Source organism: Oncorhynchus clarkii, chromosome 18 (assembly GCF_045791955.1).
Source record: "Oncorhynchus clarkii lewisi isolate Uvic-CL-2024 chromosome 18, UVic_Ocla_1.0, whole genome shotgun sequence".
Taxonomy (NCBI): Eukaryota; Metazoa; Chordata; class Actinopteri; order Salmoniformes; family Salmonidae; genus Oncorhynchus; species Oncorhynchus clarkii.
In genome coordinates, this window is record NC_092164.1 from 37,942,642 (window position 1) to 38,049,192 (window position 106,551).

Genomic DNA, 106,551 nt, shown 5'->3' on the forward strand with positions numbered 1-106,551 from the left:
GTGCACCCACTTAAAGGGGTAGTTTTCCAGGTTTTTACTGCAATCCTAATTGATTTTGTGTTTGAACAGGTAGACCATTTTTGGGGGGAAAAGTTATCTTCCAAAAACGTAGTGATATTGTGGCAATATAATTTGGATTTAAGTATTTCTCAGCAATTTTGAAAAAGATTTCTATAGAAGCATGGCAGGCAGGCATGCATTGCTTGCTTCACATGGCTTTCTGTAGAAAACTATCCCTTTATGTTGATTGTTTCTGCCCCTTCACTTGTTCAGGACAGGACCAATGTAACAAAACAACCACTGACAAGATACCAACATCCATAACTTCAAGTATGTTAAATCTTGACAAGTTTACTAGAACAAAGGCCACCACCACCTTTGAGAGAACACCATTTTCCTCAATTACAAGTCAGTATACACAATTCTACCAACACAGTGACAACCACCATTGAGAATAGTGCAACATCCTCCATTTCCAACTGTGAATATCTCTTCCTGTTACACTAGGATGCATAAGTCTGATTTTAATGCCTAGGTCAATTCCTGTGGGGGACATACTGTACACACACAGTACACGTTCAAAATGCTATTGGAAGATGATCTTAGTGAATATTTAATTCCTTCTGACATTTCAGTGGATGGCACGCCAGAGATTGACATTAGAAAAGATGCTGGGGTGAGATCTACACAAGATGCGGCAGGAGTTCATGACCAACAGCGATCTGTCCACAATAAGAGGGCGTGCCCTGTCAGCAAGTCATGCTCTTCTCTCCACTCATCCAAGTGACTGCAAGTACAACATTCAACACTTAACCTTGGATATATCCACAACTTTTATGTATGTGTCAAAATGGTCAAATAAAATAAATGTTATTTTCCCATATTTCAGCCGTCCTCGACCAAACGAGAGGAAATCGCGGAATGGAGCATCAGCGCTTGATGATCAGCAACAACGTCCCTGACATTGGAGGTCTTTCTACTCCAAGAACTCTTAGATTATCCCCAGGGAATTCTCATTTTTCTGGGGTCTTTTGGGAATTCCCCTAACCTCTCAACTCTTTCCAATACCAATACATGTAATTCACTTACGTTACACTTGTTGGAGAACTGTGCATTGAAATTACAACCATTATTAGAGATAATGGCTCATCTGAAAAGTGACGTGTTGGTTATTTCCATTCCAGTTTTATTTCAGTCTAATTCATTCTACATCTTCCTATCAGCCTTTGAAAAGGATGACCTAATAGACCTCTGTGCTGTATGTACCTACCTGCCTGTTGTTTTAAGGTGGTGTATAGCCAGTCAAAAGAAAACATCTATTCAAAGCCATGCTTGCTTCATTGTAATACATACTGTACATACATACACACAGTACCAGTCAAATGTTTGGACACAGCTGCTCCTTCAAGGGTTTTTCTTTATTTTTACTGTTTTATACACTAGAATAATAGTGAAGACATCAAAAACATGAAATCACACACATCATATCATATCATGTAGTAACCCAAAAAGTGTTAAACAAATCTAAATATATTTTATATTTGAGATCCTTCAAAGTAGCCATCCTTAGCCTTGATGACAGCTTTGCACACTCTTGGCATTCTCTCAACCAGCTTCATGAGGAATGCTTTTCCAACGGTCTTGAAGGAGATATGCTGAGCACTTCTTGGCTGCTTTTCCTTCACTCTGCAGTCCAACTCATCCCAAACCATCTGAAGTGGGTTGAGGTTGGGTGATTGTAGAGGCCAGATCATCTGATGCAGCACTCTACCACTCTCCTCCTTGGTCAAATAGCCCTTCCACAGCCTGGAGGTGTGTTTGGGGTAATTGTCCTGTTGAAAAACAAATTATAGTCCCACTAAGCGCAAACCAAATGGGATGGCGTATTGCTGCAGAATCCTGTGATAGCCATGCTGGTTAAGTGTGCCTTGAATTCTAAATAAATCACTGACAGTGTCACCAACAAAGCACCCCCACACCACCTCCTTCATGGTTCACAGTAGGAACCACACATGCGGAGATTATCTGTTCACCTACTCTGCGTCTCACAAAGACACAATGGTTGGAACCAAAAATCTCAAATTTGGAGTCATCAGACCAAAAGGACAGATTTCCACTGGTGTAATGTCCATTGCTTGTGTTTCTTGGCCCAATCAAGTCTTTTCTTCTTATTGGTGTCCTTTAGTAGTGGTTTCTTTGCAGGAATTCGACCATAAAGGCCTGATTCACGCAGTCTCCTCTGAACAGTTGATGTTGAGATGTGTCTGTTACTTGAAGTCTGAAGCATTTACTTGGGCTGCAATCTAATGAATTTATCTTCTGCAGCAGTGGTAACTCTGGGTCTTCCGTTCCCATGGCGGTCCTCATGAGAGCCAGTTTCATCATAGCGCTTGATGGTTTTTGCAACTGCACTTGAAGAAACTTTCAAGGTTCTTGATTGACTGACCTTCATGTCTTAAAGTAATGATGGACTGTAATTTCTCTTATTATTTGAGCTGTTTTTGCCATAATATGGACTTGGTCTTTTACCAAATCTTCTGTGTAGCACCCCTACCTTGTCAAAACACAACTGATTGGCTCAAATGCATTAAGAAGGAAAGAAATTCCACAAATGAACTTTTAACAAGGCACACCTGTTCATTGAAATGCATTCCAGGTGTCACCTCATGAAGCTGGTTGAGAGAATGCCAAGAGTGTGCAAAGCTGCCATCATGGTAAAAGGTGTCTACTTTGAAGAAACTCAAATATAGCAGATATTTTGATTTGTTTAATACTTTTTTTGTTTACTACACGATTCCATGTGTTTTTTCATCGTTTTGATGGCTTCACTATTATTCTACAATGTAAAAAATAAGGGAAAACCCTTGAATGAGTGGGTGTGCCAAACTTTTGACTACTACTGCATATGTTCATGTTCATTATAATTCCATGTATTCTGTGTCATTTTAAAATGAAAGGGATTTGACAAAAAAAAATGCATTTTGTGAATGTGTTTTTAAAGGATCAAAACTGTGAGGGGATTATTTTATTTTTCAAACTAATGGTATCTAAGCATGTTTCAAGGGTATATCTAGATTTTCAGTGAGTGAGCAATTGTTATTTTACTTCAACAGTGAATAACTGGGGGGTATATGTACATGTGTAGCATATGTGGAGGCTTACTTTTGCACAAAACACGGCCCAAAAATTCCAATAAACCAGTAGTAGCCCATAGCTTTTAGACAATATGAGCAGAGAACTTTTACACACGATCTTTGCTGATGTAAACGTGCAGTCAAGACGAGGGCCAGGCAGAAATAAACAGGGTACTGCGGTTTTTAACTACCGCCATGCCTGGAGTAAACGCGCAATAGACATCCTCACTTTGGATAGGCTACTGCTTGGCTTGAGTGAATTTCCCGACACTTTTAATTGATATCATAATGTGTGTTTAACACCAATGGCATTATTATTTGTTTCAATTATTTTGTTTCAATTCTTTATTCCAATCGAAAATGGCTCACAATTTAGGAGTTTTACGGCACACTCAGCGTCACTTGAGGACGTCGGAGCACATAAGAGACTTATCTCCTACGCCAAAGTTAGTAGTTGCACTGTGGCCAGCCAGGTAGCTTACGTAGCCTTCACCGCTTGATTGCTGCGGCTCTTTCCATCACTGGCGCGTCTAATTTTAAGACCTGGAATAGGCTACTTGTTTAATAGCACCTATTTACCTATAGCCTATAAATTATTTGATTTGTTTTCGGTTTTCTTATTATGTCTTGGTGGAACGCATAAGCTAAGTCGTCATAGGTTAAGGCTATTTAGGGATAGTTTTAGAGCAAGTTGGCCATTTATCATCAGCAGTTAGCTTTCAAGCTAAATTAAGAAGTCTGTTTTGATGCCTGATTTTGAGCATTTCAGATTTTCATACTCAAGCATGAATCCATTATTGGGGGAGAACGCGTTCCTGGTTCAACAACAGCAGCACAACCAGATGGGGAGCCATTCTGATTATTCCATGACAGGCCTAGACTCATACGGTGCAGCTGACTCAGGCTTCATCTTGGGCGAGCACAACGGGTTTGGACAAGATGGCATATCTGGCCTGGACATAAATTCGCTGCCACCTTCAGGACTCGCTTATTTGCACCAGAACAACATGCACCGTGCACCGCCGCCCCCCGCAGCGATGGCCCTGCGTAACGACTTGGGTTCCAACATCAGTGTTCTCAAGACCTTGAATTTGCGCTTCCGTTGCTTTTTGGCTAAAGTTCATGAACTGGAGCGTCGGAATAAAGCTTTGGAGAAGCAGCTTCAACAGGCTTTGGAAAACAATGAGGACAATTCAGAAGGACACGGGAAAAAGCCATTGACTAAGGAAATGGGAGTCCAGACTGGTTTCGTAGGGCCCATCGCAGTTAGGCCCGGACATATCCCACTCCAGAACGTTAATAACTCTGCATACCTGCCTGGGGGTCTTCTCTCTCCATCACTCAACAGGCCTACAACTCCCTCCTTTGAGTCCAACAGCAAATCAGTATTTAGGAACTCGACTCTGACTGACTCGAATTCCAACCTCAATTCCAACCAACTCACTCCACATATTTGCCTCAGTCCTTTATTAACCCCTACTGATACTTCCAACCCTATATCCAACATTAACGAGAAATATGTCAGTTCTGGGACTGGTATGTCTACTAACCCGCCTCCCCGGTTCCTTCCCGGCACCGTTTGGTCCTACAACCACGACCGCAGGTTTGGCACGGGGAGGGAGTCGCGCGTAACAGATATGGGTGTGCCTTGTGCCCAAACGGACGGCGTTGGTGTTCAAATCGACACCATCACCCCTGAGATACGGGCCCTGTACAACGTGTTGGGCAAGGTGAAACGAGAGAGGGATGAGTATAAATGCAGGTATGGATGAGGCGGTCTGGAGTATCATGGTTAAAGATCTGGGTCCTTAAGCCAATGTTATTGTCACTTGTAGAACTGATGTGTGATGTCATTTATTGTTTCTCTAGCCCATCATTATTAGGGCAACACCCCTAGCCCAGGATTGGCCAACCCTCCTCCTGGAGAGCGAAGGGGTGTGGAGGCTTTTGTTCCAGCCCTGCTCTAGTCTACTAATCAGTGATCCTGTTTTATAGCTACATGTCCATAACACCTCAGTGTCGTTCTGCCGACGTCTTGTCAGAATAGGAATAGAAAACCATCAAAATCATTGCGTTAGAGATATTTACAGTGGGTTCTCCTATTTACAAATGTGGAGTGCAATGTATCTCAACTAACCATAGCCTATTTTGAGCCCATTCAACCGTTGAGTGTTTTTGCTTTCTTCATACCAAATAACACCCCCAGAACCCAAGAAAATAACATTACATCACCATGCAAGGTCTAGATGAGCTGCATGCGTATCTTGTAATATAAGGCAGAGCTTTATTACAGGCTCTGGGGTTGTCCAGCTGATGCTCATGCTGCAAAAGTACTGTGTAGCTTAGAGCTGAGTTGAAATTAAGAGACATCGGTTCTGTTGTTTTTGTCGTCGTCATCCATCATCATCCTCGTCATCATCCTCCATAAGATGGCTTCTGGTTACTCTGTAAATCTTGGAAGTGTTTTAGCTGCTCTACTTTTGTCTTCAAATTGCCCCTGTACTCCCCAAATGATATGGCATCACAAGGCTTCACTATAGGCTTGTAGGGGATCATAGTTCAAACATAGTTGAGCACAGCATTTAAAAGAACAGCATTGGCCAATCTCTTATCCAATAGGAGGATTATCTAGAGAGGGCTGGAGTGAAGTCAGCAGTACACTTGTTTTTGTCTCTTAAATGGCCTTCCCCCATCTCTCTCCCCCTCCTCCGCCCCTCTGCGTTTTGTCTCAGCACCTGCAATGCAGCACTGTGCTGAAAGCTGTGACCGCTAGTGGTGTCACCAGAGGCTCTCCACATTATTCTCTCTCTCTCTTTCACGTTCCCTATTTCTCTTCCTCTCTCTCTCTCTCACTCCGTCTCTTTCTCTTTTTCACTCACCTCCCGCTCCCACTATTTCTCTCTCACACACACAAACTCTCTTTTCTGTTGTCTCTCTCTCTCTCTCTCTCTCTCTCTCTCTCTCTCTCTCTCTCTCTCTCTCTCTCTCACACACCCCCTCTACCCATCCCGTACGGCCACTCGCCCTCTGCAGCATCCGTGAGAAGATGCGGACATCACTAAATGACACTGGTAACCTTCCCTATAGTCCACTGTCTGAATGTTAATGGCGACAAGGCAGCGTCATCTCTCTCAGATTACAAGCCTCTATGACTTGCCAGTCGAAACACCCTCCTCTAATTCTCTTTTATGGAGAAGGTCAAATGGCTTAACAGGGAAACATTTCCAATCATTTGCCTCGGATCTCATTGAAAAGCAACTTTCTCATAACAATGCAATATCAGACAGTTGGTGTTTGTTTTTAATGAGTTTCCAGGGGGCTGTGGGAAGATGGAATAGAACCTAATTTTCCATTCAATTTATGAAGTGTATACCGTTAATGGCTTGTACAACTTGCAGTATAGGCTGCCCAAGTATACCATTAAAAACAGGCTACTGTATACACTGCATCCCCCCACTTGAGCAGACCGATAACAGTGCGTATAGGCAATGTGCAATATGGCACATGCGCCCTCCTGGGTTAGACCACTTCTCACCTTCTGTAAGTGTCGCAGCCGCGTGCTCTACATGTATACTGCATCTGTTGCGTAACACAGCTGAGTAAGGGAGATCAGGCACACAACATGGATTCAAACACCGTCAAACTTTATTGAACCGCATGAACACAACACTGTAGCTTGTGGTAAATGGTATTAGGCTCTCTGTCTGATTTCTGTCTCTCTGGTATTTGTAACCAGTGTTATTATTTGACTATTTTGGGCATTTGACAAAGTGATCTACCCTCAGTCACAGATGGTTGCAATAATTGAGGTTCTGGAGTACCCTAGTAGACAATAATGGCAATTGTGGGATTGAGCTGCTAAAATTGGGTGTCTAAGTGGAAGTATCTTTGCGTCTTTGACACTGGCTGTCTGGAAGCAGTGTCGTTATAACAGTGAATACTGACGTCAATACTGTTCCTAAAAGAGAAGAGACAGTGATGATGGAGTGTGATGACTCCCCCATCAATCTCCGTTCTCAACAATAGTGTGTGTGTGTGTGTGTGTGTGTGTGTGTGTGTGTGTGTGTGTTTCAATAGATGGGAGGAAGAGTACACAGTCAGAGTGGACCTCCAGGAGAAAGTGGCTGAGCTGGAGGAGGTAAGCCCTTAGCTGTGTCAATGATAAAGTGCAATCTGCTACATACATTTTTTTTAAATTCATGATATAAAGCCATTAATTCTTGAATAATAAAACCTATAAATACCTCATGAACTTAGTCCAACTGTCTAACCCCCTCAGAACCCAAAATACACTGAATAAAAATAGAAAGCAACATGTGAACTGTTGATCCCATGTTTCATGAGCTGAAATAAAAGATCCCAGAAATGTTCCATATGCACAAAAAGCTTATTTCTCTCAAATGTTGGGCACAAATGTGTTTACATCCCCGTCAGTGAGAATTTGATCCTTTATCAAAATAATCCATCCACCTGACGGGTGTGGCATATCAATAAGTTGATTAAATAGCATGATCATTACACAGGTGCACCTTATGCTGAGGACAATAAAAGCCCACTCTAAAATGTGCAGTTTAGTCACACAACACAATGCCACCGATGTCTCAAGTTTTGAGGGAGCGTGCAATTGGCATGCTGACTGCAGATATGTTGCCAGAGAATTTCATGTTAATTTCTCTACCATAAGCCACCAGACCAGGACCTACACATCTGGCTTCTTCACCTGCGGGATCATCAGAGAGGGGAGAGCGATGGAGGTGTTGAGGAGTATTTCTGTCTGTCATAAAGCCCTTTTGGGGGAAAAACATATTCTGATTGGCTGGGCTGGCTCCCAAGTGGGTGGGCCTATGGGCATCCCAGGCCCACCCAGATTAGATTAGGACCTAATGAATTTATTTCAATTGACAGATTTTCTTACGTGACCTGTAACTCAGCAAAATATTAGAAATTGTTGCATGATGCGTCTTTATATTTTTGTTCAGTGCATAAGCGTGTTTAACGCCATTGTTTGTAAACAATGTCATTGTAAACAGCCCCTGTATAGCTTTAAAACATGGTTAAACTATCATTTTGAGCTCATGGATGGTCAGTCCTTGTGTCCATAGCGCTGTTTATGAATTTGATATTGGTTACATTTCTCCAGCCCCATCCCTAAGCTGTTTACCTAAAAATGTGGCGGCGGGTGGCTGCTTTGTTATTGTTTGAACTGCACATGATCCCTTTAATATCTCACACTAACATTATGATTCCACCTCAGATCAGCTGGGTTGATTGGAAAGCAGCAGTAGAGAGTGTATTTTGTAACTTTAGCTAGAAAGAACTACAAATGAACTATACAATACGCCACCCATTTTGTTGATTTGGTGTACTTATACTCATAATCATATATGTTATGTCATAAGTGCTATGCAAATTAGGCTCTTGGGGTGTGTGTGTGTGTGTGTGTGTGTGTGTGTGTGTGTGTGTGCAGGACCTCCAGGAGAGTGAGGTGTGTCAGGATGAGCTGGCCCTCAGGGTGAAACAGCTGAAAGCTGAGCTGGTCCTCTTCAAAAGCCTTATGAGCAACGTGAGTCCCTCGTAGCACTGTTGGAATAGCTCACCACAAAAGTTGTTGAGATTTGTATACTTCAAAAGTAGTCCCACTCGCTTTTGAGTTACAAAATCTCGAGCAAAATACTTTTATGGTATTGGTACAGTTTGCTTCGGAAATGTCTTTGAAAAATACAAAGAAGATTTGGGAACACATATTTCCTTTTGCGAGTGTCACTTGCTCTTCGCTCTCTTTATCAGAACCTGTCGGATCTGGACAGTAAGATCCAGGAGAAAGCCATGAAGGTGGACATGGACATCTGTAGACGCATCGACATCACAGCTCGCCTGTGTGATGTGGCCCAGCAGAGGAACTGTGAAGACATGATCCAGATCTTCCAGGTCAGGACCGCTCATAGGCCGCTATACTACTGACTACACTATCTGTTAAGTAGCCCCTAGACACGGATTTAAGTACAACTTAGCATTTACCACTGTAATGGTTACGTGTAGGATTTTTCCAGGGTAAGCTAATTCTAGCTAATTAGTATAATGACCGCGTGACCAAATCTTTGGAGGCAAGTCCACTCATATCTTCTAGGTCAACTCACACCTGTGTTATTACACCTTAATAACCATGTTCATTACACCTTTATTGCACTGCTATTACACAGTTGTTACACCTTTATCTAGCAGATGGCCACACCTCCTTCCACTCTGACCCGCCGGCCCCGGAAACAGGCGGCCCAATCGGTTAAAGGCGGTGACGGGGACGAACCAACCAGCATCTCTGAGAGCGAGGCGGGCAAGGATGAGGAGTCGTGTAGCACGTCAGCCAATCAGATCAACGAGGAAATGCAGAGGATGCTGAACCAGTTGTGAGTTCTCTGGCTGCTCTTTAACTATGTAGGTTATGGTCAGCAATCGAGGTCTTGCTGAAGTCTCCAACGTCACACCTGGAGAGCCACTCTGCACTAAACACACTTGATTCAAAAGCTTGTGGTCTAAATTTCAGACCGTGGTTATTTGAATCCGGACTGTTAAGAGTTTGAGCTGGATAAAAATCCTACACACTGCTGATCTCCAGGACTGGAGTCTGTCGCTTGTAAGATGTGAGTGGATCAGAGTCGGCCAGTGAACTATAAATAGATGTACAACTGGTAAGCCATACTATTGTTGGTCTTGCAGGAGGGAGTGTGAGTTTGAGGACGACTGTGACAGCCTGGCCTGGGAGGAGACTGAGGAGACTCTGCTGCTGTGGGAGGATTTCCCAGGATACACTCTGGGGGCAGTGGAGACACAGGGGGAGGTAAGCCACTATAATTGCCGCTAGACACTGGCTGATCTAAGATCAGTTATGTATTTACCAATGTAATGGTTCATGTTAGGAGCTGATCCCAAAACTGTGTTAATGGGCATGCTTTAACAAAAGCCACTGTACTTCCTGCTTGTCAATCATTCTTATGGTTGGGCTGCCGTATCTGTGTGTCTGTGTCCTACTTAACACATTGCATGTACGACTGTGACATTGGCATGTCCTGATCCCTGGATCACAGTGTAATGTAGATAAGCTGGTAGCATACACACACACACACACACACACACACACAATTATCTTGATTTACCCCGGTACTGTTAGTCATTCTCATTCCCAATAACAATCTGGTTAGTCATGAGTGGACAATTTAAATAATAGTGACAATTTAAAAAAAAATCTGTAGACAATATCAGAAAAAAGAGGCAGGGCAATGGATGAGAAGTGTTTTAGATTTCCATATACTGATTGAAGTTCTTTTCATCTCATTCATATTAGGCAAATTAGCACAAAACAATGTTCTCTCTCTCGCTCTCTTTCACACACACACACACACACACACACACACAGCAGCAACAGCAGCAGGAGGAGTCCATAGAGAAGGTAATACAGGACACAGAGTCCCTCTTCCAGACCAGAGAGAAGGAGTATCAGGAGACCATCGACCAGATCGAGGTGAGACACACGTACACACACACTCACACAAACAAAGCCCTTCTCTAAGTACCAGTTTTCCCGCTGCTATTTGTACAATATGAGGACTATGCGGCAATGAGAAGGCTATTTATAAAGCCTGCAGAGAGCGATGAAGCACTGCTGTAAACAGAGCCATAAATACATAGAAGTTTCTCTGGGATTATTATATTATGGAAATAAACAAGACGGCCATTCCATATGCTTACATGAGTCACTGTTGAAATGAGTTCCTGTGCAGATGATAAGTTAAATTGAAGTAACAAATTGAAGGTAGTATAGTCTCTTTATTTTTTTAATAGAGCTCCTTTCCAGAAGTCGTCCTCTTATTCGCTAAATTGCTAAATTCATTGCTAAGTACAAATACAATCAACCAAAAAGCAAACACCGAAAAATAAAAAAAATATTTATGCATATGACTGCAGCCTTTGGTTTTGCACTTGCAAAGATCCTGGCCCTCATTACTCCAAAAAAGTAATGTTCTGGTGACAATTCAAACCGGAGCGAATGTCTTACGTTGGTTCCCCGCAGTTGGAGCTGGCCACGGCTAAGAGTGACATGAACCGACACCTGCACGAGTACATGGAGATGTGTTCCATGAAGCGAGGCCTGGATGTGCAGATGGAGACGTGCAGGAGACTCATCACCCAGAGTGGAGACAGGTATCAGACACCTCCGCATGGTGCTGAACACTCTAAACGCTCAAAAAGATACCCTAGGTATGAGATATCAGTATGAGATACCTGTATGAGATATCAGTATGAGATACTTGTCTGAGATATCCAAACAGTCAAAGAGTTACCCTAGAGATACCTAGAGATACGGCTGGTATTAGACACCAGAAAGAGGTGGAAGATAACAAGAGGAATGAGATCTATGCTGTAACTGAATCCTCTCGCAGGGTGATGCCAAGCACCTGGTTCATTCGTAATCATCTAACAATAACCCATGTAACGAAATACAATTCTTAATTTTGTGAAATATGTGCTGGGGATGCATCTATTACACATATGTTACAGTACAGGTTAACTCTTTAATTCTCCCAACTGTGCTGATAGTGATAGAATCCATATGTCATTACATTGACCTGTCTGTGAGTATGGTAGCCTGGTCCCAGATCTGTTTGTGTCGTCTTGCCATCTCCTATGGTCATTATAACGCCAATGACCATAAGGGCTGGCAAGACGGCACAAACAGCTTTGGGACCAGGCTATGAGCACGGACTGTTCGGGTCGTCTTGTCTCAAGGTCATTGGCAGTTGTATTGACTCCGCCTCGCCGTTTCCCTTTCAGGAAGTCTCCCCCTCTCGTTACTGCGGCCATGGAGGACTCTGATGACGGAGAGAAGGAGAGGAGTAAGGTGTCCCCACCCGCAGACTCTGAAAGTGATGAACCCTACTGTGACACCAAGGTTAATAGTGGTACGGTCCCTCACTTACCATGGAGGAAGTCCTAATCCTTACTGATGATGCCCTGTAGATGTACCATAGTCTGGATAGTGCTGTTGTTTACATTTGTTTTTGCCATAAATGATGTAAAGCCAGCAGACTCTTTCCAGGGCCATAAGTCACCACTGCCCTCTTGTGGTTCAGGTTATTACAACACCTAATCTGATAGGACTAAATGGCATTTAGAAAAGGAAATCAATTGGATTTCTTAACATTGTGATATTTCTATGATATGAACGATCAAAATATATACCTTTTTTGTTTAAGTTTGCCCATTGATCTTGCTATATGTATCAAGATTCAACCGAAAACAATTTGCACACGGTTTTTGTGGAATAGATGCCTTATGTTACATTGCAGTTACAGATTTGAAACATCAGCAGAATTTTTGAAGGCAAACAAAAAAAAAGTGCACCATTGGCAAAACATTGTCACAGGATAAGTCATTATCTAGCAGTCTGTCACATCTGAACAAAATGAACATTTACAGTTTTCTAAAAGGAAAGGGCCTAGCTGTTGATAGCCATCGATGAAAATCGATTTTCTTTATAGTTAATATCCTTCTCATTCCATTTTCCCCATTTTTGAAAGTATGGATACAATTTCTGAGAAGCATATAGAAAGATTCAAGGATGTAAAGCCTTTTTAATCAATCTCACAACATTCACATGTACACATGTTATTATCCGAGAGGTTCACAACATTCGTATGGACACATGTTATTAACAGAGGTTCACAACATTCGTATGGACACAACATGTTATTAACAGAGAGGTTCACAACTTTGTTATTTACTTTGCTTGGTTACATATTCATGCACTTTATTTATTTCAGCCCTTTTTCATTCCTCATTGAAATTCAGATAGCTACAGTATTTTTTTTTAAATGAATAAATAAATTATTTTTATTGCTATTTATTTTCTATTACAATTGCAACAATGAAAGTATGACAGTTGAGATGTTTTTTTTTTTTAGATGAAATGCCCAGCATAATATTGAGTCGTTTTGCAAAGACAATTCACAAAAGCCATCGATATAATTATTCTCAAAAGTTTAGAGTTAAAAGAAAACCATTGGGACCATTAGCTTTGTACAGTCATGCACATTGCTGTAATCCCAAACTAGAACCAAACATAGGAGCATACTGCATGTGGATAGTGTTGATATCACAACCCACATAAACGCGTCCTATAAAAGCGCTCACTCAATGCAAGTGAAAACATACCCAGTCAGCAATGAATTCATCTTCACCTGCAATGGGGGGGGGGGCTCTCTGATTAACCAACGGTGAATCAGACTGCCGTTTGCGGCGCTTTTAAAAAGTGGAGAGCCTAAGAGGTATGAGTTTAAAGGCCTCGGACAAAGGGACAAGCTAGTATACCTGTTGGTGTGATATTAATCCTGTTCAGGTCGATAAAACATAATGCTAGCGGGCGAATAACTGCTTTAGGAGCTCGTTCAAGGTCACTCGGGAACGGTGACAAGTTTTACGTAGCGCGCGACCTTCATTTATCTGAGCACAGGTAGACCACCGAGTGTGTTTAACCATTTGCTTTGTGAGATCTGTGGTTGTAGCAACATTTCATTGCACTTGAACATGCTCAATGTTTACAGTTGGAGGAAAACGTAAACAACAATCCTATCTAAGGGCTCGATTCAATCAGCGCAGAAGATCGGCGTTTATCGCACGATTGACATTCAAAGGTTTCTGTGTTCGCGGAGACCGCACATTCAAGGTAAACGCTACTCATCTCGGCTCAATTGAAAATGACCTTTAAATTTCAACCACACGATTCGATCGGGCCTAGCTCCTTTGTTTATTGATGTCTGAACGCGTCTTGTAAAAACATGTCCCCCTACTTTGTACAGTTTTGTAAATGTCCACATCTAAAGTTGCACAAAATGATCTGTGTTGAACAGTAATTGTGACGCTGTGTTCAAATGCTCAAATATAACATCTTCACTAGCTGTTAGCCTACTGAATGTAAATAACATGTAAGTGTACACTGTGAAGACGAAGCCATGTAAGATATTTCAGAAAGAGATTTCAGACAGTATGGCTGAAAAGGTGTCCCATTGTATTGAGAGTGTCTTTGGGTGTTCTCATGGATACACAAAAAGCTAGTATACCTGTTGGTGTGCATGTATGTAGGTTACCTCTGTGGATATTATTTTGTGCAGGGTTTAAAATGACACATTGTGAGTTTCTGAAATACACTGCTTTGCGCAGAATCTAATTCATGGGTTATAATTGATGGGTCTAATTGATGGGTTATATACTACTTCTGGCAGTATGAATATGTGTATGTGTATCTTAAACATTCACATTGACTCTTGGGAATGCCTTAGCAGTAGGCTAAACCATCTATACACTATATATACAAAAGTATGTGGACACCCCATTCAAATGAGTAGATTCAGCTATTTCAGCCACACCTGTTGCTGACAGGTGTATAAAATCGAGCACACAGCAATTCAATCTCCATAAACAAACATTGGCAGTAGAATGGCCCGTACTGAAGAGCTCAGTGACTTTCAACGTGGCTCCGTCATAGGATGCCACCTTTCCAACAAGTCAGTTCGTCACATTTCTGCCCTGCTAGAGCTGCCCAGGTTAACTGTATTGTGAAGTGGAAACGTCTAGGAGCAACACCGGCTCAGCCGTAAAAATCGTCTGTCCTCGGTTGCAACTCTCACTACCGAGTTCCAAACTGCCCATGGAAGCAACTTCAGCACAATATTTGTTTGTCGGGAGCTTCATGAAATGGGTTTCTATGGCCGACCAGCCACAAACAAGCCTAATATCACCATGCGCAATGCCGGCTGGAGTGTTGTAAAGCTCGCCACCATTGGACTCCGGAGCAGTGGAAAGGCATTCTCTGGAGTAATGAATCACGCTTCACCATCTAGCAGTCCGATGGATGAATCTGGGTCTGGCGGATGCCAGGAGAACGCTACCTGCCCCAATGCATAGTGCCAACTGTAAAGTTTGGTGGAGGAGGAATAATGGTCTGGGGCTGATTTTCATGGTTCGGGTTAGGCCCCTTAGTTCAAGGGAAAATCTTAACGCTACAGCATACAATGACATTCTAGACGATTCTGTGCTTCCAACTTTGTGGCAACAGTTTGGGGAAGGCCCTATCCTGTTTCAGCATGACAATTCCCCCGTGCACAAAGCGAGGTCCATACAGAAATGGTTTGTCGAGATCGGTGTTAAACAACTTGACTGGCCTGCACAGAGCCCTGACCTCAACCCTATCGAACACCTTTGGGATGAAGTTTAACACTGACTGTGAGCCAGGCCTAATCTCCCAACATCAATGCCCGACCAAACTAATGCTCTCGTGGTTGAATGGAGGCTAGTCCTCGCAGCATTGTTCCAACATCTAGTGGGAAGCCTTCCCAGAAGAGTGGAGGCTGTTAAAGCAGCAAAGGGGGGAGGACCAACTCCATGTAACCGGCCATGATTTCAGAATGAGATGTTCGACGAGCAGGTGTCCACATACTTTTGGTCATTTAGTGTAGCATCTGCAAGTAGTGCACAAAAGGCACATATCTGGTAGCCAAAGTTCCAGAAATGCGTGGAAAAAGGAGACATCTATAGGCCTATACGTGATGATAATAAACAGAGATATCCACATACTGCACCTTTGGCCATGTAGTGTATGTCTGTCTATAACAATTGCAGGAATTGTTTCAGAGTTTACTTGTTCAACCTCTCTGGGGATTCAAAACATATCTTTCATATGATAAAAACATGAATGTCTGCCTAGTCATTTCTCTAATCTTTACTGCAAAATAAGTCAACACAGACGAATGTACAGAAAGAAGCAAGCCACACAGCAAAAGCAGTCTGAAGACTTCTATCACTATAGCGACCAATAGACTACCATACCTCTTCATGCAACTGTGTACAGAAGCTCAGCAAGTAAACTTTTGAAAAAATCGAAATGTAAATAAATCCATCTGTTGAAATGTGAATATTAGTAACAGCGGTGAAATAACACGATTGTATGTGGTCAGAGTTAAACATGACATGTCCAGTCTCAACATGATTTGAAACGCAGGTGATTTTTTTTTCCTATCTGAATTTGTCAAACAGCAGCATTGTAGAGGAAGATTAGAATGATTTAAGGGGTTGCAAACTATGACATGTACTCCTGTGAGACCATTATATTTGATCTGGGACTGTGTGTACACTGTATCTGTGTTACTGATCAACCTCTATGTTTCTGGAAACAATCTGTCAATGTATTAATGGAAGTGGTGTACAGAATAAAATATCTTGAAGGAGACTGTGGTCCCTGGAGTTTGTTTGTTTCTATTCATTTCCATGACAGAATTTCCCCCCCCTCAAGCCCATACTCCCTAATTATTTTATAATTCGCTTTCCATTTAGATTTTTCCTAAAAGCCAAACAAGGAACGAATGACTCTACTTTGAAGTCATTGCTGGAGAGGCTTTCTGCTACGTGACCACTACAGATGACCTCAACTTCATAGTGATCTGCTGCCTAAACGGGATTTCTTGCTTATGCATAAGCTCGAAGCAACCAGCACACAGACGCACTCACTCCCATGTACGCACACTCACTCACTTAATGTTGAGCTAGCTACATTTCTGTTTTCCAGTGGATTTACTCTTAGAAGCTGACATGAGTTACTTTCAAGCATCATTGGTCTGAGATAACCGAAACAAAGCAAGTCAGAGCAGCTGTAGTTTTTCTGATGGAATTATAAATTCTGAGAGAGCGCACTTGTCTCAGACTTTTTCTCAGAAACAAGTGATCATTTCCATTGGCTATATTTTTCAATAGTCGACTATATCGCTCCAAAACTTTGGATCTAGAGTTTTGACTTCAAATATAAGTGTTTTTACAACCATCGATTGGGACGGTCACATACAAGGGAACCTGCTGCATCACTCTGTGTGCCTGCCGACTGCGAGTCGTGCGTCAAAGGCTCAACGACATTATCCACAGGCGGCGCATCGCAGTTGTTTCAGCAGAGAGTTTGGAATAAATTAGACCAAAGTGACAGAAGACGTCTGGATTCATACGGAGTACTGAACCAATCGTTCCCTTGTCTGTGGATAGTACTACTTTCACAAACATAGCTATAGTCTCTCTCTCTCGCTCGCTCTCTCTCTCTCTCTCTCTCGCTCTCTCTCACTGTGCGAGCCCTCCCTCTCCTCTCTCCCTTGAAAGCGGATTATTTATTATAAAGCAGCTACCATCGACATGTGAGTAAACTGAATTATATCCTGTTTTTAAATCCAGCTAAATGTATACGATGTATTTCTAAAATAGTGTCTGATACGGTGTGTTAAACAATGATTTTAGGACGTTAGAGAAAGTGTTTGTTTTGGTGTTGTCAACTAAATGGAATTATGGGTTAAGGTCCTGCTAAACTAAAGCGCTATTAAAATAGTTGCGGTTGTATATTTATTTTAGTATTCCAATAGTCTACCCGAAACAATCAAATACATCACAGAAAGCAGGCCTATTACAATGAAACGTTAGGCTTACATGTCTCTCAATATATTGTCAGTCTCACCATATCAATGGTAGAATGCCTCATTCATCAATGACTCAGTCAATATTCATCACTGTGCTCAACTTCATATGGGCTTTTATTGAAGTGTTGTAGTGTTTTTAAAAAAAAAATCATTTTGATAGTTTTTTTTAATCTACTCGGTCACTTGCACTCTGCCTGGCTTGTTTATCTGAAACAAGATGCATCCATCTTTGTTAAGAGCAGCCTTCATGGCTTTTTCCCCCACTAATCCCTCTCCATTTTGCCAGTGGAAATCAAGCCTGTCTAATACAGGCTCTGTACCAAATCAAAACCAGAGTGGTTGTTTGGTCAGAGTTTGCTCAGACATGATGATATGATTTGCTTTTATAGTTTAAACATGATATGGACAATTGTATACCATAGCAGATATATAAAAACAACTGACAAAAACTGCTTATTAATAGTTAGTGTTTGAAGAGGCCCACTTCAGTTATTCTTCACTTAGATGCTAATGCTAGTATAGCCTACTTACTATATGGCTTAGCAAGATCAGATACAAATCAAAGTCTATGTGCTAGCAGCAAAAAGGTTATGATATTAGTTTCTAACTAGCAGTAAAATGTCAAACAGGTACACAGTTGCTGTTGTTAGGAACATAATGCCTCTCTCTCCGCAGGTCGACCCCAGACGCAGGAACCTCGGGAGCCGCTGAGGGAGAGGGGGGGCCTTCGGCCGCAGCACCCAACCTCACCAGTAACCGACGGCTACAGCAGACACAGGCACAGGTGGACGAGGTAAGACTCGGAGAATAGGGCCGTTTTTTAAAAGTGTTGCCCTTTTGATATGTCAGTGCGATTCATTTATTTAGACAATCATGTAAGCAACCTTTATCTGTCCGGGATGTACAGAGTGCGTATATGTGAAGCAAACTATTATAAAGACCAGGTGGAAGGTGGGATGAGACGATAATGAAGGGTATGAATAGAGGGAAGGAGGAAAGGATGAAGCCAGGGGAAAGAAGAGATGAAAGAATGAAAGGATAAAGGGTACTCTCTTTACTGTAGTACGACGTAAGATGACAATTGTTTCCTGAGAAAATCAAAGTCAAGAACGATGGGAGGACGGGGGTCCTAGGTGGAGAAGATGGGCAAGGTGATGGGAGGCAGGAAGGGATTAAAGGATGAGTGGTCCATAAAAGGAAGAATGATCGAAGAAAAGAGGGACGAGTCTGTGAGAGGGGGCTGAAAATATTGGGGCGGAAAACACTGATCACAGAGACGACCTGACGCATTCTCTAGCCATCTGTGTGAGTCACATCAACATTTTAAAGTTTAGGTTTACACATCCTTTGTAATCCCCCATAATGAGGATGAAGAGGGCCCACAGAGGTAAAAACGTTGCTATTGAAATACCGTAGCGTTCAACCAACGATTCACAACATCCGTTCTGATCAGGCGTGATTGATTACCTGGTCATTGGGTAATGTCGACTCTGTCCTGTCCTTACCATCTACCGTACATCACTGACATTAGCAGTTAAAAGTTCACATTACTTCTACTCTGTCAGAATTGATTTCCTGACCATTCGGGGCAATTGCTATCCTCTACTGCAGACGTTCTACAGGTAACTGACAAAATAATGGAAACACTTGAGTAAATGAGGGCTACAAAGTATATTGAAAGAAGGTGCTTCCCCACCGGTGTGGTTGAGGAGTTAATTAAGCAATTAACATCCCATCGTGCTTAGGCTCATGTATAAATAAACGTTGGGCAGGCTATTATTTTGGCTACCATGGCTATGCCCCCATAGGATGACAATGCCCCCCACAGGGAACTCTTGGTAACTAATGGTTTGATGAGCATGAACATGGTGTAAACCATCTGCCACGGGCGTCTTAGTCACCAGATCTCAACCCAACTGAACACTTATGGGAGATTCTGGAGCGGCGCCTGAGACAACGTTTTCCACCACCATCAACAAAACACCAAATGGTGGAGTTTCTTGTGGAAGAATGGTGTCACATCCCTCCAATAGAGTTCCAGACACGTATAGAATCTATGCCAAGGCGCATTGAAGCTGTTCTGCCTCGTGGTGCCCCAACGCCCTATTAAGACACTTTATGTTGGTGTTTCCTTTATTTTGGCAGATACCTGTAGGTTTCTTCATCAATAAGAATACAGTATTGAGGTCTGTTAAAGCCAAACTAGCATGATGCCGACTGTCCACTCCTTTTTACTCCTGTCTCCTATAGGTTGTGGACATCATGCGTGTGAACGTGGACAAGGTGTTGGAGAGGGATCAGAGACTGTCGGAGCTGGACGACAGGGCCGACGCGCTGCAAGCCGGTGCCTCACAGTTCGAGAGCAGTGCTGCCAAGCTGAAGAACAAGTACTGGTGGAAAAACCTCAAGGTTCGTGTTTGTGCGTGTGCGTATGTGACCGACTGGGGTCAAACCCGGTTCTCCTGCGCGCCGCAGGTCAATATTAGCCCTCTGAGTTAACGCCTAGGCATTACTTCAGGGGGCTAACATAAGTCTTCAGGTCTCATGCAACTCTTCACACAAGCAGGAGTCATTTGTGAAATAACCTTCACATAGGTCACTCTTTAATTATAAAGTGAGTTTGCTGTTTTATGCGTAGGCTTGCATAGTGCAGGCTACCATAGCATGGCAGTCACACACTAACTGTATATCATGATAAGGTATTGGGGTATTTCCAGTGCTCAGCCATTTTATACAAATGATGTCCCTATACAGAGAGCACTCGCTCTCCAACATATCAGACCTAGGTTCACATAGTATTTGAAATGCTTCACTTTAGCTGCGCTTGACTGAGTTTACCTGGAACCAACAGAATATGAAACCAACAGAACATTCCCAAAAGTGCAAATCCTGCCAGTCTATGTGACCTTTTGCCCCTACAACTACCATCTTAGGCCTTTGTTTTCTCCTTTGTCCTGTGACCTCACTTAGGGCTCTATTCACTCTGTATTGCTGAAGTGTTACAGATTGCACGATAGAAATGTAACGGGAATTTCCAGTTGAGCCGACATATGCAACGTTTTTTTTATCGTGAATGCAGCCACTAACATGGGAACATTGTCTTGAAATTTCAATCACACTGTAACGTTGAACTTTGGCGATACGGATTGAATTACTAGACACAAAATGTAGATCCTTCTATCAACCATGCTTCAATCCACCTTTCTCACAGCATGAATTTATAAACCCTCTCAACCAACCCCCAACCACCCCCCTCTGCTTTTGAGCACAGATGGCTGTCCCGTCGCCCGTCCAATCACGTGTGTCCATTGAGGAGGGGGAGTGGTTAGAAATCCCAATCTGGATTACAGTGTGGTGCAGGATTATAAACTCAGCTGTGGCTCGACTCGTGATGTAACCCCTACAGCTCATCCCTTTCTCCCTCTCACTCTAATGCTCCCTCTATTCCTCTCTTCCTCTGTTATGTACTAACCCTCGCTTCCTCTCTCTCTCTCTCTCTCTTTTGCCCTCTCGCTCACGATCCCCTTGTATAATCTCAGTCCTCCAGTCTCCGCCCCAATAGTTATTTGTATTTTTCTCCTCTCATGCTCTACAGAGCCGGCTCTAATATAATATTCATCACGGCTAACCTCTCTCTGAAGTTGAATTATTATTATTATTGCTGATGTAAAAAGGTCTTTAGAAAGGAATGTGATTTGATGATTGGCTTGCAGTAGTGTCATAGTCATGCTTACGTCTTCTTGGCATATAATCCACATGGGACGATCTGCAGCAGTATTATACTGCTTTTGTTTCTAAACTCAGCAACACCCCTGGTGAGACAAAAACCGAAACTCGTCAGTGAAGAGCACTTTCTGCCAGTCCTGTCTGGTCCAGCGATGGTGGGTTTGTGCTCATAGGTGATGTTGTTGCCGGTGATGTCTGGTTAGGACCTGCCTTACAACAGACTACAAGCCCTCAGTTCAGCCTCTCTCAGCCTATTGTGGACAGTCTAGGCACTGATGGAGGGATTGTGCGTTCCTGGTGTAACTCGGGCAGTTGTTGTTGCCATCCTGTCCTGCAGGTGTGATGTTCGGCTGTACCGATCCTGTGCAGGTGTTGTTACACGTGGTCTGCCACTGCGAAGATGATCAGCTGCCTTTAAAAAGGTCGACTTTCCAGTCCGCTGCTCTTGGATTGAATCCCGGCCTGTGACGCACTACAGTTTGATCTGTTTATAATCAGTAGCTGATCTACTGTTCATTGTAAATAACCATGAGAGAGATGGAGAGAAGCAACAGCAAGCAATATACACTATATATACAAAGTATGTGGATGCCACTTCAAATTAGTTGATTTGGCTATTTCAACCACATCCGCTGCTGACAGGTGTATAAAATCGAGCACACTGCCATGCAATCTCCATAGACAAACATTGGCAGTAGACTGGCATTACTGAACAACTCAGTGACTTTCAACATGGCATAATCGTAGGAGGCCACCTTTCCAACAAGTCAGTTTGTTAGATTTCTGCCCTGCTAGAGCTGCCCCGCTCAACTGTAAGTGCTGTTATTGTGAAGTGGAAAAGTCTAGGAGCAACAATGGCTCAGCCGCGGAGTGGTAGGCCACACAAGCTCATAGAACGGGACCGGCGAGTTCTGAAGCGTGGAAATGGGTTTCCATGGCCAAGCATAGTTTTCGCTAGGCCCTTAGTTCAAGTGAAGGGAAATCTTAACGCTAAAGCATACAATTACATTCTAGACAATTCTGTGCTTCCAACTTTTTGGCCATGGAAACCCAACAGTTTGCTCCATACAGAAATGGTTTGTCGAGATCGGTGTGGAAGAACTTGACTGGCCTGCACAGAGCCCTGACCTCAACCCCATCAAACACCTTTAGGATGAATTGTAACGGCAACTGCGAGCCAGGCCTAATTGCACAACATCAGTGCCCGACCTCACTAATGCTCTTGAGGCTGAATGGAAGCAAGTCCTCGCAGCAATGTTCCAACATCTAGTGGAAAGCCTTCCCAGAATAGTGGAGGCTGTCATAGCAGCAAAGGGGGGACCAACTCTATATTAATGCCCATGATTTTGGAATGAGTTGTTCGATGAGCAAGTGTTCACATACTTTTGGTCATGTAGTGTATATGCAAAGAGCAAGGTTACAGCTGTCATGATGAGAAAGTAAGTAACATTGAAGGGATTTTAGATTCAGCCCTCTCCAGATTAAACATGATACAGAAATGTGTTAGAGATAATATAGAAGTGTTCATATTTGAAGGTTTTATATAGTTTTTTTTTTGTTTGTTTTTTCAGATGATGATAATAATGGGAATCATAGGAGTCATATGTGTTGGAGTTGTCTTCTGTAAGTACCATATATATATATATATATCTATACTGAATCAAAATATAAACGCAACATGTAAAGTGATGGTCCCATGTTTCATGAGCTGAGATAAAAGATCCCAGAAATTTCCCATACACAACAAAAAGCTTTTCTATGAAATGTTGTGCACTAATTTGTTTACATCCCTGTTAGTGAGCAGTTCTCCTTTGCCAAGATAATCCATCCACCTGACATGTGGCATATCAGCATTAAACAGCATGAAATGCCACTCAAATCTGCAGTTTAGCAACAACACAATGCCACAGATGTCTCAAGTTTTGAGACGTTTTAGCAAATTTGAGTAGTTTTAGCAAATTTGTCAGTTTATCCAACCGACCTCACAACCGCAGACCACATGTAACCACGCCAGCCTAGGACCTCCACATCATGCTTCTTTACCTGTGGGGTTGTCTGAGACCAGCCACCCAGACAGCTGACGAAACTGAGGTGTATTTATGTCTGTTATAAAGCCCTTTTGTAGGGAAAAAACTCATTCTGATTGGCTGGGCCTGGCTCCCAAGTGGGTGGGCCTCTCCCAGACCCACCCACAGCTGTGCCCCTGCCCAGTCGAGTGAAATCCATAGATTTGGGCCTCATTTATTTATTTCAATTGACTGATTTCCTTATATCAACTGTAACTTAGTAAAATCGTTGCCATTGTTTTATGCTGCGTTTATATTTTTTGATCAGTATACATTTTCACTTACAGACGAAGTCTGCTTCACTTGACTTTGTGAAATTGTGAAACACATGCACATTTATTTTTGTATCGCTATAGACTGTAGTCTGATGTCAAAAGTAGAAAACAACTGTTTACTCTGTGATATTTATAGTGCATTCGGGAAGTAGTCAGACCCCTTTACTTTCCCCACATTTTGTTACGTCACAGCCTTATTCTAAAATTGATTAAATATTTTTTTCCCCTCATCAATCTACACACAATACCCCATAATGACAACACAAAATCAGGTTTTTAGACATTTTTGCAAACATATAATAAAACCTGTCACATTTACATAAGTATTTGGAACCTTTACTTTGGCAGCGATTACAGCCTTGAGTCTTCGAGTATGACGCTACAAGCTTGGCACACCTGTATTTGGGGAGTTTCTACCATTCTTCTCTGCAGATCCTCTCAAGCTCTGTCAGGTTGGATGGGGAGCGTCGCTGCACAGCTATTTTCAGGTCTCTCCAGAGATGTTAGATGCTGCCACCATCATGCTTCACCGTAGGGATGGTGCTAGGTTTCCTCCATTTTGTGACCCTTGGCATTCAGGCCAAAGAGTTCAATCTTGGTTTCCTCAGACCAGAGAATCTTGTTTCTCATGGTCTTAGAGTCCTTTAGGTGCCTTTTGGCAAATTCCAAGCGGGCTGTCCCGTGCCTTTTACTGAGGAGTGGATTCCGTCTGGCCACTCTACCATAAAGGCCCGATTGGTAGAGTGCCGCAGAGATGGTTGTCCTTCTGGAAGGTTCTCCCATCTCCACAAAGGAACTCTGGAGCTCTGTCAGAGAGACCATCGGGTTCTTGGTCACCTCCCTGTCCATGGCCCTTCTCCCCCGATTGCTCAGTTTGGCCAGGTAGCCAGCTCTAGGAAGAGTCTTGGTGGTTCCAAACGTCTTCCATTTAAGAATGATGGAGGCCACTGTGTCCTTGGTGACCTTCAATGCTGCCGAAATGTTTTGGTACCCCTTCCCTAGATCTGTGCCTCGACACAATCCTGTCTTGCAGCTCTACAGACAATTCCTTCAATCCCATTGCTTGGTTTTTGCTCTGACATCCAGTCAACTGTGGGACCTTATATAGACCGGTGTGTGCCTTTCCATATCATGTCCATTCAATTGAATTTACCACAGGTGGACTCCAAGTTGTAGAAACAGGAAACAGGATGCACCCGAGCTCAATTTCAAGTCTCGTAAAGTCTTTGAATATTTATAGTCTCATAAAGGCATTTGTTTTTAATTTTTAATACACTTGCAAAACATTTGACATTATGGGGTATTGTGTTGTGTATAGATTGTATTGTGTGTAGATTGATGAGAAAAAAAAATTTAATCCACTTTTAGAATAAGGCTGTAACGTAACAAAATGTGGAAGAGGTGAAGGGGTCTGAATACTTTCCGAAGGCTCTGTACATGGTCTCTTTCATCTTCTCCCTTGCAGTGTATTTCTATTATTGAGCTGGCCTCTTCACGGACAGCAAGCGCAAGGCGAGAGACTGAAATGCCGCCAAATCCACATGTGAATCCTGCCTTCCCTTGACCCCTCCTTCATCCCTCTCTTCTTACCAATGCCTTCCACCTGAAAACCACCATGCACGCGTAGACGTCGGCGCAGTGCCTCTCCCTCTTCTATCCTCACGGTTGTTCTCTGCCGCTGTGTCCTTGAGCAAGGCACTTAATCCCTACAATTGCTCTGGCGGCACTGCTCGGTGGCTGACGCTGTGCTTCCCCGGACCTTGTGGGTGTGCGTGTGTAAGGTTGGGTATTGTGACAGAAAATCAATCAACTTCTGTTTTAAAATGGACAATAAAGTATCTATTCTATTTTTGGCGCTCTCTCCAAGTCTTTTGTCTTTCTTCACCCCCCATTTGTGCGTTCCCCCTTCAAGGGACAATTTGTGATTGCACAATGCTTATAACATTTAAATGACTGCATGGACTTCTCTGATATATTTAGGGGGAAAAGGCAGGGGGACCACATGGACAAAAGTTATAGAGCTGGAACAAAGGGGGAGAATGAATCCTGTTTCAAAAACGAACCCCGATCGCTCCATGTTGAATGAGTTTCCCTCCATTTTTTTCAATCAATGATTGTCTCTTCTGTTTTTCAAATTAATATGCACATCTTGTGAACTAACTTGTTAGGTATTATAGTGGTCTTTTGATATCCACATATCCTTTGTTTCTCTCCTTTAAGACCCATATACCTCCAATCTAACGTCACTGTAAAAAGATACAGTAATAGCAAAGACGGACAACAGGATATGAGAAATTGAGTTTCACTTTGACTACACTGTACTAAACACACCCCCATGTAGGTTTATGACAGTAAACAGAGGGAAATAATATAGTTCACCCAGTTTACTTTAGTGGACAATCTGCGCGGATGTAAAATATCATACTTAATGGAATGGTTCAGATTTACGTACAGAACATTAAGAAATGGTCTGAGACCAGGTAGCCATAGATGACTAACAAATCAACCAATATTTGGATATTGCCACCTAGTTTATCCCCTGAAAGTAAGTTAGCTGATTAAAACTAATGCCATCCTGAACTACCCAGTAACAGATCATTTTAGCCAAAAAACATGGTTGCCTCTGCCAGGATGCTGAAACTTGGCCGCAAGTGATTTTCCAGCAAGATAAGAACTCAAGCACACATCTAAACCAACAATCTTATCTGCTTATTTGTGGGTTCTATCCATAGAGATCCTATTATATTACTAGTATGTCATATATCCTCAAAGTTCCATAATGGGACCAAAATGGCAGCCATCTTGGTCAGGGAGAAATCCAAAACCAGTCTAATTGGAATGAATGGCAGTAAAGGCATAGGTGATGCATTTCCTGCTTTTACATATGTAGGAAAATAAAAAGCATGTGATGTCATAAATTGTGTAATGGGATTTTAGTCACCCTAAAATATTGTCATCTAATAAATACAGTTTATATGAATTTTATACATATTTTCTGTATAAATATCAGATTTGTTCTTGGAAAGCTGTGAGTGCCATTATATGATACAATATCAGTAGGTGTTGCATTTACTACTTGTCAAGCCCAAATCAAACGAAAAGCATTTTTATTTTTTACAAGCAGGAATGAGAGAATACAGATGGGTCGCGAGCGTCAACACCGTCAACGGCATCATGTGTTTCAAGTTAGAAAGCACGTTAATTTTTCTCGCGGCTACACAGGGCAATGCTGGTAACGTGAGCAGATAAATTGCCAGAAAATAAAACGGTGTACATGTCAGGAATTAACAATTATAGTCAAGTGTCTATTTTGTGTTAAGTTTAGCTGCAAGTGTCAATAATACATATTTGAAAACAATAACTTTATGCCTGTGTTAATTTCAACACAGGCATATAGCCTAGGCAGGCTATGGCTGGGAAACTGAATGAACTCTGTCCAAGAGAGAATACTGTTATGTAGAAAGAATGAGACTAGCTAAATTCTTTATATAAACCGCTACAGTAGGGTAGCTACAACTCTCCTTGTGACCCAACATAACAGGAGGCCGATACAGTGGCTCCCGTAGGACATATAAAGTGAGTCAAAAAGGAACACAACAAGAATGGACAAGGGCTACATAGCTAACATAAAAATACAACCGTTTATTATGGAATTCACGCGCTCTACTCTCGCAAGCAAATTGACACCGTTGCTCTGTGTGGTTTCGGCTTAAATCCTATCAACTGATTTGAGACAGTGTATGGCTGTGGATTGACTAAATTGTTTTAATGGAATGTTGGCATATTTACGGTTAATAAAAAATAAAAAAAATGGAGTCATTCCTCTAAAACTGTCTTGCTAGCTAACAAAAATACAGTGCAGGTAAATTCTTCACAATATCTTGCTACAGCACTGGCAAACCATGTTGACAAACTCCCTGACCAATATGACTGACCTTTGCACCATCATAAGAAGGTTCATGAACATTCTAGTATTCAAATTCCTAATTATATAAATGTAATTATTTGCATAATTTCTAATCCCCTTTAGTTTATTCCCCCACCACCACTCCTGATTGTACTAAACTAATGGACAACCATAATTCTACTAACAGCTATTTTTACTCACATGTACAGTACATGCAGTTAAATAGTTATACATACAGTACCAGTCAAAAGTTTGGACACAAGGATTTTTCTTTATTTTTCCTATTTCTACATTGTAAGACAAGACATCAAAACTATGAAATAACATATATGGAATCATGTAGTAACCAAAAAAGTGTTAAATCTAAATATTTTATTTTTGAGATCCTTCAAAGTAGCCACCCTTTGCTTTGCACTCTTGGCTGGTTCCTACATGATTCCATATGTGTTATTTCATAGTTGATGTCAATGTCTAGTTTTACAATGTAGAAAATAGTAAAAAATATAGAAAAACCCTTAAATGAGTAGGTGTGTCCAAACTTGACTTGTACAGTATGTATAATTTGTACCGTACATGTGAGTAAAAATAGATGTCTTCACTATTATTCTACAATGTAGAAAATAGTTCAAATAAAGAAAAATCCTTAAATGAGTAGGTGTGTCCAAACTTTTGACTGGTACTGGCCTGTACACTCCTAATTTTCTCTTTCTGCAAATGCTGGATTATCACCCGCAGTGGCCAATCCATCAATCATTCTTCAAACCTCAAATGTCCACAGATTAAACCATCTTTCCAAGTATGATGCCATTTTGCAATTGAAACCCATTGAAAACCTAACCTTTGAACTGAAGAGGGCGGTCCATAAACGCAGACGAAGGATATCAAGGATCTGGAATGAACGTGAGGCATTCATTTTGATCCCTACCTTTAAATAATAAAATAAAATAATTGTTCAACAAAATCTCTTCATCTGAGCAATTGTATTAGTATAAAATAATATTTCCCTTTTTTTTTTTTAACATACAATATAGCTCAGTATTTCAAATATTTGTGACATTTTTGCTCATCTTTATCAAGCGTGTCAATTTCAGACCCCACTGTAGTTTGAATTTCTCATTACCCTGTTTTAGGAGGACATATATTCCCCCCCCCCCCCCCCCCAGATCAAAACTAATTTCACACATATAATAGATGTCGCCTACAGACCAGATTAAAATCACAATAGTCTGATGGATGACAATATTAGGCTATCAATTGCCAATTGTGAATGAAGGATTCAGCACCGAGCATAGCGCCTCGGTGGGGCTTCGCTCATATGATGACGAGTAATATGTAACGTAACAATTACTTTTCTCAAATGTAATGAGCAATATATAACAGATTACTTTAATGAATCCAAACACTGATCGAGGACCACAAATCCCCAACATTACAATGATGTGTAATGTAGTGGGGTATAATGACTTGTATGGCTATATAAACACAACTTGTTTTTTTGGTGTACCCTCAAAAGTGTTCTACGGTTGAACGCCATGCCACACACTTGACATTTGAACGGCTTCTCTCCAGTATGGATGAGCATATGTCGTTTTCTATCTTTGCTGACATAAAAGCGTTTATCGCATACGGGGCACGGATACGGCCGCTCCCCTGTGTGTCTCCGTAGATGCTCCTGCAGCTCACTCTTCTGCCTACAACCTTTTCCACACTCTTGGCACTTGAATGGCCGTTCTCCAGTGTGTGTCCGGGTGTGTATCCTCAATTCAGCTGTAGATTTGAAACCTTTCCCGCAGAGATCACAGAGGAACGGTCTCTCGCCAGTGTGGATTAACATATGCCTTCTTAACCATACCAACTGAAAAAACTTCTTCCCACAGTCTGGGCAGATGAAAGCCGCATCTTTGTGATGTAACATGTGTTGTTTCAATAGCTCTCTTCTCTGGAACCTTTTCCCACAAGTGGAGCAAGAGTGGGGTTTTCCCTCAACATGACTCTTAGAGTGTGATTGTAGTAGTTTTTCACTCCGGAAACCCTTTCCACACTCGGCGCAGAGGAATGGTTTCTCCCCTGTGTGAATTCGCTCGTGAATAGTCAGGGTATACTGTGTTCGGAATAATCGCTGGCACACAGAGCATTGGTAAGGAGTGGACTCATTTCTCTGATGTAAGCGCAGCTCAGTTAACGAAACAAAAGTCTTCTGACAAGAAGGGCATGGGAACGGTCCCGTAAATTGATGAGTACGACTGTAGTGGCTCTTCAGGTCCATGCCCTGTGAAAAGATCTCTTCACAAAAGGTGCACTTCAAGATGTCAGGGCACTTGTTGAGACTTTCCTTTTGGTGAGAAGCAATGTGCCTTACCATGGTTGCTTCAAATTTAAAAGTCTTCTGGCATACGGGACATGCTTTGGGAATTGTCTTTTTATTAGAGGACTGTGCTGTAGTGGTGGGAACTTGAGAGGTTGTTGGTTCCTGGATTGCTGTACTGGACGGTTGAGGAATCTCATTTTTCTTTTCCCTAAGAGTCGTCGACCATGCTGGCCTACTCCCATTTTTGTGACTTCTATCTAACCGACAACCTCTTTTGCTCTGCTGGTGTCTCTTCCTTTGACTGTGGGATACAAAAGCCTTCAAACATCGGGGACACTTGAAGCGGCTTTTGTCTGGGGCATGATGGTAAAAATAGTGTCTTTTCAAACTAGACGTTTGTGAAAAAGTTGCATGGCATACAGGGCACGTTTTGGAATTATTTGTATTTAAGGGACGTCCTGGAGTTATGCGTGCAGAAGGGTTATTTGACCCTAACTCCTTCCCTTTTTTGACAGCTTCACTTGTAGGACAACCTCTTTTGTTACTCTGGTGTTTCTTCAAAGCACTAAGGAAGGCAAAAGCCTTCAGACAAAGAGGACACTTAAAAAGTCTTCTGCCTTTGTGAAACACAATAAGATGCCTTCTCAACATATACTGAACTTGAAAAGTCTCATGGCTTAGATGGCATGTGTTTGGATCAGTACTTGCATTACTGGACTCTCCCGAGATCCTGTCCTTTCCATGCTGATGTTCATTGACCTCCTGTTTCATCATCTCCTCACAATCATTCTGCCAATGTTTTTGTAAGTCGTCGAGATGGTCAAAGCCTTCCCCACACTGGGTGCACTGGTGAGGGCTCTGGTCAGTGTGAGATCTCATGTGTGTTGTCAAATCCTTTGCTTCAACAAAACTCTTCCCACATAAGGAGCATATTTTGGCGCGTTTGCTTCTTTTAGAAAACTGCCCCGTGGTATGGGAAGCAGGACGAGGATCACCACCTGGTGTTGAGAGGAGAGAAGTACCATTGTTAAAGAACACAGAGATGTCACTCTCAACCCAGTTATTTCACACACACAACTGACATACCCCTAACTTAAACCATGGAATTAATTCTACACACACACACACACAACTGCCATACGTCATAAATATATTGTTTAAAAATATACAAATGTTTTACTCACCTGTCACAAGACCGTTGTCATCAACTTGGGTTTGCGGCACTACGGGCTGAAGTTCCAAATCAGACACATCTTCAACTGCCCGTTTTCTTCCAATATTAATTTGGCTGTCACTTTCATCCCTCTTTCTCTCTTCCGTTGGCTCTCTGGTGGGCGTCTCGTCTTTCCCTTTTCTAGAAACCATTTCCTCATTTAGATGCTCCGACTCGACATCCACAGAAGGCCCTTCATCCTGATCTGAAGACATGACTTCATCTGAAACCTTGACAGTTTCCTTGGGCCCAGGCATGTCAGGCATGGCGGCGAGAAAGGTGTGCAGTTCAGAAAAGAACGGACAGGTCGCTCGGCCACTACTGCTTGGGTTCCTCAGTGCTTGTCTGTAGCTGTGCTTCATGTGCTTCATCTTTGATTGGCACTGCTTCCACGTCCTTTTGATGCCAATGTTCTTTAGCCGCTCTGAAACTTCACTGTACGCGTGTTTCTTTCGGTAACTCTGCTCCATCATCTGAAGAACCTGTTTGTTTGACCATACAGAGATCAGTGCTTTCGTCCCCTCCAGGGTCCAGGTCCGTGTATCATTGTCTACCAATGTTGTTGAGGACATATCTTCAACCATCTGTTTGCAAAGTTTTCTGGGGGGGATTTTCATCTTGCTGTCACTTTGAGGGCTGCAAAAAGCATCATCCCTCTTTCCCTCTTCTGTTTGCGTTTTGGTGAGGGTCTCGTCTTTCCCTTTTCTAGAAACCATTTCCTCATTTAGATGCTCCGACTCGACATCCACGGGCCCTTCATCCTGATTCAAAGACACGACTTCATCGGAAACCTTGACAGTTTCCTTGGGCCCAGGCATGTCAGGCATGGCGGCGAGAAATTTGTGCAGTTGAGAAAAGAACGGACACGGTCGGCTGCTCGGGTTCCTCAGTGTTTCTCTGTATCTCCACTTCAAGGCTTTTATCTTATTGTGGCACTGCTTCGTCGTCTTTTTGACACCAAGCTCCTTTAAACACTCCGAAATTTCTCTGTACACATGTTTTTTTCTATAACTTTGCTCCATTTTATGAAGAATCTGTTCATCTGACCATACAGAGATGAGCACCATTGTCTCATCGGGGGTCCAGCAGGTCCATCCGACGTCGTCTGCTGTCATCGATGACGTTGAGGACATGTCTTCTCCATCTACAATCTTGACCTGTAAAACATTATAAGCCAACTGATGTTGCAGTCTCTCCTCATAGTTCTTCTCTCCCCATTCTTCGTTCCTTCTATCCGTCATTTCCACTGTCTTCTTAACCGTGTCCAAACTCTTCCCCAGCTCCTTCTCTGCATGATCTTGCTCTATCAAAGTGTCCCTCTCTTTTCTGGGTGCACATGTGGCTACAGACTGGCTATGTGAGCGTGCTTCATCAATGTCCATTTCCACCCTCTCCGAGAACGTGTGAGACAGTGAAGAGAGGATGCGATCATCAGCACAACCTGAAACATTGAAAAAAAGAAGAGAGAAAACAATCAAATATTTTGTCTTCCTGTGACTTTAATGATATATACTCATTGATTCTTGAAGAATATACATTGTACTCGGAAGGTATTCAGACCCCTTGACTTTTTGCATATTTTGTTATGTTACAGCCTTCTTCTAAAATGTATCAAATTGTTTTTTCCTAATCAATCTAAAACACTATACCAAAATATGACAAAGCAAAAACAGGTTTTTAGAAATTTCTGCAAGCATATAAAAAAAAACTAAAAACTGAAATATTACATTTACATTAGTATTCAGACCATTTACTCAGTACTTTGTTGAAGCACCTTTGGCAGCGATTACAGCCTCAAGTCTTCTTGGGTATTATGCTACAAGCTTGGCACACCTGTATTTGGAGAGTTTCTCCCATTCTTCTCTGCAGATCCTCTCAAGCTGTCAGGTTGGATGGGGAGCATTGCTGCACAGCTATTTTCAGGTCTCTCAAGAGATGTTCGATCGGGTTCAAATCTGGGCTCTGGCTGGGCCACTCAATAACATTTAGAGACTTGTCCTGAAGCCACTCCTGTGTAGTCTTGGCTGTGTACTTAGGATCACTGTCCTGTTGGAAGGTGAACTTCACCCCAGCCTGAGGTCCTGAGCAGGTTAACATCAAGGATTTCTCTGTACTTTGCTCTGTTCATCTTTCCCTTGATACGGACCAGTCTCCCAGTCCCTGCAGCTGAAAAAAAGGATGCAAGGTTTCCTCCAGATGTGACACCTAGTATTCAGGCCAAAGAGTTCAAACTTGGTTTCATCAGGCCAGATAATCTGGTTTCTCATAGTCAGTCTTTAGGTGACTTTTGGCAAACTCCAAGCGGGCTGTCCTGTGCCTTTTACTGAGAAGTGGCTTCCGTCTGGCCACTCTACCATAAAGGCCTTATTGGTGGAGTGCTGCAGAGGTGGTTGTCCTTCTAGATGGTTCTCCCATCTCCACAGAGGAACTCTGGAGCTCTGTCAGAGAGACCATCGGGTTCTTGGTCACCTTCCTGTCCAAGGCCCTTCTCCCCTGATTGCTCAGTTTGGCCGGGCGGCCAGCTCTAGGAAGAGTCTAAAGGAATGTTATTGCTTTGTCATTATGGGGTATTGTGTGTAGATTCATGAGAAAAAAAACGATTCAATACATTTTAGAATACGGCTGTAACGTAACAAAATGCTTAAAAAGTCAAGGGGTCTGAATACTTTCCGAATGCACTGTATATGCTTGTTTTAATCCATTATTTGTAAACATACTTGTAAACAAACACTTTATAGCCTCAACATGGTTAAAATTCTAATTTTGGAATCATGGATGGTCAGTCCTTGCATCCATAGCGTCGTGTACGAATATAAGTGGTTACATTTCTCCAGCCCTATCCCTCAGATGTTTACCAAATCGATACCTTGAAAATAGAAACAGAGCGTCACCCATAGCATATGCCCAGGTTTCCTGTCAAACAATGGGAGCATCTCTGCAAACGTTCCCGTCCAGTGTAGCAGGTTTAAATGTAATACGTTTATTTTCCACTTATGAAAACAGAGCTGGGAAAAAAAAAGCCTACCATTAGTGAACAAATGGCAATGGCATCTGTGGTGTTGGAGGAGAGTCTTCAAAGGCTGAGGTTGAGTCACAGACTGTGCACACTCCTTCAGCATAGAGGGGGCAGGTCTGAGCCAGGATGCAGTCTGAGAACGGGAGGTGGTTTTAAAATGTGCAACAAATTCAATTGACCAAATAACAACAAGAATGTATGGTACACTCAGCAATATGACATCAATTCAAAAAAAAATCAGCCAAGGCTGACACCGCCAGCTCTTCCCAAATTGCTCATACCTGTTGAAATGTTGGTGTTGGGAGCAGTTTATCCAGCCTGGAGAGGAACTCCCACATCAGAGTCTGCAGTGCCGTGTCATACATGGGGCCAAATTCCTCTGGAAAAACTTCCTAGAAGAGTCGAGTATAACAGATTAAATAAATGCATTCTTAATTGAGTGTGAGGTATCCTATTGACATAATTAGTAACTATACAAGTCAACTCAATATTAGCTAATGCAAGCTGAGGTTCAGCAGTACGGAGTAAGCCAGTAACAAGGATTTCAATGGAATAGGATATGGAATAGATTGTGCATGCACTGCTGTTCAGTTTAACTCCTAGATGTCAATGTCAGTTTAGCAGAAATATTGTTCTCACACCAACCTGGAAGAAGTGTTCCCTCTCAAGTGGGTCATCGAGGAGAGTTTGGACAAGTTCCAAGAAGTTTGACTCTGATGCCTCCACCTCTGTATCTATCTACAGAAAGTATACATAACACAGTAGGTCAATTAACCTGGCCGGCAGAGTTCAAGTCTTGATCACAGACTGGCACTCACCTCCTTTTCTCTATGAGTGATGATGCAGGTCCTCATCCTGCTCAGGTGTGGCTGGATGGTCTCCGGGTCGGCTGAATGATCAGAGCGACACAACTCCAGAACCAGCTGTCAACAAACAGGTAACACTGAAACATTTTGGACGCAAACCAATCTGGCAGTGAGTACGATATAGGAATGTTCTAGTATGTGCTATATACTATAAAGTCAAAGCCTGTATCAAGTGAAGCCATGTCACTCAGTCGCCATACTGGCTACGCCCGCAGGGGCGCTTGTTTTCGTGAAAAGACCATAGCTGTTTGGCTTACACAGAAACTGTGACAGAGAGCATGATCAGAGAGAGCAGCAAAAATGATTGGTTACGTGGAACCTTCATGCTGCAGAACCCATTGTAAAATCAGTTATATGGCATACCTCCACTTAGTACCAAAAATATGGTCTAGTTTTAGGGGCCCTTAAACCAATAAACTGATGTGATTCTCTATTTTTACCTTTATGGGGAGTCCCATTGAAACCAAGGTCTCTTTCACAAGGGAACCCTACATGCGGACAATGTCACCCAACTTCCTACCTCAACCACACCCCCTCTTAATTTCTCACCTGTGCCCGCAGTCCCATGACGAGCTGGACTTTCTCTCTGTAACTCATCAGATCAGGGGTTATTTCCAACACAGTGGTCACAAACTCCTCCACCAACCCGTAGTCCATTGTGTCTCTACGCTGAACAACTTGCCATAGAGCTGCAGACACCAGCCGCAATGGAGGAACCAGAAGACGCAGAGACGACAGAGGAAGAGGAAGACCTGGTAGGAAAGAAACGCTTTGTTGACGTTCCAAGCCACCTTTATTGCGATTGCGGACTATCGGACTTTTACATGTCATGTGGCTCTGTTGCTGAGTAGCCTAATGTGGGTGGCAGTAGTATGGAGCGAAATACCTGCCAAAAGGTTGAGCGTATGTATCGTTAGGATCGTAAGAAAAGCCATGCGTGAAACGTAATTTTGTTATCTGTGAACATACAAACACCATGTTACGATTACAGACTAACATTGCAGGCTTGAACAAATCTTGTGTTGCAATTCTGACATATACAATAATACCTTTCAGAGTTTGGGCAGTTTCGTCTCACCAACAACAACAAAAAACGTACACCAAACGGTCTGTGAGGGGTGCTACGCGAACAAACATAACACACGCGAACAAGCATAACACCGTATTAAAAAATTACGTAGACATACCCATGCATGCACCTTATCAAAATATGAATAATCCAGTATTGCACCACCCCATTCTCTGGGCTCTGTTTGCAATCATAACCAGTAGTATCTACCAGGAATAATGAATCATAACCAGTAGTATCTACCAGGAATAATAAAACATAACCAGTAGTATCTACCAGGAATAATGAATCATAACCAGTAGTATCTACCAGGAATAATAAAACATAACCAGTAGTATCTACCAGGAATAATAAATCATAACCAGTAGTATCTACCAGGAATAATAAATCATAACCAGTAGTATCTACCAGGAATAATAAATCATAACCAGTAGTATCTACCAGGAATAATAAATCATAACCAGTAGTATCTACCAGGAATAATGAATCATAACCAGTAGTATCTACCAGGAATAATAAATCATAACCAGTAGTATCTACCAGGAATAATAAATCATAACCAGTAGTATCTACCAGGAATAATGAATCATAACCAGTAGTATCTACCAGGAATAATGAATCATAACCAGTAGTATCTACCAGGAATAATAAATCATAACCAGTAGTATCTACCAGGAATAATGAATCATAACCAGTAGTATCTACCAGGAATAATGAATCATAACCAGTAGTATCTACCAGGAATAATGAATCATAACCAGTAGTATCTACCAGGAATAATAAATCATAACCAGTAGTATCTACCAGGAATAATGAATCATAACCAGTAGTATCTACCAGGAATAATGAATCATAACCAGTAGTATCTACCAGGAATAATAAATCATAACCAGTAGTATCTACCAGGAATGATGAATCATAACCAGTAGTATCTACCAGGAATAATGAATCATAACCAGTAGTATCTACCAGGAATAATGAATCATAACCAGTAGTATCTACCAGGAATAATAAAACATAACCAGTAGTATCTACCAGGAATAATAAAACATAACCAGTAGTATCTACCAGGAATAATAAATCATAACCAGTAGTATCTACCAGGAATAATAAAACATAACCAGTAGTATCTACCAGGAATAATGAATCATAACCAGTAGTATCTACCAGGAATAATGAATCATAACCAGTAGTATCTACCAGGAATAATGAATCATAACCAGTAGTATCTACCAGGAATAATAAAACATAACCAGTAGTATCTACCAGGAATAATAAAACATAACCAGTAGTATCTACCAGGAATAATAAATCATAACCAGTAGTATCTACCAGGAATAATAAATCATAACCAGTAGTATCTACCAGGAATAATAAAACATAACCAGTAGTATCTACCAGGAATAATAAAACATAACCAGTAGTATCTACCAGGAATAATAAATCATAACCAGTAGTATCTACCAGGAATAATAAAACATAACCAGTAGTATCTACCAGGAATAATAAAACATGGAACAATAATAGATGTTTGGTGAATCTATGAGTTATGTATGGCCACTAGAGTCTTTGCTACTCAAAATATATTAGACTATTTTTATATTGATTTCATCACTAAATTTAAATTTTGCCAAAGCATATTCTGTAGGAGGGGTTAATATGAAGTTAAAATAATTTGACATGATTTATATGAATCGGGTAATGAACACACGGACTTTGAAAATAACACGGGAGAGGTTAAACGTAGTCTGGCATAAGTTTATTCCCACACTTTACAATAACTCTGTCGCAGTGGTCTTAGGTAGTCACCGTATAGGCTACTCCCCCCATCGACACACTGCTGCCCAGTTGAAGAGTTTGTGATCTCCATGCAGCACCACAGCACCATGCGCCTTAGGAAAAGCACCCCTTCTGGAGGCATGCAATCATAGAGCCATTATAGCCTCATGTAGGACTATTTGCCTACTAGCCAAATAAAGTGCAGAGCATGCCATCTTCGGTTTCTTGGCAATTTCTCGCATGGAATAGCCTTCATTTCTCAGAACAAGAATAGACTACCGAGTTTCAGAAGAACGTTCTTTTTGAGCCTGTTATCAAACCCACAAGTGCTGATGCTCCAGATACTCAACTAGTCTAAAGGCCAGTTGTATTGCTTTTTTAATTAGAACTGCTGTGCTAACATAATTGCAAGTGTTTTATAATGATCAATTAGCCTTTTAAAATGCTAAACTTGGATTATCTAACACAACGTGCCATTGGAACACAGGAGTGATGGTTGCTGATAATGGGCCTCTACACCTATATAGATATTCCATTAAAAATCTGCTGTTTCAATCAAATGTATTTATAAAGCCCTTCTTACATCAGCTGATATCTCAAAGTGCTGTACAGAAACCCAGCCTAAAACTCCAAACAGCAAGCAATGCAGGTGTAGAACTACGGTGGCTAGGAAAAACTCCCTAGAAAGGCCAGAACCTAGGAAGAAACCTAGAGAGGAACCAGGCTATGAGGGGTGTCCAGTCCTCTTCTGGCTGTGCCGGGTGGAGATTAACAGAACATGGCCAAGATGTTCAAATGTTCATAGGTGACCAGCAGGGTCAAATAATAATAATCACAGTGGATGTCGAGGGTGCAACAGGTCAGCTACAATAGTAATTTACAACATCAACAATGTCTACACTGTATTACTGATAAATTTGATGTTATTTTAAATGAACAAAAAAAATGCTTTTCTTTCAAGAACAAGGACATTTCTAAGTGACCCCAAACTTTTGAACAGTAGTGCATGTTCAACCTTTTGGCAGCTATCTCACTCCATACAGTAGCCTAGAAGCTTGCCATCTATTGGACAGTTTGTTACTACTTCTACAATGTCAGTGAAACAGAAATTAGTAAACTACATGAATGAAGGTAACTACGATTTAAAATAAATAAATAATAGCTTACATGCATTTATTTGACACTCCTCAATATAACAACTAACCTTTACTACAGTATTTTTAACATAATGAAGCTTTGATTTTCAGACAGTTTTTTTTAAACCTTCCCACCTTGCCAAATCCGATCAGAATTGTATTTTGATAACAGCAGGGCCCAGTTTTTCTTGAGCAAGGCACTTAAACTCCCCCAGCTGTTCTCCATCCAGGGGTGCTGCACACTGTGCCTATCAACGCGTGTGTGTGTGTGTGTTGTCTGGGGGATATTGGGAAAGACAGAGGACGAATTCCCATTTCAACTAAACTTGTCCTCCAGCCAGCGCTCTGCTCTCTCTTTTGAACATTTTTCTGGTCGCAATTAAGCCTGGTTACAATCTTTAGACAGGCAGCCCAATTCTGATCTTATTTTTCACTAATTGTCTTTTAACCAATCAGATTAGTTCTGTAAAAGAGTTTCTGTGAGAAGAGTTGATGCGATTGGTCAAAATATCAATTAGTGGGGGAAAAAAATAGCTGAATTGGGCTGCCCATCTAAATGCATCCTTAAACTCTTGAAAACGATGATCTGTGTGACTGGGTTTACACCAATTGGTCTTTTGACCAATCACATCAGATATTTTCACATCAATAGCGACACTGAAAACTACTCATTTCAATTTGCTTACCATTATCTTCCTCATCGTCGGTTTCCTTAGACTCAGGCATGTCAGGCATGGCGGCGAGAAATTCGTGCAGTTCAGAAAAGAACGGACACGGTCGGCTGCTGCTCGGGTTCCTCAGTGTTTCTCTGTATCTCCACTTCAAGGCCTTCATCTTATTTTGACACTGCTTCCACGTCCGTTTGACACCAAGGTCCTTTAGCCGCTCCGAAATTTCGCTGTAAACATGTTTGTTTCTGTACGTTTGCTCCATCTTCAGAAGAATCTGTTCGTTTGACCATACGGAGATCAGCGCCTTTGTCTCCTCCGGGGACCATGTCCATCCAACATCGTCTGGCAGTGACATTGTTGATAATCGCCTACAGCAGCTAGTAAGTTAGATAGTACAAGGTTAATATTAGTGGTAGTACCTAGCTAAATTCAAACGCTTCGGTCGCCTGAACAGTGGACTACTCCCTCTTTGGCTGGCTACTTCCAGGCGTGACGTGCTGACGTCATCTACAAGGACCCGTGGTTGAGTTCCAGGTGGTCTTCTTTGCAGTCGTGCTGCGTGTCTGAATATTGCCAAAGATGTAAGAAATGGAAAGGAACACGGACTAATTTACCGAATCCTGTTTGATTTAAATGTCTCTGTAAAACAGTCCAGATGATTGTATCAATGTCTGCACACGGGAGTTCAATTTGATCATAATACATGTATTCTATAGAAGTGGCGAGGTCTGACATAATTCCATATTTCAGAGATTACAGAAAAGCATGTCTATTTATTTAATTAGGCAATACATTTTACATTTTATGAAGTACTTTGAAAACTTTAATGAAAGAGAGCCTTCATGTTCCGTCATAGACCTATGAATTAAAATGTTTACGCAAGAAGGCTTACCATTTGTCCTATGGTTTAGGTATCAGTTGCAGATTTACCATCAAGGGGCCTCGTGAAAAGGATAATATTTTTAGGAATCCAGTCTCAATTTACTGTTGGTAGTAGAATACACAAAGTTGCAATAATCAGGGATGAATTACCAACCGTGCACGAAGGGCACTTCCAGGGGCCCCCCTCTAGCCTTTTGGGGGCCCCTCTTGATTTTGTTATTCAACCAGATATTGTATGAACATGGCATAAGTCAAGACAAAATGTGTATAATTGCAGGAAATTAGTTTTAAAACTAGAAATATGTTCTCTACTCAGCAAAATGTGTAGAATTGCTGAAAATGGACTTTAACATTGAATTTGATCATAAACCATTGAATCATACTCCCCCCTCCTCCCAATAACAAGAAACACACCCCTTTATTATCATTTTATTTTGATTACCAAAAAAAATGAATGTTGAGGTGGTGTTGAACAATTGAAGCACCCTATCGATATGACTCTTGTCTGATAATCTGTGCAATATGACTGAAATGCAGGCCAAAAACATCAGGGTCATTCCTACAATGTGGTGCTTTTTCTGTTCCCAGGAACTATCACTTCTTATTTAGTGTAAAATGTTGATTGCAAAAAGCTTTAAATATAAAAAGGTCAAGTGTCTTACCGTAAAAACACAAAAATGTGGATCTTGAAAGGTAATTGTATGCATTTTGCACACTTTTTTTCAGTGGATGTAGGTGTTTTTTGCCATGAACTCGAGTGTTATCCATCAACATCCATGAGAAATAGAACCCATTAAAATATTTAAAAGCTTTCTTCATTATTTTATAGTCCTAGTTCATTTCTCTCTCTTCAAAAGTTTTTTTTCATGATTATTGTATTTATTATTTTATTTAAGATATTCTGTGTGTCCCTGATGTCACTTCCCACCCTGTTATTTTGTTGTACTGCTCCTTTAAAACAGCCCCTTCCTACAATGCCACCACATAGAGCTTGCCAGCTTGTAGTCCTTTAAAGCAGACATTCCTATGGGGGGAAATTAAAATGGGGAAAGAATAGGGTTTTGGGTTAAATGCCGATAATAAGGTCGGAGGTTAACACAGGCTTAGGAGATCTTATATACGTTTAGTTTATTATTACATAAATGTTTCAAACCTCAAAGTCTAGTTAGCTGACAAAGATTATCTCATAGAACAAACATAGGTCAGATCTCCTAAGCCTGTGTTTACCACAGACCTTATTTTCGGCCTTTATCCAAAACTCCTACAAAAAACGCCATTCATTTCCCCCCATAGGCTTTGTCCAACGAACCATGGAGTTAGTGCCTACAAAACGACACCAATATTTACTATTTCTCTCTATTCAGGAAGTGTCATACTTTCTTTGGTGGGAAAACAATGGTGCAAAGCTAAATAAATAAGCACTTATCTATTTTTCCATGTTGTTATTCTGTATGTCCCACTCAAATTCCTCAAAATGTTAAAACGTTTGATAGGGAAGTTAAAATCCGGTTCAAGTGTTCACCATTATGCTACCTCAATCTTGCTCTCTCACAGAGCTATGGCTAATTTAGGCTCCAAATTTCCAGTTATGTTGACACTGTTAGGATTATGTACCTAACCGGTTGGAAAATTGCACCTAAACATTTAAGTGCCCGAGCCTGACCAATATGTTTTTCATAAAGTCAAACATGTCATTTTTCTGATAGAATACAACAAACAAATCTAAAGATACTTTCCCCCCAAAAGGCACCGCAGACTAGGAATGGAATAGGAACTAAATAACTCAAATAACCAAACGCTATGCCCATGCCTTTAAAAAACGATTTAATAACAGTCACATATATAACACGTCCTTTTAAGTTGTTTTTTTTTACAAAATCCATCATTGTAACAAAAAACAAACATAGGCTACGACTCCATGGTTTATATTCCTGTTGTCACTTTGTAAAACACTTTTTCTTAACTTCATATTATTACTTGACGGGACGCACATCTTAAAATGTGGCTTACAGGAACAGGTCTAGTTCTGTCAGTCAGGAAACCACTTATTATAATGATGTGTTACGTAGGGGACTTGTGTGCCTATAGGAACACCTCTTGGTTTGTTGGTGTACCCTCAAATGCCCTTTACGGTTGAACGCCATGCCACACACTTGACATTTGAACGGCTTCTCTCCAGTATGGATGAGCATATGTCGTTTTCTATCTTTGCTGACATAAAAGCGTTTATCGCATACTGTGCACGGATACGGCCGCTCCCCTGTGTGTGTCCGCCGATGTATCTGCAGATGACACTTCTGCTTAAAACTTGTTCCACATTCTTGGCACTTGAATGGCCGTTCTCCAGTGTGTGTCCGGGTGTGCAATCTCAATTCGACTGTAGATTTGAAACCTTTCCCGCAGAGATCACAGAGGAATGGTCTCTCGCCAGTGTGGATTAACATATGCCTTCTTAACCATACCAACCGAAAAAACTTCTTCCCACAGTCTGGGCAGATGAAGGCGGCATCTCTGTGATTTAACATGTGTTGTTTCAATAGTTCTTTTCGCTTGAAACTTTTCCCACAATGGGAGCAGGTGTGGAGTTCTCCCTCAACATGAATCTTAGAGTGTTCTTCCAGGGTTTTTGCATCCCGGAAACTTTTTCCACACTCAGCACAGAGGTACGGTTTTTCCCCTGTGTGAATTCTCTCATGAACAGTCAGCTTGTCGAGTGATAAGAATGAGCGCTGGCACAAAGAGCACTGGTAAGGAGTGGACTCATTTCTCTGATGTAAGCGCAGCTCAGTTAACGAAACAAAAGTCGTCTGACAAGAAGGGCAGGGGAACGGCCCAGTAAATTGATGAGTACGACTGTAGTGGCTCTTCAGGTCCATGCACCGAGAAAAGATCTCTTCACAAAAGGAGCACTTGAAGACGTCAGGGCACTTGTTGGGGGTCGAGTTCAGTCCGGCAACATTTCCATTTGACCCCAACTCCTTCCTTTTTTTGACGGCATCACTTGTAGGACGACCTCTTTTTTTACTCTGGTCTTTCTCCAAATCACGGAGGTACCCAAAACCCTTCATACACACAGGACACTTATAAAGGCTTTTGCCTTTATGAAACACAATAAGACGGTTTTTCAACACACACTGAAATTCAAAGGTCTCATGGCATAGATGGCATGTTTTTGGATCAGTACTTGCATTACTGGACTCTCCCGAGATCCTGTCCTTTCCATGCTGATGTTCATTGACCTCCTGTTTCATCATCTCCTCACAATCATTCTGCCAATGTTTTTGTAAGTCGTCCGGATGGTCAAAGCCTTCACCACACTGGGTGCACTGGTGAGGGCTCTGCTCAGTGTGAGATCTCATGTGTGTTGTCAAATCCTTTGCTTCAACAAAACTCTTCCCACAAAAGGAGCATATTTTGGCTCGCTTGCTTCTTTTCGAAGACTGCCCCGTGGTATGGGAAGCAGGACGAGGATCACCACCTGGTGTTGAGAGGAGGATACAGAAGGTAGTCACTCTCCCCTAACTTGAGACTTGGAATGACATTTTCCCACACACGTAAAACGTCCATAAATTAATATATTGTTTTAAGTGTTTTACTCACCGGTCATCAGAAGGGTCTCATCAAGTTGCGTCAACATCACTACGGGCTGAAGGTCCAAATCTGACGTGTCTTCGGCCATCTGATCGCAACGGTGGGATATTCCTCCGATTTTCACCCTGCTGTCACTATGAGGGCTGTGAAAAGCCTCGCCCCCGTTCCTCGCGTCTGCTCTCACTCCGGTGAGTGTCTTGTGCGTCTCCTTTCCGGAAGCCATTTCCTTGTGTAGATTCTCTAACTTGACATCCACAGAAGGCCCTTCATCCTGATCGCAGAACATGACTTCTGGATCGGAAACCTTGAGCGATTCCTTCGACTCAGGCATCTGGGTATCAGTTGCATCAGGCGTGGCGGTGAGAAAGGTGTGCAGTTCAGAAAAGAACGGACAGGTCGCTCGGCCACTACTGCTTGGGTTCCTCAGTGCTCGTCTGTAGCTGTGCTTCATGTCCTTTATCTTTGTTTGACACTGCTTCCGAGTCCTTTTGACGCCAAGCTCCTTCATCTGCTCTGAAATGGCGCCGTACACATGTTTTTTTCTGTAACTCCGTTCCATCTCCTGAAGAATCGGTTTCTTTGACCATACAGAGATCAGCGCTTCCGTTTCCTTTGGGGTCCAGGTCTGTCCGACATTGTCGGCTGTCGTCGATGACGTTGAGGACATGTCTTCTCCATCGACAACCTCGACCTGTAAAACATTATAAGCCAACTGATGTTGCAGTCTCTCCACATAGTTCTCCTCTCCCCATTCTTCGTTCCTTCTATCCGTCATTTCCACTGTCTTCTTAACCGTGTCCAAACTCATCCCCAGCTCCTTCTCTGCACGATCTTGCTCTATCAAAGTGTCCCTTTCTTTTCTGGGTGTACATGTGGCTACAGACTGGCTATGTGAGCGTGCTTCATCAATGTCCATTTCCACCCTCTCCGAGAACTTGTGAGACAGTGAAGAGAGGATGAAATCATCAGCACAAGATGAATGAGCTGAAATAGTGGAAAAGAGAGAACAATAAAATGTCTTATTGTGATTGCTACATGTTTTTTTTATACCTTTAAATCCATTACATTGATTCTTGAAGAATATAACTTATAAATGCTTCATGAGCTTAGTTCAACTGTCGTACCCCTATCAGAACCGCAAATATAAGATTGTTTGTAAAAAACGCAATTGTAAAACACCGTATAGACTCAAAACATGGTTAAAACTATTTTGGTATTACGGATGGTCAGTCCTCTGTTTAGGAATATGAATGATTTAATCTTTCCGGCCCCATGCCTCAGCTCTTTACCAAATCGATATCTTGAAAAGAACATATTAAGCGTAAATGAATGCAGAGCCACGCTGCTTCCGCCCAGGTTTCCTTTCAAACACCCGGAACATCTCACGCTCTGCAAATGTTACACATCCAGTGTAGCAGGCCTGTTCGTCTCTGAGCAGGTGGTTACAAACATGATTTAAAAATGTTACAAAACATTTATTTTCTACTGTTATGAAAACAGAGCTGGGGAAAAAAAGCCTACCATTAGTGAACAAATGGTCATGGCATCTGTGGTGTTGGAGGAGAGTCTTCAAAGGCTGAGGTTGAGTCACAGGCTGTGCACACTCCTTCAGCATAGAGGGGGCAGGTCTGAGCCAGGATGCAGTCTGAGAACGGGAGGTGGTTTTAAAATGTGCAACAAATTCAATTGACCAAATAACAACAAGAATGTATGGTACACTCAGCAATATGACAACATCAATTCAAAAAAATCGGCCAAGGCTGACACCGCCGGCTTTTCCCAAATTGCTCATACCTGTTGAAATGTTGGTGTTGGGAGCAGTTTCTCCAGCCTGGAGAGGAACTCCCACATCAGAGTCTGCAGTGCCGTGTCATACATGGGGCCAAATTCCTCTGGAAAAGCTTCCTAGAAGACACATTAAAGTGCATCTGAGTGGTGTGCAACAGATGAAATGCATTGTTAATTGAGTGTGAGGCATCCTATTGACATCATTAGTAGCTATACGTTGTTGGATTCTAGCTTGAAATATACTTCTTCATGTTTCCATACTAGAACTTATTGATTGAACTTCTTGTTTCTAAGGAGGGAGGCAAAGGGCAATTAGTTAAGTCTGATAAGGCAGGCCAGCAGCAGGAGGAGCGAAGATTGTCAAGTCAACTGATGAAGTGAGAGGAAACCTCTCGGGGGGGGGGGGGGGGGCAGAGGGGCCCACCACAACAACCCTCCTACTACAGTCCTCTCACATACCTTCTCTTCCACGCACACAAAGGTTCTAGCGTCCGGCAGCGAGAGGACCCAATTAAGGTCCTGCCTAGCAACAGAGCTGTCGAGACGTGCAAAGAGTTGACCCCGCCTATTAGAAGGTTATAAATACATGTGCTTGTGTAATCATGCCTCGTCTTCGCAGCTGTATGACCCAGTGGGTGAATAAACTTGGTTTGAGATTTTTTTTCTAGTTGTTCGTTTGAGTTAACTCCGTTTGTTCAGAACCTAACAACGTCAACTCAATATTAGCTACAAGTTGCGATCCGGCAGTACTGAGTAGTGGGAGTGATGAGGATTTTAATGGAATACCATTTTTTGTATTTTATTAGGATCCTCATTAGCTGTTGAAACGTGACATAAAACAGAACATTAATAGACAAGAACAGCTCAAGGACAAAACTACATACATCTAAAAAACGGCACACATAGCCTACATATCAATACATACACACAAACTATCGAGGTCCACTAGGGGAGAGGCGTTGCGCCGCGAGGTGTTGCTTTAGCTGGGGTTTTTATTAAACCAGGTTTGCTGTTCATTTAAGCAATATGAGATGGAAGGGAGCTCCATGCAATAGCGGCTCTATATAACACGGTCCTTTTTCCTGAATTTGATTTGTTCTGGATTTGGGGAGTGTGAAAAGACACCTGGTAACATGTCTGGTGGGGGAACTGTGTGCGTGTCAGTGCTGTTGATTATGTTAACATGAATGTTCAACACAAGTGATTCAGTCAGTCTCTCCTCAACTCTTAGCCAAGAGAGACTGGCATGAATAGTATTTATATTAGCCCTCTGACGTACCTAAGACGTACTGCTCTGTTCTGGGACAGCTGCAGCTTAACGAGGTCTTTCTTTGCAGCAGTTGACCCTATGACTGGACAATAATCACGTTAAGACAAAACTAGAGCCTGCAGGACTTGCGTTTTGAAGTGTGGTGTCAAAAAAGCAGAGCATCTCTTTATTATGGACAGACCTCTCCCCATCTTTACAGCCGTTGAATCTGTATGTTTTGACCATGACAGTTTACTATCTAAGGTAACGCCAAGTAATTTAATCTCCTCAACTTGTTCAACAGCCACACCATTCAGAATGAGGACAAGATTGTGCATACACACACTGCGGTTCAGTTTACCTTCTAGATTTCAATGTCAGTTTAGCAGAAATATTGTTCTCACACCAACCTGGAAGAAGTGTTCCCTCTCAAGTGGGTCATCTAGAAGAGTTTGGACAAGTTCCAAGAAGTTTGACTCTGATGCCTCCACCTCTGTATCTATCTACAGAAAGTATACATAACACAGTAGGTCAATTAACCTGGCCGGCAGAGTTACAAGTCTTGATCACAGACTGGCACTCACCTCCTTTTCTCTATGAGTGATGATGCAGGTCCTCATCCTGCTCAGGTGTGGCTGGATGGTCTCCGGGTCGGCTGAATGATCAGAGCGACACAACTCCAGAACCAGCTGTCAACAAACAGGTAACACTGAAACATTTTGGACGCAAACCAATCTGGCAGTGAGTACGATGTAGGAATATTACAGTCGGTGGTATATCCTAAAGTATAGCCGAAGCCTGTATTAAGAGAAGCCACGTCACTCCGTCGTCATATTGGCTACGCCCACAAGGTGCTTCTTTTCATTGAGAAAACCACAGCTGTTTGGCTAGCATGGGCACCTAGCGTGCGAGCTAAATCAAAACGTCAATACAATACAGCATAGAAAGCTTCTGTTTAGTCTTGCAACGATTAATGTTGTTGTTATTTGATAAAATGACTTATCCGACTAGTCCTTCTCCTGCGCCTATCCATCCAGACCTTGACAACAGGCGGCATGATCAGAGTGTGCGGCTAATATGATTGGCCATGCGCAACCTGCCTCGTCTCCTGCAAAGCCCATTGTAAATCAGTTATACGGCATACCTTCACTTAGTCATAGAAATATGGTAGTTGTAAGGGCCCTTACTTTAGTACGCAGCATACTACCCTGCATACCACTGCTGGCTTGCTTCTGAAGCTAAGCAGGGTTGGTCCTGGTCAGTCCCTGGATGGGAGACCAGATGCTGCTGGAAGTGGTGTTGGAGGGCCAGTAGGAGGCACTCTTTCCTCTGGTCTAAAAAACTAAAAAATATCCCAATCCCCCAGGGCAGTGATTGGGGACACTGCCCTGTGTCGGGTGCAGTCTTTCGGATGCAACGTTAAATGGGTGTCCTGACTCTGAGGTCATTAAAGATCCCATGGCACTTATTGTAAGAGTAGGGGTGTTAACCCCGGTGTCCTGGCTAAATTACCAATCTGGCCCTTAAACCATCACGGTCACCTAATAATCCCCAGTTTACAATTGGCTCATTCATCCCCCTCCTCTCCACCTTAACTATTCCCCAGGTCGTTGCTGCAAATGAGAACGTGTTCTCAGTCAACTTACCTGGTAAAATAATAAATACTGTAGAAACAAACGTTGATTTCTGTAGGGGGATTTTGACAACACCAGGTCACCCAATTTTCTACCTCAACCACACCCCTCTTAATTTCTCACCTGTGCCCGCAGTCCCATGACGAGCTGGGCTTTCTCTCTGTAACTCATCAGATCAGGGGTTATTTCCAACACAGTGGTCACAAACTCCTCCACCAACCCGTAGTCCATTGTGTCTCTGCGCTGAACAACTTGCCATAGAGCTGCGGACACCAGCCGCAGTGGAGGAACCAGAAGACGCAGAGACGACAGAGGAAGAGGACGACCTGGTAGGAAAGAAACGCTTTGTTGACATTCCAGGTCACACTTTTTGAAATTGCAGCGTACAGATGAGCAGATCTCACACATCCCGGTGATGTTTTGTTGCTGGCTAGCTAAATGTGGGTGGCAGTAGCCTAGAGATTTACCTTCCACTGGACAGGTTATATATCCTAACTACTTCTCCACTTTCATAGTGAAACAGACTTGAGCCTACATGAATATAGGTAACTAAGATTTTTTTGTTTGTTTAAATAGAGCCTGCATTCCACTTACATGTAAGTACATGCCTTTATTTGATACTTCTCAATATAACAACTGACCACATACTGTACCTATACTGCAGTACATTTAACATAATGAAGCTTTGGTTTTCAGATGAAAGAACGTCTCCCAACCTTCGTTAAATTGAAAATATCTTGCTTGTAGTGCCATTCAACTTTCTAAATCCATGCTGTAGCCACCGTTCCAGCGGGATCAAGATTAACGGCATCAAAACAATTCTAATCTCAGCCTTTGGGTTTTGAAAAATGCAAAAACAACATTTATTCCTGAATAAAGGGTCAGATTGGATTACCAAATATGAATCCCTATTCTGAGAATCAGCATAACATTTTTCTGTGTTGAAATAACCCATTCTAACATTTAATTCAATTTCTAAAACTAGTTTTGAAAAACTGGGCCCTGCTGTTGTGTTCTTGAGCAAGGCACTTAGACACCCCCCCCCCCCCCCGACAACTGCTCTCAATCCAGAGGCGCTGCACCCTGTGCCAAGGCCCAGTGCAGTCGAAAACTATGTTTATATACTGAAAAAAAATATGAAACGCAACATGTAAAGTGTTGGTCTCATATTTCATGAGCTGAAAGTAAAGATTCCTCACAAAAAGCTTACTTGTCGCCAATATTGTGCACAAATTTGTTTACATCCCTGTTAGTGAGCATTTCTCCATTTCCAAGATAATCCATCCACCTGATAGGTTTGGCATATCAAGAAGCTGATTAAACATTATGATCATTACACAGGTGCACCTTGTGCTGGGCACAATAAGGCCACTAAAATGTGCAGTTGTGTCACACAACGCCACAGATGTCTCAAGTTGAGGGAACATGCAATTGCCATGCTGACTGCAGGAAGGTCCACCAGAGCTGTTGCCAGATAATTGAATGTTAATTTCTCTGCCATATGCCACCTCCAACTTAATTTTAGAGAATTTGACAGTACTTCCAACCGGCCTCACAACTGCAGACAATGTGTAACCACGGACTAGAAGTCGACCGATTATGATTTTTGCCGGTTATTGGAGGACCAAAAAAAGCTGATACCGATTAATCGGCCATTTTTTTTTTTTTTACATTTATTTATTTGCAATAATGACAATCACAACAATACTGAATGAACACTTATTTTAACTTAATATTATGCATCAATTTAGCCTCAAATAAATAATGAAACATGTTCAATTTGGTTTAAATAATGCAAAAAAAAAAAAAGTGCAATATGTGCCATGTAAAAAAGCTAACGTTTAAGTTCCTTGCTCAGAACATGAGAACATATGAAAGCTGGTGGTTCCTTTTAACATGAGTCTTCAATATTCCCAGGTAAGAAGTTTTAGGTTGAGATTATAGGAATATTTCTCTCTATACCATTTGTATTTCATATACCTTTGACTATTGGATGTTCTTATAGGCACTTTAGTATTGCCAGTGTAACAGTATATCTTCCGTCCCTCTCCTTGCCCCTACGTGGGCTCGAACCAGGAACACATCGACAACAGCCACCCTCGACCCATCGATCCACAAAAGCCGCGACCCTTGCAGAGCAAGGGGAACAACTACTCCAAGTCTCAGAGCGAGTGACGTTTGAAATGCTATTAGCACGCACCCCGCTAACTAGCTAGCCATTTCACATCGTTTACACCAGCCTAATCTCGGGAGTTGATAGGCTTGAAGTCATAAACAGCAGCTGCTGGCAAATGCATGAAAGTGCTGTTTGAATGACTGCTGCTCAGTCAGACTGCTCTATCAAATATCAAATCATAGACGTAATTACAACATAATAACACACAGAAATGCGAGCCTTAGGCCATTAACATGGTCAAATCCAGAAACTATCATTTCAAAAATAAAACGCTTATTCTTTCAGTGAAATACGGAACCATTCCGTATTTTATCTAACGGATGGCATCCCTAAGTCTAAATATTGCTCTTACATTGTACAACCTTCAATGTTATGTCATAATTATGTACAATTCTGGTAAATTAATTCAAATCAAATCAAATCAAATGTTATTTGTCACATACACATGGTTAGCAGATGTTAATGCGAGTGTAGCGAAATGCTTGTGCTTCTAGTTCCGACAATGCAGTAATAACAAGTAATCTAACTAACAATTCCAAAACTACTGTCTTGTACACAGTGTAAGGGGATAAAGAATATGTACATAAGGATATATGAATGAGTGATGGTACAGAGCAGCATAGGCAAGATACAGTAGATGGTATCGAGTACAGTATGTACAAATGAGATGAGTATGTAAACAAAGTGGCATAGTTTAAAGTGGCTAGTGATACATGTATTACATAAGGATACAGTCGATGATATAGAGTACAGTATATACGTATGCATATGAGATGAATAATGTAGGGTAAGTAACATTATATAAGGTAGCATTGTTTAAAGTGGCTAGTGATATATTTACATCATTTCCCATCAATTCCCATTATTAAAGTGGCTGGAGTTGAGTCAGTGTCAGTGTGTTGGCAGCAGCCACTCAGTGTTAGTGGTGGCTGTTTAACAGTCTGATGGCCTTGAGATAGAAGCTGTTTTTCAGTCTCTCGGTCCCAGCTTTGATGCACCTGTACTGACCTCGCCTTCTGGATGATAGCGGGGTGAACAGGCAGTGGCTCGGGTGGTTGATGTCCTTGATGATCTTTATGTCCTTCCTGTGACATCGGGTGGTGTAGGTGTCCTGGAGGGCAGGTAGTTTGCTCCCGGTGATGCGTTGTGCAGACCTCACTACCCTCTGGAGAGCCTTACGGTTGAGGGCGGTGCAGTTGCCATACCAGGCGGTGATACAGCCCGCCAGGATGCTCTCGATTGTGCATCTGTAGAAGTTTGTGAGTGCTTTTGGTGACAAGCCGAATTTCTTCAGCCTCCTGAGGTTGAAGAGGCGCTGCTGCGCCTTCTTCACGATGCTGTCTGTGTGAGTGGACCAATTCAGTTTGTCTGTGATGTGTATGCCGAGGAACTTAAAACTTGCTACCCTCTCCACTACTGTTCCATCGATGTGGATAGGGGGGTGTTCCCTCTGCTGTTTCCTGAAGTCCACAATCATCTCCTTAGTTTTGTTGACGTTGAGTGTGAGGTTATTTTCCTGACACCACACTCCGAGGGCCCTCACCTCCTCCCTGTAGGCCGTCTCGTCGTTGTTGGTAATCAAGCCTACCACTGTTGTGTCGTCCGCAAACTTGATGATTGAGTTACGGCCTTTGTTAGGAATTTGTTACATGATAGGAATTGTTAGGAATAAATGGACTTCACACAGTTCGCAATGAGCCAGGCGGCCCAAACTGCTGCATCTACCCTGACTCCTTGAACGCAAGAGAAGAGACAATTTTCCTAGTTATAAGAAATTCATGTTAGCAGGCAATACTAACTAAATATGCAGGTTTAAAAATATATACTTGTGTATTGATTTTAAAGAAAGGCATTGATGTTTATGGTTAGATACATTGGTGCAACGACAGTGCTTTTTCCACTAATGCGTTTGTTAAATCATCACCCGTTTGTCGAAGTAGGCTGTGATTCGATGAGAAATTAACAGGCACCGCATCGATTATATGCAATGCAGGACACGCTAGATAAACTAGTAATATCATCAACCATGTGTAGTTAACTAGTGATTATGTTAAGATTGATTGTTTTTTAAAAGATATGTTTAATGCTAGCTAGCAACTTACCTTTGCTTTTTGCTGCCCTCGCGTAACAGGTAGTCAGCCTGCCACGCATGCTTCTCGTGGAGTGCAATGTAACGCAGGTGGTTAGAGAGTTGGACTAGTAACCGGAAGGTTGCAAAAACGAGTCCCCGAGCTGACAAGGTAAAAATCTGTCGTTCTGCCCCTGAACAAGGCACCGTTCCTAGGCCGTTATTGAAAATAAGAATGTGTTCTTAATTGACTTGCCTAGTTAAATAAAGGTGTAATTAAAAAAAATAAAAAAATAGGCAAATCGGTGTCCAAAAATACCGATTACCAATTGTTATGAAAACTTGAAATTGGCCCTAATTAATCGGCCATCCCGATTAATCGGTCGACCTCTACCACGGACAGCTGATAAAACTGACAAGTATTGCTGTCTGTAATGAAGCACATTTGTGGGGAACAACACAGTAAATCTCATGAAATTGTTTCATGTTGTGTTTATTTTTTTGTTCAGTATATATCAGTATATCAAACATTAAGAACACCTCGCTAATATTGATGCACCATTCTTGATACACAAGGGAAACTGTTGAGTGTGAAAAACCCAGCAACATTGCAGTTCTTGACACAAATGATGGTCACCATGATATACTAATTTCTTGACAATGGCTCACCACTCTTCGTACTCGGCGACTTCAACCTCCCACCGTCTGGCTTCAATTAATTTATTTCAATGCTCTCTTTCCCATCCTTGCCTCTTTTGACCTCACCCTTTCCCAGTCCCTTCCCACTCACAAGGCAGGCAATACTTTTGCCTACTAATCTCACTGAAACCCACCCCCAGATACCCAGATGGTAATGCACTGTCACAATCTTCGCTCTCTCTCTCTCCCACTACTATCTCCTCTTCTATCCTATCATATCTACCTTCTGGTAAATCCTTCTCCCTCCTGTATCCTGATTCTGCCTCTTCCACCCTACTCCCCTCCCTTTCCGCATCCTATGACTCGCACTCAGTGGAGACTGGTGGGAGGAGCTATAGGGGGATGGGCTCGTTGTATTGGCTGGAGTGGAATAAATGGAACGGTATCAAACATATGGAAACCACGTGCTTGACTCTGTTCCTTTTATTCCATTCCAGCCAAAAGAAAGAGCCCATCCTCCTACAGCTCCTCCCACCAGCCTCCACTGCTCACACTGTCCCCTTTCCTCCCAGCCAGCTTGGCCCTCCCCTCTGTGGCTGAGTGACTCATTGCAAGCTTACAGAAAAGAGCGGTTGGCAGCTGAGTGAAAATGGAGGAAAACTAAACTTACAGAGGACCGGTCATTCTTTCCCACCCTCCTCTCTAGCTTCTCTTACTCTGTATCCATTGCTAAAGCCACTTTCTATTTTCAAAATGTCAAGCTTCTGCCTCTAACCCTAGGATACTCTTTTCCACCTTCTCCTGTTTCCTTAATCATCACCCCCCCCCCCCTCCCCCTTCTGCGGACGACATGGTCAATCCCTTTGAAAAGGTTGACACGACATCCGCTCCTCACGAAACCAACACTCGGCTCCTCTGACTTAAAAAACTACAGACAGGTATCCCTTCTTTCTTTTCCTTCCAAAACACTTGAGCATACTTTCCCTGACCAACTCTCTCGCCATCTCTCTCTCAGAACGATCTTCTCGACCCGAAGCGGTCAAACTTCAAGACGAGTTACTCAACCGGAGACAGCTCTTCTCTGTGTAACAGAGGCTCTCAGCGCTGCCAAAGCTGACTCGCTCTCCTCTGTTCTCATCCTCCTAGATGTATCCTCTGCCTTTGACACTGTGGCCCACCAGGGCTGGGCGTCTCAGGCTCTTTGATTGCATCCTACATGGCAGGCCGCTCCTATCAGGTGACATGGGCTTGGTTCTAGGCCCTCTCCTCTTCTCTCTATACACCAAGTCGCTTGGCTCAGTCATATTGTCACACGGTCTCTCCTTTCATTGCTATGCGGATGACACTAGGTTTTTTCTCTCCCCTCCTTCTAACATCCAGGTGGCAACACGTAGAGTGCCTGGAAGATATCTCAGCTTGGAAGTCGGACACCCACCTCAATCTCAACTAGATGGAGCTGCTCTTCCTCCTGGGGAAGGCCTGCCCTCTTAAAGCCCTCTTCAAGACCTCTCGGTTGACAACTCCACAGTGTCCCCCACCCAGAGTGCAAAGAACCTGGACAACACCCTGTTGTTCACTGCAAACATCAAAGCAGTAATTCGCTCCTGCAGGTTCATGCTCTACAACATGGGTTGAGTATGACTCTACCTAACACAAGAAGCAGCGCAGGTCCTAATCCAGGCACTTTGATATTTCGATTTAAAAAAACGGCTGAATTGGACCTATAACGTGTGTGTCTGGGGTGTTGGGAAAGGCTGAGGACGAATTTCCATTCTAACCAAGTGACAAGGGTGGGTATAATTTGTGGAACGTTCCAAAAACTAAGTAAGTACAAAGTTGTATAGCGGCAGAATAAGATTCCGGGTAGTGCGTGGGCTATTGAATTACGTTTTTCACTCGCCACGTTTATTCCTAAACCTTTCTGTCCTCACTCTGGACAAACGTTAAGAATAAACTACGTGGTGAGTTGATGCCTGTTCGGCAACTAGTTATCTAGGTGAATTGATCAAGCTACTTTGTATGCGTTGTTTGTTGGCAACCTTGTACTTTAGACGTTTTTGGAACGTTCTACAAATTATACCCACCCATATCCTGGCCTAAATTGTGACATCGCTCACACACTAATTCAGACACTTACCCGGGGAAAACAAAACTCTTAAATCTTGATGAAATATAAAATAATGTTACTCCATTTTTTTTGTAATTTAAATCCATACATAGTTCAAGAAAGCAATTAGCGATGATGGTGTGTCACTGAAAACTACACATTTAACCTTTGCTTACCATCTTCCTCGTCGCCAGTTTCCTTGGACTCAGTCAGATCAGGCATGGCGGCGAGAAATTCGTCCAGTTCGGAAAATAATGGAAAGGTTGTTCGGTCACTACTGCTTGGGTCTCTGCGTGTTTGTCTGTATCTCCACTTCAAGGCCTTCATCTTATTTTGACACTGCTTCCACGTCCGTTTGACACCAAGGTCATTTAGCCGCTCCGAAATTTCCCTGTAAACATGTTTGTTTCTACACGTTTGCTCCATTTTCAGAATATTATGTTCGTCTGACCATACAGAGATCAGCGCCTTTGTCTCCACCGGCGACCATGGCCATTCGACATCGTCTGCCAATGACATTGTCGACAATGTTGATCTAGTTTTGTTGATGGTAGCCTACATAATCTAGTAAATTAGCACATGGTTAATATCAGTGGTAGTAGCTACATTCAATACCTTTGGTCGCCTAAACAAAGTGGTGGGCTACTTCCAAACATGACGTCATCTACAAGAAGCAATGGTCGAGTTCCAGGTGGTCCTCTTTGAAGTCGTCCTGCGTATCTGAATATTGCCATATCGAAAGATGTTAGGAAATAGAACGAAAGGAATACAAACGGACTTGCCGAAGGACAGCATCCGTTGGTCGTTTCTCTGCAAAACAGCCAAGTAGATAGTATCAATCCAATCATAGCAAATGTATTCTGTAGAACAGGTGATGTCTGACATAATTCCACATTACCGGGAAGCATTTCTGCTCCACATTTTATGTATATTATGTACTTTGAAAACTTCTCTGAAGGAGTGCCTTCTGAAAACCTTGACACGGAGGTGTGTCACCGGGGCCGAGCTCCCTAACATCCAGGACCTATATGTCAGAGGGAGGCCCGAAGAATCCACCCAAGCCATACACTGTTCACTCTGCTACCTTCCGGCACATAGCCGCAGGAAGTAGGGGTGCTGCAGTAGTGCACTGGGCCTTTACTAGTCCTGTATAATCGGACCGAGATAGCCATCTGTAGTGCAGGCGGGGAAAAAGTTGCAGCACCCCCAAACTACTTCCTGTGGCTATGGTCCCAGAGCGTCGGCTCTTGGACCAACAGGCTCCAAGACAACTTCTAACCCCAAGCCATAAGACTGCTAAATAGCCATACTGCTATATAGTCAATGAATGGTACACAAACTATTTGCACTGACTATCTTGTACTGATCCTATTCACACTTACTAGACTTTACTTGATATTCACACACACACTACATTGACACTCCCTCACATTACACTCATCATTTGCTGTTTTTATTTTACTTGTATTATTATCTATCCTGATGCCTAGTCACTTTACCCTGACTTCATGTACATATCTACCTCAAATACCTCGTACCTCTCTGCACATGGATCTGGTACTGGTACTCCCTGTATATAGCTCCATTCTTGTGTTTAATTGGAGCCTAATGGGAGGGACATGTAATCTGATGTATAGCTATTATTGGCAGGTGGGCAAACTCTTTGTTGGTCTGTTAATTTATACCGCCTGGTGATGTCGCCAGGCAGTCCAAACCCGCTGCCTTGCAAAACAAGACATTTCAGGCGGTCTTTTTCAAACAGTTCTTACACTAAAAGGGCATTATAATTTTCACAAGTTCAGTATTATTCCAACCTCATACTGTAGAAACAAATACAGTATATACAGTGCCTTGCGAAAGTATTCGGCCCCCTTGAACTTTGCAACCTTTTGCCACATTTCAGGCTTCAAACATAAAGATATAAAACTGTATTTTTTTGTGAAGAATCAACAACAAGTGGGACACAATCATGAAGTGGAACGACATTTATTGGATATTTCAAACTTTAACAAATCAAAAACTGAAAAATTGGGCGTGCAAAATTATTCAGCCCCCTTAAGTTAATACTTTGTAGCGCCACCTTTTGCTGCGATTACAGCTGTAAGTCGCTTGGGGTGTCTCTATCAGTTTTGCACATCGAAGAGACTCCGTCCCAGTCTCAGGTCTTTTGCAGACTCCATCAGGTTTTCTTCCAGAATGGTCCTGTATTTGGCTCCATCCATCTTCCCATCAATTTTAACCATCTTCCCTGTCCCTGCTGAAGAAAAGCAGGCCCAAACCATGATGCTGCCACCACCATGTTTGACAGTGGGGATGGTGTGTTCAGCTGTGTTGCTTTTACGCCAAACATAACATTTTGCATTGTTGCCAAAAAGTTCAATTTTGGTTTCATCTGACCAGAGCACCTTCTTCCACATGTTTGGTGTGTCTCCCAGGTGGCTTGTGGCAAACTTTAAACAACACTTTTTTATGGATATCTTTAAGAAATGGCTTTCTTCTTGCCACTCTTCCATAAAGGCCAGATTTGTGCAATATACGACTGATTGTTGTCCTATGGACAGAGTCTCCCACCTCAGCTGTAGATCTCTGCAGTTCATCCAGAGTGATCATGGGCCTCTTGGCTGCATCTCTGATCAGTCTTCTCCTTGTATGAGCTGAACGTTTAGAGGGATGGCCAGGTCTTGGTAGATTTGCAGTGGTCTGATACTCCTTCCATTTCAATATTATTGCTTGCACAGTGCTCCTTGGGATGTTTAAAGCTTGGGAAATCTTTTTGTATCCAAATCCGGCTTTAAACATCTTCACAACAGTATCTCGGACCTGCCTGGTGTGTTTCTTGTTCTTCATGATGCTCTCTGCGCTTTTAACGGACCTCTGAGACTATCACAGTGCAGGTGCATTTATACGGAGACTTGATTACACACAGGTGGATTGTATTTATCATCATTAGTCATTTAGGTCAACATTGGATCATTCAGAGATCCTCACTGAACTTCTGGAGAGAGTTTGCTGCACTGAAAGTAAAGGGGCTGAATAATTTTGCACGCCCCATTTTTCAGTTTTTGATTTGTTAAAAAAGTTTGAAATATCCAATAAATGTCGTTCCACTTCATGATTGTGTCCCACTTGTTGTTGATTCTTCACAAAAAAATACAGTTTTATATCTTTATGTTTGAAGCCTGAAATGTGGCAAAAGGTCGCAAAGTTCAAGGGGGCCGAATACTTTCGCAAGGCACTGTATGAACCACAGGAAAATCACGTTTTGGACTGCACTGCCCCTTTAAGAGGATCAACTGACCTTATGGTCACTGAGCTGAGATTCTTTATCATGTGTGCCTCTGCTTGAGAATGAGCTAAACTCTGAAAATCTAAATGTGGTCAAGAAGTGTCAAAACCGGACGTGTATCATTTCTCAATTATATACACATTCGGATATTCTGGATTGTATCATATGATTTTCGAATTGTGCATCCATTGATTTGGAAAAGTGGAAAATACGCAGAAATTGCCACACCTGAAATGGTCAGTACTGATACAAAACCGGTTAATATCGATACCATATGGACATTAGCACCTTTGTCTCCTCCGGAGACCAGGTCCGTCCGACATTGTCGGCTGTTATCGATGATCTCTACCTTTAAAACATTATCAGCCAACTGATGCTGCAGTCTCTCTTCATAGTTCTTCTCTCCCCATTCTTTGTTCCTTCTATCAGTCATTTCCACTGCCTTCTTAACTGTGTCCAAACTCATCCCCAGCTCCTTCTCTGCATGATCTTGCTCTATCAAAGTGTCGCTTTCTTTTCTGGGTGCACATATGGCTACAGACTGGCTATGTGAGTGTGCTTCATCAATGTCCATTTCCACCCTCTCTGAGAGCGAGTGAGACAGAGAAGAGAGGAAGTAATCATCGACACAAGATGAATGACCTGAAAGGAAAAAGAAAACATACGCAATCAAATATTTGTCTTTTCTTTTTATTATTTTTAATCTTTACCCCCTTTTTCTGACCAATTGTCTCCTGTCGTGGAAATTTCCTCTTCTTACCAAATCATGAGAGCAAACCACACACAAGTCAGAGTTAGTTATCAAAGTCCATCTTTAATTATATGAGCTCTATCACAACCCTGTGACTCTCAGATCAATTCAATGAATTCTCTGAGAGTCCCTTACACATTGCAACTGAGATCCTTTATAGCAGAGACACACATAGCCAGACAGCATAGGCATAATTTATCGTTCAGCTTTGTCTCCTAAACTATGTTTTTTTCTCAATCTCAGAACAATAAACAAATCCTCCATATCAACAGCCATATATCAAATCCATCCTATCTTGACAAGATCACAGAGACACACTGACTGGCACACAGACATTGTGGAGCCAAGAGATACACGCTTGACCTCTCCCCTCTCTCCGGCCCAAGTAACTTAGTCTTGACATAGAACAGATACTGCAACCCCGCCACAGTATTATACAAAAATAACATTCTGATGAGAAGTAACTTACAAACATATGATGAATATAAAACATCTTACCTATGTTACCAACTAATTCTGATTATTCCCCAACACTCCTCGCTGCAACTCCCCAATGGACTCGGGAGGCGAAGGTCGAGTCATGCGTCCCTCGAAACATTACCCACCAAACCGCGCCTCTTAACACCCGCCCGCTTAACTCGGAAGCCAGCCACACCAAGGTGTCGGAGGACACACTGTTCACCTGATGACCGAGGTCAGCCTGCAGGTGCCCGGCCTGCCACAAGGAGTCGCTAGAGCACGATAAGCCAAGTAAAGCACTCCCGGCCAAACCGTCACCTAACATGGACGAAGCTGGGCCAATTGTGCGCCGCCCTATGTGACTCCCGATCACGGCTGGTTGTGCTAAAGCCTGGGATCGAACCCGGGTCTGTAGTGATGCCTCTAGCGCTGTGAGGCAGTGCCTTAGATCGCTGCACCACTCGGGAGGCCCAATATTGGTCTTTTCAAAACAAAAACATAATTGTCCATTGTGGTAATTGTTTGACTGCTAACATTAACAGAGGCATGTCTTACAGATCAAAACCACTCCATCAGTCTTCCAGACACATGTTGTCTGCAGCCGGTATAACAAGTGTCATTGATTAGTGGGAGCTTTTCAACTGTGGCTGACGTGTGAGTCTCTAGCAGGTGGTATGCAACTATGATTATTTGCCACAAAAGCCTACCATTAGCAAACAAATGGCTATGGCATCTGTGGTGTTGGAGGAGAATCTTCAAAGGCTGAGGTTGAGTCACAGACTGTGCACACTCCTTCAGCATAGAGGGGGCAGGTCTGAGCCAGGATGCAGTCTGAGAACGGGATGTGGTTTTAAATGTGCAACAAATTCAATTGACCAAGTAACAAGAATTTATGGTACACTCAGCAATATGACAACATAATACTCAGTGGGGCAAACTTCCTGTTAGTACTACCAGACAAAGACATCAGAAATTCAAGACTGCCACAATTCTCTCTTCCCAAATTGAACCTACCTGTTGAAATGTTGGAGTTGGAAGCAGCTTTTCCAGTCTGGAGAGGAACTCCCACATCAGGGATGTGTCAAACATGGGGCCGGATTCCTCTGAAAAACATCCTAGAAGACAGAACATCAAATTACAACTGGTGTTTTGGTCTGAAGCAATCACCCGCTGTCGTCATGGCACGTTTCCTCTGTAATGCATACAAGTTGAGGTTCAGCAGTACTGAGTAAGCCAGTAACAAGGATTTCAGTGGAATAGACTGCGCATGCACTGCGGTTTAGTTTACCTCCTTGATTTAAAAGTCTGTTTTAGAAATAGTTCTCACACCAACCTGGAAGTGTTCCCTCTTTTTTGGGTCATCTAGAAGAGTTTGGACAAGTTCCAAGTAGTTTGACTCTGATGCCTCCACCTCTGTATCTATAACACAGTTAGTAAATTAACCTAGCCAGCAGAGTTACAGTGGTAAGGGGAAAGTTTGTGAACCCTTTAGGATTTTCTGTATTTCTGCATAAATGGGATCAGATTTTAATCAAATTTCTAATAATAAAGTGAACCCGATTAACAAGTCAAACTCTGAGCGGTTGTTTTGAAAATAGAAATGTACATAGTATTTGAAAGCTACAGACATTGTTTTTTGGGAAATCGATATCAAATCCTACTACTGTCGTAGGAAACCCCCATGCTGAGAAATAAGTTCAGACAATTTGGGACAGTGACTCACGCAAACCAGATGCAGCTGGTTTCAAGTGGCCAAGAGACATGTGATCTCCTATTGCTATCTAGTGGACGAACTGGGAATCGGCTAGAGGATATATTTACATCAATGGATAGATGGAGCTTTCAGCTTTCTCCTCACATATACAGTGCCTTGCGAAAGTATTCGGCCCCCTTGAACTTTGCAACCTTTTGCCACATTTCAGGCTTCAAACATAAAGATATAAAACTGTATTTTTTTGTGAAGAATCAACAACAAGTGGGACACAATCATGAAGTGGAACGACATTTATTGGACATTTCAAACTTTTTTAACAAATCAAAAACTGAAAAATTGGGCATGCAAATTTCTTCAGCCCCTTTACTTTCAGTGCAGCAAACTCTCTCAAGAAGTTTAGTGAGGATCTCTGAATGATCCAATGTTGACCTAAATGACTAATGATGATAAATACAATCCACCTGTGTGTAATCAAGTCTCCGTATAAATGCATCTGCACTGTGATAGTCTCAGAGGTCCGTTAAAAGCGCAGAGAGCATCATGAAGAACAAGGGACACACCAGGCAGGTCCGAGATACTGTTGTGAAGAAGTTTAAAGCCGGATTTGGATGCAAAAGATTTCCCAAGGAGCAGTGTGCAAGCGATAATATTGAAATGGAAGGAGTATCAGACCACTGCAAATCTACCAAGACCTGGCCGTCCCTCTAAACTTTCAGCTCATACAAGGAGAAGACTGATCAGAGATTCAGCCAAGAGGCCCATGATCACTCTGGATGAACTGCAGAGATCTACAGCTGAGGTGGGAGACTCTGTCCATAGGACAACAATCAGTCGTATATTGTACAAATCTGGCCTTTATGGAAGAGTGGCAAAAAGAAAGCCATTTCTTAAAGATATCCATAAAAAGTGTAGTTTAAAGTTTGCCACAAGCCACCTGGGAGATATACCAAACATGTGGAAGAAGGTGCTCTGGTCAGATGAAACCAAAATTTAACTTTTTGGCAACAATGCAAAACGTTGTGTTTGGCGTAAAAGCAACACAGCTCATCACCCTGAACACACCATCCCCACTGTCAAACATGGTGGTGGCAGCATCATGGTTTGGGCCTGCTTTTCTTCAGCAGGGACAGGGAAGATGGTTAAAATTGATGGGAAGATGGATGGAGCCAAATACAGGACCATTCTGGAAGAAAACCTGATGGAGTCTGCAAAAGACCTGAGACTGGGACGGAGATTTGTCTTCCAACAAGACAATGATCCAAAACATAAAGCAAAATCTACAATGGAATGGTTCAAAAATAAACATATCCAGGTGTTAGAATGGCCAAGTCAAAGTCCAGACCTGAATCCAATCGAGAATCTGTGGAAAGAACTGAAAACTGCTGTTCACAAATGCTCTCCATCCAACCTCACTGAGCTCGAGCTGTTTTGCAAGGAGGAATGGGAAAAAAATTCAGTCTCTCGATGTGCAAAACTGATAGAGACATACCCCAAGCGACTTACAGCTGTAATCGCAGCAAAAGGTGGCGGCGCTACAAAGTATTAACTTAAGGGGGCTGAATAATTTTGCACGCCCAATTTTTCAGTTTTTGATTTGTTAAAAAAGTTTGAAATATCCAATAAATGTCGTTCCACTTCATGATTGTGTCCCACTTGTTGTTGATTCTTCACAAAAAAATAGTTTTATATCTTTATGTTTGAAGCCTGAAATGTGGCAAAAGGTCGCAAAGTTCAAGGGGGCCGAATACTTTCGCAAGGCACTGTATATACTTCCTGTGAGATGAAGGTGTGGCACGTTGCACAAGTCCTGCACTTTTAAAGTGGCTGTGTTCCAATGGGAATTTGTGCATGTTGAGCACCACTATTAGTTAAAAGATCTGACATGCTAATTTATTTTGGAACAGCAATTGGTGACATATTTGATCTCAAACCTAGACTTTCAAATCTCTTATTCCCCAACATGGGGACAATTGGGGGTGGAACCCTCACTCCCTGAAAAATAAAACCCCAAGTAAATGTACTTTGTTTGTTGGTCTGCTGCATCTTGGGCTCTGTCGTAGTCACATTGTTTCTGACACCTTTATCTGAATCCCAGTGTTGACCTTTTTAACAGTACTAAGCATGTGTTTAAGACTTAGTTTTGAAACCAAAATCTACTTCATGAGCTTTCATATATTCACTCTGAAGTGCCAGAGTGCACTCTGGGCCTTTGTAAGCCTTCATAAAATCATAGCGTTTAGAGTGCACGCTGGACGCTCTGGCAGAGGAGCAGGGTTGATCGGAGCGGTCTTGACCTCACGGCAGTCAAGCACCCAAGCTAACTTTGGCCAGCTACTTCCAGACATAAATGAGAGAATACCCCACTCTGACCATTTTACTCACCCTGTTCTGTATATTTTTACTAGACTTGCTTATACACCATTGAATCATTCCCTCCAACCCCCCCCCACCCACACACACACACAAAATCACATGATAAAAAAACAAACAAAAACCTTTATTACATTTTTATTTAGGTCCCAAAAAAACCATCATAATAACATTATATCAATAATATTAATAAAGTCAAAACAAAAGGAAAAATTAAAATAGCTATTATTTCCACAGTGTCCAGGAGTCAGCCTGTAGGAACGCTGCAAGTCCATATTATATAAAGGGCCGTGGTTTCAAGCTTGGGCGCATCATCGTCTGCTGTGCCGATCAGGAATGTAGAGGTGGTGAGGTTCAAGGGGGCTAAGCCAGGCTACTGTTGTGACAGCTGTAGGTGAAAGAACGCAACAAGAACATTACAAAACGTGACAAGACTTGTGCACAAAACATTCACACATCCCTCATTGGGGTGGGCGCTTACCTGCGGTTGTTGAGGCTGTGGTTCGGGGCCTCTGCTGGCCAGGCGGCTGAGGATGTTCCTCTCGGACATCTGGAGTCTCACTGCGACCGGGGGTATCCGGGCGATGGTTGCCGGGAGACGGGTCACGTCTGCTTTCATGTCACTGAGAAGCTCCTCCAGCTGTTTCAGCACTGAGAGGGGAAAGAGAGAATGAGAACCTGGAAGTGCTTGCCAACATACATATGCCTATATACACAGTGTATTCAGAAAGTATTCTCCAAATGCTCTTACATTAGCCTTGTTCTGAAAGTGTTTAATGTTCCTCATCAATCTATACACAATATCCCATAATGACAAAGCAAAAGACAGGTTTAGAAATTGTTGCAAATGTATTTATATGAAGAAAAAAAAAAGCAGAAATAACTTATTTACATAATTATTCAGACCCTTTGCTATGAGCCTCGAAATTGAGCTCAGGTGCATTCTATTTCCATTGATCATCCTTGACACTTCTACAACTTGGGAGTCCACCTGTGGTAAATTCAATTGACTGGACATGATTTGGAAAGGCAACACCTATCCATTTAAGGTCCCACAGTTGACCATGCATGTCAGACTAAAAACCAAGCAATGAGATCGAAGGAATTGTCCGTAGAGATTCGCGACAGGATTGTGTCGAGGCACAGATCTGGGTACCAAAATAAAAAAAATGTATGCAGGATTGAAGGTCCCGAAGAACACAGTGTCCGCCATCATTCTTAAATGTAAGAAGTTTGGAATCACCAAGACTCTTCCTAGAGCTGGCTGCCAGGCCAAACTGAGCAATCGGGGAAGAAGGGCCTTGGTCAGGGAGGTGACCAAGAACCCAACGGTCACTCTGACATGGCTCCAAGGTTCTTCTGTGGAAATGGGAGAATCTTCCAGAAGGACCTCCACCTGACAGCCCGCTTAGAGTTTGCCAAAAGGCAGCTAAAGACTCTCAGACAATGAGAAACCAGATTCTCTGGTCTGATGAAACCAAGATTGAACTCTTTGGCCTGAATGCCAAGGGTCACATCTGAAAGAAACCTGGCACCATCCCTACGGTGAAGTATGGTGGTGGCAGCATCATGCTGTGTGGATATTTTTCAGCAGCAGGGACTGGGAGACTAGTCAGGATAGAGGGAAAGATGAACAGAGCAAAGTACAGATAAATCCTTGATGAAAAGCTTCTCCAGAGCGCTCAGGACCTCAGACTGGGGTGAAGGTTCAACTCCCACCAAGACAACGACACTAAGCACACAGCCAAGACAATGCAGGAGTGGCTTCGGGACAAGTCTCTAAATTTCCTTGAGTGGCCCAGCCAGAGCCCAGACTTGATCACTGGAGAGACCTGAAAATAGCTGTACAGCGAAGCTCCCCATCCAACCTGACAGAGCTTGAGAGAGGATATGCAGAGAAGTGAGAAACTCCCCAAAAACAGATGTGCCAAGCTTGTAGCATCATACCCAAGAAGACTCGAGTCTGCCAAAGGTGCTTCAACAAAGTACTGAGTAAAGGGTCTGAATACTTATGTAAATGTGATATTTTTAAACTTTTTATACATTTGCAAAAATGTATTTACTACATTTTAGAATAAAGGCAGTAACATAACAAAAATTTGGAAAAAGTCAAGAGGGCTGATTACTTTATGAATGCACACACACATATATAGTACCAGTCAAAAGTTGACACCTACTCATTCAAGGGTTTTTCTTTATTTTAAAAAAATGTTCTGCATTGTAGAATAAAGACGTAAACATTTGGAAATAACACATACGGGAATCCTGTAGTAACCCCCAAAAAGTGTTAAAACAAAATATTATTATAGATTCCTTAAAGTAGCCAACTGATGACAGTTTTGCACACTCTTGGCATTCTCTCAACCAGCTTCATGAGGTCGTCACCTGGAATGCATTTCAATTAACAGGTGTGCCTTCTTAAAAGTACATTTGTGGAATTTCTTTCCTTCTTAATGCATTTGAGCCAATCAGTTGTAACAAGGTAGGGGTGGTATACAGAAGATAACCCTATTTGGTAAAATACCAAGTTCATATTATGGCAAAAACAGCGCAAACAAGCAAAGAGAAACGACAGTCCATCACTAAGACAAGAAGGTCAGTCAATCCGGAACATTAAGGACTTTGAAAGTTTCTTCAAGTGTAGTCACAAAAAACATCAAGCGCTATGATGAAACTGGCTCTCATGAGGACCGCCACAGGAATGGAAGACCCAGAGTTACTTCTGCTGCAGAGGACAAGTTCATTAGAGTTACCAGCCTCAGAAATTGCAGCCCAAATAAATGCTTCAGAGTTCATGTAACAGACACATCTCAACATCAACTGTTCAGAGACTGAGTGAATCAGGCCTTTATGGTCGAATTGCTGCAAAGACACCACTACTAAATGACGCCAATAAGAAGATGATTCTTGCTTGGCCCCAAAAACACAAGCAATGGAAATTAGACCAGTGGAAATCTGTCCTTTGATCTGACGACTACAAATGTTAGATTTTTGGTTCCAACCGCCTTGTCTTTGTGAGACACAGAGTAGGTGATCTCCGCATGTGTGGTTCCCACCGTGAAGCACGGAGGAGGTGTGATGGTGTAGGGGTGCTTTGCTGGTGACACTGTCAGTGATTTATTTAGAATTCAAGGCACACTTAACCAGCATGGCTACCACAGCATTCTGCAGCGATACGCCACCCCATCTGGTTTAGTGGGACTATCATTTGTTTTTCAACAGGACAATGATCCAACACACCTCCAGGCTGTGTGAGGGCTATTTGACCAATAAGGAGAGTGACAGAGTGCTGCATCAGATGACCTGGCCTCCACAATCACCCGACCTCAACCCAAATGAGATGATTTGGGATAAGTTGGACCGCAGCCAACAAGTGCTCAGCATATGGGAACTCCTTCAAGACTGTTGGAAAAACATTCCAGGTGAAGTTGGTTGAGAGAATGCCAAGAGTGTGCAAAGCGGTTATCAAAGCAAAGGGTGGCTACTTTGAAGAATCTAAATATATTTCGATTTGTTTAACACAGTTTTGGTTACCACATGATTCCATGTGTGCCATTTTGTAGTTTGATGTCTTCACTATTATTCTAAATAGAAAAATTCAGAAAAACCCTTGAATGAGTAGGTGTGTCCAAACTTTTGACTGGTACTGTATATATTCACATAAAGGGCCGTGGTTTCAAGCTTGGACGCATCATCTTCTGCTGTGCCGATCAGGACTGTAGAGGTTTATAGAATGTTTATAGATGAACTGTAGTATCTGGTGTGACCCGCGAAAATGCAGGACCGATTATGGTAAGTCAGTTTATATTTGGCTTGGCTAACTAGCTAGCTAGCTTGTAGTATGAGTTGAATGACTCAGCAACCCAGCCTTGGCTTTTTGCCTCCTGCCCCAGTTCTTAGAGGCAAGTGGACAGCGGTGTGCGGAGATGCAGAAGCTCGCTCTGTAGGGGGCTTTTCTGGACCACTGCTGAGGTGTGGTGGTCTTACTGGTGCTTTTACAGTCGCCGAAGCGTCATCCAGGTGGGTGCCACATCTCAGTAGTGGACGAGCCAGCCTATCTACGGAGGAGGAACTGTGACTATGGAAGACGACAAGGTGCCCGATGAATGATATCTCTACCTCCCTGCCTGGCTCTACCATTATGCTCCCTCCTGTTAAGTTACTTCCTTTCTTACTTGGAATGAAAAGCGCTGTATAAAATACATCTATTATTATTATTATTTTTACAAATCTTCAACTACCGTAATTTCCGGACTATAAGCCGCTACTTTATTCCCACGCTTTGAACCTCGCGGTTTATACAATGACGCGGCTAATTTATGGATTTTTCCCGCTTTCACAAGATTCATGCCGCCAAAAAACTGATCACCATCACATAATGTGACGTAAATCGAGCGCGCGCAAACTTCCCATCATTCTGATTACGGTGGTCATTTTGTCACCCTCATCATGGCAAAGACACGGAGAAATGCATATGATGCAGCTTTCAAGTTGAAGGCGATCGATCTGGCTGTTGGAAAAGGAAATAGAGCTGCTGCACGGGAGCTTGGCCTTAATGAGTCGATGATAAGACGTTGGAAACAGCAGCGTGAGGAACTGACTCAGTGCAAAAAGACCACAAAAGCTTTCAGAGGGAAGAAAAGCAGATGGCCCAAAGTATTTGCAGCCACTCGACATCAGTGTAAATTGTGCATTTAAGGTGGCGCTCCTTGTTCAGTGGGAGGCTTGGATGACAAGTGGGGAGAAATCCTTCACTAAAATGGGCCGCATGCGAAGAGCAACTTATGGTCAAGTCTGCCAGTGGGTCCTGACAGCGTGGAGCATTGTCAAAAAATCCACTATCATCAACGGGTTTGGAAAGGCTGGACTGCGGCGTGTTGAAGGGGCAGCATGAGCTCAGCGGGGTATTTGCCTCCGGATGAAAGTGACGAGAGCGACAATGAAAACGATCCAACATCGGATGAAGCAATTCTGAGGCTATTCAACTCCGACACCGAAGGAGATGACTTCAGTGGTTTCAGAGCACAGGAGGAGGAAGATAGTGACCAAGTTCATTTGTTTCAATGTACCGGTAGACATGTGTGGCTTAATTATGTACAAAATACATATTTTTTAATAATTCAGTGGGTGCGGTTTATATTCAGGCGCTCTTAATAGTCCAGCAATTACGGTAAGCCTCAAGGTACTTTAGGTTAGGTTGATACATGTATTACGGTCTGTTTGTCAGCAAAGACGCAATTCTTCCTATTCCTTTGCACAGGGTCACGTTCAGTAGGCACAAAACGGTCAGACACAAAGTTAAAAATGGGGCGGTACCATCGGATCCATTTGAATTTTCCGTTGCCAAACATTTTTTCTACAGCGCGACCTAATGAACTCGAACCGGGCGTACTAGGTGAGTTCCAGCTGGCTAGCTTACCTTTGTGCAGGACGGCGTTGGCGGGCTTGTTCCCCGACATGGACTCCTTGCTGAGGTGTTGGTGGGACTCGGCCAGACACTCCACCTCGCTGAAGCGCGTGTTGAGGGCCATGGAGGGGTGGGAAGGGTCCTCCGACATGTTGAGGTAGGCCGCCCGGCGCAGCTGCTCCTCGATCACCAGGGCCTGCTCCAGCAGCTAGGGGGAGGAGGGACGAGAGGAGATGGGGAAGCAGAGGGGTGGATGAGAATAGAGCAATACAAAATGAGCAGCGTGTACATGGAGCACAACAAAACTTTACGCGACACGAATTAAAATGAGAACTGCTGACAAACAGGCCTGGAAGGGGGGTGGTGTATAAGAAGAGGTAGCTTATAAATGTCCATGGCTAATATAGGGTTAATAAAGGCCTTTATACCTTGAACCTCCTGGCCAGAAACTTGTTTTTTATCTCCAGGAAGTTGCCTCGGTTCATTTCAGCCTTGAAGGGCTCGTTGAGGATGGCGAACTTCACGTCGTTCTGGATGTCCTGCCAACGCGCGTAGCCGTGTCTAGGGGGCGCCAGAGTCAAGGGAAAAAAACAAAAACAGACTGGCCCCACTGTTTGCGGTATGACCTAATATTGGCCTAATGTATGTGACAATTAACCAATACTTGAAGCTGGCCATAGTTATTAGATCTGTTGAGACTGTACTTTTTCCTGCCTAAAGGCACTCCGCCGTGGAGGCAATTTTCTAATGAGCGTTGCACTGGTTACATTTTGAAGAGAAAAATGTGACCGTAAACCACTGATGTTTGTTTGCAAAGAGCCACGGTGGGCCGCATAGTTTGTCAACAGTGGTATAAAAGGATACTGTATGATGCCAGCCAGAAGCCAGTAGTCATGGCGACGGTGCCAGATCTCGTTGGTCTTCTTGGTGACGGTGGCGGCCCTCTCCTCGTTCTGCCACAAGGAGTGCAGCTCTGTAGGAGGGGGAGAAAAAGAGTGATTCCCTGAAGTAACAATTGAGACCACTGAAAATGCTATTTAGTCCAAGAGTAGCGCTTAACCATGTATGAAACCAACCAAAAATCAGTTGAGAACGTGCGGAGATCTGTGCATGCGTGTGTGTTTGTGGTATGCTTTCCCTCTTGACACTCCAGTTCTCTTACCTGTGAATCCTCCGTCGGCGATGTTGAACATGAATCTCGTCTTGGCTTTCTTCTTCTCCTCACTGACTCCGGCCGCCGCTCCCTCCTTCACACTGTCCCCGTTCTGCAGCTTGGCCAGCTCCTCCGCCTTCACGCCATCCTTCTCCTCCTTTTGCTCTGCAGAAAGAACGAGGTTGAAAATGGGGCGAGTGAGAGAACGGAGTGAAGCAGAAACGTGGACCGACAGTATGTCCTTACTGCAGTTTGTGGATTGACGAGTGCAAAATGAGAATGATGGCGAGAGGAGCTACCTTTCTTTTCCTCTGAGGCAGGAGTGGTATCCATCTTCTCCGTCTTCTCTTTGGCTGCAAATCCAGAGGGATGGAGAGAAGGGGGGGGGGGCATTAGTAAACACCAAAACGAGCGTCTAATAGAATGCAATAGAAATGGCACTGTGGAAAAATTGAGCTGAACCATATTCTATTACGCCATCACCTTTGGCCTCGGAGTCTTCCGATTTGACCTCGGACACGTCCATCTTGGCCTCTGCTGCTGGAGACTTGGTCTCTTCTCCTCCCGGAGCAGTCTCCTCTGCAGTCTCGCCGTCCTTCTCCTTTTCCGCCTCTCCGTTGGTAGGCTTGTCTGTTTCCATGGGCTCTCCTTCATCTTTCTCTTTCGGTTCAGGGGAAGGAGTCTTCTCCTCGTTATCGGGGATCGCATTTACCTGAAAGAGAGGAACATTTCGTCAAACCAGAAAGCACAGAGAACAGCAGACGTTCTGGACAAGGAGATCCATCTCAAACTTCACAACAATGATATTTACTGTGGTATCAATACCCATGTACAAGTATGATAGATTGGTTGGCTTTGGTCAGCCATTGGCTTATTCTAGTCTATTGACCAATGTGGATCAAGTGTATCATTCTTTACCTCTGGGTCTTCCGTCTTTCTGGACTCCTCCTTCTCCACCTCGCCATCTTTCTTCTCCTCTTTCTCGCCATCCTTCACGGCGTCCTCCGTCTTCGAAGGATCGTCTGCTAAACCGACAGGACATCAGCTCTTAATCCACCTTCCACATCTCCAAGCACTGATTGACAGTTACACGTTTTACACACCAAAGCAACCCTTTTCCAGGGTGGTTTCACTAAAACCAGCATAGCAGCAGCAGCGCTTGAGTCAGTGGTTTGACCCTGCATGTCAAGAGTCCTGGAACAGTGAGAGGGTGTGGAGGAAGACAGGGGGAGGGAGGGGACAGAGTTGGTTTACCTGGGGCAGGCGTGTTGGGTTGCGTGTCTGCGGGTGTGCCAGTGGAGGGAGTTTTGGGGGCTGGGAAGGGTGAGCACACAGAGGGGAACAGGGGTTAAAAGCATCATCGCAGGAGAGGGCCTACACTCTGCAAAGACGCGGGACGCACTTGCAGAGATTTTGAGGTTACAGACCATAGGTCACTACAGCAGGGAAAGACGGATTAGCCCTAGGAAACGCAGGAAGAGCAAGGACCGGGGAGAGGGTTATGGAAGAGGGCGTACGTAGCGGGCTGTACCTGTGGCGGGCGTGTTGGGCTGCGTGTCTGCAGGCGTGCCCGTGGAGGGGGTCTTCCCTGGGGAGTCGGGGCGGGCTCCAGCTGCAGCGGCCGCAGCCTTTTTACTCTCCTCCAGCTCCATCATCCAGGGCATGGACCACTGGCCGTTGACGTGCTCGAACTCCTGGACCTGGTGGGAAACACGGTCAGGGACACGCTACACTCTCACTTCAGCATACGGCGGCTGAGTTGAATTCCTCCCAACTATCCCAAACCAGGAGCTGGGCTCTACCTTCTTGCGGATCAGCGACATTACACCGATGCGGGTGAGTACGTGTTGCCGCGACAACCCTTCGCGGGGGACGCCGTCGGCGAAGGTCTCGGCTCCGTCGGCGCCGGGCTCGCACAGGTGCCTCATGAAGAGGGAGACGTACGCCCTGCGAGAGAGAGAGGATCCGATGTAAAACAAAATATAGAGGACAAATTCAACCAATGTCAGGGCATTACTATTGTGGATTTACACTATAACATGTTAGTTACTCACTTGAACTCTTTCTCAGATTTCCCGCGCAGGTCTCTGACCAGCCACTGGGTGGTGAAGGCGTCCTGAGGAGGCATCCCATAACGCATCACTGCATTCAGGAAGGCCTTCCTCTGGCGAACGTTGAAGCCCAACACCTGAACACCAGAGAGGTAGGGTTAGCGTGGAGTTAACAGGTAGTCCACATATTGACCCCTGACCTCTATTTCTATACAAGCCAATTGAATGCCAAGAGACAAGTGGTGGGTCGGCCCATCTGTAGATAAGCTAAATTGCAAACACATTTCAGGATCACGCAGAGCAGTGGTTCAGAGTGCAGTGATCGATGGACATTGAGAGCTGACCTCAATGTTGCCTCCCACTCTGGCCAGCAGGGGGGGCAGTGGCTTGTCCCGGTCACCCCGCATGCCTTTCCTGTTGGGTCTGCGAGAGTTGGCTGCACCGCCAGAAAAAGGAAAACACGAAAAGTTATTATCTTAAGCTTCACAACACACCCACACACACCCACCCACCCACTATTGTAAACACCACCGACAGAGACGCCATCTGTCCACAAACACTTTCGCTTACCTTCTGCCCGCTCATCAAAGTCCTCGTCACCCTCCTCAGAGGCCACAGAGTAGTCCGAGTTGTTGTCCGATTGGTCATCCTGCCAATCTGCTTGGAGACAGAAGACACAGGGCGCAATTTCAGTACACAGTCCAGAAACTTCTTTGAACTTATTAAAAGATGAACATTTAAGGGGGGGGGGGGGAAGATTCTACAGTGAAGTGGACTTTGAGTAAAAGGTTGACAACCAGACCAAGCACAGAGCACTAGAAGGAAACCAACATCACAGATATGGGGGTGATGGGCACTGCTTGTGGGCAAGTTGACACGAGTGTGAGTAGCTGACTCAAACCACATGTGGGACATTGTTTAAGTTAGTATGTGTACAGTTAGGAGCCGAGAAGAGATGTACTGTTTCCCCGACTCAAAACAGGGAAGGGGTACAAAACACAAAACAACCGCAATTCAGTCACACACGCCAACTCATTCTTCAAATCTCCTAGGGTTCTAGGATTAAAGAGGGCCATTTTCATCCTCTCGGTGAGGGGCCTGAGATCATGGTGGCCGTGCAGTGCATTGTGGGTAGTGCAGGTCACGCCCATTGCAATGCATTGTATTCAGGCGTCAAAGGTCAACAAGGAAAGCTGCCATTCCAACAGAAAACTAACTAGGACTTGGAACAGATACCCCACTCACGTTAAATGTCATTCTGAATAGCTTGGATTGTTGCTGGGAATAGAAGATCACGAGCATGTGTCGGAAGATTTACCAGGCTTTCTGAGAACTGACACAGAGGCTTTCTGAAGAGGTGAGGCAAATGGGAGGAAAATTCTAATTGCCACCACAACTGGAGAGATGTACCTCATGCAGGAGGTGAGGAGTAATCAAACCAACACAAACACCTGACACCACTCAGTTACTAAGACTTCACCAGTGAAACTCACACCCACCACTCTTTCTCTCACACACACACGTAAGTAAGTAATGGCGCTGGCGCTTGTTGTTGTTACCCCGTCTACTACCTCGGTCCTCCTGGGAGCCGTCGTTGTAGTTGACCTGCTTGCGGATGCGCTTGCCCTTGCCCAGGTTGCGGGCCAGGTCCTCCTGCTGCTGCTCATAGTGGTGCCTGAGCAGCTTCTCCCAGTAGTCTGGGTCGACACTCTCCTCCTGCTTGATGATCTCCCTCTGCACTTCCTCCTCCTGAGGGGAGGGGGGGGCAAGAGAGAGAGAGAGGGAGGGAGGGAAAGGAGAGAGAGAGAGAGAGAGGGAGGGAAAGGAGAGAGAGAAAGAGAGGGAGGGAAAGGAGAGAGAGAAAGAGAGGGAGGGAAAGGAGAGCGAGAAAGAGAGGGAGGGAAAGGAGAGCGAGAAAGAGAGGGAGGGAAAGGAGAGCGAGAAAGAGAGGGAGGGAAAGGAGAGCGAGAGGGAAAGGAGAGAGAGAGAGAGGGAAAGGAGAGAGAGAGAGAGAGAGAGGGAAAGGAGAGAGAGAGAGAGGGAGGGAAAGGAGAGAGAGAGAGAGAGGGAGGGAAAGGAGAGAGAGAGAGAGAGGGAGGGAAAGGAGAGAGAGGGAGGGAAAGGCAAAAGGAGAGAGAGGGGGAGGGAAAGGAGAGAGAGCGAGGGAGGGAAAGGAGAGAGAGCGAGAGGGAGGGAAAGGAGAGAGAGAGAGAGAGGGAGGGAAAGGAGAGAGAGAGAGAGAGGGAGGGAAAGGAGAGAGAGAGAGAGAGAGAGGGAGGGAAAGGAGAGAGAGGGAGGGAAAGGCAAAAGGAGAGAGAGGGGGGCAAAAGGAGAGTCATTGATCAAGTGTGCAGGTGTCAAATGAGACACGTCAGTTACACACACACACGTCTGGGCTACAGCAAGGCCACTTGGGAGTCAACCTTCTAAAAATGTAAAACGTCACTCTGGGTCAAAGTATCCGCTAAATGACGTTTTTGACACCCCCCCCCCAAAAAAACACAACTTACCGCCTCCTCCTCGTCCTTGACCACGTACTGGGCCACCTTGAAGGAGCCGAGGTACTCGTTCATGCTCCCGATCTCCGTTTCCTCCGGGGTTTCGGACTCCTGGTTCCTGTCCAACAGCCTGTCCACCGCCATGTCATCGTAGTGGATCACCTGGCTGTCCTCCTCCTTGTTCTCACCTGAGAGACATTAATTAAACATTTTCAGAACATGGTCCAAACATTATCAGAACGTTATGATGAACGTGTTATAAACATTGTCATTACCTTATCTTGAACTAAATCTGTTCTAGACATCGTCACATCGGTTTACCCAAAATGTTGATAATTTCACCTAATAAGCACGAATAAGTAATAACCAACAAACTATCATCTTATTTGACTGTTCGTATCTGCTGGCATTTGCTTGTTTTCTGTTCACCTGCAACACGCTTCCAGTAACCTGCTGTGGGCAGGTAAAAAAATAAAATATATACAATAAGACAACGTTTCATTGCTCCCTTTCAAGACAACTGAGAAGTGATTTGACAGATGAACAACTATCCACTCCATCCATCATCCCTCCATGTTTACAACAGCAGAAGCCCTTTATTTTTTTATACCTTCTTTGTCCCCCTTTCCAAGCTCGTCCTTGAACAGCTCCTCCGTGCCGAACTTGAGGATGTCGTCCAGCTCCTGTTTGGACATGGAGCCCGTCTTGGAGCCCAGACCAGGACGCACCACCAGGTGGGTCAACATCATCTTCTTCTTGGCTACCTGGAGAGGGAGGGAACGTGGGACGTTTCAATGTCTGCGTCGACTTTCTTCATGCCCTTATGGGCCAAGGAAATGTAATGAGTCGCGCTGACGACAGACGAGGCTCGCTTCCACACACACACACGACATTCATTGGATCCAACAACAAGTTAGCAATTCTATGATACAGGTGGCGGCGTGTTGCGTCGTGAAGAGGTAATTGTGATGTTGCAGGAAAGGGGACAGCCTCTTTACCTGAGTGATCCTCTCCTCCACAGAGGCCTTTGTGACGAAGCGGTAGATCATCACCTTCTTGTTCTGTCCAATACGGTGAGCTCTGCTGAACGCCTGAGATGAGGAAGACAGAGACAAACAGTATATGACCCTTTCATCCTTGCAACCACCTTAATAAAAGTTGATATAATAGAGAACAAGGAGATGGTGAATGGCCCAATCATAAACTGATCCATAAGCACTTGGATTCGACAGGTGTAAGCAATATGGTAATAGCTCCACCTTGCCCTCTGACAGGCTAGATGGAAGGTTCACCATAGTACTTCTACTAATCAAATTCGAAGATCATTGGGCTTGATTTGGGATTAGGCCGGTGTGTGATGGTTCCAAGTGTGTTACCTGGATGTCGTTGTGGGGGTTCCAGTCGGAGTCGTAGATGATGACGGTGTCGGCGGTGGCCAGGTTGATACCCAGACCTCCAGCTCTCGTCGACAGCAGGAAGGCAAACTGCAGCGCTCCAGGAGCTAAGGAACAAAACAGATCAACCACTCAGACCAAATCACTATACGTATATATCAATCACTTTCTACATCAACAACTATCTATATTTACATCAAATCACTTGCTTTCTCTCTATAATCATTCACTTTACAGGGATTATTCTGTTTTTTCTGGCCCGCCAAAATCCAAACAAGCAAAACAAAATAAAAGTATAATAATTATTATTATTTTCAGGATGGAAAAATGCATGTTTAAACTTAGAGCTGGACTCCTTAGTGGTGAAACAGTAAGTCTGCAATATTACAACAAAGTAGTAAACAACGAACACTGTTTTTCTCCTCGGACATCATTGCACGCGCGACAGAAGAGCACAACATGTGCTGCAAAATAAAGTATGCCGCTCCTCAACAACAACGGGTTGTGGGGGGCGGCCAGCGGCGCCGTTTCCACCTACTGAGAATTCCATCTCTAAAAACAACTAAAACCCAATACAAACTGTGTAAAAAATTAAAAATAAACTATATATTTTGTATTAATATCACGTTTGAGAACTAACCAAAGCTAGACAGTCAGGGAGGATAACAAATTCCCCTTGGCATTCTCTCAACCGGCTTCATGACGCAGTCACCTGGAATGCATTTCAATTAACAGGTTTGTATTCTTAAATTAATTTGTGGAATTTCTTTCCTTCTTAATGCGTTTGAGCCAATCAGTTGTGTTGTGACAAGGTAGGTTTGGTATACAGAAGATAGCCCTATTTTGTAAAAGACCAAGTCCATATTATGGCAAGAACACCTCAAATAAGCAAAGAGAAACGACAGTCCATTACTTTAAGACATGAAGGTCAGTCTATCCGGAACATTTCAAGAACTTTTCAAGTTTCTTCAAGTGCAGTTGCAAAAACCATCAAGCGCTATGATTAAACTGTCTCTCATGAGGACCGCCACAGGAAAGGAAGAACCAAAGTTACCTCTGCTGCAGAGGATAAGTTCATTAGAGTTACCAGCCTCAGAAATTGCAGCCCAAATAAATGCTTCACAGAGTTCAATAACAGACGCATCTCAACATCAACTGTTCAGAAGAGACTGTGAATCAAGCCTTCATGGTCAAATTGCTGCAAAGAAACCACTACTAAAGGACACCAATAATATTAAGAGACTTGCTTGGGCCAAGAAACACGAGAAATGGACATTAGACCAGTGGAAATCTGTCCTTTGGTCTGATGACTCCAAAATGTTAGATTTTTGGTTCCAACAGCCTTGTCTTTGTGAGACACAGAGTAGGTGAACGGATGATCTCCGCATGTGTGGTTCCCACCGTGAAGCACGGAGGAGGTGTGATGTGTGAGGGTACATTTCTGGTGACACTGTCAATGATTTATTTAGAATTCCAAGACACACTTAACCAGCATGGCTACCACAGCTTTCTGCAGCGATACGCCATCCCATCTGGTTTGCTATTAGTGGGACTATCATTTGTTTTTCAACAGAACAATGACCCAACACACCTCCAGGCTGTGTGAGGGCTATTTGACCAAGGAGAGTGATGGAGTGCTACATCAGATGACCTGACCTCCACAATCCCATGACCTCAACCCAATTGAGATGATTTGGGATGAGTTGGACTGCAGAGTGAAGGAAAAACAGCCAACAAGTGCTCAGCATATGTGGGAACTCCTTGAAGAGTGTTGAAAAAGCATTCCAGGTGACTAGCTCCTGAAGCTGGTTGAGTGTGCAAAGCTGTCCTCAAGGATAAAGGGTGGCTACTTTGAAGAATCTAAAATAACATATTTTGATTTGTTTAACACTTTTTTGGTTAACTACAAGATTCCAAATGCGTTATTTCATAATTTTGATGTCTTCACTATTATTCTACAATGTAGAAAATAGTCAAACTAAAGAAAAACCCTTAAATGAGTAGGCGTGTCCACATTTTGACTGGTACTGTATATAAATCCCTCTTGATATTAAAACAATGATATGATGTATACACCTAATTTAGATCTGAAAACTACAAATATATAAGTCACTCTGAAATTGCAGTATACATAGTGATCTAGTTAGAGACTGAATGAGGAAGTTAGTGTGGTGTGAGCCTCACCATTGAATCTGTCGATGGCCTCCTGTCTCATGCCCCCGGTGATGCTGCCGTCGATACGCTCGTACTTGTAGCCCTCGTTCTCCAGGAAGTCCTCCAGCAGGTCCAGCATCTTGGTCATCTACGGCAGAGGGAGTGAATGGGCCCGTGTGAGGTGTGTGCTTTTCGTATCCAAGAACTTTGAAATGTTTGGATCCTTCTTGACGTAATGTGATTTGTGGACTCAAATAAAATATTGATAATGTGCGTGTGTGTTGGTTAACTAACCTGAGAGAAGATGAGTACTCTGTGCCCGCCGTCTTTCAGCTTCCTCATCATCTTCTGCATTAGCGTCAGTTTCCCGGCAGACTTAGTGAGGGCGCTACCGTCGTACATCCCATTGGGCATCTTTGGGGCTTCCTGTTTGGGGTGGGGAACCAATCAAGAGTCAGAGCTTCAGCTGTATAGAGCCTTACAGGAAAATCACAATAGCATGGTCCATTCCCATTCAAATGTATTAATAAGTGGGTCATACCATGGCAGCCACAGGGAAGAGGTAGGGGTGATTGCAGCACTTCTTGAGGTCCATCACCACGTTGAGCAGGGATACTTGATTTCCACCACTGCGCGTGTTCAGGGCCTCAAAGTTACGGGTGAGGATGAATTTGTAGTACTTCCTAAAAATAGATTTTTTTTAATTTTTAAATCCACAATTAATACCCCTTCCACAGTCCAATTATATTGTACAGTTCTCGTGAGTTGAGTATCCCAAGGGAAGATTGCGTTTAAGTAACAGTCTATGTACGATGACTAATCATTCTAATTATATATTTGATCCCATCACCGTTTTAGCCAAGTTAGACAGCACATACAACTGGGTCAACCACTATTCAAATGTACCCCTTCACCACACCCTATCCCTCCATGCACTTTCACTCACTTCTGCATGGGGCTGAGCTCCACCCTGACGATGAGCTCCGTCTTGGAGGGCATGTGTTTGAAGACGTCAGCCTTCAGTCTCCTGAGCATGTGGGGTCCCAGCATGTCGTGCAGCTTCTTGATCTGGTCCTCTTTGGCGATGTCAGCAAACTCTTCCAGGAACCCCTCCAGGTTACTACACAGAGAGAGGAGGGAAGTAAGTAAAGGTTTAACTCTAAAATAGCTCGTCTAAGATGAGTGGGGTGTGATACAGGTGATGTGAAGTGGTCGTTGGGATTGAGTGGGAAAGTAATGTGGACAGAATGTGTGTGTACACACACACACACACACACACCTGAATCTCTCTGGCGTGAGGAAGTTGAGGAGGTGGAACAACTCTTCCAGGTTGTTCTGTAGAGGTGTACCGGTCAGTAGCAGCTTGTGCTGGAGAGGATAGTTGTTCAGCACTCTGAAGAACTGGAGGGGAGAGAAAGAGTATTATTCATCTAAAAATGAAACACTTCTGTATTTGTCAATAGTACTTTCAGCCATACCAGTTTAGCTGGAGTTTCATTGTACAATGAGGGTATCCAACTAATGAAAAATAGAATTTGGGATTCCTCATTGCCCTTATACTTCCAAATTGATAGTTTTCCTGAATAAGGGAATATGTTGCACATAACAGGTAAACTACCTCCATAACACAACTCTAATCTCTCACCTTGGACTGGTTGTTTTTGAGCCTGTGGGCCTCATCGACCACCAGACAGGCCCAATCTATGGAACCTAGGATGGCCATGTCGATGGTGATCAACTCATAGGACGTCAGTAGCACATGGAACTTCACTGATGAGTCTTTCTACAAGGCCACGACAAGGGGAACGGTTAAAAACGTGACACACCAGCATATCATTGAAGGAGTGATACATTTCAAATAAAATTGTCAATATATCTCCTTTGTCGATAAACAGTTCTAATTCATCGGTCCTTTAAAAAACATTTCCCCCCGTAATTCTCACCTTCATCTTAGAAGCCCTCTTGCCTCCGCGGATGGCGTTGTTCTCGAAGGAGAACTCGTTCTCTCGGATGACGGCTCTGCTGTCCTTGTCTCCTACGTAGGTCACCACGTACATGTCCGGGGCCCACATCTCAAACTCTCTTTCCCAGTTAATGATGGTAGACAGGGGGGCGCTCACCAGGAACGGGCCCTTGGAGTGACCCTATAAGGGGGAAAGAAAAAAGTTTATGAAAATAAGATAATTTGTATGGGTGGCCCCAGCAGGAATCAAACACACTACCATTGGTGTTGCAAGTGCCATGCTCTACTAACTGAACCACAGCTAATTTAACTTAATAAAATATAATTTCTCATGTAACATTTAAATTTCTATCATTCGAATGTTAAAATATTGTGTCGTCAAAGACATTGCATTCTACACTCCGATCAATAGGTGGCAGTAGTCTCCATGTGATCACCACCAAAGAGTGTTAACACAAAGCTCAAGCTATATGTCGTCAGATTTCACCTGATATATTATACAAACTGGCTGGGCTGGTTGGTATTGGTCTAAAGGGCTGCCTAGTTGGCATTTCTGATCAGTACCTGTTGAAATAATGGCTACCATTTGGCCTTATAAAAAATAACAAAAAAAGTAAACAATGACATTTATCAACAAGTAAAACGGAAGAAACTATAGTTGAACATGCGTCTTTCTATAAATAAAAATGGGGCCAATGTGTGATGTTGGGATTAACATTTCAAAATGGTATGAAACACAAATGTAAAAAATGGATACAGTTCCACGTGTGTACTTAGAGGAATATGCAAATTGGCCCATAACTCCACCTAGGCAACAACATAGGCCTAGGACTACATCCTTTAAGCAGGGCTCATACAGACATTGGCAAGTCAAATTCAAGGACTTCTTCAAGCAATTTAATTGTAATTTAAGGACCTCAATAGTTTACAAAATTGTACATGTGGGCCTAATATACTAATTAAATGTTCAATATCCACTAAATGGCCAATAGTATGTGGACACCCGCTCGTCAAACATCTCATTCCAAAATCATGGGCAGTAATACGGGGGTGGTCCCCCACTTTGCTGCTATAAACAGCCTCCACTCTTCTGGGAAGGCTTTCCACTAGATGTTGGAACATTGCTGCGGGGACTTGCTTCCATTCAGCCACAAGAGCATTAGTGAGGTAGGATGCCACCAAAAGTGTTTGATGGGGGTTGATGTCATTGGTCTGTGCAGGCCATTGACATGCTGAAACAGGAAAGGGCCTCCCCCAAACTGTTGCCACAAAGTTGGAAGCACAGAATTGTCTAGAATGTCATTGTACGCTGTAGCGTTAAGATCTCTCTTCACTGGAACTAAGGGGCCTAGCCCGAACCATGAAAAACAGCCCCAGACCATTATTCCTCCTCCACTAAACTTTACAGTAGGCACACCACATTGGGTTAGGTAGTGTTCTCCTGGCATCCGCAAAACCCAGATTCGTCCTTATGACTGCCAAATGGTGAAGCATGATTCCTCGCTCCAGAGAACGAGCTTCCACTGCTCCAGAGTCCAATAGTGGTGCACTTTACACCATTCCAGCCGACACTTGGCATTGCACATGGTGATCTTAGGCTTGTGTGCGGCTGCTCAGCCACGGAAACCAATTTCGAAGCTCCCGAGGAACAGTTTGTGTGCTGACGTTGCTTCCAAAGGCAGTTCAGAACTCAGTAGCGAGTGTTGCCATCGAGGACAGACGATTGTTACGCACTCCAGCACTCGGCTGTCCCGTTCTGTGAGCTTGTGTGGCCCATCACTTCACGGCTGAGCCATTGTTGCATCACATCATCACATTCGGCTGTGATTGGGAGTCCCATAGGGCAGCGCACAATTGGCCCAGCGTTGTCCTGGTTTGGCCGTTATTGTAAAAAATATTTTGTTCTTACATGACTTGCCTAGTTAAATAAAAGGTTAAAAAAATAACAAAATGTTGCTACTAGATGTTTACAGTTGACCGGGGCAGCTCTAACAGGGAAGAAATTCGACAAACTGACTTGTTGGAAAGGTGGCATCCTATGACGGTGCCATATTGAAAGTCACTGAGCTCTTCAGTAAAGGCCATTTTGCTGCCCGTTGGTCTATGAGATTGTATGGCTGTGTGCTCGATTTTATACGCCTGTAAGCAAGAGGTGTGGCTGAAATAGCCAAATTCACTCATTTGAAAGGGTGTCCATATACTTTAGGCCGTGTAGTGTATGTTATATGTAAACGCAAGGACAGAAAAGTGATGTTTTTTGTCATGATTTTGGACAAATCCATCAAGACGGCAACCACGAAAAAGGGTTAAACATAGGGCTTAAATCACCTCAGGAATTTTACTGAGTCATGGTTCCCCCTTATATCTTAATGTATGACATGGGGGAAAAAAATGGCAGATTTTTATCAATGACTTGTCAACAGCTGTAACAAGTTATCCAGCAATGGAAATCCTCCCTGGTACCCTAGTAAACAGAAAGACCCATATCCACTTCCACCCTTATTCTCTCCCACACACACACCTCTTTGTAGAGTGAGTAGAGGAACACGGCAGTCTGCACAGTCTTGCCCAGTCCCATCTCGTCAGCCAGGATAGTGTCTGTGCCCTGTGCCCAGGAGAAACGCAGCCAGTTGAGACCCTCCAGCTGGTAGGGGTGCAGGTTGCCCCCCGTACTGTCCAGGTAATCAGGCTGCCGCTCAAACTTGATGGTGGGCTGAAGAGGGGGAAGATAGAGAAGAACAGTGAGTTACTGTTGATGTCAAGACACACCACTAAGCGGGAAATATGCACCATAAGGGATTTATCATGTGTTTGACATAACATAAAGCTGCAGAAAAAGAGATGCTAAAAGTCCATTTTAACGGTAAGATACTGAGCAATTTATGACGACCAGGAATACCCGGTAAATCACGAGGAACCATATGTCTGATAAAAGACAAGCCGTGTCGCCAATCCAATAAAAATGACAACAGTCAACACTTACATCAACGACAGGATTCTCAGGAGGCCGGTCCATCCTCTTCGTCTTTCCTTTCACCTTGATCTTCTTCCCTGGTTTACCCTCGTCGCCCATCATCAGCTCCCTGAAACAGACGAGAAAGAACATTGTCACCCTCGGAAACAGACGAAGAAGAAACTCCTTCTCTATTCCACCTATACAATGTAGAGTAGGTGGCAATAATGCATTAGTTACCTGTGGTTCCAGTACTGCTGTCTGAAGACGTCAAACTCTGGGATGTCCATGTCCTCAGCCTCCCAGGTGGCTTGGTCATAGGCCAGGTCTTTCCACTTGATGAGGTAGTGTACGTTATTCTTCTTGTCCTGACTGCAGCTCACAAACAGACAAAACTTGGTTAGCAACGTTGCCAATTAAATCCAGTAGGCATGCATGGATGGATGCATGCATACACATTCAAAAGTATGTGGACACCACTTCAAATTAGTGGATTCGGCTATTTCAGCCACACCCGTTGCTGACAGAAGTATAAAAATCAGGCACACAACCATTCAATCTCCATAGACAAACTTTGGCAGTAGAATGGTCTTACTGAAGAACTCAGTGACTTTCAACATGGCACCGTCAAAGGATGCCACCTTTCCACATTTCTGCCCTGCTAGAGCTGCCCCGGTCAACTGTAAGTGCTGTTATTGTGAAGAGGAAACGTCTAGGAGTAACAACGGCTCTGCCACTAAGTGGTAGTCCACACAAGCTCACAGAATGGGACTTCCAAGCACTAAGCGCATAGCGCGTAAAAATCGTCTGTCCTCGGTTGCAACACTCACTACCAAGTTCCAAACTGCCTCTGAAAGCAACTTCAGCACTAGAACTGTTTGTCGGGAGCTTCGTGAAATGGGTTTCCATGGCCGAGCAGCCGCACACAAGCCTTTGATCACCACGCGCAATGCAAAGCGTCAGCCGGAGTGGTATAACGCTCACTGCCATTGGACTCTGGAGCAGTGGAAACAGATTCCCTGGTGTGATAAATCACAAGTTTGGCAGACGCCAGGAGAACACTACCTGCCCCAATGCATAGTGCCAACTGGAACACCAACTGCGAGCCAGGCCTAATCGCGCAACATCACTGCCCGACCTCACTACTGCTCTTGTGGCTGAATGGAAGCAAGTCCCCACATCTAGTGGAAAGCCTTCCCAGAAGAGTGGAGGCTGTTATCGCAGCAAAGCGGGCACCAACTCCATATTAATGCCCATGATTTTGGAATGAGATGTTCGACAAGCAGATGTCCACATATACTACATGACCAAAGGTATCTGCAACTGATTGGTTGAAATGATTGCTTTGACCCATGAGACATTTGCATCACAAGGAGAAACCCTTTACCTGACAAACAAAACATGCAGGAGTTCTCCTTTCCATTGAAGGGAAAATCCTGACTAGACAAAGTGTAAGACTATGTGTCTGGCCTTGCTACTCAAAATCTGCTGCTATTTTGGAAATGTTAACTCTCAATGAGACTAAAAACACATTTGAACCCCATTTAGCAGCCAGTCCGGGAGTCTCGTCTGACCTGTGGTTGAGTATGCGGTGGATCATCATCCAGGCGATCTTGATGCCAAAGCGGTAGTACTTCTCCTCCATCTTGGCGTAGAGCGGGTCCTTGGCCTTCCTCTTTGTGCTCTTTTCCTCGTCGCCCTCGCCAAAGTCTACTGAAGGCGGCTCGTCCATGTCGTTCTTCCTCTGGTAGTTCCTGAACATCACCTGACAGTGCAGCTCCAACTGGAGGCAGGGAAAAGGTGGGTGAGAGGGAGAAGTGTGTGCGTGTGTGTGTGTGGGTTGTCGAACGTTGGTGCGACAACGCTCCTCTCTAATCCATTTCAGTGACAAAGAAGCGAGCGTCTCAACATTTCTTGTGTGTGTTTGTTTCAGTGTGCCGCGCCTCTGAAAAGCAAAACTAAGATGAGCAACAACTCAAAATGAGGGTAGGTGTGTATGGGTGCGATTGCCTGCAGCGTGGTGGTCGAGCGTAAGCCTGCGTACCTGTGTGTGTGTACATACCTGCAGCTCAGACACCCAGGAGCAGTGCCAGTAGGACATGTTGCTCCACTTGGCAAAGAACTCCCTCTCAGGGCGCCCGGCCAGAGGGGCGGGGTCGGGCTGGTCAGCCGGGAGGTCTGGGGGGCGGGGGATGGGCGTGGGCGGAGGGGGGTCGCCCCAGCGCCACGTCAGAATCTTCTGCACCTTGCCCTTCATGGGTGGACACTGGGGAGGGGAGGAAAGCGTCAGTGAAGAGGTCAAATGTCTTTAAACCCACTCGCTTTTCAGGACTCCTCGTCTACAGATAAGTTAGGTAATGTTACATTCATGGTGTTGAACCATTTAGTCGTTTTGTTTTCCCAATACACTACCCAAGGGGGTAGGGAGCTAGATTTAAATTTGGGAAGTAGAATTCACTTTACCATGTGTAAAAACTGGCTGTGCCCCGTGTCAATCACCCTCCGGGTCCCACCCCATTGATTTACTCATGTTTCACTCACAGTGCAGCGTGGGCAGATCCACTCTCCGTTGGGGATCTCAGGCAGGGGCGGGTTGAGACAGTGGATGTGATAGGAGGAGGGACAGGAGTCGCAGCAGAGCAGCTCGCCACCATCCTTACACACCCTGCAGAACTCCATGTGGTGGTCGTCCTCCTCCGGCTCTGCCTCCACCTCCTCCTCCTCTTCTTCTGAGCCCTCCTCCCGCGCCTCCCACTGTTTGCCCTCCTTCTCCTGTGGATGGGAGAGGGAAGGGGTTCACGTGGATGGTCATTGAGCAACTGGAAAGGGTTAACTGTTTGACCGGTAGGGAAGCAAAGATGGTTACACACTTGAGCAATTTGAGAGCTAACAGTACCAGCATATACCACAGTACTACCAGCTAGCGGTTTATGATCATTGACTAATGGTTGTCAATATCAATAGCTCCTCATTACCCTCGACCAGATTCCTCTGTATTTTGTTGTCACTCCGATTGATCATTCTGGTTGGCTGACCAGTACCATATTGCCCCGTCACTTACTCCACAGAGCCGTTGATTGGCTAAGGAAGGTGTCACTCACGCAGTGTGGGCAGCTCCAGGTGCCCTCTGGGGCGTTCTCCATGTCGGGGTCCAGGCACACCATGTGGTAGGCCCGGGGACAGGTGTCGCACAGAATGATCTCCCCTCCCTGCTGGCACACCTCACAGTAGTCCTGGTGGTCCGTCTCATAACCGTCACCGTCCTCCTCGACTGGAGGGAAGGAACAAAAGGACAGAAGTGGGTGAGAGCAATTCAAACTTAGATTCCCTGAATACCCCCCCCCCCCCCCCCAAAAAGGAATGCATGTTCAACATTTTTGTTGTTTGACAAGCACCCTAATGAAATACCAGCGAGGCTATAACACTTTAGCGGTTACATATTGTGAGGAACGCACATTTTAATCAATCGGAATTCCCCATAAAAGTGCTGTAGAATGAAACGTTAGGGAATGGACATTGCTGTTCATCGCTCCCTTTTACTGTGCAGGTGGAGTCATTCATATGCAATCTAGGAAGCATTTCAAACTCCTGGGCGATATGTATCGATACTCTGACGGAAGAGTTTGTCTACTGAATACATCAGTGTGTGACAAACTATTTTTTTGTAAAGGCAGAACATGCTGCCCTGCTGAAAACGTACAATCTTCTAGTGGCTCAGTAAGACTGAGTGGTACTGGCTGAGTCAAAGCTAATTGGACATGCACACACATCCAAACTACAGCTGTGGAGTCTAGCAACTCAAGACCACTTTTAAATTGGGTTTGAGACATACTGCATCACAGCCATGGATGAAACACAACTTCTTGGGGTTGAGATATGTATCAGAGCCATGAAAGAGACACACACACACACCTGCAGAGTACAGACCCTTCTTCTTCTTGGGCTTGCTCTTGGGCTTCTTGGATCGGCTGCTGCGGCTGTTGGAGCCGTCCGACACGGACACGCTGTTCATGCTGGCGTCGTCAAAGTCACTCTCCACGTCAGGCTCATCCTCTTCACTCTGATAGGAACAGCCAGATAGAGAATGGTTAGGAACTTCGTTGTAAGGAGAAATGTGTCTAGGTTGAAGGCCTCTATGCCAAATGACAAAAAAAATGTTTTGTCATCAACAACAAAGTCAATATGAGCCAAGAAAGAGGTGACTAAACAGTGGGGCCGGGAACTGCCAGGGACCTCACGATACTTATGTCCTGATACGATATGTATTGCGATTCTCACAATTCTATATGCATTGCGACGCGATGTTCCAAGCACTTACCGAGGAGCGTTTCCTCTTGCTGTTGAAGCCTCCTAGTTTGATCTTGAGCGGAGCTACCTTCTTTGTAGCCACTTTCTTCTTCTCTGCGGGCTTGGGGGTGGGCCTGGACTTCTTACGAGCATTAGGACCTTTGCCCTCTTTGGTCTTGGCCTTTTTCAGAGGCGGGGCGACCGGTGGCTGGGGCTCGGCGACCGGGGCGGGAGCGACCTCCGCCACCATGCTCTCCACGGCAGCAGACACGTTGGCGGCGGCCAGGGCTGCAGTAGCGGCGGCGGAGCCTCTCAGGGGATTGTTGGTGCTAAACTCACGCCACTTGGCACCCAGTACCATCATCATCTTGGACACGGCAATCTTGGGGTTCTTGGCCGCGATGAGCGGTCTGAGGGAGAGATGGGGGTGGATGGTGAGTAATGAGGACAACAACAATAAATACGGAAAAAGAGTGAAGCGGTAGACGAGATCAGGGGGAGAAAAGAGACAAAATATTTGAGAGAGCAAAAAGTGGGGTGAAAAAGCTTAAAATATAATTCATGCAGCAAGCATTGACATGGACAATCTCATTTACCTGACATATTGACTGAAGGCCTTGTAGTTGGTGAGGGAGCGGTAGTCCTCGTCGCTGAAGACGTGGTCAATGTCCTCCATTCCCCAGTCATCCAGGAGCTGGGACGACGTCTTAGGCTCCTAGATGAGACAATTCAACATGAACGTTTGCTTAAAATGTGGTTCTTTCCATTTGTTTCTTTACTGACTGGTCTATTGTGGTGGGACTATTTCTTGCCCTCTGAGTGTTGCCATTGTGTTCAATAGCTACTGGGTCTTTGTTAACTCTCGCAAGGCTTTGGACAAAAGCACTTTCCTCCCACCATTGTGGAACATCGGTTATTTTAAGCCGCATGCAGTTATACCATGTGGCAAGAGCTTGCCTTGACAAAGGGCCAATGGCAGGTAGTTTGGTGTTGCCACGGTGACAGTATGTCCTTGCATAAGTGCACTTACCACTACCAGTCACCCTAGTGGTAGTCAACTCAGCATGGTAGTATTGATAACTTATCTACAGCTAGAGGTTACAAGTAGCTTATTCAATCACTTTCTCGGGAGCTCTGAGTTTTAGTTGCATAATGACAATTCAATTAACACCATTAAATATTATTTGGTCAACTTTAATGGCATCTCCCCCCTCCACAACTCTCTCCACCCTCGAACTAAAAAAACTCACCAAGCTATCGTCGTCGTCGTCCTCATCCTCCTCTTCCTCGGGTTCAGGGTCCTTCCTCTTGTCCTTTCCTCCGCCGTTTCTATCAGTGCTGGTGCTGCTCCTCTTCTTCTCCTTGGAGGTGCTCCCCCTGTTCTTCTTCTTCTTCTTCCCCGGGTTGTAGTCGCTGCCCTCGCTGTCAGAGCGGGGCGCCGCTCGCTCCTCGTCCCTGTCCACCTCGGGGGTCTCCATGGGCTCGGGGGAGCTCATTGGCACATCCTGGAGAGGACACATGGGGGGGGTGGGGGGGCTTATGAGTAAGCCGATTGGCTTCCGACAGGTGGCGGGTCCCTCCACTGGCAGACAAACGGAACATGGTGCGTCCAAAGAACGTACAGATATGATTAGAGACGCGGTCATGTCACTCTAGCCTACCTCTCTGCGAGAGGTCCGCCTCTTGCTGCTTTTGTTCTCCCGGCTCTTTTTGGCCTTCTTCTTCTTCACCTTCGGGGCCTCATTCTCTGACATCTCCTCTTCCTCATCTGCAATGAGGTCAGAGACACAGCTTAATAATAGCTGTAACGAAGAAGGTCAATTGAATATCCTTGCAATCTTGGTAGCTGCAAAGTCATATGGAATCGGGTTCCAAGGCCTATTATGTAATTGCTCATGATAGATGTAAGCAAATGGCTGTTGGCATTGAAATCAGCACCAAGTAGCCATGGTCTGACATGTGATAAACTAAGTCAAAATGAGGGGTGCTGGGTGTCTAATTAAATGCCACCTGAATGCCATATCATCATTATCTGGGTTATGGTTGAGTCCAGTTAGCCCAATTGTGGAATTGGATGTCCCACAAACAAATTGGAAAAGATGGCTCTTCCAAGTTATTATTTGGATTAGAGTCGGGTTATATATGGTCAATGATTTTCACATGTGAGAGGTTTGAATGCAAAAAAATATATATTTTTAATTTTTACTAACGACTATCTAAAAGGTGGCCTGGTGACGCCTGCTATGTCTAAAATCGGAAAAATCCATCGCCTTAACTTCCCCATCGAGGATTCTAATGGGATATGCATTGCCGTCATATCCGAACCTGTTGTGTAGTAAACAAAGTAGCCAGCTAGCCTAACGGTTTTATTGTCCTTCGCCAGCTAATGTAGCCATCTACGTTATATAAGTAAAATGCAGTGAGTGACACGTTCCGTAAAATGTACAGACAGAGTGAATTGGCTGCATTTGTTTCTACCACGCAAAGCGGCGCTACCAAGCACCCGATGATAGGAGGAGAAAGTCGCCGTCGTCATCTGCCATCTTTCAAGCTAACTGGCTGGCTCCATCTTGTCATCGGGCACGTAAAAATACCGGTAACATTTGCTAGGCCGCAAGAATATGCCGGTGGGTCGGCATGGTTTGTGTAGCCAAAAGTTGAAGTTCTGTAAATTGCTTCCGTACGGGAAAACATCTGTCCGTTTTGCAAACTTACATTTCAACGGCTACGGCTTGCAATAAAAACCGAAACAAAACGTTAACTAGCATTGTTAGCACACGCAAGCTAGGCTAACGCGTTAGCCGGCTAGCTACAGTAGTCAGTCACTCAACTACCACAGCTTAGAGGCTTGTGTCCACTGTTCCTGCAACTACTTAGCTAGTTAGTTAACTTTTCCATAACTAGTTGACCAATTAACCGTAAACACTGTGATTATTCTTGCTTAAATAACGTTAGCTTACCACAACCTGACAAGTTAACCACAACCAGTATCAACTAACAACCTACTTGTATGTTAGCTAGTTATCCATATATTCAAATTCACGTCACCTTCAAGTTCTTTACATCTTTGGCTCAGTTTTACGATTAACTCGCATTATTTACATAAAGTATATAACATTTTGATAAGTTAATTTCGTTGCAATAAACATTTGAAGTGGTCCTACCTTGCATTAGAGACCGGTCCTCTGGGGCTCCAAAATCATCCCTATCGTCCTCGCTTCCAGACATAATGCTAGCTAACTTTAAAATTTAGTTAGCTAACTTAAAAAAGTTTAATTCCGTGTTGCCTCCAGAGTCCTGTCCCAGTATTGAGTCCGTCCAAGTGGAGTCGGGAGGACAGGTCGGCAAGGAGGTGGAAATAAAAAAGAAACAAGAAAATTGAAGTGAATATTCAGAACTGATTTCGTGCATTGAACAATATAAATACATAAATTGCCTCTTAAGTAGGTGAAATAACTTCTGATGTCAATTGTTTTAGCCAACACTAGGCTACTCAAGACTACCAGCCTTTCAATCTATGCGTAGTCTCGCTACATTATAGCTAGCTAGTTAGCCATTAGACATGCCATCGTCGTGCTACTAGTTTTCCGTCCCACACTTGGTTAGCTAGCCCGCTAACTCCAGCTCAATCACCGGCTAGGTTCAGAAACGAGTCACACATTCGTCCCAAAACATATCAATAAATGACGAATTTCAATTGTTTTAATTTGATTTTTGAATGGTCCAGTATCACAACTACAATTCTAAACAAACTACAGTAACGTTACTCACAAGTTGAATGGTTCCACTGTTTGAAAACAGAAACAACGAAAGGAGACGTTTGCCTTTCTTTCAACAGTTTTTCTATTTTGGGTTACAATAGCTAGCTAACGTTAGTTCCAATAATTAAAATGCAGTATTTGTCTTATGTTGCCTGGCGATGCACACGACGTCGCCGTCTCCCTCTCTCGCATTAAACACCCGCGCACACACACACAAAGAGATCAGGGGGCAGACATCCCATAATAACCCCCCCACACACACACACACACACCCCTCCCCCACTCTGCATAGTTACCTTGCAACATACAGACCATAATAATCCACCCCCCTCCTCCCTCACATGGAGTCTCTTCCCCATTCCTCCGTGCCCCCTAGCAACCAACGTTACTATGGGAACACTCACCCCCACCCAACATCCCATAATAATAATGAGCATAGTCACTGACATCCCACAATAAGCATAACTCCAAAAAGAGAGAGGGATGAAAAAAAGACTTCACATGGCAACTCCTCCACATGACTGCATGTAACTTCTGTGTCACAATCTACATGTATGTAGAGACACTGTACTGTACAGCCTAGGAGCATATTTCAGCATCTACTGACACAAAGCATGCAGACGCATATGATATATAGGAGCCATATGAACACTTATAAACCATTACATTCCTTGTGGAGGGTCACCACAGGGCACACTCAGGTAAACGCTCTACTGTGAACTTGGGGAGACCCACTTGAAAACCATTGAATGATTCCAATGATTTGCTCTACCCCCATTATTTAATCTACACACAAACCAAACCACCATGAGTCAAATAAAAACATGTTGTTTCCAGTCTAAGCAGACACAAAGGCAAAACAGAAGTGCCATTAACTCAGGGAAACCCTGCTGTAATGATGGCCTTAGGTACAGTGCCTTGCGAAAGTATTCGGCCCCATTGAACTTTGCGACCTTTTGCCACATTTCAGGCTTCAAACATAAAGATATAAAACTGTATTTTTTTGTGAAGAATCAACAACAAGTGGGACACAATCATGAAGTGGAACAACATTTATTGGATATTTCAAACTTTTTTAACAAATCAAAAACTGAAAAATTGGGCGTGCAAAATTATTCAGCCCCTTTACTTTCAGTGCAGCAAACTCTCTCCAGAAGTTCAGTGAGGATCTCTGAATGATCCAATGTTGACCTAAATGACTAATGATGATAAATATAATCCACCTGTGTGTAATCAAGTCTCCGTATAAATGCACCTGCACTGTGATAGTCTCAGAGGTCCGTTAAAAGCGCAGAGAGCATCATGAAGAACAAGGAACACACCAGGCAGGTCCGAGATACTGTTGTGAAGAAGTTTAAAGCCGGATTTGGATACAAAAAGATTTCCCAAGCTTTAAACATCCCAAGGAGCACTGTGCAAGCGATAATATTGAAATGGAAGGAGTATCAGACCACTGCAAATCTACCAAGACCTGGCCGTCCCTCTAAACTTTCAGCTCATACAAGGAGAAGACTGATCAGAGATGCAGCCAAGAGGCCCATGATCACTCTGGATGAACTGCAGAGATCTACAGCTGAGGTGGGAGACTCTGTCCATAGGACAACAATCAGTCGTATATTGCACAAATCTGGCCTTTATGGAAGAGTGGCAAGAAGAAAGCCATTTCTTAAAGATATCCATAAAAAGTGTTGTTTAAAGTTTGCCACAAGCCACCTGGGAGACACACCAAACATGTGGAAGAAGGTGCTCTGGTCAGATGAAACCAAAATTGAACTTTTTGGCAACAATGCAAAACGTTATGTTTGGCGTAAAAGCAACACAGCTGAACACACCATCCCCACTGTCAAACATGGTGGTGGCAGCATCATGGTTTGGGCCTGCTTTTCTTCAGCAGGGACAGGGAAGATGGTTAAAATTGATGGGAAGATGGATGGAGCCAAATACAGGACCATTCTGGAAGAAAACCTGATGGAGTCTGCAAAAGACCTGAGACTGGGACGTAGATTTGTCTTCCAACAAGACAATGATCCAAAACATAAAGCAAAATCTACAATGGAATGGTTCAAAAATAAACATATCCAGGTGTTAGAATGGCCAAGTCAAAGTCCAGACCTGAATCCAATCGAGAATCTGTGGAAAGAACTGAAAACTGCTGTTCACAAATGCTCTCCATCCAACCTCACTGAGCTCGAGCTGTTTTGCAAGGAGGAATGGGAAAAAATGTCAGTCTCTCGATGTGCAAAACTGATAGAGACATACCCCAAGCGACTTACAGCTGTAATCGCAGCAAAAGGTGGCGCTACAAAGTATTAACTTAAGGGGGCTGAATAATTTTGCTCGCCCAATTTTTCAGTTTTTGATTTGTTAAAAAAGTTTGAAATATCCAATAAATGTCGTTCCACTTCATGATTGTGTCCCACTTGTTGTTGATTCTTCACAAAAAAATACAGTTTTATATCTTTATGTTTGAAGCCTGAAATGTGGCAAAAGGTCGCAAAGTTCAAGGGGTCCGAATACTTTCGCAAGGCACTGTATATTGATAGGTCACCATGCATCATAGACACAGACTAATGAAGCCTTATTTCAAAGCTATGTCTCAATCAGACCTCTGTATCTTCCTAGATCTAGCCTAGAAAGCGTAACCAAAGGCTGAGACCCAGGGTCTGCGAAGTAGGTCTTGTGAAGGCCTATACTGTATTGCACTCAATGGTGGGAAAATTGTTTGAATCCTAACATGATTCTGTAGTGCTTCGCACTGCATGGTTATTAGAGTGCAAAGTACTGCATATAAAGCTAAGCCAAAGCATTGATAATGTACAATGTGGATATGAAATGCAGGCTTATGCAATTAGCTCATAAGTGATGCAATGGGCCTTTTTCAGTACTGGCAAAAAGACAGACTGCATCTACCACCCTGTGTGTTGCATTGTGGCAAATGTAGTTTGTGTGAAACACCGCATTTAGCACAGCCAAAGCGTAGACCTTCACAGAAATCCATCCCGAAATGTACATAAATTAAAGGGGTTACGGTTTTATTAATTACTGATATAGTCAGGGTTCAAACCATTCTAATTAAACTCCAGCCTATTCAGGAAGTGAACTGAAATGGAACATTTCCCATTCTGACATATTCTATTATTCTTCAAGTCATGAATTGAATTTGAATGAGTTTTCTTGAATGGCCTTGAATTTAAATGATTTCACCCCACCAGTGTGGATATGATTTGTGTATGAACCTTCAGCCATGTACTTTTCCAGATCAGATTCTGGGTTGTGTAAGTGGACAGCTATTCAAGTATATCAATACCTTATGTTAGAATTGTATAAACTCTAGGCCTACATTTAGTTTTTGACACAATCCATTTCCAATGGTACCTTCCACAGTCTTTCTGTCTATCCTTCAACCCTCTCTCTCGCCCTTAGCTCATCACTGGAACGAATTGCAAAAATCTCTGAAGCTGGAGTCTAACTTTAAGCATCAGCTGTCAGAGCAGCTTACCGATCACTGTACCTGTACACAGCCAATCTGTAAATAGCACACCCAACTACCTCATCCCCATATTATTACTTACCCTCTTGCTCTTTTGCACCCCAGTATCTCTACTTGCACATCATCATCTGCACATTTATCACTCCAGTATTAATGCTAAATTGTAATTATTTTCGCCTCTATGGCCTATTTATTGCCTACCTCCCTACTCTTCTACATTTGCACACACTGTACATAGAATTTTCTATTTTTATTTTATTTAGTGTTATTGACTGTACGTTTGTTTATGTGTAACTCTGTGTTGTTGTTTTTGTCTCACTGCTTTGCTTTATCTTGGCCAGGTCGCAGTTGTAAATGAGAACTTGTTCTCAACTGGCCTACCTGGTTAAATAAAGGTGAAATAAAAATAAATAAAAACTAAGCTAAGGACCCTGGGATTAAACACCTCCCTCTGTAACTGGATCCTGGACTTCCTGACTGGCTGCCCACAGGTGGTGATGGTAGGACAACACACCCTGCCACGCTGATCCTCAGCACAGGGGCCCCTCAGGGGTGTGTGCTTAGTCCACTCCTGTTCTCCCTGTTCACCCACGACTGCATGGCCGCGCACAACTCCAACATCATCATTAAGGTTAGCCGACAACACAACGGTGGTATTCCTGATCACTGACGACGATGAGACAGCCTACAGGGAGGAAGTCAGAGACCTGGCAGGGTGGTGCCAGGATATCAACCTCTCCCTCAACGGCAGCAAGACAAAGGAGCTGATCGTGGACTACAGAAAAAGGAGGGTCAAGAACGCCCTCATCCACATCGATGGGGCTGTAGTGGAGCAGGTCGAGAGCTTCAAGTTCCTCAGTGTCCACATAACTAAGGAATCATCATACACCAACACAGGCGTGAAGAGGGCACAACAACACCTCTTCCCCCTTAGGCGGAAAAGATTTGGCATGGTCCCTCAGTTCCTCAAAGTTCTACAGCTGCACCATTGAAAGTGACCGCAAGGCGCAACAGAGTAGTACGTATGAACTAGTACATCACTGGGGCCGAGCTCCCTGCCATTCAGGACCTCTATACCAGGCGCTGTCAGAGGAAGGCCCTAAAAATGGTCAGACTCCTGCTAAGTAGTTAGTTAAATAGTTAACCAATAGCTACCCGGACTATCTGCATTGACCATACTGGTACCCCATGTATATAGCCAAGTTGTCATTACTTATTGTGTATTTATTCCTCATGTAGTTATTATTTATTTATTTTCTCTCTGTATTGGGGGGGAAGAGCCCGTAAGTAAGCATGTGATTGATGGATTCACTGCAGTTCTTTCTTGGCCCCTTTCACTCTCTCTCTTTTAGCCTACAGTTCCACTCTCACTCAGCACACCTTCATTTTCTCTCTCTCTCTCTCTCTCCTCTTCCTGGTTTCTTGCTCTCTCTCTCTCTCTCTCTCTCTCTCTCTCTCTCCCACCTCTTCCTGGTTTCTTGCTCTCTCTCTCTCTCTCTCTCTCTCTCTCTCTCTCACTTCTTCCTGGTTTCTTGCTCTCTCTCTCTCATGGTGAGGCAGAGTGCCGGCACAAAGAACAGCGGAAATGAAGCACAAGCACATTCTCTATCTCTTCTATCTTACTTGCTCTCTCTCTTTCCTCCCCTCCCCCTTCCTCTCCTTCACTGTGGACACAGTGTTTGTGTGTGCAGGGAGGGGGCGGTGGGGGTAACATCCCATAATCACCAATCATAAGGATATGGGGTGGTTGTCAAGGATACCCGCACGCAGCCTGCCCCTCCCCCACACCGGGGGACGCACCACTAAACATCCCATAATATAATTTCAGAGTAAAAAGAAAGTACAGACCATAATATTCCTTCCTGTCCCAGTTGTCGCTATGGAGATAAGCACCCGCGAGGGGGTGGGGTTTACAGGCGGGGTCAGATTACCACGTAAGCCAAAATACAGACCATAATACTCCTTCACCCCCCACCAGTCCCCCCTCCCTCCACACCCTCTCCATTCCAGAGATCCTTTAATGTTACACTGTCACTAGGCAAAGGAGTTCATATGGATATGATTATACACACCCACTGATATAAGCAGAAAGCACACCGGCAGACAGATAAGAAAGCAACCGCTTGACGGACAGTCGGACAGGTAGACACACGTGATGGCGTGCACACAGGAGGTATTGGCTTGCTAACGAGTCAATGCACATACTGCATTGTGAAAACAGAACAATATGCCCTGTTTGACGGACAAAAATAGGTACAGTTTACCTATTTGCATAGCCATTATGATCATTAATTTCCAACATCCTGAGCTGTATGTGTCTTCAAAAATAGGACGGATGTAATTCATCTGAATGAATCTATGGAGATAGGACAATAGCAGAGACAGATAGCCAAGGAATAGAATACCGTTGATGTCAATTTCACCTGTGGTACAAGAACTTTGAAAACCAGTGCAATGATGATGTCTCTTTCTGGTCAATATAACTTCTGGAATTCAGTGACAAGGTTTCACCCTGCTATTGTACATTGCATTTAATTGGCTTGTTAACCTTTTTCCTTTGTTCTTATCAATGGGGCGAATGTATGAATATATACATCCTGGTTTCATAGAGCAAAGATCTCCAACCTTTGCTCAAGGTCTATGTGAAGAATAGTGAGACAGTATGAGCAGAAGACGTACTTTGGCAGATTTCTTCCCACAAGCCCAGACTGAGTTTCCCAGACAGACAAATGTCTCTCTTCTTAGTCCATCTCTGTCTCTCAGGTCTGTCTCCTTTTTTATTCAACCCACACCTGAGGATAAACATCCCATAATACGCAACATGTAGTGGAGCCTTGATCTCGATGCGTACTCAGGGCTCCCTTGGTAACACAGACACATTCTCAGGCAGGGAGGAGGGAGGCCTACAGCACAACACTCAAAAACAGGCCTAGGCCAGACCATAATATTCAACCAACCACCCCCTCCCTCCCTAATCCCCCCTTCCCTCTTCCCTTTCACACCACCCCGCCTCCCCCCTCTCACCCCCCTGCCTTAGTTCCCGCCCCCACCCCTCCCCCTGCCTAACAACGCCCGGCACACCATAATATGCAGAGCTGCTGCCCACCATCCCTCCCTCCCTTCCCCCTCCCCCATATCCGCTGCCACTCCATAATAATCGGAGTGTTAATTCGCCTTCACCAGCTCTGTCTCACTACTGTCTCATATGCACTCCTTACAGAGTCTTCCATTTTTTTTGTTACTGAAGCTGGGGGCACACAGGAGCCCCAGAGCTCAAAATACACTGCGTGCTGCCCGTGACGTCTGCAACGAACTTCATCATGCTCAAGGGTTCTTCTCTCTTATTATTGTATCTTTCTCTTGGCAGCCTTTATACAACCACAGTATGGTTGAATGTATGCACACACCAAAGTGTTGGCATAGGTGTACCATGCGCACGTCGCAGTCTGTGTGATTTCCTCAGGTTGTTTGTGCTATTTGGGGGCTGTTTCAACCTGAGAGTCACCTAAGGGAGATGGGCAACGGTCATAGGGGCTGAATGGGTAAATGGTGTAATGGGCCCTATTATAAGAATGCCATGGAGATCTGAGTCCTTACATCCAGAGAAAGGTTGCTTTCTCTTTGCTCCCAGTTCCACTCAAGAGGCCTTACACACATCACCATTATCTCTACACCCCCCCCCCCTCCCTTCCCCCACCATCGTAGTGACAAAACAAAGAACATCCCATAATATCACCGTTGGGCCGCCTCGCCGTCACAGTATGCATGGTAACCGGTTATGTCAGAGATAGAGGGACTGTGACGCTTGACTGTACTTTCGACATACAAACCAAGCATGAGCCTTTAGGCAGTTCACATACAGACTGTAAACAATGAGTATTTACCATAGGTGAAATGTATATGCTATTGTTAACCGTGTATGTGTAAATGTCTCCATGTATGTTTTTATGAACATGTATATTGTATATATCACCGATGTAAACAGATACAGATCGGATGCAAGAGAGATATGCCATTTCAATTTCCCAATATTTTTGGGACATACCTTTTGTTTAGGCAAACCGAGAGGTCAGGTTTCTATCCCATAATTCCTCTCTTCTGCCCCCCCCCCCCCACCCACTGTTGCCCCTGACAACATTCTTATAATGAGGTCAAATTGCCATCCCATAATATGCGCTAACCAATCTGACTCGGGCAGTGTGGGACACACAGCAGACAATGTGACACCGGCTAACTCCACCCACATGACCACACAAGAAGGCTGACACGTCTAATTTCTCTGTGGATAGCTCAGGAACCCTTATTTCACCAGACCCTTCTTGAATCCTTAACATCAGGCTCATCGACTTAGTTATAAAAGGGAGCTGACATCTGTACTTCTCTGGATAGTATTTGACAGGTAGTTGGTTGTCCTACACAAGTCACAGAAAGGCCACTATCAATACATGTTTTTGTAGGTGAAGTAGCCCATGGGAGCATTCACTAAGTGGACCAGACACAAGCACATCAAGACACTTGGGCTGTGTGGCGAGTGACTCTCCGGACCGTTGTCTCTGGATAACAGAGACACAGTAATCACGAGTGATGCTTTAGAAATGCACCAACTGAAGATACAGGGTTGGTAAGAGTATAGGTTCTACACTCACTGATGACAGGATGTGATTATATTGAGCACTTTGCATTCCCAACGATTAACACGTAGGCCCACAGTAGGAGTGGGTGCACGCTGTTAAGAGGCTTACGTTAGGACAGAGATCTTGAGTGTAGCCTCACTTGTGAGGACCGGCTGTATCTCACATCAGGCTGTGATCGGGAGTCCCATAGGGCGGCGCACAATTGGCCCAGCGTCATCCGGGTTAGGGGATGGTTTGGCCAGAGGTAGGCTCCTCATTGTAAAATAAGAATTTGTTCTTAAATGACTTGCCTAGTTAAATAAATAAAAAAACAGTTAAAAAAAGACAAGAGACTTTACCTTCAATGGCCCTATTGTGACGTTAGAAGACGTTCAATTCACAAAAGAGAAGAACATGTAAAATAAAGTACAGGGGCTCTAGTTTAGCTTAGTAATGGAGGGAAACCCGTCTGGGAGGGAGGTACGGTGAAAGAGACTAGAGACCAGTATGTCAGACTGATACACATTGACTGTGACATAAGATAGCACTACACATCATTCTGTTGAAGATATGGAGGTGAACTGGGACCTTCGTTTGTCAGTGGAGGCCTTTTGTGGCTCTTTGCTTACTCAATTACTCGCAGAGTTAGGTTCCCCGATGTATTTGCCATCCAGGGTTGAGTTTCGCCAAAAACCTAAAGATCATATTTACCAGTAAGATCATTCCATTGGTATGCACTATGCAATGGATGAACAGTGATCTTTAACGCTAAAGATGATCTTTGTTTCAGGGAAACTCACTCGAAGAACTATTCTTTTCACTTAATCAAATCACACAAACCAAAACACTCCCATTTTGCTCTGCTCAAATCTCTCCACTACTGTTTCCCACATGGAGACTCTAAAGACAGTGGTTCTTCATTTCACCACTTTGTTTCATTGAAACGAGATCCATTTTAGATCACCAATCAAAATGGGACTTGAGTGATGAGCTCCACTCAAAACAGATGGCATACCTCCCTCTAGTGGCAATAAGATGTAACAAAGTAACCCTCAACCTTCCATGGGGGGGGGGGTATTCATTCACTTTGTCACTTTGTCCAACCACTTCAAATACTGGTTCCACTGGTTTCATCAACTTGTCTCAGCGCTATTAATCTCTGGGAAAACGATACTGGTTAGGACGGTTGTTTCCATTTAATATGAATGAAAAGTCATGCATAAAATACATACATTAAAGCCTGCTGACTTTGCTACAGACCCTCATTAATCCCCCATGATGAGCAGGGCTCTCCTTTGCGCCATATGGAAATGATTAAACAGCCCAGGGCAGATAAACGTATTGAAGGACATTGCAGGTTTGTTTTTCTATACATCTTCTGTTTCTCAGAAGGGTTTGCATTGCTTGCTCTGGATTCAGTGAAAGTTAAATAAATAGTACGGGACATGACATTATGAAAACCAGGAACTTCACCCATCACTAACCAAGTCGTTATATTTAGCATTTTCACCATGCCAAGAGATAGCGTGGATTTAAACACTATTTACTCAAAAGCGGACTGTAGTTTCAAAGCAGCCACTTTGTTCCTTCACCACTTGTCTTTCTGACAGCATGTTTCCAACTTTGGTATTGCGTCTAGTTTTGATTTTCCTCTCTGGACACTTTCCCCAACTATTTCAAGAGAAGGGACTTGCCTGAAATATATAACAAGCAGATTATACAGTTACTGCCTCAGTTTAAAAACTCATCCTCATGGAGCTTATGGTTTAATACAGGCACTAAATGAGTGACAAATAAATGAAGTCAAATAGTTGTTTGATGCGTGTGGTTAAAGTCTGCAAAACAAGGATAGTTATAATGGACAACGCACACAGCAAAGACAACGCATGAGTGGCTTTGGGACAAGTCTCTGAATGTACTTGAGTAGTCCAGCCTGAGCCCGGTCGATCATCTCTGGAGAGACCTGAAAATAGCTGTGCAGCAACGGTCACCATCCAACCTGACAGAGCTTGAGAGGACCTGCAGAGAAGAGTTCGAGAAACTCCCCGAATACAGGTGTGCCAAGCTAATAGCGTCATACCCAAGAAGACTCGAGGCTGTAACCACTGCCAAAGGTGCTTCAACAAAGTACTGAGTAAAGGGTCTGAATAGTTATGTACATGTTTTTGCTTTTGTCATTATGGGGTATTGTGTGTAGATTGCTGTGGGAAAAATACAATTTAAGCCATTTTAGAATAAAATGTGGAAAAAGTCAAGAGGTCTGAACACTTAACGAATGCACTGTACATACACACTGAGCAAACATATAAACACAACATGCACCAATTTCAAAGATTTTACTGAGTTACAGTTCATATAAGGAAATCAGTCAATTGAAATGAATTCATTAGGCCCCAATTCATTAATTTCACATGACTCGGCAGGGGTGGCCCTGGGAGGACATAGGCCTACCCACTTGTGAGCCAGGCACACCCAGTGGGGAGCCAGGCCCAGAAAATAAGAATGGGTTTTTCCCCACAAAAGGGCTTTATTAAAGACAGAAATAGTCCCCCGCCTTCCCTCCAGTATACATACATAGATACAGTTGAAGTCAAAAGTTAACATACACCTTCGCCAAATACATTTAAACTCAGTTTTTCACAATTCCTGACATTTAATCCTAGTAAAAATTCCCTGTTTTAGGACAGTTAGGATTAACACTTTATTTTACGAATGTGAAATGTCAGAATAATAGTGGAGAGAATGATTTATTTCAGCTTTTATTTCTTTCATCACATTCCCAGTGAGTCAAAAGTTTACATACACTCAATTAGTATTTGGTAGCATTGCCTTTAAATTGTTTAACTTGGGTCAGAAGTTTGAGGTAGCCTTCCACAAGCTTCCCACAATAAGTTGGGTGAATTTTGGCCCATTCCTCCTGACAGAGCTGGTGTAACTGAGTCAGGTTTAACGATGGTCATTATAGCCAAACCATTCTATTTTTGTTTCATCAGACCAGAGGACATTTCTCCAAAAAGTACTATCTTTGTCCCCATGTGCAGTTGCAAACCGTAGTCTGGCTTTTTTAATGGCGGTTTTGGAGCAGTGGCTTCTTCCTTGCCGAGCGCCCTTTCAGGTTATGTCGATATAGGACTCGTTTTTACTGTGGATATAGATACTTTGTGCCCGTTTCCTCCAGCATCTTCACAAGGTCCTTTGCTGTTGTTCTGGGATTGATTTTCACTTTTCGCACCAAAGTACGTTCATCTCTAGGAGACAGAACGCATCTCCTTCCTGAGCGGTATGGCGGCTGCGTGGTCCCATGGTGTTTATACTTGCGTGCCATTGTTTGTACAGATGAATGTGGTACCTCCAGGCGTTTGGAAATTGCTCCCAAGGATGAACCAGACTTGTGGAGGTCTGCAATTTTCTTCTGAGGTCTTGACTGATTTCTTTTGATTTTCCTATGATGTCAAGCAAAGAGGCACTGAGTTTGAAGGTAGACCTTGAAATACATCCACAGGTACACCTCCAATTGACTCAAATTATGTCAATTAGCCTATCAGAACCTTCTAAAGCCAGGACATCATCTTCTGGAATTTTCCAAGATGTTTAAAAGGCACAATCAACTTAGTGTATGTAAACTTCTGACCCACTGGAATTGTGATACAATTAATTATAAGTGAAATAATCTGTCTGTTAACAGTTGTTGGAGAAATTACTTGTGTCATGCACAAAGTAGATGTCCTAACCGATTTGCCAAAATTATAGTTTGTTGCCAAGAAATTTGTGGAGTGGTTGAAAAACGAGTTTTAATGACTCCAACCTAAGTGTATGTAAACTTCTGACTTCAACTGTATATACACACACATGCATACACTACCGTTCAAAAGTTTGGGGTCACTAAGAAATGTCCTTGTTTTTGAAAGAAAAGCACATTTTCTGCCCATTAAAATAACATCAAATTGATCAGAAACACAGTGTAGACATTGCTAATGTTGTAAATGACTAATTTTAGCTGGAATCGGCAGATTTTGCATGGAATATCTATATAGGCGTACAGAGGCCCATTATCAGCAACCATCACTCCTGTGTTCCAATGGCACATTGTGTTAGCTAATCCAAGTTTATCATTTTAAAAGGCTAATTGATCATTAGAAAACCCTTTTGCAATTATGTTAGCACAGCTGAAAACTATTATGCTGATAAAATAAGCAATGCAACTGTCCATCTTGAGACTAGTTGAGTATCTGGAGCATCAACATTTGTGGGTTCACTACATCCTACCTCCCGCCGCACATTGGCTAACTGGGCTATCTGCATTGTGTCCCACCACCCGCCAACCCCTCTTTATATGCTACTGCTGCTCTCTGTTCATCATATATGCATAGTCACTTTAACCATACCTACATGTACAGGCTACCTCAATAAGCCTGACGAATCGGTGTCTGTTTTTCAAATGTCTTATTTTCAAATGTCTTTTCACTGTTGTTTTATTTCTTTACTTACCTACACACACACACACACACCTTTTTTCCGCACTATTGGTTACAGCCTGTAAGTAAGCATTTCACTGTAAGTATTCGGCGCACGTGACAAATAAACTTTGATTTGATTACAGGCTCAAAATGGCCAGAAACAAGAGCTTTCTTCTGAAACAAGTCAGTCTATTCTTGTTCTGAGAAATGAAGGCTATTCCATACGAGAAATTGCCAAGAAACTGAAGATCTAGTACAACGCTGTGTACTACTCCCTTCACAGAACAGCACAAACTGGCTCTAACCAGAATAGAAAGAGGAGTGGGAGGCCCCAGTGCAGAGCTGAGCAAGAGGACAAGTACATTAGAGTGTCTAGTTTGAGAAACAGACGCCTCACAAGTCCTCAACTGGCAGCTTCATTGAATAGTACCCACAAAACACCAGTCTCAACGTCAACAGTGAAGAGGCGACTCCGGGATCCTGGCCTTCTAGGCAGAGTTGCAAAAAAAAGCCATATCTCAGACTGGCCAATAAAAAGAAAAGATTAAGATGGGAAAAAACACAGACACCGGACAGAAGAACTCTATCTAGAAGGACAAAATTAGTGTATATACAGTGCATTCGGAAAGTATCTAGACCCCTTGACTTTTTCCACATTTTGTTACGTTACAGCCTTATTCTAAAATTGATTAAATGGTTTTCAATCTACACACAATACCCCATAATGACAAAGCACAAACAGCTTTTTAGATATTTTTTGCAAATTTATAAAAAAGAAGAAACTGAAATATCACATTTACATAAGTATTCAGACCCTTTACTCAGAACTTTGTTGAAGCACCTTTGGCAACAATTACAGCCTCGAGTCTTCTTGGGTATGACGGTAACAGCTTGGCACACCTGTATTTGGGGAGTTTCTCACATTCTTCTCTGCAGATCCTCTCAAGCGCTGTCAGGTTGGAGGGGAGCGTCGCTGCACAGCTATTTTCAGGTCTCTCCAGAGATGTTCGATCGGGGTCAAGTCCGGGCTCTGGCTGGGCCACTCAAGGACATCCAGAGAACTTAGGGTCGTTATCCTATTGGAAGGTGAACTTCACCCCAGTCTGAGGTCCTGAGTGTTATAGAGCCGGTTTTCGTCAAGGATCTCTCTGTAATTTGCTCCGTTCATCTTTCCCTCGATCCTGACTAGTCTCCCAGTCCCTGCCGCTGAAAAACATTCCCACAGCTTGAGGCTGCTACCCCCATGCTTCACCATATGTATGGTGCCAGGTTTCCTCCAGATGTGACGCTTGGCATTCAGGCCAAAAAGTTCAATCTTGGTTTCATCAGACCAGAGAATGTTGTTTCTCATTGTCTGAAAGTCCTTTAGGTGCCTTTTGGCAAACTCCAAGCGGGATGTCATGTGCCTTTTACTGAGTAGTGGCTTCTGTCTGGCCACTCTACCATAAAGGCCAGATTGGTGGAGTGCTGCAGAGACTGTTGTCCTTCTGGAACCTTCTTCCATCTCCACAGAGGAACTCTGGAGATTTGTCAGAGTGACCAATGGGTTCTTGGTCACCTCCCTGACCAAGGCCCTTCTCCCCCATTGCTCAGTTTGGCCAGGCAGCCAGCTCTAGGAAGAGTCTTGCTGATTCCAAACTTCTTCCATTTAAGAATGATGGAGGCCACTGTGTTCTTTGGGACCTTCAATGCTGCAGAAATTTGTTGGTACCCTTCCCCAGACCTGTGGCTCGAAACAATCCTGTCTCGGAGCTCTACGGACAATTCCTTCGACCTCATGGCTTGGTTTTTGCTCTGACATGCACTGTCTACTCTGGGACCTTATATAGACAGGTGTGCCTTTCGAAATCATGTCCAATCAATTGCATTTACAACAGGTAGACTCCAATGAAGTTGTAGAAACATCAAGGATGATCCATGGAAACAGGATGCACCTGAGCTCAATTTCGAGTCTCATAGCAAAAGATCTGTTTACTATTTCTAATACATTTG

General features: G+C 43.6%; 5 protein-coding genes across 28 annotated transcripts; 2 read left to right on the top strand and 3 right to left on the bottom strand.

The window, feature by feature from the left end:
• The first annotated feature begins 3,583 nt into the window (after positions 1–3,583).
• On the top strand, positions 3,584–12,524 carry LOC139373434 (non-homologous end joining factor IFFO1-like). 4 transcript variants are annotated; one of them, XM_071113920.1, is made up of 9 exons: positions 3,584–4,896; positions 7,212–7,272; positions 8,602–8,697; positions 8,922–9,062; positions 9,354–9,538; positions 9,849–9,969; positions 10,549–10,650; positions 11,200–11,330; positions 11,961–12,524. In XM_071113920.1, exons 1-9 carry the CDS (start codon positions 3,881–3,883, stop codon positions 12,121–12,123), a joined length of 2,016 nt encoding a protein of 671 aa, XP_070970021.1. In that variant the 5' UTR covers positions 3,584–3,880; the 3' UTR covers positions 12,124–12,524. The 4 variants fall into 4 exon arrangements, with proteins under 4 accessions (XP_070970021.1, XP_070970019.1, XP_070970017.1 ...); XM_071113918.1 differs by having other exon boundaries at positions 3,588–4,896; positions 9,357–9,538; positions 10,546–10,650; XM_071113916.1 differs by having other exon boundaries at positions 3,588–4,896; positions 9,357–9,538; positions 10,546–10,650; positions 11,200–11,387; positions 11,961–12,351.
• A 4,542-nt stretch (positions 12,525–17,066) lies between these two features.
• On the top strand, positions 17,067–25,560 carry LOC139372615 (vesicle-associated membrane protein 2-like). The gene is made up of 5 exons (XM_071112385.1): positions 17,067–17,356; positions 18,308–18,425; positions 19,883–20,041; positions 22,930–22,981; positions 25,165–25,560. Coding segments are annotated over exons 1-5 (348 nt in total). The 5' UTR covers positions 17,067–17,354; the 3' UTR covers positions 25,182–25,560.
• Positions 25,561–28,784: 3,224 nt separating this feature from the next.
• Positions 28,785–40,258, bottom strand: LOC139373454 (uncharacterized). Its single transcript, XM_071113979.1, has 8 exons — positions 39,680–40,258; positions 35,559–35,761; positions 34,962–35,066; positions 34,789–34,881; positions 34,425–34,535; positions 34,153–34,276; positions 31,099–32,568; positions 28,785–30,912 (listed from the first exon to the last, which is right to left on the bottom strand). The coding sequence occupies exons 1-8, from the start codon at positions 40,017–40,019 to the stop codon at positions 29,036–29,038; spliced, it is 4,323 nt and encodes a 1,440-aa protein (XP_070970080.1). The 5' UTR covers positions 40,020–40,258; the 3' UTR covers positions 28,785–29,035.
• A 162-nt stretch (positions 40,259–40,420) lies between these two features.
• On the bottom strand, positions 40,421–56,473 carry LOC139373455 (uncharacterized). Its single transcript, XM_071113980.1, has 8 exons — positions 55,975–56,473; positions 48,932–49,134; positions 47,759–47,863; positions 47,585–47,677; positions 45,932–46,042; positions 45,659–45,782; positions 44,147–45,121; positions 40,421–44,024 (listed from the first exon to the last, which is right to left on the bottom strand). Exons 1-8 carry the CDS (start codon positions 56,315–56,317, stop codon positions 42,595–42,597), a joined length of 3,384 nt encoding a protein of 1,127 aa, XP_070970081.1. The 5' UTR covers positions 56,318–56,473; the 3' UTR covers positions 40,421–42,594.
• An 8,027-nt stretch (positions 56,474–64,500) lies between these two features.
• On the bottom strand, positions 64,501–92,223 carry LOC139373453 (chromodomain-helicase-DNA-binding protein 4-like). 21 transcript variants are annotated; one of them, XM_071113962.1, is made up of 42 exons: positions 92,010–92,223; positions 91,403–91,535; positions 89,900–90,006; positions 89,489–89,743; positions 88,835–88,953; positions 88,270–88,648; positions 87,879–88,011; positions 87,053–87,222; positions 86,493–86,723; positions 86,014–86,217; positions 85,526–85,734; positions 84,192–84,323; positions 83,982–84,081; positions 83,520–83,711; positions 80,979–81,179; positions 80,681–80,818; positions 80,315–80,436; positions 79,982–80,155; positions 79,577–79,718; positions 79,330–79,461; positions 79,066–79,183; positions 76,864–76,988; positions 76,486–76,578; positions 76,098–76,251; positions 75,917–75,940; positions 75,500–75,675; positions 74,549–74,738; positions 73,559–73,649; positions 73,334–73,433; positions 72,993–73,126; positions 72,741–72,885; positions 72,470–72,638; positions 72,193–72,252; positions 71,857–71,960; positions 71,422–71,650; positions 71,238–71,291; positions 70,948–71,103; positions 70,650–70,758; positions 70,214–70,346; positions 69,798–69,993; positions 64,860–65,029; positions 64,504–64,766 (listed from the first exon to the last, which is right to left on the bottom strand). In XM_071113962.1, exons 2-42 carry the CDS (start codon positions 91,464–91,466, stop codon positions 64,752–64,754), a joined length of 5,949 nt encoding a protein of 1,982 aa, XP_070970063.1. In that variant the 5' UTR covers positions 91,467–91,535; positions 92,010–92,223; the 3' UTR covers positions 64,504–64,751. The 21 variants fall into 21 exon arrangements, with proteins under 21 accessions (XP_070970074.1, XP_070970071.1, XP_070970076.1 ...); XM_071113959.1 differs by having other exon boundaries at positions 74,561–74,738; positions 87,864–88,011; XM_071113960.1 differs by having other exon boundaries at positions 73,334–73,425; positions 73,560–73,646; positions 87,864–88,011.
• Positions 92,224–106,551: the final 14,328 nt, after the last annotated feature.

What these genes read in the sequence shown, in the direction of transcription:
- LOC139373453 (XM_071113956.1), bottom strand. Translation starts at nt 91,466, where the DNA reads ATGTCTGGAAGCGAGGACGATAGGGATGATTTTGGAGCCCCAGAGGAC. An exon ending in GCAAGAGGAAACGCTCCTCG is followed by an intron (nt 88,012 to 88,269) that starts GTAAGTGCTTGG and finishes TGTTCCTATCAG; the next exon opens with AGTGAAGAGGATGAGCCTGA. An exon ending in GAAAGACGGAAGACCCAGAG is followed by an intron (nt 71,651 to 71,856) that starts GTAAAGAATGAT and finishes CCTCTCTTTCAG; the next exon opens with GTAAATGCGATCCCCGATAA.
- LOC139373454 (XM_071113979.1), bottom strand. Translation starts at nt 40,019, where the DNA reads ATGTCACTGCCAGACGATGTTGGATGGACATGGTCCCCGGAGGAGACA. An exon ending in TCATGGGACTGCGGGCACAG is followed by an intron (nt 35,067 to 35,558) that starts GTGAGAAATTAA and finishes GTTTGTTGACAG; the next exon opens with CTGGTTCTGGAGTTGTGTCG. An exon ending in AGAGGGAACACTTCTTCCAG is followed by an intron (nt 34,536 to 34,788) that starts GTTGGTGTGAGA and finishes CGACTCTTCTAG; the next exon opens with GAAGTTTTTCCAGAGGAATT.
- LOC139373455 (XM_071113980.1), bottom strand. Translation starts at nt 56,317, where the DNA reads ATGTCATTGGCAGACGATGTCGAATGGCCATGGTCGCCGGTGGAGACA. An exon ending in AGAGGGAACACTTCTTCCAG is followed by an intron (nt 46,043 to 47,584) that starts GTTGGTGTGAGA and finishes TGTGTCTTCTAG; the next exon opens with GAAGCTTTTCCAGAGGAATT. An exon ending in TGACCATTTGTTCACTAATG is followed by an intron (nt 45,122 to 45,658) that starts GTAGGCTTTTTT and finishes CCACTATTTCAG; the next exon opens with CTCATTCATCTTGTGCTGAT.
- LOC139372615 (XM_071112385.1), top strand. An exon ending in CACAGGCACAGGTGGACGAG is followed by an intron (nt 18,426 to 19,882) that starts GTAAGACTCGGA and finishes TGTCTCCTATAG; the next exon opens with GTTGTGGACATCATGCGTGT. An exon ending in ACTGGTGGAAAAACCTCAAG is followed by an intron (nt 20,042 to 22,929) that starts GTTCGTGTTTGT and finishes TTGTTTTTTCAG; the next exon opens with ATGATGATAATAATGGGAAT.
- LOC139373434 (XM_071113916.1), top strand. Translation starts at nt 3,881, where the DNA reads ATGCCTGATTTTGAGCATTTCAGATTTTCATACTCAAGCATGAATCCA. An exon ending in TCAAAAGCCTTATGAGCAAC is followed by an intron (nt 8,698 to 8,921) that starts GTGAGTCCCTCG and finishes TCTCTTTATCAG; the next exon opens with AACCTGTCGGATCTGGACAG. An exon ending in CGCTCAAAAAGATACCCTAG is followed by an intron (nt 11,388 to 11,960) that starts GTATGAGATATC and finishes TTTCCCTTTCAG; the next exon opens with GAAGTCTCCCCCTCTCGTTA.